At 46.8% G+C, this 121,896-nt stretch overlaps 1 protein-coding gene across 1 annotated transcript; it reads right to left on the bottom strand.

The window, feature by feature from the left end:
- Window positions 1-10,416: 10,416 nt before the first annotated feature.
- Window positions 10,417-61,935, bottom strand: LOC146201605 (uncharacterized). The gene is made up of 4 exons (XM_084598675.1): window positions 61,785-61,935; window positions 40,150-40,220; window positions 16,012-16,189; window positions 10,417-10,556 (listed from the first exon to the last, which is right to left on the bottom strand). Exons 1-4 carry the CDS (start codon window positions 61,852-61,854, stop codon window positions 10,417-10,419), a joined length of 459 nt encoding a protein of 152 aa, XP_084454801.1. The 5' UTR covers window positions 61,855-61,935.
- Window positions 61,936-121,896: the final 59,961 nt, after the last annotated feature.

Genomic DNA, 121,896 nt, shown 5'->3' with positions numbered 1-121,896 from the left:
CACACACACACACACACACACACACACACACACACACACACACACACACACACACACACACACACACACACACACACACACACACACACACACACACACACACACACACACACACACACACACACACACACACACACACACACACACACACACACACACACACACACACACACACACACACACACACACACACACACACACACACACACACACACACACACACACACACACACACACACACACACACACACACACACACACACACACACACACACACACACACACACACACACACACACACACACACACACACACACACACACACACACACACACACACACACACACACACACACACACACACACACACACACACACACACACACACACACACACACACACACACACACACACACACACACACACACACACACACACACACACACACACACACACACACACACACACACACACACACACACACACACACACACACACACACACACACACACACACACACACACACACACACACACACACACACACACACACACACACACACACACACACACACACACACACACACACACACACACACACACACACACACACACACACACACACACACACACACACACACACACACACACACACACACACACACACACACACACACACACACACACACACACACACACACACACACACACACACACACACACACACACACACACACACACACACACACACACACACACACACACACACACACACACACACACACACACACACACACACACACACACACACACACACACACACACACACACACACACACACACACACACACACACACACACACACACACACACACACACACACACACACACACACACACACACACACACACACACACACACACACACACACACACACACACACACACACACACACACACACACACACACACACACACACACACACACACACACACACACACACACACACACACACACACACACACACACACACACACACACACACACACACACACACACACACACACACACACACACACACACACACACACACACACACACACACACACACACACACACACACACACACACACACACACACACACACACACACACACACACACACACACACACACACACACACACACACACACACACACACACACACACACACACACACACACACACACACACACACACACACACACACACACACACACACACACACACACACACACACACACACACACACACACACACACACACACACACACGCGCACGGCAGCTCGACAGCAATCGTACAGCAGACTCAGGTTGCATTTTTTTACGTATGGGCACTGCCGGCATGCTCGAAATGCAATAGCAATGCTTTCCTCACCTGGCTTGCAAGAAGGCATGTTGCCAGTGACGTTTCCGAACTGGCACAGAGGCGGATCCTGCTCGTATCCAGTGTTCAGCGGCGTGCAGCCTTTCTTGCACCTGAACCTCATTGGTTGACCGTGAGGCACCACTCCTCTCATTATTTCAGATTCAATCCCTTCCGGAAGCAGGTCGGGGATTGTATAAGGCTCTGTGACAGACGAAATTACAGGCAAATTTTACCATCTGCATGACGACGCATGCCTCTATAGTAATAACGTTTAAAAGATACGGACTTCAGCCTGGTGGGGTAAAACGTCTATTACTTCACAAAAGAAGGTTCTTAACGATGCTCGCATGCTGTCGGCGGCTATTATTCCCGGCGGCATAACCAAGCCAATTGTGCGGTCCCCTCATTCTGAACAAGGAGCGCACCTCTCGGCGGAAATCGTACTGCTTTAACCACTGGTCAGCGTCCGCGTTGTTCGTCTGCATCCTCCCAGCCAGAGAGGGCCACACCTCGACTTAACTATATGAAATGTAGTATGCCAGCGTAGCGACTTGTAAACAAATATACGCGGATCTCTCTCATTTTCTTCTTTTTTTATTCGGGAAGGAACGAAAGGAAAGCGCTAATTGAGAAGTGCATTTGGATTTCGCTTTTGTGTACTCTTCAAAATTCTGAAGCGACACAAGGCTAGCTTTATTATACAGGGTATAGTCCACTTTTAAGGTGAACCCGTGAAGACGAATATTCTGCTCTATCGAGGCACTCTACTCGCCTCGCATGACTACGCGATCATAACCCGCGTGGTGTTCAGTGCATACGATGGCCAGATGGTTCAGCTGACGGCAGCGTCCACCGGCCGAAAGACAAGAAGCAATAGCGAGAGGCGCGCTCCTCCAGGGCTGTGGAGAGGTTATGTATAGAGATATGCAAGGCGAAAGACGGGAGCAGGCGTCGTCGTCTCTGCGGCAGGGTCGAAGGCAGGGGCGGAGCCGATGTACTCTCTCTCACCATCCTCTGGAACAGTGCGCTCGTTACATCGCGTTACGATGGAACAATGGATTCTGCGCATCACCACAGTGTCAATAGCAAGTAAATATATAGCGACAACGACATCTGGGTATACCATCTGCATAGATAAACTACGCCAAACTAGTGGTTTCGTCAATTATGCTAAGTCTAGCCCCGTTAAAACTGCATTTTACCCCCCCCCCCCCCCCTAGACGTCATTCGACCGAAAGTTTTGGAGCTGCTCCAGAAAGGTCCGGCTTTATACGCATTCGGGCTAGCGGCAGTTTAAGGACGATGTCTGTCTGAGTTTGCCGAGAAAGCGGGCCCTACATGCTCGTCCCCCTTTTTTTTTTTCGGGAAGGGCGGGGGGGGGGGGGGGGAAATGAACGGTATTTGAAAGAATTTCGTTGTAGTCCATCGTTTAAAAAAATCTGCAGTAAGACTGAATTCCAATGACAAAACTGCGTGTGATATGAATTGCCTGCAGTAAATATGTTTTCTCTCTACACACGTGTATCTATAACGTTGTGCTGTGAAATTAATATGCTTCCTAAAGGCGTGCATATTTCTTGCCTTCTGTCCTATTGCTCCCGGTTGTTGGTGCTCACGAATTGTTTTTTTGAACACACATAAAACACGATAGATGCCGCTTTGAATACGGCTGTCTAAAAAAAAAAAAAAAAAAAAAAGGGCTAACTGTTTCCCGGCAAAAGCGTGCAAGCACGCGCGCCTTTCCTTATTTGGCTCGCAAGAGGGCAAGTCGCCAGTGGCCCTTCCGAACTGGCACAGAGGTTGGCGCGGCTCGTATCCGGTGTTCTGCGGCGAGTAGCCTTTCATGCACCTGTATCCCATTGGTTGACCGTGAGGCACCACTCCTGTTATATCGGATTCAACCCCCTCCAGGAGGCGGCCAGGGATTTCACAAGGCTCTATGAGAGAGAGGATGAAAGCACAACTTTGTAACTTGCACGTGACGATGCATACCTGCAGTATGACATCGGTCAGGTGGGGTAAAATATCCGTTATTTCCCAATACTGGGCCCTGAACACTGGTTGCACATGCTGTACGCGGCTCATTGAAGACGACGTAACCGAGCCATTTGGTTTAGCTTAGTTTAGCTTAGTTTGGGGGGTCTAACGTCCTAAAGCGACTCAGGCTATGAGAACTGCCGTAGTGGAAGGTTCCGGAAAATGCGACCACCTCGGGTTCTTTAACATGCACTGAGATTGCACAGCACACGGGCGCCTTGCTTTTCGCCTCCATCGAAAAACGGCCGCCGTAGCCTGGATTCGATCTCCTTGGGAACAGCAGTCGTGCACCCGAACCACGGCGCCACCACGGCGGGGCCAATTACAATAGATAATAGTTTGCACATCGTGGAGCCATCTACTGTACCCACGAGAAAGCATAATTTAAATTAACGATCAGCGCTTGTTTAGAGCTATTCTAAAGAATACTACCTTTCGAAAGTGGAAGCAAGGCGTACGCCTTAAGTCGCAAGTACGTCGCGAATCTAATAAATAGGATGTCTAAGCTAACTTTAGCCAAGCGTAAAAAAAAAAAAAAAATAACATTTGAGGTAGGGCAGAGGAACCCCTTGTACAGGGCTGCTAGCCTTTTGCTTCACCGCAGGCAAATTTTTACTTTGCAATTAGCTAATTAGAATTGAAGGAAAGTTTTCTATTTTACTAACTATTGCCTTTAGACAATAAAAGTGATTCGCAAAGTTGGAGAGCACCTCCTGAAGCCTCCATTTAATTTCTTTCCGGTGAAGAAAGAATCGCGTGTAGATTTTTTCCAAGCTCTAATGAAAGCCCGCGAAATACAAAAAATATCACGTGACTCATTCGCTCGCCACGATTATGGTGCTATCAATCATGCTTTGAGTGAACGAAATTAGCTGCGGCCGTGACTCGACAGCCCAGTTCCAGCGGTAGGCTGATACGTTGGCGATGGTTTCGGAAAGCGTGGTGAGCTCGTTGCAACTTGCACTGTCACGTGCGCCGACTGCCTGAAGCGGACGAATCAACCATCGCAGACATATCGGTGTGCCACTGCCGCAGGGCCGTGGAGCAACGACAACAGCTGATTTTGTTCGCTAAAGACCTGGTTGAGAGTAGCCCAATCGTGCCCGAATGTGCCAGTCACCTGATATTTTTGTATATCGCGGGCTTTTCTAAAAGGTTGTAAAAAAGATACACGTGAGGCTTTCTTCATCCCAAAGCGTCCCAAACCGGTTGAGTTTCTGAGAGAAGCCGTAGTGAACGGCTTGACCACCTGGTGTTTCTCAACCCGCACTGACAACACACAGTACACGGACACCGCGCTTTTGGCCTCCATGAAAAAACAGCTGCTGTGACCAGAATTAAAATTGTGTCTTTGGGTACAGCATTTTTAACGTCTATTAGTGTCGCATATTAAACGGGCGCTGTACTTTTCGCACCTGTCGAAGAGCGACACCCGTGGCAGGGCTTGAACCTGCATGTTTCGGTTCAGCAGTAGAAGTCAAGGCGGGGCATCAGTCAGTGCTGCACATCCATGATAAAATTTTTATAATAGCGTCTCTTGAGATACTTGCCCAGACCTCACAATGGACAAAGACGCACGAAAAGCGAATGGCAGAACACGCAAGGAGCACTTGGCAGAGGCCACTGCCACTACCAAATAAGCCTAGACTACAACAAACACAGTCGACTATGTGGACGAGCCAAGCTCACTGCTGGACTCTTTTCCGAGGCAATCTTCACAACATAACGGCACTCTTCCCAACATTTGACAAGTGGGCTTGAAGCAGTCATCGCTACTACGGATCTCAGAAGAAGGAACCTAATCTTCACCTATATGGGAAGCTCAACATAACACCAGGTGCTGGTGTCGCCAACACCGTGGTGACAAACTCAAACTCAAAACTGCCAAGCTCACGCAACACGCAGATCATTACGCATCGACCTTGTCAAGGACAGTTGGCTTTCCAAGTGTGGTCGCTTCTGAGGAATCCTCGGCGCCAAATCCGTCTGAAACCTTTTCCATTGTCTTATCGAACTCACCGAAACACAGTGCTCCCGCAAGGTCACAAAATTCTTGTGTATGTCACACGTAGCACATGCCTCGCGAAAGCAGCTTGTGGATGCTTGGTCACCAGAGTGTACAGGGAGACGAGTGTGTGCCCTTCTCGGCCGCCCTCCTTATCCTCTACCGACTTGATCTCCTTTGCCGTGATGGCTATACATGCAGAAATATTCCAGCAGCCCTGCCTTGAGAGATAAACGTTTCCGGACACTGTGATAGGGCTGAGTAAGTCAGAAGAGTGCCATCTCGGATGGCTCCAAACCATCAAATACACCAGCCCATATAAACTATGCGCTATTGGAATTCGCTTCTGGTCAATTCCAAAGCCTGTGGCAAAACAGTGGACCTATTTCATATAGTATTAGACTATCAGCTAATACCGTGGAGCAAACATGGGAGGCATTTTGTCTAGCACAATGCAACGAGCACTCGTCGAACAGCTTTCGCCAACAAAGTCTGAATGAGGACCCGACTACCTATTATCCTTCCCTAAATCCCTTGTTCCCGATAAATGTTCTCGATAACAACTGCAAAAGTTGACCGCCTGTTCATTGCTGCGTTGGAGTCTTGACGTTTCTGTTACCCCAGTATGCCAGTATGCAAGACACTAAAAGATTAGAATTAACACTATCTCATTGCATGAATCAAGATTTTCTAAATTTATCTCTTTCTTTAGACGCGAAGATGCCATTTGTGCATGGCGTAAGAAGTTTCTTTCTTTGACAGAATGTTCAGCATTTTAGTCTGCATATAATAAAAAGCTCTCTTTTATGACAAGAAGTAGGACAAGCATTTTGTTTTATAGAAAAACAAATAAAAAATAGTCTATGAATAAGGAAAATAAAAAACAAAACTGCTTGCACAAAGTGCATCGAGCTATTTTGCAATGGAGTGCACGTCACTCCCGGACCGTCTTAGAACCTCAATCCGCTGCTCTGCAGGACGCCCCGAAGCATCCACGACATGCACGGTACTGTTAGAGAGGCAGAGTAACTAGCAATGCCCTCGGTTACTCCAGAAACGATTAATACAGATGGCTGGAATCGTGAAGAAAATACCATTTTGCACCGTCGTTCCAGCCCCGTATTGAAGCTGTTCTAAAGGGGAAAAAAAGTCGATTTATAGTCCAAAATACTATTTAAAATAGTCTTTAGGTGGATTGGAATCTACGTACCCGAAGTTCCTTGTCATGCAAAGTGCGAAATACAAAAAAAAAGGAAAAGGAAAAGTCTCGTGGTAGATCCGAACGTACGTCTTACGAAGTTATCTGACGCCCCAAAGCGATGTCTTAGACAACTTGGCCACGATTTTTTTTTATTTGTTGCCGGTCAACAGAGTACATACAGGAATAAAAATCACTAGCCTACCATTGGCTAAAGCAATGTATTAAAGCCTTCTAGTATTGATAAATCCACCGACCACATCCATCCACAGAGGGTGCTCGGTTTGACTGCGGAGAACATCTCTGAGAAATGTTACACTTTCAATCAAGTTGTACCTGACCGATAGTACATTTCCTTCTGCGTGCCGGAATGCCATCCGCGTTTTCCAAATGCTATGGAGGCCCAGCACCATAATCATGTCGTACGGGACCTCGTCATTTAGTGCGGGGAGAAACCAGATGCCATGAGATTTAATGGTTTCTGTAAGGTTTTTTTGTAATATATCCCAGTGAAAAAACAGGATCCCAGCAGTCTACAAAAACGTGCTCGATGGTCTCTGGTTTTTTACAGATTGTGCAGTAGAGGGTCCAAGGTAAAAATATACATTTATGATTAAGCCACCTTTTTACGGGAACCTTGAAGAAAAACGATTCGACGGTCGACATCTTCCAAACTCTTTTCAGGACATCTTGTCCTAGGCCTCCACAATATATGGATCGGTATAGGGATACGGGTACAAATAGGTTGAGCAAATCCTTATATAATTTTTTGCTGGGTACAGTACTAAGACATTATACTGAAAAATATGTACGCAAAATTTTTAAGACAAACATAACTTCCCGCAAAAATCCAGCGACAGTGCTATTTGTGGCCGGATAACTAGATACAGCAAAGTCCGGTATCACATTACCTAAGCGCATCTGCATCATCGTGCGCAACAAAGGGTCTGTTTGATCTTGCAAAAAAAAAAAAGCAATTGTGACACAACTTTTCTCAGAAACAAGTTCCAAAGACCAAGGCCACCCCTTTCATGGGAAGAAACAAATTAGTGCGGCTAGTTCGCTCCTAATTAGAGCTCCAAATAAAAACTGCAAATAGTCTATGCAGTTTCTGCGCATTCAAGCGGGAGATGCACAAAATTTGCAGAAAATACCAAATTTGTTAATAAAAAACATGTTGCACACACTTGCACGTGCCAACACTGAGAGATTGCGCCCTTTCTACCCATCCGCGTTTTGCTTAGTGTTTTGCGTAGTGACGTTCCACAACTCTGGCAGCTCTGATAAGGCTCTAAGGGTACACTTAATTACTTCGCCGGAACCGTCGTCCACCGCACCTTAGCAAACATTGCCGGTATATTATCTCATTCACCGTGCCAACAACCAATGCTCTTCTCCCAGTAGACCTCTCTTGACCTACGTCACGAATGACGTATCGGAGGAGTGGCGAATGGTCCGGCCGCCACGTGGCTTGGCTTGGAGGGCAAAACATTTCGCTGCTAGGGGCGTAGCGAGTATTAGGTTGCACCTGATGGTAACTCGCTGTGTTTTTTCTCAATGCCGTCACGCTCTCGCGTGGTGAAATGCGATATTAGATCGACAATGAGTATCGGCATGTGTTTCTTCTGTTCTGAAGAGGCAAAAAGGTGTTTTTCATCTTTGCAAAAAGCGAGGCGACTGACTTCATGTGCTGGCAGACCTCGATATTGCACTTGACAGTAAGCCCATATTTTTCTGGCATATTCGTGCGTTCACCTATCTCTCGGAGAACGAACAAGCACTCATTAGTTTCCTTTATTGCGATTCCGAACGAATCGTGCTTGAGTGCTGACCGATCCCACTTTGAAATGTCCGGACGGCATGCGATCGATGGAAGCACTTTTAGAGATCCTTGCTCAGCATTGAATTTGTTCCAATTCAGCAGGCCATGTTGAAGGAGCTTATGTGAGTGTCATTCGTTTCCTCATTTTTGTACTTTATTTCTTTGATTTCATTCTGAGTCGCCTACTTTTCATCTCTCAGCGAACGCTTAGTGGGCACTTCGTCGAGCCAGAGACGCTCTGCACGCGCCCGTATCACGGCAGCTCTGTACTTGCCTTTATCGATAATCTCAAGCTTACTATTTGTTGCTGTTATTTTTTTTTGCACGTAAATTCCAGGCTGAAAACTCTCCAGCCATGAAAGTAGGTGTAGTTGGCGATGTAGTTCTTTTTCCTTCATCCGTTTGTCACGGCACATAATGCTTGCTCTTTCAATCGCATTTATTCTCACCTTCTGTTTAAAATCCTCCCACATACTTACCCAGTTCCCAGGCTTTGCTGAAAGTATTTCTTCCATATATTCTTTTAATATAATACAAAATGCTAGTCCTCAAGTAATTGTGAATTCACCTTCCAAGGTCCAATGAGAATCTGGATTTATTTTCGTCCCCCCCTAGCTGACCAGTACTAAGCTATGTTCAGTAAACGACATATGTTTTACCTCAAAGTTATTGCACAAAGTAATCAGTTCAAGCTACGCATAAATTCTATCCAACCTCGCGTGACTTTCACCATGAAAGTGAGTAAAAGGAGGCATAGGCCGAAAGGACTTCAGTGACATCATCTAAACAATTTTCTTGAATGAGTGGAATTCAACAAATACGCAATTTTGTCACGGACGGGTGTTTTGTCAGAAGCAAAATTAAATGCTCACAGCACACATGTTGCTCAAATCTTCCAAAAACCTATGCGCTCGCTCTTCCCGTCGTGGGAATACGCACATAACAGTCTCAATAGCAAACAACAATATGAATAGTCGACTACAAGTAAGCGGCCCCCCACTTTGACAAACTATTACACTTTGCACCACAATCCCCAAAGAATTCCTGATAAACACAGCACGCCCACCGGACGTGCCAGACGAATGACATACGCATATTTTGTAGCGTGTTGAAAAGGGCTGCACCATGCGGTCACTCTGTTCCTGACTTTCGACTTTCGTCTCCTGTACGGCTATTGTGTCTAGTTTATTTTCGAGGCACGGCCTGCTGAACTGGTATTGGCGTTTCCTATCACGTCCCCTGACAGTAGCAGTTGCAACATGCACTGCTGCTAAAGATGTTGAATCCATCTTTCTAGTGTGAATAACGAAACTGTATGGTGCCTACCTCAGACCAGCAGACGACGGGAGAGGACGACATGCCTATAGTTCAAGGTGGTGAGAATTCACATGCCTTTTCTTCCGAGTCTCTTGCACAACCATCCAGTGTGTCCGGTCTGGAAGTCCAGCTTACACACTCAGTCATCAAAGGGGGTCATCTCGCGTCTAAAGAAGCCCTTCAGAACACGCACCCATCACTACGGCGGCTGCTTAGCCGGCGCTCGTGCATCAGCCATTATATATTGAGCCACAGTCTTAACGTCGCTCGCTGTACTCCAGCAGTCCTCTGCGGTGGCTCGCTGCCCCAACTTGATTCATGTCTTCCGTCCCCAATGTTCTCGTACGGTTGATTTCCTGACTGGTTCCTGGTGTACCCATCTGTCCCCTTCATATTGTCAACATGTCGGGTAACGCTGGTGGCTCGCTCCGTGCTGTTTACGTAGTTTTCATCCTTTGCTGTCTCAACTTCAGGTGGTTACAGGTCTTTTGGTTGACATCCACTGTTAGACTCCTCAATATCTGAGATCACGTGTGGCATAGCTGGTGATTTCCCCTTCACTGCTGCATCAGTTGCAGCCGCTGCAGCCTCCTCTGCGCCCGCTTTGTCCATGATGGCGCCATGTCAGTGCTCACAGGAACAGCTGCACTCCCCCACATTCGTGCGCACTTGCTCTCTTTATGTCCGTAGCGGCGACAGGGACTGCACTGTGGGACCTTGCACTCACGACGGATGTGTCCCTTACCGTGGCAGCGTAGGCAGAGAGGGCCTCTGCCCGGTACAATAACAAGAGAGAGTTCACCGCACACCCTAACTTCATGAGGCAGGTCCTCAAGCTTCACGCCTGGTTTCAGTTTCAACGACCCCTTTGGGTCGTTAAACCTTTGTTGGCTACCCCTTGTATACGTCCCACCGTTCCTTTGACACTTCGCTCACCCTACTGCACAGAACAAAGGCTACCCTCATGCCGTCGTCTGGCACATTGTGCAACAACCAATGCAGCTTCAGGCGAACGTCGATGGCCAGACAACGGCGTTCGTTCACATTCACTACTCAAGCAGAGACAATTCTCTTTACTGCTGCGGCAGTGTGCGAACGTAAACGCCCACACATGGCTCATTCGATACGCTCCCAAAGGCGAGCAGTATCAGCCGAGCCAGCGCTTCCCTGAAATCTTTGACTCGATAAGGGCGAACCCGCACATCGGTGTGCAAAAAAAAAAAAAAAACGGTATTTAAAGCAATATTTCCTGTATACAGGCAGAGTAGAAAGAATCACCCGGTGATTTTCATCTGTTTCAAAAGACCTATTTGACGGCAAGATATAGCCGCGGTAACTGCTACAGAGGTGCCCTGCACCCTGCGTCCTTCTACTCCTTTTTTTTCTTGCGGACTACTTACGTAGCTTTCGCTGCGTTGCACCTGATTTATGAAACAGAGCATAGGCTATTTTCAACGACCGTACTATTGAGCCACGGTAGTGAACGTGACAGTGTGTGGGACTCCAGGAGAGAAGCTTGTGCGATTCGGAGAAACACCAGCCGATTGAGCACTTGTTAAAAGTATGTCGGCTTTCCAACATGCACTTATTGCGGCGTTTTAAAAATGTAGCTCCGAAACGCAGTAGCATATTTTGTCACAATGAAAGCACACACGTCAACTGTGAACGAAAGTCTGCCTGCATGGATACACGTCGAGAGAGAAGTGCTGGAAATTTGTTTATTTTCATTTCATGTGTTTCTTTGGGCCACGCTCCCGTTGGTGCCGTCAGCCAGGGATGACTCACATGAATACGTATCGTGGCGTTTTAAAAATGCATCGCATTTGAAATGTCGTTCCATTATTTTACAATCTGTTTCAATGTGTACTCGGTTATTCCTGACAAAGCCGCGGGATCATACTGCACTCTGAAATCATGAATATGCTTTTAAAAATTTTGTTTAGATGTATTCCAAAGGGCGACATCGCATTGAGGACGCAGGCGTAGCCACTGGTGAGGCTGAACGCAGAGCCGTCGGCGGCTCCACCTGCGGCGGGCACACGGAGCCACGGAGGCCACCTGGGGATTTTTTAAGGGGCACTGAACACATGTCTATTACTATTTTTTTTTTCGTTGAAAGTATTAGTCCAGATGGTATTTACTGCTTGTGTTGCAGCTTGTCCGGCAGTAAAAGGCGCATTTATTACTGCCAAATTTCAATTCTAAGTTGAAAGGGCTTTCCCCGCCGCTCTGATTAAAACTATGCATACTTTACGACCAAATAGGCGAAATATAGCGTAAGCCATAACGTAAACACTTATTCCGACATCGCTGCCTGTCGTGACCGGTGCGGTGTAGCAACTGGCGAAGTGAAAGCTACCCTTCGCATCTGAAATGAAGGCCCTTGTCGCATCTTTTATCAGCCTTCGCCTTGTTTGTACCTGCAAGCCGATATGCTTGCGATGGTTTCTTCGCCCGCGTCAGCCAGCCGGCGCACGTAACCGTGCAAGTGGCAGCGAGCGCGCCAAGCTCGCTGCGACCATCGTCAACATGTCAGCCTGCCGCTGCAACGGGACCGTCAAGTGACGGCAGCAACTGATTTCATTCGCTCAAATCACGACTGAGAGCCCCACAATCGTGGTGCGCAAATGCGCTAGTCACATGATATTATTGGTATTTCGTGGGCTTTCTTTTGAGCCTGGAAAAAAGGTACACGTGAGACTTTATTTCAATTAATGGAATGGGAGTTTCTGAAGGTGCTGTCCACCTTTCCAAATCACATTTATTGTCTAAAATCACTATTTAGTAAATTAGAAAAAATAGCATATAGTTTGCTAAGTGCAAAATAAATGTCTGTGCTGCGCAATACGGCTGGCAGGTGTATCTCACTGGCTTTCCTGGCCTACCTCCAATATTTTATTTTGTAACCCTTGGTTCAAAAATCAAATTTTGGAAGTAGGCCAGGGCAACCAGATCTATATATATATAGATCTGATTTACCTGGCCTACTTCCCCACACGTTTTCTTGGAAAGTCTTAATCACCCAATGCGAGCGCACGACCTACTTCACAAGCAAAATGTTACTACGAATTGGAAGCTCCGAGAATTTGTATGAAGATATGTAGAAAACGTACGTTACGGTATTCCACATTTGAGTGGCAATTACTTTAAGAAACGCAGCCCATTGGTTTTCCATGCCCAATTTAAGTACGCGCTGAGAGTGCGGGAGAAACTTCGATAGCAGATTTTTTTATCACGCGTCGAAACCTTAAACCGTTCTCATCAATATATGCAAAGCAAGATTTTAAAAATTTTCATAGTTGCCTTACAATTAAAACACGTCCCAGAATGCTTGATTTGCAATTCTCGATAATATGATTTGACTGCGAAACGTAGCCCACAGACAGGATGCACTGTACTAGGAGAAATTGTTTTGTTACCTAATTGTTTCTGAAGCAAACAAATCTCAAATTAGTGATTGCAACTTTGGTTAGCTGCTCCTGTCGTCGTTCTTAGGTTCTGTAAAATGCAGTAACATCATTCGTTTGGATAGTGCTACGCAATAACTGTTAACGAGCGAAAACGATAACGACGAAAGCGAAGACAGACAAACGCAAGCACAAAGCGCTTGCGTTTTATCGTCTTTCCCTCTGCCGTCATCTTTTCGCACTCGTTAGCAACGAAGAAGGTGAAGTATATTTTCAGAACTGATGCACAAAGGCAAAATATACAGTACAGGCCGAGCTGTTCGTGGTGCTCGTTCGTGACCAATTCCTCAACCAGGGCAAGCTTTACTTCAACCCCTTCCGCATACCGATGGTTTGTTTTGTTTATCAGCCCTATAGCTAAAACATCAGCCCCACTTCGAGCGCTGTTGGCATCTATCCCCGAAGCATGGACTCAATACATCATCATCATCAACAACAGCCTGACTATACCCACTGCAGGGCGAAGGCCTCTCCCATATTTCTGCACTTAACCCGGTTCTGTGCTAGTTGCATCTACTTGACCCCTGCGAACTTCTTAATCTCATCCGCCCACCTAACTTTCTGCCGTCCCCTGCTACGCTTTACTTCCCTTGGAATCCAGTTTGCTACCCTCAGCAACCATCGGTTATCGTCTCTTCGCACTACATGTCCTACCCATGTCCATTTCTTCTTCTTAATTTCCACTAGAATGTCGGTAACTTGACTTAATTCTCTGACCCACTGTGCACGCTTCCTATCTCTTAATGTTACCCCTACCATTTTTCGTTCCATAGCCCTCTGGATTGTCCTCAACTTAAGTAGAACTCTCTTGGTTAGACTCCACGTTTCAGCCCCATAGGTGAGTACAGGCAAGATGCAACTGTTGTATACTTTCCTGTTGGGCGATACCGGTAAGCTGCTAGTCATAATCTGCGAGTGCTTGCCAAATGCGCTCCATCCCAATTTTATTCTTCTTGTTATTCCCTTTTCATGGTCCGGATCTGCGGCTACTACCTGTCCTAAATAGACATTATCGCCTACTACTTCCAGTACTTCGCTACCTAATGTAAACTGCTGTTTCTTCCCGAGGCTGTTGAACATTACCTTAGTCTTCTGCATATTGATTTTCAAGCCTACCTTTCTACTTTTCCTGTCTAGGTCATCAATCATTATTTGCAGTTCATCCCCCGAGTTGCATAGCAAGGCAATGTCATCAGCAAATCGCAGATTACTGAGGTATTCTCCATATACCCTTATCCATAACTACTTCCATTCCAAGTCTCTGAATACTTCCTCTAAGCAAGCTGTGAATAGTACTGGGGAGATTGTGTCTCCTTGCCTAACAACTTTCTTTATCGGAATTTCGTTACTTTCTTTATGCAGAACTATGGTTGCTATGCAGCCACTATGTATATCGTCCAGCACTTTCACGTACGGCTCGTCTACCCCCTGATTTCGCAATGCCTGCATCACCGCCGAGGTTTCAACTGAGTCAAATATTTTCTCGTAATCAATGAATGCTATGTATAAGGGCTGGTTATGTTCACAGCATTTTTCTATCACCTGATTGATGGTATGGATATGATCGATAGTAGAGTATCGTTTCCGAAACCCTGCTTGGTCCTTTGCTTGATTGCAGTCTAAGGTTGTCCTGATTCTATTAGCGATTGCCTTAGTAAATACCTTATACGTAACAGACAGTAAGCTGATTGGTCTGTAATTTTTAAGGTCCTTTGAGTCCCCTTTCTTATGAATGAGGATAATGTTTGCATTCTTCTATGGTTCCGGTACCGTCGATGCCACCAGGCACTGCGTATACAGGGTGGCCAGTTTTTCTAGCACGATATCCCCCCCGTCCTTCAGCAAATCTGTAGTTATCTGATTCTCTCAAGCTGATTTCCCCCTTTTCATAGTTTCTAGTGCTTTCTTGACCTCGTCCTTTTTCGTCACTGATGGAACGTCTGACTGTTTTTCCCTACCGCCAATCTCAGTACGGTCCTGACTACTTTGGCTACTGTAGCGATCTGTATAGAACTCCTCGGCTACTTTGACTATCTTGTCCATATTCGTGATGACGTTGCCCGCCTTGTCCCTTATCGCATACATCTGGTTTTTGCCTATGCCCAATTTCTTCTTTACCGCTTTAAAGCTTCCCCCGTTCTTTACAGCATGCTCAATTTATATCGGCCACCTTGCGCTTATTGATTAGCTTTGATATCTCGGCCAATTCGATCTGCTCTGCTGAATTGGAAGCTGTCATACTCTGGCGTTTCTTAATCAAATCTTTCGTCTCCTTAGACAGCTTACCGGTATCCTCTCTAACTATCCTACCGCCTACTTCTACCGCGCACTCAGTAATGATATCTCTGAAATTATTATTCCTTGCTTCTAGGGTAATGTCGCCATCCTCGGTTAGAGCTGAATACCTATTCTGTAACGAGATCCTTAACTCTTCTGCCCTCCCCCTCACCGCTAATTTGTTGATGGGTTTCTTTCTTACTAATCTGTTGCGTTCCTTCTTCAGATTTAGGCCAATTCGGGACCTCACCATCCTGTGGTCACTGCATCGCACTTTCCCGATTACCTCTACATCTTGCATAATGGCGGGGGTTGAACACATTATGAAGTCGATTTCATTTTTAGTCTCCCCGTTAGGACTTTTCCATGTCCATTTCCGGTTCTTCCGTTTGCTGAAGAAGGTATTTATGATTCGTAAGTTATTGCGTTCTGCAAACTCAGCTAGTAACTCCCCCCTGCTATTCCTCAATACATCCACTTACTTTCTGTGCACCAGGGCTCTGGTGGATCCCACAGGCCGTCTCTGCAGTTCAGGTGCATTCCTGTTCGGTCTCTGCGTGGATGCAACCCCTGCTTTGCAAACTGATAACCGTCTTTGCATTTCACAAAGAGGTTGCTGTCAGACTCAGACACTTGGGTGCCAGGCTGCACCGCTGACAACTGAAAAAGAAAAGAACGTATAAAGAAGATGCTATACAAGCAGGTAGAAAGTGTAATTTGCGTGGTTTATCAGTCGACAGGTTTCATATGAGGGACGATGCACAGGAGGGTTCCGGAGTAGTTTAGACTACCCGGAGATCTCTAACGTCTACTGGAGTCGCACGCTATATGGGTGTTTTCGCAATTTGCGTCGATCGATCTTGCACACTTCTGATCGGTATCAGAACGCCAAAGTCAGTGACCTACCGCATCGGATGGAAGCACCTATGAACAGCTAACCTACAACCCACATACAAAAATTGTTCCATCGGCCGCAAAAAACGGCTATTTATATTTGTTAACACAGCGGCGGTATTTCCCACGTATACAGCTACGACCTCGTACTAGCTCCGTTTGTAATATAATGAAGAAATGTTAAAGCTAACAACTGTTACGCTTTGTAAAAATCTGCAATTTTGAGGCACAGCCAATTTCATTTTCGGTATTCATTATTTAATACCCGCGATGGTCTCGCGCTGGCCTTTGCTACTTCTTTTTATTCCCTTAAAAGCCTGGTAATTGCAGTCTACTGGTCCTGACCACAGTGGGACGTAAGGCAGTAGTAGGTCTGTGTGCTTTTCCGATGCTCTTCACTACCCTGTCATTGCAATCAACGGAAGTCAAGGGCATCTAAAATATTTATATTTCAAATACTTTAATACAAGCCCAGGAATCGGAATTATGAAATAATGAATTAGGCTCTTGTAAGCAGTAGCCCTGTTTACATTTACTCGACTGCGGGGGTAGATTTGAGGGGTTGAGTTGAGTGGACTCGACCCTACTGGGTTTGCATGAACCCGACCCGACAAGTGTAGATTACGGCGGTGCCTCATCAAGAGACGAAGAACTAGCAGATGGCACCGGAATCCGGTGTTCACCCCAGAGCATCCCCGGCATTCTCCATCCCGTTCTGCTCTCTCACGATTCCCCGACTCTATTCAACAGTGTTTACATGCTTCCAGCAGGGAGGTCGAGTGAGTCAACCCACTCCTTGCGGCTGAGTTCACTCAACTCTCCGATCCGACCCATACGCGTTTACATAAACCTTGCAACCGATTTTGGACGCGATAACTCAGCTCAACCCACCCCTGTCGGTTCCACGTAAACGCCTCTAGTGTTTGTTCTCATTCCACCCTTTAGAGAGCTTGCATGAAGCGATGCATACTGGGTAATCCGCCATGATGATGTTGTCGGCAGCAGACGAGTCAGTACGGCACTGTCACACAGCCTCGTCTACATAGTCGCGTGCGTAGTGCGCCCAGACGATGCTGGCACGATCGAACAGGCCGACTGCGGGTTCTTCACGATTCCAAAAATACGTGTGCATGAGGGCGAGATAGCAAAGGATCCCTCTGGCGACGCCGTCGCGAATGGCTCGCACGGGCCAACACACGCGCGATCGACCCCAATCCGGGCAAGTATCAAACAACTTACCAGAACTAGAACAGAATGCCGGCGACGTGGACGGGCGGCCAGGTCCATACGCATAGTGGAGTCAGTCGTTCCCGCTTGAAGAGGCGTAGTTTAACAGGTCCGCGTCTCATTGCTGTGCATTTCTCTAAGGCGCGCCCGATTTTTCGGGCACAGCGTCGACGCGTACGTTATTTGGGGATCTGCCGACAATTGCACGCACGTAAGGACAGCGCACGAAAATTCGCGTGTTTTCTCGGTGGAGCGTCGAAAACGGCAAGCCCTTACAAAAATGAGTTTTGAAACTCTATTGTTGGACTATTGACCGCCTTTTGAATTTATTGAATTTCGATAGACATTCAACCCCAGCTGAATGCAATCTTTACAGGGCCAACAGAATTTTCATTGTGTTCTACCCAATAGACTTTTTGTGCAATTTTTTCTATGTGCTTTTTGTTGTCAGTTTGCAACGTTCACGAACAATTAGCGTGTACTGTTCATGCTGACCCATGTTTTTAAGTAGTTTTAGGCACAAATGATAAGAGCATGATGTAACAATTTCGTTATGAATTTTTGGTCTCACTTGTAATCAACTATTGGCCACATTCTGCAAAGGGAAATATAAGAGCAGCATGCAGTTGCGCGCTCGTTCATGTTATATAAAAGTACATATTAACGGTGCACACTTAGCTCAAGCTTCGCAACACAGTGAAAATATGCCCTAAAAACTTCATGATGGCAAAGCCTCCACTAATAATGCAAATACATCGTTGAATGTCAATCAGAATCCGTAATGGATCAGCTTCTGTATGTCGCAGAAGGTAACTTTAGTGGTAGGACATATTTTATATTTATCATAAAACAAGTTCAGTGAGTCATCATGCTAACAAACAGGATCCTAGATTGAACCTACCATGTAGGGCAGGACAGAGCTTTTTTAAACCAGTTCCAAAGTTCACTATATATATGCTTCAGGGTCTGACATTCTGCCCAAGCATATGTATTTTTGCCCGTAGCTTTTTGCCGCAAAATGAGGTGCAGTCTGTATTGGAATCCTCCACCGCTGTATGTCTTTGGAGAATTTTACTGTTATTTTTTTCTTTTCCTTCCTTTCTTAGTGGACACCATGCTAAAATGAAGTCACTTTAAACATTGAGGGGTTCTAATAATCACGGATTGATCCCACGCATACTATAGAGTTAACACGCATAGCAAAAACATTCGCGTATGAAAAAAAAAAGAAAAAAAAAAACAAGATTGCATGCGTCTTCTAACGGCGACTCTTCTTTTCAAAGAAGCATTCGGCCGCCGCCTTGCCCCTGTCCGCATCCCACTTCCCCCGTGCCCCGCGAACGGCGCCAGCATGTCCGGAGAGGTCGAGGGTCGCTTCCTGTCGGCTGGGGGGAAAAAAGGGGGAGGGAGGAGGGGTTGCTCCCGCTTGGTCTCCGCTCTCTGCCTTCACCGTGGTTTGTTTTCACGGAGATGACCTTGGCTTCAGCAGTCGCGCAGCGGGGGTGGCGGCTTTTCACCGAAGCTGTTCTTCTGCGCCCCGTTTTCTTTGCACGCAGACGCGGGTACGCTGAGTGCGGCGATGTGCCAGTTCAGTTGGCGTTTTCCCGCCACCGTGGTCGCATCTTGCACTGTGAACGAAGCACCGTATGTAGGTTTTTCGCTGGTGATTATCACGAAGATCGTTTTGTTCAAAGTGGAGCGCGAACGTACGAATTTAAGTCTTCGGAGGACTACGCTCTTGGGCGGCAGCTTCTGCGCAAGGAGGACGTGTTTAAGAAGTTCAACAGTCCCAGGCGTTTTGGATTCTAGGCGAAAAGCCGGCGCGGGCGGAGGGAGCGTCTGCACTTTGGTGAGTGTTTTACTTTTTCCTATTCGTGTTTGTGCCAGTCTTGTACTGTGTGTGCTACAAGGTGAAGCCCGCATGTAAATATTTCTAGCAGACAAACCAGCCTCGTCGCAAAAAAAGGAGGGGGAGAGAGAGAGAGAGAGAGAACGAGGCTTGTCTCTACGCGGACGCTGGAGCCGATGGAACGCCAGCTGGAATGGCGACATTTTCTTTCTTTTTTTTAACCGGTGACCGTTTTTGACGGATTGTTCGGCACAGTGCTGTACTCTTTCGATACGCTACTCGCGCTGAGACGGACACATTATCGAGATCATAATATGCCTCTGTCACACATTGTGGATTATTGAATCTGTGCAGCTCCGCCATTTTTGCAGTGTTTGTTTTTGTTTCCACTCATTTTAGTGCCTATAGTTGGTAATTTTGCTTCAAGTTTTCTGGGTAGTAATGCTTGTGACCTGCGCTTTGCTATTTATATTCACAATGGGATCTTTGACGGCAGCATATATTGTTTATTAGGGAGAAATGAACGATGTGGTAGTGCTGCCGAGCTGTGGAGGCGGCGGTCGATGCCGTCTAAGCAGTGAAAGACAGTGACAACTCATTTTAGACAAGAAATTTCTTGAGCTATGACGTGGAGCAGCGCACAAATGCCTTTGCTTTATTTTTAGGTTAGTATATACCGCAACTTAATTATGATTTATATTGTTTATTTCAGCATCACATGCGAGGAGTTCCCGGACGTATCAGCGTTTTACGCAAAGAACAGCCTGGCGTCATACCTTGCACATGAATTGAAATAAAGCAAATAAACAACCCAGCTCATGTTATGGGTTCACCAAAGATGCATATTTTTTCTTTCTCATTAACGCGCATTTTTTATTCTGTGTTCCCTTTCCGCTGCGGATTAACAGAAAATGCTGCGTGATCAACGGTTAGCCAGGAGCAGGCACGAGGTGGTTTACATTAATGCAAAAGTAGCACAGCACACATCCTTGCTGCGGTCAGTCAACACATTCTATGTTCTGCTCGACCAATCAACAATTTAGTCAGTTTAGTGTAGGTTAATGAGTGAGTAAGTATAATGGGGCTTAAAAGATCAAGATCTGTTTTGTCCTTTTATGCCTCACTATGCTTATCATTAACCAGCACTGATCAGACAGGATTGTTGATTGGTCGGGCAGAACATAGAATGTGGTGACTTATCGCAGCTAGGAGATGTACTGTACTACTTTTGCATTAATGAAAATCACCCCGTGTCTGCTCCTGGCAAACCGATGGTCGTGTACTATTTTCTGTTGTTCAGGAGTGGAAAGGTAGCAGAAAATCAAAAAGCGTCACTTGCAGAGTTTCTGAAGCATTTGAGCCTGAAATCAACAGAATTTCAGTTGCGCGAATTCCAAAAGCGCTCTTAAGAAACACATGGGCCACTATTTCATAAGCGCTCAACAAGAGGTCAACACTGCATCATCCAAAATGTTGTTGATTATCGACAGACTTTCAACAGCGTGTATTGACACAACGCTTTCGAATTTCTATAGAAACCCTACATGCATTTTTGTAAGGGAGGCCCTTGCTTAATTCAGCTTGGCTGCGCTGCCCGCTGTCTGCTGCCAGCGACAACATCATGGCGGATTACCCAGCATGCATCGCTTCATTCAAGCTCCCTATACGCTAGTGGTACTGGCGGACTATACATTCAGCGGTGTAGAGAGCATGGGTTGGTTTATCTCAATTCCAGCTATTCCCGGCTGCCTAAAAGAAGTAATACATCGGTATCGACTACCTGCTTCGTAATTGTAAAAGGTGCTGAAGGTACACGAAAGAGAACAGGTGGACAAAGAAAACACACGGAAACGGCGGGACCAGCGCCGCTTACAAATGAGCGTTATTCCCACATGCCTGCCCATTTATAATACAATCGAGTCATATCACAAATGCGAAACGAAACTGTCAACCAACTATTAGAGCACATAGATTTGGAGTGCCTGCTGATAGGTTACAACTAGTCGACAAAATCTTGGGGGGACACTTTAGCTCCGACTTTAAGGGTATGGCGCGACAGCAGAAACGGTTCCCGTCTGCTTTGCGGATCCTAGCTCGCGTGTATGCCCTTTGCTACTAGCTATTAGGTAATCATTTAATTTGAATCTCTATTATCCTACACGTACTCATCAGCGTACACTGCATGCTGGGCGTACACATCAAGGGCAGTAAAAGATGTCTGATTAAAATATAAAGTTATTAAAAAGTTTATTGTGCGTGTGTGCAACATCTTTTTATTTGTCTCTCGAAAGTTGAGAGTTATTCGCGCACAAGATCACTGTTCAGAAAGTCGAGTGTGTGAATCCGTCTTTCTTCATTTATTGTTGTCCATAACAAACCAATTTTTAAAGTGTTATTTAGTGCCAGCGCCTTTCCAGATTGCTTCTTTACTTGTGTATAGAAGAAGGCTGATTGTCTTATCTCTATCTCCGCTGCGGTAACGGACCTGGTTCTTGGGCTGTACCAGGCCTCACATCGAGCTTGGCGAGCAATTACCGTGCTGAGTAGAGTGATAATGTAGCAGCCCCGATCGGGGCCGGGCTCGGACCTTGGGTTTCTGGTTCAGGCCTCAAAGTGCCGCCAGGCTATGCTTGCGGAAGTGCAATCCTTGTTTTTATGCCCTGTTCGCAGGAATCTCAGTCGACGCGCGTGCACTCGTAGAGGTCTAAATCTTTCGCGGTGAGTAGACCGTTCATCTCCCCCTCCCCTTTCTTCTTGTTTAGCTGCGGCTGTTGAGGGGTGCATGAGAACCTCAGTGCATAACAGCGAATACCGTGAGCCGGAGTTTTCTACAAATACTGTATTCTATGAGCACGCGCAGCTTTGCAGGAAACTTCAGCAGGCGGTCGTCAAAAGGCTAACTTTGCGCACCTACGCAATGCTTGTTTGCACGTTCCGCATGAAGTGGTTAACATTTTCTGCGGCTGCCTAGCGCAAATGTTTAGAGCGCAGCTCTTTCGCACCCATTCCTGCGTTTCGCGGCGTCGCCGTTGTCCCTCGTAACCAGCTTCGCAGCCAAAAATGGATGTCACCATAGGATAGGGCGTCACGGAAAGGTGTGCATGGCTTTGTCGGCGCTGTAAAAGAGGAACTAGTAACTAACTAGTAACGTAATTGTCAGCGTCGTCGTTGCCCCTCGTAACCTACTCCGCAGCCAAAAAAAAATGGTTACCATAGGATAGAGCGGAAAGGTGTGCATAGCATTTTCGGCGCTGTAAAAGAGGAACTACTTTTTGTCGATATTTATTGCCTCAGGGCATCAGTAGGGTATGAGATGAAGGATGAATAAATGATTAAATGAATGCAAAAGGTTGGCTGATTTTATGAAGTCCAGAAGTGAGTGATGATGAGGTCCCTGCGTCCAAGTGACGTATGAGGCAGGATTGGTTGCTGATAGGCCAGCTACGCTCAAGTGCCGGATTCGTGTTGGCTTGAGTGCTGGGCAGTCCCACAGCAAGTGGTGGATGTCGGCCTCGATATCTTCGTTGTTACAGATCGGGCATCCTGGGCGAGGATATAAGTGTTGGAAGTATGACCACGTCCTAGTGACAGCTGGTGTAAGGGCAACACCGACCCGGATCCTCCAAAGCGCAACCTCCTCTGCACGAATGAGACCGCGGGGAAGGGATATCGCACACGGAGGGATAAGTGCACGTGTGCGGCGCCGGAGGTGCTCCTTTCTTGACAAAAGGAGGGTAGCGTCGTCGACTTCGAGAAGCCGTGGGATTGATGCGTCTTGGTTCACGAGGCGGGTTGCAAAATCAGCTTGACTTTGTGAAGGCAGCAGATCCCGCAGGACCCACTCAATGCGTATTGATTGTGGGATGCGCGCCGCAAGCTGGTGGATGCCCTGGAAAATTTTAGAGCAGCGGCTGACACGTCGGAGCAGACGTACTGCTTGAAGTGCGTCAGAGCGGATGACAACGTGGGCTGTAGGGAGCATGGTTATGGAAGCCACGGAGCAGAGTGCCTCCTGAACTGCCACAAGCTCAGCGCAGAAAGATGTAAGTGGTTCCGAAAGCTGAAACGTAGTTGTCTGATTCAGGCTAGGTCTCCGTGGACAGTAGATTGCCGTTTTGGCTTCACAGCCTTGCAGGCTTCAATCCACGTACACTACTATAGAATGTTGAGGCAGGTGAGTATCTTGCTCTTCAAATTTCTGGCGTAGCAACGATGCCGAGTTGGCAGACGTCGGTCTGCGGATGTCAGTTGGCTTGTCTCCTAACCGTATAAATTTCCAGGGAGGGAGAACTGGCGCAGATGGCTGAAGAATAATGTGTGACGTTGCATACGCCCTCAGTGCTTGCGTGGAATGTGACAAAGTGGCCTTGAGTCTGCGAGCATTACGGCGCTGCTGCACCAGTTCATCGATGGTGTTGAGCTGCGCATTCTCCTGTAACGCTAAGACCGGTGTGATTCGTGGAAGGCATGTTATGGCCCTCATAGCTTCTCGATTTCCGGCTTCAAGGCGATCCAATTGTGCCCTTGTAAATGCTGGAACTGGGCCTGATAAACAATACGTGGCTGCAGAACCGCCCTCACTAACTGGCGTGCAACAGACGAGCCAGCGCCACCCGTGTTAGGTGCAATTCTTCTTATTAAACTCATAGTTTGAAGTGCTTGCTTTTTTGCCTGAGAAAGCCAAGCAGTCGCTGATCCTGATTGGTGAATTGTTAAGCCCAGAATTTTCAGGCTCGAACTTTCTTGTATTGGGGTGCCTAATAGAGAGAGACGAATTGGATTTGAGGTAAGTTTACGGCGTCCCCAGCGGTTGGCGACTGACGTGTATGAAGTTTTACACACGGAAAGTTGAAGGCCAATGGAGGATGCGTAATCAGAGGTTGCGTCTAATGCTGACTGAAGGGCGGCATCTTGAGTGAGAAGATCATGGTGAGTGCTCCATACCACTAAATCATCTGCGTATTGCAAAACTTGATTTCAGGGATATCATGTAAGCGCCACGCCAATGGGATGAAAGTATGAAAGTAAGTAATATTGAACAACGTCGGAGACAATACTGATTCCTGGGGCACGCCACGTAGTGAAACCAATGAACCAACAGTGTCACCGCTGAGGCGTATTGCAAATTTTCTTCCGTCCAAGAATGATGCGACAAAAGTGCGTACTCTCGGAAGGAGATGAAGCATGTCAATGGCATTCAGGATTGCAGCATGACTGATGTGTTAATATGCCTTTTCAACGTCCATTGCTAATATGGTACGTACATTGCGGCTGCGGGTAAATGATAGAACTGCTGATGCCAAGACAGCCAACCCGTCCTCTGTACCTATGTATGGACGAAATCCAATTTGAGCAGGGTGATAAAAACCGTGCTGTTCAAGCCACCAAGAAAGTCGTGTGGCTAGCATTTTCTCTGCAAGCCTGCAAAGCGTTCATGTTAAGGAGATTGGTCGTAAGTTGGCGAGGTCTGTTGGAGGCTTCCCAGATTTGGGAATAGGGATCACAACAGCGGTTTTCCAGCTCTCGGGTACGACACCATCAAGCCACACTTTGTTTATGGTGTATAGTAGTTGAGAAAGTGCAGCAGTACTGGGGTTCTTGTAAACCTCATACTGAATTTTGTCCAGGCCGGGTGCTGTTTTCCGTTTCGCATCGTCAATTGCAGCCAGCAGCTCGCGCATCGAAGAGGGGCTCGCAATTCCATCTGCGTCGGCAGCAGATGGTAGTTTCCATTCGTCTGCAGAGATGCCTGCCAAATTAAGATTTACAGCTGAAGGAGGCAGTATATCGTATTTTGGGAAAAATGTTCGAGCAGCTTCTTTGGCGAAATCGCCCGGCGACAGATTAGCCGCAAAGCATGCTGTTGCTGTTGCGTCAGTAGAACGACGACCGTGTTCCATTGCACGAAACGTTCGCCAGAGTGAGGCATTCAATGATTTATCAGAAAATTGTTCACACCATGTATGCCACTGGCGTCGCGAGAGATCGCGTTTATATCTCCGAGCCTTCGCAGTAAGATAATTCAGTCGTGTACGTGCCTGCCCCGAAGTAGGGTCTCGCGCAGCCGCCAGCTCAGCTTGACGGCGGGCTGCAAGCAAGGTAAGCAGGCCGAGATCTGGTGCTGGTCGACCTACATCAATTCAGGTAGTAGTCGTAGCGCTGTTTAGTGCTCTCTGTATACGGTCAACAAGGAGTGACGGCGAATCTGAAGACATACTGTCGAGACATGAGCGAAAGCTGTCCCAGTTTGTCACAGAACATTTGCGGCGTAAAGGGCGGAGACGGGAGGGATGGAGACCGATAAGGATAGTGTGGTGATCACTTTTCCAGCAGTCCGGCTCCATGTGCCACGAGGGAGTTCCAGCGCCCAACCACCACGTCGTCTGGAGCATAGGCAGCACTACGTATGTGACGCACAGGCCGTGTTGCTGTCCCAGGGTGATTAAGCAGACCAAACAGGGCATCAGTGAAGGCGTCCCGCACACGCCTACAACGAGGGCTTACAGTCGGATACCCCCAATCCGGGTGAGGGGCGTTAAAGTCGCCTCCGACTAAAATTAGACACCTGGGGTATTGCCGACGAACACTTAATAACCAGCCAAGATTAATACGAGAAGAGGCGCCTCCAGCTGGTCGAACGTAATATGAAACAAGAACAACGGTTCCTTTCAGAAATTTTGCAGCAACTGCTACTACCTCTTGGTATGATGTGCACCAGTTTTCGGGAGAAAGGTGTACATGAGAAATACGCGTTTCAACATATACCGCCGCCTTTCCCGGGGGAGAAGCAGTCTGCACGCGACGGTCGGTCATTGAAGGAGACACGTAGCCGCTGAAGCCCGGAATAGATGCCAAGGCGTTCGTTTCCTGAAGTAACAGCCCACACCCGAAACTTGTTAAATCGCAGTCGGGTCTTGAGCTCGGCCACCTTCGTGGAAATGCCTCTACAGTTCCACTGTAGTACACCAGGACGACCGGATTTCGCCATTTTTGTGTGCTAGTCCAAGCGCCGCAGTATCACAGATGTCAGGTTGGACAACTGGTTGACCATATAGCGGAGCAGCGATGTTGCAGAGTTATCATTGGGCATTGTGGTACACTGGGAAGAGGCAGCAAGTGGCCCTGTTGCGCGGGATGAAGGCGGCAGTGTTGGGCAATTACTAGATTTGGCGGTTACTTCTGCAGCTCGCCGACGTCGAGCAAGCATTTCGCGGTGTTGTCGGAGCTTAGAGACCTCTGCTAAGAGGCGATTGATTTGCTCATCCACTACAGCCATATCGTCGTTTGGTAGATCAGTACGCTGCTGTATTGGCGGTTGTCGACGCCGTTTCTTGAGCACCGTATCGTTAGACTTTGTCTTACCTGGAGGTGCATTCGAAGCGGGCTCAGGAAGCTCTGGCCACTCGTCATCATCCCACTGGAGAGCTGTAAAGCGATTGGATGTCTGCACCGGTGTCATGTCCTCTATTGGCCAACGCTTAGTCTTCCGAAGACGAGCTTTCTGCGTTGCTTTTTACTTTGTCGGACAACTTGGAGATGTTATCTCGTGGTCGTCCGATTTGCAGAGGCCGCGGAAGAGGAACTATTTGGTATAGAATACATGTGTGAAAATAAAAAGGTGTCTGTGATTGTGTATATATGTCTTGCTCTAATTCTCTCCCTCACTCTATCGAAAACCTTAAACAGCGGATGATCTGTGCTCATATTTCACATTGAGAAGTAACGTAATCGTCGGCAAATTTTTTTATATTTTAATTTCGAAATCTGCGCTGAACAAATGTGCACCAAGAAAAACAATTCCTCTCTTGATAGTGCGAATCGATTGGCAATGTAAATTTTAAGACGCCGCATGAAATTGCAAATTTCCTAGTGATCGTTAAGATGACCTAATTGGAAAAGGAAATTAGAATACAGAAAGCATTTCCAGCAGATCAATCGGTCGATTCGACGGTAATGCATTAGTATGTCTCGTTAACACTTCATATGTCCCTGAAAAAGCTTTTCTCCCCCATAGGCACACATACAGGTGTTAGTTGATGGTTAGGTTTCCCACCGAGGGCGCACGCAAGTTGCGACTAGCCTTTCTTTGCTAGGTATCGCGCAGAGTGCGGCGCAGATAGTGAGTCCTGTTAATAAAGCACACCAGATATTTGAAGCAAGCCCGCCAAACTCTGTCTATACCAGGAATTTCACAGAAGCCCACCACTAATTTTTGAAGACGATTTCGTTTTGGATAAAAGCCTTGCCTTTGTGGTATATTAATGCCTAGCTGTTATGGTAGACATCAAGAAAAAAATAAACTACGTGGCTGATTAACAACATTCTAATAGCTACGTTTTAACTATTACAGACAAGCCAAGCACCTCAATGAAATTAGACACTTGCAACCGCTAACTAGTAACTGTTAGACCAGTTTTTGAAAATTCGAGAACGCAATTACTCTTACTCCTTTTTTCGGGACATAAAACCCTGTTTCCTTTCTTCATAGCTAAATAAACGCAGTGCAAATGAAGGGTTATGTCCTATAAATTCAATGTATTTTTCGCTCATTTATTTAGTTTCTTGGTCACGCACGTAACATACCCTTGGCAGATCTTTCGCGCTCGTGTAAGAGCCGCCTGCCGTTTTTTGTAAGCTGCGGCAACATTCGATATCACAACGGTGATTTTCGACGCAAAAGAGCCAAGAGCAGGATGCCTTCACCACCGGTAACATTTAGTAGTGTGCTCAGCACGTGTGAACAGACATATATGATCACTACCGGCATTTGGGATTCTCGATTTTGAAGCATACTTTTTGTATTTCTCTTAAATTAAGCAGAGTCGTCATTACCAAATAACTGAAAGAGGTTAAAATACTCACTTAACTGGAAACAACCTTCTGGGATGTACACGCAAGTGCCCGTTAATTTCTTGCAGTTGTTTTACGCTTTGAGGACATGGAGAGCTACACTCTGGTAGACAATGCTAAAGTCTGGTTCCATAAGAGGGGGGGACAGAGATTCAAGCGCAGGAAGAAGGAAAATAAAAAAAAAAGGAATAGCAGCTGGTGGTATTCTTTCGGATCGTTTAATACAGCAAAAGAAATAATTTTTAAAGCAGGCTTTTTTTATTATTATATACCACACACCAGAAAAAGTGATCCCCGCGCTCTGCCAGTGTGTTCGATTGCATGTGGCGTAAGGTACAGTGGTACGTCGCACTAGTAATGCATAGAATATTTTTTCATGAGACCTCTATCTCACTGTAGAGCTCATAACATCAAGGACAAAGGTAGGGCTTTTGAACAGTCTTGACTGGCTGGTACGACGGAAATTTTGTAAGAGTAATTGGGCGTCAATTAAATTTTTGCTACTTTATTGCACTTTATTGAAGCAGCGCGAGCTCTATGTGTTTTAAATACAATTTATATAAGAAGCACGAGATTGAAATTCACTATAAACGTAGAATCAAACAGATGAGAAAAATATAAACAATTATTTTTTTCCTCCGCAAGCGAGGAAAGTAAAAACTAACCGACAAATTCTAAAAACGACAAGGTTGGTCGGTTTGACAGTGGACGAGTATGGCCATAACCTCCTTGGAATAGCCCCTCAGTAATATCGCGCGAGCATATCAACAATTCACTCAGTCAGCTCTTAGAATACAGTACATTTTGATCCGGCGAACTCGGAGAGATGGCATATTTGTAGCATGCATCAGTTCCAGGTTTTGTGTATTTTCTCCATCTCGAGTATCAGAAAATTCAGATTTTCAGAAAAACTCACTGCGTTTTTTCTGTTTTAGGAATGGCAGCGAAGAAATGTTCTTACTGCCAATGAGAGTAATACATAATGGTTACCTGCTTCGTATTTATACATTTCCTAAAGATTCGAGCTCGGGGGGGTCTCAGACCCCTCTTAAAGGTGATGTGTAGTCTCAGGACCGCGACACTCCCCCTGAATTAAAGCCTGCTTGTAGATACATTTTCGATTGGGAGTAGAACTTAGCTCGCCCTTTCAACAATCTACAGATTGCATGAACCGGAAAAGAAAACGAAGGGGACTATAATGATGTCCACTAGCTGCTAGTGCAGCTGGATTGGAAAAGCGACATACCGCGCGTACTGTTTCCACCCAATGCAGAGGAAGGCACTTGACAGGGGCCGTTCACAAACACCCATAGCCGTTGTACTTGCTACTTTTTCTGACCTCTCCATGCATGTTTCTACATACAGCGCTGTAGTTAGCCTACTGAATTCTGGGACGGTAATGATTACCGCCCCACCTCTTGGGGCATTGTGGCATCAGAATCGTGGCGTACTGGTGCGCAGACTAACCCATCTCATTCAGCAACCACACTTTTGGCCACTTCCACATTTAGCTGTGTTTTAATATTTATGTACGGATTAAAAATACCTATAACGCCTTAAGGAAATTATTATTAAGGAATAACAGCGCGAAAATGAAGGACAAGGGAGAAGGAAGAAGACAACACCTGCGCTGTTATTCCTTAAAAATGTACCAACTATCTCAACTCTCCGTTTTATTGAAGGAAATTATTGTAAAGGGATTGAATGAAAAATATGAATGCACAGATGACTAAACAAATCGGCGCAAAAAAAAAATGCTACACCAGTGTCTTCTGTGATGATTTTATACTTCAGTCACAATGCTCTTAAGCCACATCGCAAGAGTTGGAAAAATTAAAAAATTACACTTTGGTACATGGGATAAATAACATACAGCAGAGGAAAAGCAAAGGTCACATTGATTCAAAAATTACATGGGTTCAACGCTGTTGAACCAAATATTGAGCGAAAGCATTAGCTGCGGGTGACCGAGCATTCTTCTTTTTCTCTTTTTCTTCTCCCAGTCAAAACATGGATGGAAGAAAAGGGCCTTTTTGTACCTTGGGGCATAAACTGTCTACTATGTAGGAAACCTGAAACAGTTGAGCACGTGTTCCTGGATTGTTTGGATGCGGTGTTTTACTGGGATGTGTTACAAAGGACACTTACAAAAGACCTGCCATCGCCCCGTGAAATTCGGTACTTGACAACTGTTAATGATGATTTTCAGTATGACCTCATCATGCTATTGGGCCTTCACAGTATTTGGAGAGAGAGAGAGAGAAAACTTTTAATGAGCATAATAATCAGTAAGAAATCGCAGGAGCTGAGTGGTCGTGCCCCTAGTCCAGGGCCCCGCTGGCAGCAGCTGACTTGAGTATTTGGAGGAGTAGGATGGCTTATAGACACTGTGATGTCGATGCACGATCTGTATGTGATTATTTTGTTGAACAAGTGTATAAACTAAAAGAAATTTTGATGCAGCAAGACGCTGCGGAGGAGGTCTTGAGTCTGATGGGCGAACTTGTAATGAAAGTCCATTAGACACGGTTGTCAACCAAGGGGCATGGCAACCACGATCTTTTACTGATGTATTTGTACCAATTCATGCAATAAAGAAAAAAAAAGCGAATGCCAGGGTCCTAGCAGGCTGATTCTGGCATAACCGTCCCATGTGAAACGAGAGACCCAAGTTGGCAGCTCCTGCCAGCCCGTGTGTCACGTGGAGTGTGACGTCACAAAGTCACGTGGGTAAGACGTAACTGCGGCTGGGTCACGTGAAGGCTTGAAAGTACGAGTAGTATTGCTTTCGCAATAAAAGGAAGAATTTCGGGTCTGAGGTGCAAGATGACTGTTTCATCGAGACAAATCCTTTGGAAAAACTGTTTCACTTTCGTTTTGTTTAAGGAAGGAATCTCTGAATTTGTTTATTCTGCGAGCGTGCTAACGTACTTTTCCAGAATGGTATGTGTGCATAGGCAGAGTAAAAATCACAGGTTCTTCTTCTTCTTCTTCTTTAAATCTTCCGCACCTCTCCAAGCTAGGTGCTCCTCGATTCGGCGGGCGACGTGCAGTTCACACGCAAACACACTGAGACGAAGGCCGACGAACTTGTAGTAACAAAATGAACATTAACTTTATATAACAAGAACACGAAGCACAGGGTACAGAAAACTTAGTTAAACGAGACAGAGAGGCGACACACTTTACAAAAGAGACTGAGCTAAAAACTAACAGCAAAACGAGCGCATCACTCTTTTTAACGACTTCTCAGTCGGGGCCTGCCTGCTACGCTATCTCCATCAACGACTAGCCTCAGTACAAGAGCCAGAACCGTCGGTGCCTGCGCGGCGCGCTCTTAAATAGCCAGCGCCCAACATTCTAGATGCGGAGGAGGAACGGAAAACAGCTTAGCGCTGCCAAAGCTATGCCTTCCCCCCCTGGCCTTCTGGAGAGGCCCCGAACTTTCTCGAGCAAACATGGTTAACACGCGCAGCCCTCCCGCGCGAAGCGAGGAGGGGGGGCCGGGACCGTGCGGGGGAATGCACGCTCGACTCTGTGCATGGCGACGAGGGCGAGGAGGCGCAGCACGGTGGCCGAGATGACGCAATCGGTCGCGTCGATTTCTCGTAGCTCGGGGAACCTTCCATCGCCGTTTTCTGCGGCGCGCGCGCCGCAACATTAAAGAAAGGGTCACCGCGGCCTTACACGCCCCACCATAAGAGGATTGCTGGGCTTTTTTGCCCAGCCAAACCGAATACATACTAAAGGCCGCGGATTTCCTTCCGCTATAACACAATCGAGACGCACACTTTCTGTTCATAGTCCCTTCGCGGCCTGCATGATGTTCAAAGCCAGTCGCAGTTCCTGGCGCGCAAAGTTCAAAAGCACTTCTCTCGCGCACAGTCACTGCACAGCATGCTAAACGTTCACGATAGGTACAAGATCCTTGAGGTCCACACACATTATATGCGGTCAAGTCCGGCAAGTGTTCTTCGCGCGCTTCGCTTGTCACTCCGTGCTCGCGAGCGCACACACTTTCATGCACAGGCGAGCAGGACCGCTCACGCCCGCCGGCGCTACGCTGCTCAGGCACAAGTGGAGAATTTATTCCATCTCGACACTCGTTAGAACTAGGGAGGGGCGCGGCATCATGCGGCTCGTGTAGGTCTGCAAAAATACAGCATGCTATACACTCGCCTTCGAATGTTAGACTTGTCGCTTTACTGAGCGTCTCGGGTTCCCGAGTGCTAGCGGCGGCCAATTCTGCGACTGTTGCGGTGCTGACTTTGATGTTCGCGACAGCTGCTGGTACTTCTGCCCTACAAGCAGCATCTGTTGCGGTCGACGCATGATAGCTGATGTCGCCGATTGCATGGCTCGCGACCGCTGTCGCTGAATCAACTGTGGCGCCCTGTTCTTGATAAGCGCTCACGCCCGGTGCCGTTGTTTCACCCGCATTTGCTGCATTTAACGTGTCACGATCAGTTCGTAAACATGCGGCGGCTTCACGCTCTTCAATTACCTCGTCTACAGCGGGTATGAGTTCGGTCTCCTGCTGCCGCGCGTCTTCCCATGCACCTGACTGGATGCTGACGCCTTCGGTAATCTGAGCGCACGTGGGCACTTCTATCGCTACGGCTTCCGCAGTTGTTTTGGGGTTGTTTACTTCCTTAGCCGGCGACGCGCCGTTCATGCCTACGGAATTTCTCTCCTCGGCGAAGGTCGTCTCCGCCGGCTCACTCGCTGCTGCGTTGGACCCCGCGGCTTCGTCACCTGACACGCTCCTTTCGTGTACTATACGGGGCCGCTCTTCCGAAACGCTCTTTTTAGTTTCTTCTGCTTGAATACCTGTTTCGATTTGGCGTCCGAGAGGCATTTGTCTTATTTCTAATAACTGGACCTCTGCTGGTACCTTTCGAGCTTCAGCTATCGCTTTTTGAGTTTCCAGTTCGTACTTTCTCAATTCTGCCTCCATCTTAGCGATTTCCAACTTAGCTGCTATCTTTCTCATTTCCACCTCTATCTCCATTTTTCTAATTTCTAATTCAGTCTCTGCCTTCACCTCTGTCTCTCGACGCTTCGCTAGGTCCTTACCGTTCGTCTTTGTTACGCAATTCTTCCGTCTCAGTGAGGCTACGAGGACTCTTACGGACACTCTGGTCCATCCGGAAAACACTGACTTTCTGGTGTTCATGTTTACTAACCTAACTAACTACACGTCGACACCGCGTACTCCCGCTCCTAATGCCTGAGCCACGCACACCAACGGACGCAAGAAATCCCGCTCACCTGAGCAACGGTTCCGCCCTTCTCGCCGCGTCGCTCCTCGCTGTGGGGCACTTCCGATCGTCGCTGCCTCTGACCGTCACCGCTGGGGGTCCCTGGGTCCTTGCACGCGTCGATGAAGTTCCTACCCCGAACGACCGGGAGATCTTGGCACCTCAGCAACGGTTGCTCCCTCCTTGCCGCGCCGCTCCTCGCTGGTGGGCACTCCTACTCGCCGCTGCCTCTGACCGTCTCCTCTTGGGGTCCCTAGGTCCTTGCACGCGACGAAGCTCTTCCACCTTGAACGGCCGGCAGACTTCAGTGAGCGCCGATAACGTTGCGACGGCTCGAATAACGGGCTGGGCTTGCGGAGTGCTGCAGTTGCCGAATCATCCTGTCGGCTGCGCCAGTAAAAATCACAGGTTCTCCTTCTTCTTCTTCTTCTTCTTTAAATCATCCGCACCTCTCCAAGCTAGGTGCTCCTCGATTCGGCGGGCGACGTGCAGTTCACACGCAAACACACTGAGACGAAGGCCGACGAACTTGTAGTAACAAAACGAACATTAACTTTATATAACAAGAACACGAAGCACAGGGTACAGAAAACTTAGTTAAACGAGACAGAGAGGCGACACACTTTACAAAAGAGACTGAGCTAAAAACTAACAGCAAAACGAGCGCATCACTCTTTTTAACGACTTCTCAGTCGGGGCCTGCCTGCTACGCTATCTCCATCAACGACTAGCCTCAGTACAAGAGCCAGAACCGTCGGTTCCTGCGCGGCGCGCTCTTAAATAGCCAGCGCCCAACATTTTAGATGCGGAGGAGGAACGGAAAAAAGCTTAGCGCTGCCAAAGCTATGCCTTCCCCCCCCCTGGCCTTCTGGAGAGGCCTCGAACTTTCTCGAACAAACATGGTTAACACGCGCAGCCCTCCCGCGCGAAGCGAGGAGGGGGGGCCGGGACCGTGCGGAGGAATGCACGCTCGACTCTGTGCATGGCGACGAGGGCGAGGAGGCGCAGCACGGTGGCCGAGATGACGCAATCGGTCGCGTCGATTTCTCGTAGCTCGGGGAACCTTCCATCGCCGTTTTCTGGGGCGCGCGCGCCGCAACATTAAAGAAAGGGTCACCGCGGCCTTACAGGCAGGTAAGTTATGTTATATATCTATTCTTAGTTATTCCAATCCTTGAGTTGAATACGTTATAAAATGTCATATGTCATATGCCATAGCTCATGTAATATACCAAATGCGATAGGCGCAAGTTTTTTATTCTTTAAAGCAGCGACCAGTCCAGATACTTGGAAATTTCACGAGATATTTTCAAAAAGTCATTGCCACCTGAGACAAAGCGTGCAGCATGTGCTTGTACATGTTCAAGCTTTGCTATGTCAGACTAGGTTCACGGGCCCCAAGCGCTGCAAGCGTACTAAAGAATAAGACGTACAGAGTCGTACACTCTTCGCTTGAACACGGCTCGTTTCCTTCCAAGCGCTATGGCGTCCGACCGTGCCACGCATTGTAGCTAAGTCAGAGGCCACCTACAGGTCGCTCTGTGCTTTGCTTCGACATGCCACCGCGTCGGGCGCGATGGAGCTTTGAAGGCAGCCGCCGTGTACCTACTATGGAGTGGACGACCCTCAACAATAGACAAATATATTGTCGACACGCTCTACAGGCTGTTGATTTCATATAGCAACATTTGTGATTTTGGGACCTGACCTCTTGGCCAAACATCTGTTGTAGCCCACCGCATCGACACCGGCGATGCTGCTCCTATTCACAAGCGACCGTACCGTGCCTCGCTTTCCGAGCGCCAGGTGATTCAACGTGAAGTCGACAAGATGCTGGCCGACGACATCACTGAGCCTTCAAACAGTCCCTGGGCGTCACCTGTTGTGCTAGTACAGAAGAAAGATCGGAGCTGGAGATTCTGCGTTGACTATCGCCACCTCAACAAATTGACCAGAAAAGACGTGTGCCCTCTTCCGCCCATCGACGATGCACGTGATTGCTTACATGGAGCCAGCTACTTTTCCTCCGTCGACCTTCGCTCTGGCTACTGGCAAATCTACGTCGATGAACGAGACCGCGAAAAAACTGCATTTGTCGCTCCTGACGGCCTCTACCAATTTAAAGTCATGGCTTTTGGCCTATGTAACCCCCTGCAACTTTCAAACGGATGATGGGCTCGTTGCTGCGTGGCTTCAAGTGGACGACTTGCTTGTGTTATTTTGTTTTCGCGTACACTTTTTACAGCCACCTCTCTCGCCTTTCTACCATTCTCGAGCTATTCCGCTGCGCCGGCCTTCAACTCAACTCCAAGAAATTCAGTTTCGGCCATCGGCATATCAATATTCTTGGCCACTTAGTGAATGCTGCTGATGTTCAGCCTGACCCCGATAAGATTCGCTCCGTTTGTACTTTTCCCAAGCCACGTTCACCTAGTGATATTCGAAGTTTTCTCGGCTTGTGTTCGTATTTCCGTCGTTTCATCCAGAACTTCGCAGCCCTTGCTCGCCCTCTCACCGCCCTACTGAAAAAAGATACACCTTTTTCTTGGGGCCCTGACCAAGCTGCAGCTTTTTCTCAACTTATCGCTGCTCTCAACAATCCACCCGTCTTGGCCCATTTCAACCCTTCGGCCCCAACCGAACTCCGCACTGACGCAAGTGGTCATGGAATTGGAGCTATCCTTGCTCAGAGACACCATGGCCGCACCAGAGTGACGGCGTATGATAGCCGCCTACTATCTGAGGCAGAACAAAATTACTCTATCACAAAGAGGGAGTGGCTAGCTTTTGTTTGGGCTATTGCGAAATTCCGGCCTTATTTCTTTGGGCGACCCTTTACTGTTATCACGGACCACCATGCCTTGTGCTAGCTTTCTTCACTCAAAGACCCTACTGGACGTTTGGGACGCTGGGCGTTAAGGTTGCAAGAATACGCCTTTTCTGTGGTTTATAAGTTTGGTCTTCTTCATCAAGATGCAGACTGCTTGTCCCGCCATCCTGTAGATCCTCCCAGCTCTACGGCCTGTGACATTGACGCATACGTCCTGTCTTTAACGGCCTTTCCCCACATAGGCGATGAACAGCGCTTGGTTTCCGCGCTCCGGTCTATCATCGACCGTCTGACTACCGGCCAGTCTCATCCTGCCCTCGCTATGTTCGTACTCCAAGGGGACGCATTATACCGCCGCAATATGCGACATGATGGCGCTGAGCTCTTGCTCTCGTTCCGAAACATCTGCGCTCCACCATTCTGGAACAATTTCATGATGCCCCCCCCACTGGACATTTTTACGTGTCCCGCACGTATGACAACGTGCGCCGACGTTTTTACTGGCCGGGTCTCTATCGCTCAGTTCAGCATTATGTGGCCGCATGTGAGCTGTGCCAGCGTCGGAAAAAACATCCGTATTGCCATCTTGACACCTGCAGCCCATCTCCATCCCGACTGAGCCGTTTTTCCGTGTTGGTGTTGATTTGCTTGGACCCTTCCCGGTCATTGCCTCGGGCAACAAATGGATCGCCGTAGCGACCGACTATGCTACGCGGTACGTCATTACACGCGCGATCCCTACTAGCTGCGCTACAGACGTCCCTGATTACCACCTTCATGACGTGATAGTACAACACGGTGCCCCTTGTGAAGTACTCATGGATCGTGGTCGCTGCTTCCTCTCCAGAGTGGTTGACAAGTTACTTCGTGTGTGCACCATCCTCCACAAATTTACCACCGCCTATCATCCTCAGATCAACGGCCTCACAGAACGCCTCAACCGTAGGCTCACAGATATTCATTTTCACAGATATGTTATCAAAGTATGTCTCCGGCGACCACCGGAATTGGGACAATAATCTACCCTTTTTAACATTCGCCTATAACTCTTCTCGTCATGATACCGCTGGCTACTCTCCCTTTTATCAGTTTTTTGGCCGACACCCAATACTCCCCTTTGATACATCGGTACCCGCTACTGACGCCGTCACTAGTACTACGCTCTTGATGCCATCTCACGCGGTAATGATTATAATAATAAAAATGATGATGATAATAATAATAATAATGATGATGATGATGATGATGATGGTGATGATGATAACAATATTAATAATAATAATAATAATGATTTATTGCCAACAAATTTACAAAATAATAACCAGCCCGTTTAAGCATACATGCATGTGAACGGAGCTAGGCAGTACAGCGTCACTGAATACGTGCCGAGCCATGCACACAAAAAAAAAGAAAAAAAAATATTCAAAAACAGCATTGATACGAAAAATACATGGAATGAAAAGAAATGACAAAGCATTTACAACACAGATCAATGAAAGTTAAGCGTAAAAAAAAAATTGTTATACAGTATTCCTTACTGTTAATGTACCGAGAATGAAACAGCACAGGCTAACCGTAAAACGCTCAATCGCATTGCACAATTGACCGAATGGACTTTTTAGTTTTTCGAAGAGAGGTGGGTGACGTATCAATTCAAATTTATTGAAGATAGAAGGTACATAAAAATTCCGGGTTTTTTTTCCCGTAATTTGTATAGACACGCGGAACTATGAATTTTTCTCTATGGTTCACCTAAGGTAACATTTAGTAGTGGGCTCAGCACGTGTGAACAGACATATATAATCACTACCTTGTGCGAAAAACTTCTACCAAGCTACACTGAACCCGAAGTCTTCAGCACAACGAGCTTCCGACATTGTGCACGTGACGCGACTCAAGCCGTATTATTCACGCCCTGCTTCGTTTACCTAGAACGCACCGGGACTGTGCTTCTGCAGATGGGGTAATGTTATGGTGGTGTACCACGCTGGCATTCAGCAAGTGAAGAACGAAGTGTCTGGGTGTGTGGACGAGGACGACGCTCCGTATTTAGTTGTGCGGATAAGCGGTGCCCATCGATTCCAGAGTGGTGTTGCCTACTGGTGCGTGATTTCCAATAGTAACAATATCACTCTAGGTTAACAGGTGACTGCTTAAAATTTCGTCCGAGAAAATATAGCACTCGACCAATATTAATGTTATGTGATATACGTGAGTATTCCATGATAAGATGACAGAGAAAATAATTTCCATATATGTGTAAACTGTTCCAGTGGATAGGTAGGCTCCATGATGGCATCAGCTTTGGGAGTTTTTCAGGCGCAGCCCTCATGACGTTGCACTTGTAAAAATTAAGTGTAATCTTCGCGGAGCGATTCCACAATTAAACAGAGTTCAGATCATTCTGTAAACGTTGGCTATCCGCCTAACTAGTAATCTCGCGGTATATATACGAGATTCGCCAGCGTTAAATTTTACACGGCTGGTGCATGGTCAGCAAGGTCACATATACAGATCAGGAAAGGCAGGGGGCTCAAGACGGACCCCGGCGATACACCACAAAACAGGAGCACGCTTGAGGAGTATACTTAATATCCATACCCACGCACTGCTTTTTTTTTTAAGGTTAGCATGCTTTATTTAATGTTAAGAGATTAGCCGGTGTATTAAGTATGAATGTTGTATGTAACTGAAGTGCATGCGAAACATATTAAAACGCCTTCCGAAAGTATAAATATATACAGTCAATCTGGGCACCTGTGTTAATCGTGGCTCCTGTATTCTAAATATACTCAATCAATTATGTATCACAAGAGAACCCAGCTCTAAAGACATGATATGTTGAAAAAAAGAAGTTATTGCTCGGTGATTTATTAGGCTAGTTCAAATGACATACTCATGTATTTTACATAATAAACTTACTAATAAAATAGGCATGCAGTTATTTCTCCTCGTTTATTCATAACCTCCGCAGATCGGAATTACGTTTGACTTAATGCAGTCAGGGTGTAAGAGTACATGTAAAAGGGGCGCCTTAAATAGCAGTATATAAAAAAGGAGCAAGGCTGAAGCACAGTTTTTTAAGAACGAAATTGGATATCTCATCTGGACCAGGGGCGGAGTGAACATTATTCTGTTGTAAACATGCGGTGCCCCCCCCCTCCCCCCCCCCCCCCCCCCATTCAGAAAAAAATACATAATTCACCTTTGGGAAGACAGAAGTGCTTTCTGAAGAAGTTACAGCGCTTATACACTCTGAGAAAGAAGACTTACAATATGCATTAACGCGTACAGCTTTAATTGGCATGGAAACTTATCCTGTCGATACCATCCGGAATATTTGGCTGAGTTTTTTTTCTTACTTTCTTGATATATTTCCGCATTGTAATCGTGTGGAGTTTAAATCTGTGACATAAACTCTAAAGATACGTGTTATGTGATTTGCACATCTTTTTTGTTGGGGCCGTGCCGAGCTGTTCTATTCCTGAACGCAACTCAGGGTTAATAAACAGCCTTGTCTTTTTATTTATCAGGTTGCAAAGTTGTAGGAAAGAAAGAAAGCATATTCTCGGTTAAGCAAAACAGTTGCATGAAAATGTTGGCAGGAAACGAAAACGGCTGATTCTGATATATTACTGTTTTTTTATTCCCAGTCGCCGTTAAGATGACGATAAGAAACCATGACAGTGACGGAAAAAAAAGCACTTACCCGTGTGCGAATTCTTGCCGAGGTCTTGCGGTAGACTTCAGAACCAGGGCCAGGGCTTACGGTACATTTGACTGGAATATAATAGAAAATATTAGCTTGCGAACTTTCTCTACAAATGGCACGGTTAATGAAGGAAGCTCGGCCGCGCAACAAAAAGTAATGCATTCCCACAAGTATGCAGCCTTAAGTGTCTCGACCGAATTTTTTTCTGTCATGGGTGGCGGTGGGGACTCTCGGCCAAAACAATGCCTCCCAGTGTCAGCCCATATCTACTCAAATATCGTCGACGGCAGCTGCGCTATGCCCGCGAATTCACGCGGAGTTCGGATCAGTTCGACGCGCAGATGGCGGCCGCTTCCACAGAAAGAGTACGTCCTAACAATGACTTGAAGTCAGTCTAAACCGCGAGTGTAAAGGCTCCCGTTCCGCGAAATGTCCGGCATTGACAGTGGGAGCGAAAACTTACGAGTATATCTCTGGGAAGTGAAGTGGCCGTGCACTGACCGGTCTGCGGACAGTGAACGGAGCTGCCGACTCGAGTAGCCCCCTAAAGAAGGGAATCGAACCCATCGGGACCCTTTGATTTCGGGGCATATACTTGTTAGCCCAAGGCCAAGCCGGCAGGTTTGTAAGTGAGCCTTTATGTCTATGTCGGGTGGTATTTCACATAATGCAGCATCTTTCGACCCTATGCTGATGCGTATGTGTGGGAAAATAGAGGCATAAGTTAAAGGAGCTGTGATTGAGTGAATAGCAAAGTGTATATGAACGTGAAAGAGTTACCACAAGGACCGAAGGGAGCCATTAATACTGTCGCTTCATAGCCTTACAGGCGGATCTTAAGTGCCCCTGAATGTTTAGGTAGCCTCTCTCGAAGGAGGACCCTTAATACTGCATGCCTGGAGGTGGAAAAGGTCAGGTCTGGGCATGCTTTCCAGGTTTGTTGCCCAGTTCATGTTCGCGCGGCCACATCGATCCTATGCATCTCAGCAGTGAAGCAGTGTGCGGCTAGCAGAATACCTATATTTTCAACACTGAGTGATGGAGACAATATCCACCTAGATCACTCGAGATGCCGATTTAACAAAACAGCGCTGACACTGACGGTTGGCTAACCTTCCTTCCGTCTTAGGAGACAGGTTTTCAAAAAATTTCGACAACTTCTGCTGTCGTTTCAGATCTTCAAGATATTTTAAAAAATCTGGAATGGATGCGCTTTGCCCTTCAACTGTTCCCGTGTCCACCTCTTTTTGTTTATTTATTTTAGCGATAAAAACAAATAAGCAGCATCTTTACCTTGCATAATAGTGCAAGAAATCAATAGATTACGCTTAAGAGCTGGTCGTCCAGGTATGGCGAAATAAAAATTAGGGTGCCATATAGGAGAGAAAAGAAAAATTAATTCAAACCTATATATCTCTTTTTATCGGCGAAACCTCGCGGCAACACGAAGATCTAGAGAACAGCTTTCATGTGTCAGAAAGCGATGTGCAGGCCGACATTCTAAGCCTCTTGATTGTTAGGTAAGTCTGAAAGCGGTAAGTGAATGAAATGAGAACGAAGGAAATGAATTGCTGCTAAGCATTCATCGTTTCTATTATGAGGTACGAACGCCAAGTCTAAAACGTTAGAGGAGAGTCATGTAAAAATTTTTTTCCTCAATTCAAATATGCCAATACGGGCAAAGCATTTTACAGTGCAGAACGTGATCTCATGCTCCTAGATAATGCAAACGAAGATAATTTTCCGGCTTTTTCCGACTTCTGCGATAAGTGTCATAATCATAATGCCTGTTGTTGCTATTTGTCCCTTGCGTGTGTCTGCTGGCGAACAGTGACCAGAAGGGTAAGAGACAGAAAGCACTGCGACATATAAGGAATACTTTTTAGAGCGTCATAACGGCTAAAAGAAAAACAAGTAAATGGCGCTTGTTCAACACTTCTCACTTTCATATATTTCTTCATATTCAGGGATTTTTTTTTTTTTTAGATATATCTGATTTTTATTTAAAGCGACGCTGAGGACAACGGAGTCGAAATTTTATTTTATCGAAATCCTATAGACAAACTTTCGCGGCTTTGATTCCAGCAGCAAAGCACATATTTATTGCTGGGAGAGTTGGATTCGAAGTTACAGACGTGCTTCCGCCACTGTGATCCAAACTCGTGACTTTATGATGACGTAATCACCGGAAATTATGCAAACGCGTACTTCGTGACAGCTATAGGAGCGAACGGTGCGGTCCAGCAACGCGCTAAATTCTGAAACTTAAGGTGAAAACGGAGCCGTCGTCTCGTCTGCACCAGCCTTCCTTGCTATTGTCTTATCCCTACGTCGATAAGAATGTTCACGGAAGAACTCCAGCCTGCATTTAAGCGACTTCAGCCCTAAAGATAGCGCGATGCTGTTGAGGGCTTTTGCGGCTGACTGCATGCATGGATACAAGAAAACAAAAAATTCTGAGCTCACTGCAGAATCTGCACTGGAGGAGGAGGAAGAATCAACATTTATTATGCAGGCACCAGACGGGGTGGTTGCCTAGTTGCGGGACCCATATGTTCTCAGCAGCTCCTGGCCCCTGTCCGTCACTTCGAGATGAATCGATAGGGCGGGGCTGCATAACAAGATCTCCCATCGCTCAAGGGGTTGGGGATTGGGGGTATTGGCGCGAAGGGGAGGAGGGGTGGTTTTCCAGTTTTGTGCGTTCTTCCAAAACGTGCGGCAGGGTGCCCTTTTCTTTTTTGCAAAAAGGACAGAGCATATAGTGTTCCGCAGGGTACATGCAGTTCATCAGTACGAGATGCGCAAGCGGTACCGCCTGCGCCTTAGCGTTGCTGTTTTGTCCGTGAGATGTGTCAGCGGGATTCCGCGAGTGATAGATACTGGACCTTTCCTTTCCTGTAAACCATTTGACTGCCTCTAATTAACTACGTAATCAACCCACACATGGTTACTTTGTCACTTCCATATCTTGTCTTGATACTCTATCTGATGGTACCATTATTTTCTCGATACACCAACTAGCTCCTCCTCCACGAGTGATAGATAATGGGCCTTTCCTTTCCTGTAAATCCCTTCACTGCCTCTAATTAGGTTTCGATGGAGGCGAAAAGAAGAGGCGTCCGCGTGCTGTGAAATGTCAGCTTACGTTAATGACCCCCAGGTGGTCGGAATTACATGGAGCCCTTCACCTACGGCACCCCTTTGCCTCTTTTCGCTTTCACTCCCATATCCTTCTTTCCGTTACGGCGCAGTTAAGGTGTCCACACTACAATTGTGCACGACATTGCGCATTTCCTTTCCTGTGAACCATTTATTACTGTTATTTGATCTAATTAAATACCTAGTTTAATCACATAAACCATTTTGTCCCTTGCACACCTTTCCTTGAGGCGCTATCCTATGGTACCATTCCTTTTCAAATATACTAGCTAGTTCCTCTTTTACAGCTCCGACAAAGCCATGTACACGCGAAATCGACCCACATAGCCATACAGCGCTTACGCCTTAATAATCGAATGCCGAAGTGTCACCAGTGTCGGCAGCAGGCACGATTACCGGTACGGCCGCTGACATCATCGAGGCACTGTCACGTATTGCATAGAGACTGATACGTATATATATATATATATATATATATATATATATATATATATATATATATATATATATATATATATATATATATATATATATATATATATATATATACCGGGTGTCCCAGCTAACTTGAACCAAGGGGTACAAAATAATATATTTGAGGTAGCTCAGTGAAAACAATTGCATTCAACTGCCAGCCTCCTTGCGCACTACAGGCAATTTTTTGCTTTGCAATTACTTAATTAGCTAATTATGTTAATTTATCTAATTTATTAAATATCGACTTTAGACCAAACATGTAAATTGGAAAGTTGTAGAGCACCTTCAGAAACCCCCATTTCATTAATTGTGATAAAGAAAGTCTCACGTGTATCTTTTTTTCCGGGCTCAGAAGAAAGCCCGCGAAATACAAATAATACCACGTGACTAGTGCATTTGTGCGCTGCGACAATGGCAGAAAGAGGGGAAGAAGTAGGGGTGGAAATGGGGAGATGCTGTCCCCAACAGTGAGTTCTATACAAGAAAAAAAGAAAGCGAATCCTGAGAGTGGCTGCCTTTTCTATCGTTCCTGCCCACCGCTATCGGTGCAGCGCCTGGCTCACGACGGATATCACTGACAGGAGTGCCGCTAGACATCCATGCCCTCAGGCCTTGTTATACCGTCGCTAGCTTCATGTCTCAATCTCTACATCATTCCAATAGGTGGCTGCAAATCGGAATCAAAGCGTCTCAGCGACAGCGAGCTCGAAAAAAAAAAAAAAGTAAGAAGCCCAAAAGACAGCGCACGTGAATGTCACAGCAGCTTCCGTTCCGCACTGCTACGAGCGACGCGGTGTATAGTCTAGCGTGATTTGAAGGTTATCGCGCGAGCGTTGACCGAGAGCAAGAGCTGCGCCACATACCAGAATTCTCTGCCAGAATGCGAACCCTTTTCCTTGTTCCGAAACCGGCTGCTAGGCGCCTGGCACGCTAGGCTGGTCGTCGCTCGCGCGATATCCTTCAAATGGCGCTAAACTGCCGTCGTCTGAGCGTCGCGCTCGGCAGGCTTTGTATCGGCGTAGACAAGACTAAGATCCCTGCCACACGGCCCACTCAGATCTACTTTGAACTTCCTGGGCCTAAAGGAGCGCAAGGGAGTCATAAAGAGACATAACATCGAGCACATGTGCTAAAAACAAGATCGCGTGGCTAAAAACAACGGGCATGTTCTAAGCACAGCTATTTTGTATGCTCTGCTGAACACCATGTGCGGAGTTTGCGACTCGGCGTCCCCGCCGCCGCTCTCTTCCGTCGTTCCGTCCACAGTGGCTATCGGCGTACTTATTTTTGGTGCATTTTGGCCGTATAACGAGTGATAATCATATCGTGCTAGTGTTCTGCCCGCCGTCTACCCGTGCAAGCTTCGAGCGTGGGCGTGTGTGCAGCGGATCAAAACAAGTGACGCAGGCGCAGTCAGACGCAACCTATCGAGCTGGAATACTAATTTTATGCCATAAAATCTAATATATCTACGAGCAAAACTAGAATATTCGAATAGAAAGAATATTTAGAGACTCAGGAATAAAACGCATTAGAAATGGAGCTCCTCCCTTCACTCCTCAAGGAAGATGATCGATTTCTTTTTTGCTAGGAGCTTCCTTGAAATTCCTTTCCTAAGCGACTGCCGTGTGACACAGCTTGCTCGAGATAAAGACAACCTTGGGGGAAGGGAGTTAGTTCATCCGTGTGACAGGGGCGTAAGATGGTTACGCTGCTGAGGGTAGAAGTCGGCTGGGGCGTAGCAAGACCTAGGTGCGGTGGCCGACGAAAGTGATCGTAGTAGCGATGAAAATGGTGATGCAGTGAAGGAAAACAGTGCTGTAAAGTGGCTTTTAAAGATTTCGTTCTTAAACTGACTTACGCATAGTCCTGTAATTCTGTTATAGCTCTATCAACTAAGATAACTCAACAAGAGTTGTTGTCGGGCTAGTTGGCTTGAATCAAGTGAAGCGATCAAGTCTACGCGCAAAAAAGAGTAACACAAAAAACAGAGGTAACGCTCGTCTTGTCGTTGCCTCTGTTTTTTGTGTTGTCCTTTTTTCACGTAGCCTTGATGGGTTTACTTAAGATATAACTATTGCATGAGGAAGTGTTGTATGCACAAGCTTGTTTGATCTGGATCCAAATGACGAGGGTGTTGGCGGTATCTGTTGCAGCAGTCACTTTGGCGGGAGTCACATTCTGCTGAAATTCTCAATCGCGATAAAAATGCAAGCTACACAAAAGCAACGCTGTCAAAAATAGTGTGTGCGCTCGGGTGAAGCTTTCGCAAATGGCTTTGTGTGATATATGGCTGCTCTAGCTCTACCGCGTGCCTTTCTTCTGTCTTGATATAATACGGAGGTCGTGGGTTCGGTTCCCACCATCGGCACGTTGTTTTTCTTCTACTTTGTGTTTAATTATCTTTCCCCTAAACAGATTACATTACTAATTTCTGTGATTTTTCAAGTAAACATAAAAAAAATACATAAAGTACCATCCCCAACGCTTTCCTTGGCCTCGCCGACTGTGGGCTTCTTTCCTTCATATATATATTGACTGTGAAAAGTAGGTAAAATGTAGGCTCTTGAAGCTGGGGTATAGGCACTCGTGTGTGACCTCAGGAAGTAGTTGAACGTATTGTACAGTACGTACCAGTGCGCACAAAAGTAAACGGAGCACGCTATTTCCTTCTAAATTTTTCGCGGAACGATTATAGTCCACGTATTTCTTGTTTTCAATGTCGATTTCTCGTTCAACGCTTCTGAAATATTTTCCAGAGACACAGTGGAAAATATCACGAGGTAAGCGCCTAGCTCACTTCACGTTATGGAGAGTGAGTCTGATTTATCCCCCTTTAATTATTCAACTTCAGCGCTTCTCGCCACTTATTCAGCGGCGCGAGTCGGGGATGCTATAGGCCTGCGCAGTGTACAAGGCCACCCTCTCTTAGTGTAAACAAGCGAGCGCTTATCAGCTGCTTTCAGATCTTCAGCATGGCGGAAGTAGAATGGTGGCGAAGGCTGGGCCCAAAAGCGGTTCAGCGGTACCGCAGCATAGCCACAGGTCGAGGGGCCAACCACTCAGATTAAGAAAGTGTATTACTACAAATTAAAAAGTGTCAATCAACATAAAAAGAATAGACATTTTGATAACCTCGCTTGTGAATGAGGTAAGACATTTTATAAATACATTATTCTTTTTTTTTTTTTTTTTTTCAAATCTTGCAACACTCTTATCGCCCCAGCCCCTTGATGTTGCATCGGTCAGAAGGCGCTGCCAGAGGTAACCAAGGCAACGGAGATAACGAAGCTGACGAAGCACGAAACGGTTTCTTATCGTTGTCTGCTGCTCGTCTGCTGTGGTGCGGGCCTTGGTGCGCCCGGGAAAGCGTAATTTAATTCGCAAGTGTGAAACTGTCCCTTTTGCGAAGATTTCGACGTCCTTGCTGGTCGCTGCTCTGTCGCCGTTTGGTGAGATTTAATATTTCCCTGCAGCCGTGTTTTTTTTTTTTTTTTTTCATCCCCTTCGTCGTGCGGGCAGTGCGAAGACTTTTTGCAGCAGTGTATTGCGCTTAGCGTTTTATCGCAAGATGAGCCCGCACAAAGTGAGGAAGCGATGCTCTGTGGCACGTTGCAACAGCGTGGACTCAACCGTCGATGTCTTACCGCTTCCCGGCTGACTTTCACCGGAGATCTGGAGGTTGCACTAAGACTCAATGTATTCCCTAAGGCTCCTGTGTTAAGCATGTTTGTTGATTCTAACGCTGTCTGGGCTGGTGCAACCTTGAATTTGCCTTGAAAACTGTTGTATAATTTCTGCCGAAGAATTTAAATGTGAAGAGTGATCCCAGTGCTCTATGCTCCACGTATGTTTTGATGCACCTACTAATTCATGACATTTTTATTTCAATTCCAGCTGTCATAGCTTTTTTTCTGTACATGCATGTTTCTTATCTGGTGATGTTTTGTGGCAGGCACTTCAAGCCTTTCCCATACCTTGACTGTGATCATTGAGATGATTAGCCCGCTTAAACGGCGCTACTGTTTGTGCTGTCATCGACATGCATTTTTATTGTTGTGATTTGTTGCTGTATTTTATTGGTTGATGCAATAAACCATGAATAATGAAAACCATAATTGTTCACTTCGTACACTCTGTTGCGAACTGGGCACGACTGCCCCGTTGCACCAGTGTTTCTGGACCGCACCTTACTGCGCTTAGGGACAAAGTAAATGGCCAAAGTACTTGCACGACTTGCAGCTGTATTTGTATTAAGAATTTGCATGCGTGGTCTCTATTTGGAAGTGTTGCTGCCTTTCTATGTCGCCACCTTTGCCAACCACTTTCATTGTGCTGGAGCAACTGCTTATAAACAAGGGCGTAAACAACAGAAACCCGAGTTCTTTTAGATGGCGAATGTTGACGCACGCTGAAAGGCAACAACCTTCAAAAGATGCAGGCTCTTCAATGCAACGTGGCGGTTAAAAAAAAAATCTTGTTTATAATTCGCGCCAAAGTGAACGTATGCCTGACGTCATTTGACGTCAGGGCACCCAAATTTTGATTGGTCGCTGGCTGGATCTAGCAACGTTGGTCGCTGGAGCCCATGAGCCGCCATGTTTTGTACATATGGGCGTCTATGGAGCCTTCGCTACCATAGTACATATACCTTGTCTTTAGTGCGTCCGGCCTAGCCACGCATCGATGCCAAGTGATCATTATCATCAGCAGCAGCAGCCAACGTTATGGTGGCTAGATGGGGAGGTGAGAGCATCGGCCGCCGTGGAGTGTAGCAAGCAATCATGCTTGCAGCGGTGGCGCTGTAGTCGGCACTTAGATCGCGCTCGCCCGGCGCCCGCACTCTGCCGCGCTTCGTGAACGAGGTAGTTTTGCCGGTTGTGTGTTGTTTTTGCGTCGAGGAGCCTGTGTTTGACTCTGTGATTCTTGCACATCATACGGACATAAATAGTTAATCAATAAGCGTGCAAAGTTAATTTAAACTGGAGGATAACAAGCTGAGCACTTTACGTAAATGTAGACGCCCAAGCCGGCACCTGAAAACACCGACGAGTAGGAAGCGTTTGTAAACAACTTTTATTCTGAGCTATATTTTTGCCCGTGAAAGATCAGGACAGGTTCATACATAAATAAGGTGCTTGTATTCTCTCGACTGTGAGCCCAGGTTCCATTAAAAAAAATTACACAGGACAGCACACAAGATTTTATTTTTGCAGCGGACAGTAAGAGTGCAAACCCAGCCGATAATTGAGCGAACAAGTAATGTTATGTAGCCTAAGAGCAGAACAAAAAAAATGTTTTGCCACGACATAGGCCGGCATAACCCGCGTCCAGTATCGCCTCCCCAAAAATACCCCCCCCCCCCCCCCCAGAAAAAAATTAGCACGGCGTGTGTGTGACAACAGCGTGTACCTGTCTAGTTTTGTTCTCTGCTTAAGTTTTATTAATACAGCTCATGGCTAATACCTGGATAACCAGAGCACAGGAATAAATTGACAGAGGACATTTTTTTTTTATCTGACCATCATCCTCTGTTTATTCCGTGTCAAAAACGCCCTTAAGAATGCTACAATGATTGTCGAAGACAAATTGCGTGCCTTGTCCTCGCTTTCAATCCGAGAAAACACAGTAGTCAGGGAACGTGGCAGTACAGCACAGGGATTTTATTTCAGGACCAGATACATGTGGTCAACCACTGTCAGTAAGAGTAAAATGGTGAGACTATAGCGTATTGGATAAAAACTCAGGAAATACAGTCACATGGAAGTGCAGTCAATGGGTTGAGAACTAATTTGTTCACTGAGAAAATTCCACAACGCATTCCTCATGTAACACGCCTGAGCTTGGGGTGACGCATTTTTTGCCTCTTCCCCATCCTTGACTTGTTCTCTGCTTGAAATATAAAATGAAGCCTTGTGAGAGCATAGAATTTTATGACTGTGTTCGTTACCTCGTTGTTGTGTTTGCCATAGCCAACCATGTTCAGCCTGTTCCTAGCCAAGCACGAGATTAAGTCCGTCAAGCTGTCTGCTTTTAACCTGTTGAAACTAAAACAATGCGTAAATGAGTCGTCCAGTTTTGCAATCAGTTCCTGAAGATCTGAAGACGGGTACAGCAGCCCACCTTTATCCATCTCCTGTGTCAAGCAAGCTTCCTCTGGAAGTTCTGAAGTGGCTGGCAGAAGTAATGCCTTCGAGCAGTCATCACACTTCGTTTTCTTCAACATCTTTCGAGCAACGTAGCCTGTGACATAGTAGGCGATCCGAGAGTCGCTCTTTAAAATTGTGGCATCATGGTCACTATTAAGTGACCAATATCATGCGGCTTATTAAAGCCGCATGATTCAAGTACCACATTGACTTCGTTTAGGCACCCAACATCCATAAGCTGGTCCAGTTTTCCTAGAATTTGTTTTTGCATTTTGCTGCTGCTAGAGAGCAAGCTGCATATCAGTGAAGGCGAAACATTGCCATTTGCTGGAGGTTTTGCTAGGCTACAAAATGACAATGAATTTACAGACAACAAGAATTGAGATGGAGTAGGGTGATCGTTACTCCCAGACATCTGCCTCAAGATACCAAATCTCTAATGGATCCTGACTCAGACGTGCGGTCAATAGATACTTGTAGCCGAGTTTTGTTCTGACATAATCGAGAATCGACAATGTGCTGGCGAGCGTCACACGAAGGCCTTCTGCAGTGCCAGGTGTGAGGAAGCCTAGCTTCCCAATCTGTGCCTCCCAAGCATCCAGGTAAGCAACAAAATCCTTCACCTCAGTATGACTTGTTGACCCGATGCGCATGGCGCCACTACACCTTGATGTCATAGCTGCAACAAATTTCGACATCCGTCGTACGAAGGAAGAATTCTGTTGCAAAACAAGAGCCATGGCCGCATATCTTTTCGATGTCATCACAGTAGACGTACAATCCCCTGAGCACCTCATCACTAAAAAGTGAAAAGGCGAAGTTCACTTTCATTTTTTCAAACCCATTCGGTTCAATTACCGCCCTAGTCACATGAGGCATCGTTTTAAGCCTCACAGCATCCCGGTTGTCACACGTCTAAGCTTCCTTTATGACATCCATTCGGACATATCCTTCCGGTATATGAAGGCCTGTGGATAAAACAAGTTACGCACACATTTAACCATGTGAGGGAAGTCTGATAAAAAGTGCAAACTTCTATGGTCATTTGCAGGGTGCTGAACCTTGCACACCGTTTTGTCAGCTGTTGCTTTTATACCAAATGACCGCCACATGCTGCGATTCCAGGATGCAGCATCCGTGGTTACAAAATCCACGAACAGGCCAAACTTTTATGCTGCCAACGTGGCGTCAATGACGATTTTTGGAAAGGACATCTGCCTTCACATTACTGTGGGACCCAAAGACGCCAAGAATCTGTTGAAAGTTGCCGGAAAATGGCTGGAAGAGTACTACCAGACCATGGTCGCAGGTCTCCGTGCTCTGGTCCGGGGTGGTATAGGCTCCCAGATCCACGAAGCCTTCAATAAGCCCACTGCTTGTTACTTTCAGGCACTCCAACAACTTTATCTCATCAATGGAGATGCCTCCATGCCTCTGAAATTCGCTCATGTCTTTGGTCTTTTCTTCGATTGCTGCAAAAACATTCTCATTCAGACCGAAAGAGCTCTTATATCCCTTCATGTACCTGAGCAAACAGCTCTTGCTGGGAAGCACCATTATATTGTGCCTGCGAATGTGTTCGTACAGCTTGGGACTTTTTATCCTCATTAGGACGCACTCTAACCCCCACTCCTGACTGTATTTCATTCCTTGCGTTCCTTTTCTTTTGGAAGCGTGAAAGCATGCTTGCACTTGCTGCCGCTGTTTTTCAGGTAGTCCAGTGAGGCTCTGTTCAAGCTTCTCTTCGGAAATAGTGGCATTGTCTTTCTTCATCTTTGGAATTGTGGTTTGAAGTTTACCAACCTTTGCCTTTTCGCGACGGAGCTGCAGGTTGCGTCTGACGAGTTTTTCGACGCGCTCGCTGCAGAAACTACTGTCTTCTTCCTCTTATAACAGGCTTGGTTCACCAACAGCCTCCTAAAGTATCTGCACTGCACACATGGCCTCTCATCTTGCGATACCCCAGGACAATTTTTGCTGTGCAGCCTGTTTCCGTGCAGCCTATAATTAGCTTGGTCGTGGCTACGACGCTGTTCACTTGGCGCCAAGCTCTGCTCAAGCCCAGGAAACACACACATTTGGTCAACAGAGCGAAGAAGATTTTCGACAGCTTCGGTATCAAGCACATCGACTTTCTTCAGAGTTGCGCCTTGCACGAACACGATGCAGTGATAGTGCGTATCCTGTGCCGAGCACAACACAAGCTTCCTAAAGCAAACACTGTCACCCTCAAGCACACAAACACTAAATGCACGTGTTCTTGGTGCTTCCGCAACGAAGTTTCTGGACCAGCATGGACGTGGAAGCTTTTATCTTTCAAGTGGCCTAACTTTTCCACGGTGCACGCATCACGAAGCACTGTTGGGTCGTCTACGCCCACGTTTTCGTCTGTACTGTCAGCCCCGAAAACAGCAGATGCACAGGACGTACCGTCGTTTCCTTTCATTCGTTTGCCGAGCACTTCTCCTCTTGACGTCCTCCACTTCCTCTTTTGAGGCAACTTCTTCGACAAATACGTGGGTGTGTTCGGAAAAAGTGTCGGTACTGCGTCCTCAGTGAGGCATGGTCGGCCGCGGGGAATCTTTACGACCTCACCATTTACAACGTGGGTGTAGTCACGCTCGATGAATCTTTGCTCAAAGTGCAACTCACATAGCACCGATGTCTTGTCCAGGTGTTTGTCTGCTCGTGAAATCGCCCGCTGCCACACTTTGAGCCTTTGGTCATCACTTGGCGCAGCAAAGGTAGATACCTACGTGCCATTCTTCCTGGCGGAGACGTACCCTGAAGTGCAGCCGGGGGCGAAACTGTGCGTTTGACGCTTAGGACGTTTTTCCATTGCCACGCTTGCGCTTATGGCACGTTAAGGCTACACTGCACAAACGAAATCATAATCGATAGCACACAAACGCCCAGACCAGCCTCAAAGAACGGCGCGCACAGCCAGTCAACCACAGAAAAGTGATTCGGCCGGTGCAGAACGGCGGGGAGGAGAGATTTAAGTTGCAGCGCGCGCGCCACTTGTCGCTAGCGTGAATGACTGCGACATGCGCGGGCCGGCGCGATGCTCTCACCTCCCCATCTAGCCAACGTTACTAGAACTTCAAAACTCCCCGCCTCCGCTGTACATCGCGGGAGGCGCCCGGCGCCTTTCCCGGGTTGGTGGCGCGGCGGTCGATATCGGCTCCTGACTGACGCCTTGGAGCGGCAGTGAAAGCTGGGGTATAGCATTTTCGAAGTGATAATTTGTTTGAAGCAATAATGCGATTGGCTTTTTGTCTGTTTTTTTTTTTTTTCAATAGCTGCAACTTTCATAGTCACAAAACGGTTACGAACTAATGCAAAACCTTGCAAGCAGCTATTTTTAAGGTGCAGCAGCCCGCGCGCGGGATGTTTGTCTGGTTTTTGCTAACAGGGAAGACTAAACATTTGTGGTATATTTTGTGCGATTTGTACGAAAAATCAAACGCCCACGCCTACATTTCAGAAACTAGTTATGTGCGCATGCTTTAATTAAGACAAGTTGTCTAGATGTCAAAAAGCTTCGAGATCAGGCTTTGTAATATTTTCCCAGCCACATTTGGCAATTGGAAACGCGAAGTATCAGAATAGCGGCACGAACAACTGCCGGTCGTGCAATCAATAAGGACTATTCCCTGTTTTTAGTTATTGTTGATTAAGCAATCTGAAATAAAGTGAGCGTGCATGCGTATTGATCAATGGGCAATTTTAATGCGTAGTTTTACTTGTTTATTACCCACCGTGTACGGAAAGTATGTATAGAATGTGTCTGCAGTTGCTGTGTAGCTTATGTTGATGTGATTGCATTCGACTAATTTAATTCTCCGTTATTACCCTGTAATTAGTAAATTGGGACTATATTGAACGCTACATTGTTTAAGTACTACATTGTTATGACTTTGTAAAGTGTATACTTTCGCTGGACTATGCGTAGGACTTATTTAGTTATCCGTGATTAAAATGTATACCTTCATGCTGCAGCATCAAATCCTGTATCGTTATATAGCATGACTAAACTAACTCCACTTCTGTATTGATTATCCTAATTAGTGAATTGTGAATAAATGCAAACGTTACGCTACGCAATCAAATCATATATCTTTGGACTGCTTGTATTGAGTTCGATTGCACCACTGATTGTACTAAGGGACTGATTGCGATAAGGGACAAGGCGGGCAACGTCTCACGAATTTGGACAAGATAGTCAAAGTAGCCGAGGAGTTCTATACAGATCTCTACAGTAGCCAAAGTAGTCAGGACCGTAATGAAATTGGCGGTAGGGAAAAACAAAGCATTAGAAACTATGAAAAGGGGGAAATCAGCTGGAGAGGATCAGATAACTAAAGATTTGTTGAAGGACGGAGGGGATATCATGCTAGAAAAACTGGCCACCCTGTATACGTAGTGTCTGGTGTCATCGACGGTACCGGAACCATGGAAGAATGCAAACATTATCCTCATTCATAAGAAAGGGGACTCTAAGGACCTTAAAAATTATAGACTAATCAGCTTACTGTCTGTTACGTATAAGGTATTTTAGTATATACCTTATACGTAACACGCGTAATATACGTAATCGCTAATAGAATCAGAACAACCTTAGACTGCAATCAAGCAAAGGATCAAGCAGGTTTTCGGAAACGGTACTCTACTATCGATCATATCCATACCATGAATCAAGTGATAGAAAAATGATCGGAATATAGCCAGCCATTATACATAGCATTCATTGATTACGAAAAAGCATTTGTCTCAGTTGAAACCTCGGCGGTGATGCAGGCATTGCGAAATCAGGGGGTAGATTGCACTAAACATGCCCTCAGGCAAGTTGGTGTTGTGTTTTGCTGTGAACAGAAAGCGCGGCAACTTGGAGAGGAATGGAAGCGTAGACAAACGCAGGCGACTGCGCTGCGTACGTCTTCTTTTTTGTTTGTTTTTTCTCTTCAGGTTGTCGCGCTAAACTCTTCACACCGCACACTGCTTTATTATTTTCAGAATTGTAGGAATATAACGGTACCCGATTAGCGTGGGCGGGTCTTTGAGCGCGCGCTTTAGTCTTCCATTGACTTACTGTGCATAGTACCACGAAAAGGGGCCTTCAAGCACGAAAAGGACTCACGGAAGTACGCACACTTCAAAAATGAACTTACGGGCAGGTTTAATAAAGTGGTTTGTATTAGAGCACTACATGGGCTCGGGCCGAGCCTGAAAATGGCTGTTTTGCCAGGCCCGGGCGTGGCTAGGGCCTGAAGTTGTGGACCTAGGCCAGGCTAGAGCTAGCTGGGTAGTCTTTTTTCGGAAATGAAGGAATCTCGGCATTAAAATCGTTCAAGTGGTTTATTCATAAACCACTAAATGTACATTTTCTAACGCCGATTGAGGTTAATCTCATTTGTAGACCGGTTTTAATCAGCGGCATTGGTTTGCCCAAGTTACTTTGGGCGCTCACGCCTGTTCAATGACCCAAACGAATAAGTTAAAAAGAAAAAGCGCAAAACCCTGCAGCGCGCTCTTCTATGTTACAGGTCTTATGGACCACTGCAATGCATGACACAAGCCTCGTTTACAACTTCCACTTATTCCGTGGGCCCAGGATGTCGCCCCACCTGGGGGCCACACAGGACCCACCTACCCTAATTCACAACATTGGTTCAAATCAACTTGTTTCTCACTCTCTCTTTCTCTCTCTCTCTCTCTCTCTCTCTCTATATATATATATATATATATATATATATATATATATATATATATATATATATATATATATATATATATATATATATTTAACATACTTGGCCGCTTAAAAAATTATAGAGCGAAGGGCAGGCTTCATCTAAAGAAACATTTTATTGGACTCGACGTTTCGACCAGAAGCTGGCCTTCATCAGGAGTGTGAATGCAAGCCATGGGGGTAGGTTCTATAGACAAGCGTCAGCCCGTGACGTCAGTGGAGATGCGGCGGCGCTGGCGACAGCAGTGACTTTCGTGGTGTAGGCAAAAGCATAGGATGTCTGCATTGGATGCGCGGCGCTTGCTGCGTTTTCGAGCATTATTCCCGATATTCCTGCAATGTGTGGTGCGGTTGGTTGCACCAGAAAGCACAAAAAAGAAAGTGGTACCTGTTTTCACTTGTTTCTCGCGGTCGGATGAAGATGAGAGCGAATGACAGAGGCATTGCCTTGGCAGCTAACGTGCGTTGCACTTCTGCTCTGCAACTTGACCAGTTCGTTTGAAACTCTTAATTGCCGTGATTGTTTTTCGGCCACACGACGAATAGTGCAATAACAAACGCCTGCAGCTCGTTCACGTTTCGGTGTATATACTACCAGGCTATAAGAAGTTTAGGCTTGATATTCCGTGCGCGTATGACGGTTAGCAGGAAGAACCGTGGTTACAGGAAACCGTCATCTCGCCGCTGCCACACGGGGATTAGGCCCACCGTTCGGTGGTTTGACAGCGATCACGTGGTTTCCAAATAGACAACCAAATTGCCATTAATTTATTACAATAAACGACTTAATAACACTACACGGTAACGTTTTTATCCACAAGGTCTATGCACGTTGGGCAGCTACACGTGAATGGCTATAGGGCCCTTCGTCCATGGCTTGCAGGCCAGCGTTGAGGTCGGCAGCAATCGCCGCATAAATGCGTGCGTTTCTCGTACAGGCCCGCAAAGCATGGAGCCTCTCCTCCCACAGCCGTATTAAAATCATCGTTGCTTCATGCGACCACAGAAGTCTCGTAGCTGCCGCCGGAGATGCCAGAGATGCAGGAGGCACAACGCACGTACCACTCAGAGACGCCGCCATCTTTACTCTGGTTCACGGTTTGAGCGATGAAACCGAGGTTGCCAAGCTCGGTTCGCGCCAACCGTAGTTAGCGGGCTAACCGCGTTCGGTTCCGCCGTGTGAACAACCGTAACCGCGGTTACCGATAACTACGGTTATCGTAACCGCGGTTAAGCATGCCCGTGTGACAAGGGTATTATAGTTCGACTGCAGCGCTACTCGCCGCGCAATGCAGCGGCGGCGCCGCGTGGCGCTCCGGTTATAGTAACGGTTCTAGTAACTGGTTCTTGTAACGTTTGCACCAGCAGCAGCCGGACTATACCCACCGCGGGGCCAAGGCCTCTCCCATACTCCTCCAATTAACCCGGTCCTCTACAGCTACACCCACTTTACCCATGCGAACTTCTTAACCTTATGCGCCCACCTAACTTTTTGCCGCCCTCTGCTACACTTTCCTTCCCTTGGAATCCAATTCGTTACCCTAAGCGACCATCGGTTATTCACTCTACGCACTGCATGCCCTGCCCATGCCCATTTCTTCTTGATTTCCACTAGGATGTCATTAACTCGAGCTATTTTTCTGACCCACACTGCGCGCTTCCTATCTCTTAACGTTAAAGCGACCATTTTTCGTTTCGTTGCCCTCTGAGTTGTCCTCAACTTAAGTAGAACCCTTTTTGTTAGCCTCCACGTTTCAGCCGTATAGGTGAGTACAGGTAAGATGCAACTGTTGTATACAGTTTTCTCTTGAGCGATGCCGGTAAGCTACTAGTCATAATCTGTGAATACTTGCCAAATGTGCTCCATCACAACCTTGTTCTCCTAATTATTTCCCTTTCATGGTCTGGATCTGCGCTTTACGCTTATTGATTAGTTTTGATATCTCGTTCAGTTCTATCCTGTCGGTTTGATTGCAAGCTGTCAAACTTTGTTGTTTGTTAATTAAATATTTCGTCTCCCTAGGTAGTTGACTGGTATCCTCTCTAAATATATCCTAGCGCCTACTTCTACCGCTGACTCAGTAATTATATCTCTGAAATTATTGTTCATTGCTTCTGGGGTAATGTCGCCATCCTCGGTTAGAGCTGAATATCTATTCTGTAGCGAGATCCTGAATTTGCCTGCCCTCCCCCTCACAGCAAATTTATAATTGATGGATTTCTTTCGTAATAATCTGTTCCGTTCTCTCTTCAGATCTAGACTAATTCGATACCTTACCATCCTGTGGTCACTGCATCGCACGTTTCCAATTTACTTTACACCCTGCCTAATGCTGGTGTTAGACCACTGTATGAAGTCCACTTCATTTTTAGTCTCCCCTTCAGGGCTTTTTCATGTATACTTACGGTTCCTCCGTTTGCTGAAGAAGGTATTCATGCTTCTTAAGTTACTGCACTCTGCAAACTCAACTAGCAACTTCTTCTTGCTATTCCTGGAGCAAATTCCATAGTCACACCACTGCCTGGTCTCCAGCCTGCGTTTTCCCTACCTTAGGATAGAAGTCACCCATTAGTAAAGTATACTGCATCTTTACTTTCCAATTTACTTCCCATTGCCAATTTTACACCTTCGTAGAAGCTTTCAACTGCGTGATCATCATGACTACATGTACAACCTACATGTAGTACAACAAGCCTGTACAACCTTGAATTTATACAGCGTATGAAGCTTAATTGCGGTGCTTGCCACTCTCTCATTAATGCTATAGAATTCCTCTATATTGCCAGCTATATCCTTGTTGACAAGGAACCCTACCCCCAAATCTCGTCTTTCCGGTAAACCTCGATAACACAATGCATGTCCACCCTTCAATAGAGTATATATCTCATTTGGCCTCCTAACTTCACTAAGCCCTATGACATCCCATTTCATACCTTCTAATTCCTGTAGCAGTATATGCTAAGCTACCCTCACTAGCTGGGGTTTTAGCGTTGAACGTTGTTTGGTCAGTTTCCAATGGCGGCCTATCGCGGAGTAATAAGCTCTGCAAATCACCAATTTCAGGTCGCTGATTTTCTATGTGCGTGCGCCAGTTTGCTTCCGCATGCGGCTGTAACAAAAGCGACGACCTTCGAAGAGAGCGGCCATTTGCTTGCGTGTTCCTCATAAGAGTCACCATTCCACCTTTGCAAAGGCTTTAAGGATTTGAGCTGCGACTGCTGCTCTGGCTCATAGCAACATGAAGTGAAAACGACAAGACTTATTAAAGAGATGCTCATATGCCCTCCATCGAGAGTCGTTGGCACGCGCTTTACTATTTCAAGCAAAATCATGGAAAGGTACGTTGTATTTATCGCGTGTAAAGTCAACAACGCATCGCGAATGAAGGAGTTGCGCCGACGATTGATCTCCACTGCTAATGAGTATTTTTGCGTGTTTGTCTGTTAATGCCACATTTGGTCCTTAAGTATGGGAAATCGGGATTTGTTCGTCATCGCTGGACTCGCATATGCAACAGTTGATAACATTGGACGTTATCGTGAGCTGGTGCGGAGGTTGCTAGAGACCAATAGACGCGTTTTATTATCTTATTGTTAGTAGTATATATGAACTCTCAACCACTAATGATAACCCAAGATAACATTGCTGTGCTGTTGGATAGGAAAAAAAAAATTCATGCAGCGAACTCAAAAGAAAAGTTTCACTAATAGCTAAAGACAACTGTGTGACATTCTGAATATCGTCTTTCGGCATTCAGAAACACAGGAATATAAATAAGAGCTTACAATTTCGTACGAGGTATCTGCATTTACATAGTACGCCTTGCTATTTAAAGCCAGCCATTGGTATTTTCGAGCTCAATCCAAATTAACCATCGCAAATTAACCATCCTCCAGAGGAAGTCGTATTAATGTCTGTCATTTTAAGTGCGTATTAAAAACAGTTGCTTGTATTACTCTGAAGGGCGAGTCTTGGAACAAAGTTCGTACGAATTTAGCAAACATGCCAAAATTCCCAATATTCCGGAAACTGCGCATTCGTTGTATGGCATTATATTTCAGCAAATACCCGATTAAACTACATCTTTGAAATTTGCCCCTAAGTTTATGTCCGAAAGTTTTCCTCGTGAACATGAAATGCTTCCAGCTCCCGTTGTCGGTGAGCTTAAGATGATGTCGATCCAAAACCTATAGCCAACATCTGGACACCAATTGTCCGTTATCCAGGAGACAAACCGTAACCACCCGGAAACCGAACAAGAATTAATGAGACGAGTTCTGCGCTCTCTAACCCTCCTACAGAATCTTTGCCTATCAGAGACTTCTGAGGGGTGCAGGACGGTCTGGATCTGAACTAGCTGGGTCATATGTCAACGGTGAAACTACATCCGAACGGGAAAACTCTATAAGATAATACGACATGAGGTTGGAACAATGAAACAACAGCCGCACGGAAAAGTACCACGAGAGAACACGACAAGAGGCTGTGATAGGCCGAGCACCCCAAAAAACCTGACGTCTTCATCCGATGGCGTCTTCTTCCTGATACAGGGCGAAAGCAATCTTGCCCGGTACTGTGCAGTAACAACCAGAAATGATAAAGGTTGGGACAGATGTTAAGAAGAGAGGTAGGAAACAGGGCCACTCTGCGCGTAACAGCGGATTCCGCGCCGTCGCCAAGGGTAGTGCCGTGGTACCACACGCTCCCGCCAGTGCAAGACAGCTCTATGCCGGCGGTCGAGGCGGCAGCAGTTTCAAGCGCGTTCGGGACCCGTATTTGGAATCATATCTACTACGGTGATGCGGCGTCAGCTCATGGCGTTTCCACCTTTGGCAGGCGGATGTGTACATACACGCTCGGGGAACCCACTTACGCGCTGATTTTTCTATAGTCTTTTCGGGCTTGCGTCGCGTCGTGGCCACGTACGCTTCTGCATCGCTGTGCATTTAAATGAAGTGACAGCTGCTAATCCCGAGCGTTGAGCTTCATGAAAGGAGAGGTAGGAGGCGTCTTCCATAAAGCGATCGCTTTACTGGTTATGCGCCCCAATAGAACACTATCTGCCCCAGTCGACAATGTGCTATGCCTGTAACAATTTCATTATTACATCTACTTTCGATTACAGGGGCAGGCAATATTTTTGTTTTTGCTGTTTTTTCTGACAGAAGGAAAGACAACTATGTCAGAGCCATTGTTTTTTTTTTTTTTTTTTTTTTTTTTTTTTTTGCTCACTGCGAACGCAGGGGCGAAGGAGAGGACGGAATGACAGGCAGCGGAATTTTCAATGCCAACCATTCAAGTTTATTATCCACTCGAAGGCTTCAATACACTCAACAACTTGAAATATTAATTCTGACTCTCCTGAAAACTACAAATGACAGTTGGAAGCACTTCAACACACAGTCCACAAAGCCGAAGGCGTACTCGGCTCGCTTTAGCAACTCCTAGCGGCTCATATGTCACCCTCCACTGTGCACTATCTTGGCTGGCGGCGTTACGATTTTGATTCACATGAAGCGCCATGTTTTTCCCCTCCTCAGGGCATCGCTACAAGCGATGCTTTGTAAGCATATGCATCTGTACAGCTCCCGCGGGAGCTTTCTCAAATCCTTACATATCAAGTGAGGATCCCATCGCTTTAGCCCATTTGGCTGACGCACGGGGCTCTTTCGTGTCGCATTGAAAGATCTGTCGAGACAGAGACCCATTTAAGCATTAGGGTGTGGTGTCATATTTTCACAGAAAGGATGATACTGCAGTGCGTCATTCGCTATGGTGCTGTATACAGAGAGCTTGCGCCTGTATATAGCGCAGTTCAATCCCAGTTGTCTCTTATTACCTCGAAGCGAGAGGCCAAAGAAAGAGCGACAACCCTCAATGTTTTTTACACTGTTCCTAAGAAGCTGCGGAGCCTACACGTAGGCCACAGCCCTTTCTTCATGATAGCTGTCCGATAACAACCAGGTCGAAAACAGAAACCGTAATTGTTATCGCCGACATGAAACAATAACCACGGCGGCGTAAACAATCATTAGCAGCTGTCACAAAGAACCAATTAGAAAAAACGAACAAAGAAAAACGAATTTCCACTTACCAATATCCTGGCAAAGCGCCAATCTAGAGCAGAACACAACCGCCAGGACGAGAAACCATGGAGGCATCATGCTTTTGGGGAATTCGGGCGCCGTGAAGAGCGCCTAAAGGGTCATTCGCGAATGCGAGCCGTGTTTGAGACAGCTTCTTGGGCTTTGCGTCAAGGGACGGTCTGCGATACTGGGCATGGAAACTTAACTCCTCCCCTCGGCGTCGAGATAGCGAATACCCAAGGAGATGGCAACGCCTTGCCGGCTCTCATTTCAGACAGTTGGTTCCGCTTTTGAGGCGAGCAACTTTTACCTAGGAGTACACGGCCGCCACTGTTAAGACGCGGAAAGTTTTAAAGGAGCGCTCTGTCGGGCTTGAAAAAAATAGGCGCCTTTGAAGAAACAAGGGCAGAACTGATGAGAACTCGCAGAATAATGTTAACGTTCATCAAAGACGATATCAAGCTAAGCGCGTTCGTGTTATTACCCGTGTGGCAAAAATGAAGAATTGCTCCAAGGGAAAATGTGCATTCCAAGCACCACGGAGCCTTCATGTGAGATATCGTCAATGAGGGCGAAAAAATTATTACCCATGGCATCAACGGCAATCGTTGGGTAACAAATGTTCAGAGACCTCGCGCTCTGCTTAAACGCAAATTTGGGATTAGATGTGCTAGCTTCGTTCAGAACTCCAGACTTGATAAACATTTGTTTTCATGTCCGCGAATACGTGGCGGCAAGGGTAGTTGGAATGGTACGACCTTTTCCTCGTAATCTCCTCCTCCTCCCGTCATGGTGAGCCACCCTACCCACAACTTCTGAACAATGAAATTTTTTTTATTTTTCAGCAGGATGTTGTCTATGTACGGTTCTACGCCTATCATGAGATTTGACCATAAAAATCAATATATCCGGCTATCTTTCCTTGGAACTCTTAGTTTTCTTCTATTTATTGCCCAAAACGCGCAATAGTGGTTTCTTGTGGCAGCCTTAGCTACTTGTGGCGACAGCAGCAGAAACTTTAAAATATTTTGCAACGCATCGGATGCTTAGAGCATTCCCATCAACGTGTGCATAACAGTATTCTACAGCTGCCTCCCAATTAAAAAGGGATGTCCAAGGAAGTTGGATTTGGGTGACTGAGGAGCTCTATTGAGTTTGAATGCTAAATACGAATTCACGAATATTCCGAGGCCACTCAGGTAAAAACGCGTTATATGGTATTGTTACTGATCGCCGACTGAGACATATGGCACTTTCGCACGAGGTAGGAGTAGGTCATGGTCTGGTAACCAGTACCAAACAAAGTAATTGAAGGGATGCAATCAAAATGGACGGTTTAAGCGTATATGAGCATTACCAAGTGATGAGAAAGGGGAAATATTGTGGCTCCAATCCACACTGTGAAGGTGGCTGGACAGTGAGGCTGTAAAACTACACCAAATCACCCGCTGAGACGTCGCACGGCTTTGTTCTTTTCGTCGAGCATAATATTATATTTACGCTGCTGCTCTGGCGTCTTCACAATCCTTGGTCGACCCATGGTAGCCTGGAATGAACTGAATGAATTGCTAGATCGGTCTCCCTGTTATGAAGATGAATCACACATAAGTCCTTGTCGAGCCTCCGCAAATATGTTTGGCAGGACCCACTCAGCCAGGCGGGAACGGGACAGCGCGCCGCCGGCATTCAGTTCAGCAGCCACGAAATCATATCTGCGCGTGCTTACAGCTGTGCTGATGCTGTTGTCGTCCGCGGCCAGACCACGATGGCATGCTACTCATGAAAGCACGATGATGCCACAACGAGATCTATGCTGCTGGGCACTTTTCAACTCGGAGTAGCTTACGCAACCGTAATATTTACCGGGAAACACACTCGGGGAGAAGGAACGAGCTTCGCATTATTTACAGGCGCCGTTATCATACATTATGCGGTTTGCCCTTTACTCGAGGGCTTCGAATGACGTCATCCCCTTTGAGAATCATCGGACGGAGCGTATCGAACGGTGCTCCCATTTTTCACAGGCGCCTTGTCCATCATGTGGTTTTGATTCTTGTTTTGTGGAGCTGTATTTTGTATGCCTGCATGATTTCTAAGGACGCATGCTGTTTCCATTCAATGTCTAGCCTGGCGTTTTTTGCTAACGACAACGACGCGAAAATTTCCTTGGATGGTACAGGTATACAGCTACGCTTTAATACAGATGTCTTGACAATATAAAAAAAATACTGAAATCATTGTAAATAATAAAAAACAGCAAAAAGCGCGAGAAAATATAGGACAATTATGAGTGAAGATAATAGTATAGTTTTCTGGTCGAAATATTAAAATCTTGAAAATAGTCATAAATCGGATTGAACGCATAGTCCCGGCGCTAGCACCAGAGGAGCGAGAAATCGGAAAGTAATCCCTAAATTTGTGAGAGGCATCTTCATAGGAATTTTTGTGAAATGCGAATCACTGGCAAGAGGGTACGTAATGCTCTAGGATTTAACATTCCCACACGATTTTCAAGCTTTATAGGAGCGAATACACATCATCATAAATAGAAATTTAGGCAAGCAACTACACCGCAACACATACGACCTCTCATACTCCCGAGGCCTACATCAACATAGAATTATCCCATGGGCAAATTGAATGTTCGTAATCCGTCGAGTTGTACACGGAATAACATAATTGGGAGCTTTGAAAACGGAGCATTGTGAAAAGCTGAGGCTGATAGCAGTTTCGATCTCTTTTCCCATAATTGGCATGCACTCTGGGAATATGGTATCTTTCTAGTTCTCTATATGTTATTTCTTTGTTGACCGGTGTTCTGCATTCCTTATGTAATAGGGCGTTTATTGACGCTCAGATGGAGAGCTGTGAGGACAGGACCTTGCAACGGCGAGCCCAGCGTACTTCTTCTTTGTCTTCGTCGCACAACGCACAGGTGCATGTCGATGGCTGAAGTGCTGACTATCACAGTACATTTTCCTCCCGGGTAAAAAAAAGGAGCCATCCTGGCGACTTATGGCGCGGAAAGCACAGCGGGGTCATAGAATGGCTTCAATCGGTTCACGTGAACTGTTTCACGACCACGGCGACGCAAGTCCGCAGAGGGCGTGACGGGCTCAACTACGTAGTTGACTGCAGATGTTTGCTGGAGGACCCTATATGGCCCGTGGTAGCGAGCAAGGAACTTCTTTGAAAGGCCAGGGGTTGTGGAGGGCACCCAGAGCCACACCAGAGTAGCAGGCCAGATTTGAATTATTCGGGCCAACCTCTCTGCCTTTTCCTTTCAATAAATCCATCTATCTATCTATGTCCGGGAGATATGACGAAGCTTCGCCGGTATCACGGAGGTATTTTTGTTGCCACTGATTTTCTGTTGTGAGAGAGCGGGCGAGCTGACGGCATTCTTCTGCGTACGTGACGGCATCGGATAGCGGGGAAGATTCGGAAACGTCAGGGCGGTAGGGAAAAAGTGTGTCCATAGTACAGGGTGGCTCGCGCCCGTAAAGGAGAAAGAATGGAGAGAATCCAGTAGTGGCCTGTGTCGCGGTGTTATATGCGTAAGTAACAAACGGTAGAACTTGGTCCCAATTGGAATGGTCGGTGTTCACGTACATAGCCAGCATGTCACCGAGAGTGTGGTTAAAACGTTCGGTCAGTCCATTCGTCTGAGGGTGGTACGAGGTAGCGGTGCGGTGTATGATGCGGCATTCTTTCAGGAGAGCCTCAAGAGCGTCTGATAGAAAACGCGTCCGCGGTCACTGAGCAGTTCGCGAGGGGCACCATGGCGAAGAACCAGGTTTTTCAGAATAAAGGCAGCCACGTCGCGTGCGGAAGCAGAGGGCAATGATGATGTCTCAGTGTAGCGGGTTAGATGATCCACTGCCACGATAATCCAGCGGTTGCCAGCTGAAGTTGTAGGAAGGGGACCGTATAGATCTATGCCGACACGATCAAACGGACGGGCAGGACAGGGCAACGGCTGCAACGAAGCAGGGGACTTGAGAGGAGTTTTTCGGCGTTGGCAAGACTGGCAGGAGCGGACAAAATGGCGGACAAAGCGGTACATTCCACGCCAGAAGAAGCGTAGACGCAAGCGCGTGTAGGTTTTCAACACTCCGCCGTGGGCGCACTGGGGATCAGTATGGAAAGCAGCACAAATTTCGGCGCGGAGATGACGGGGGATGACTAAAAGCCACTTCCTTCCGTCGTGAAGATAATTGCGGCGATAGAGCAGCCCGTCACGAATTATTATAATATTGTAGGTAAACACAACATAAGCATATAGCTGATAAACATTTACCAGGGATATTTTTCTTTATTTATTTTTTCAGTGCCAGGCGCAGGCTTGTTATATTTACTCTACTTTTACGTATTCTGTAGAGAAGTTTGTTAATTCTTGCTTGTCGCCAGAGCCAGCAATTTCATATACCATATCGATGAATACTCTCATAAACACTGCTACAGCTTATAGCCCTATTGCATATTTGGAGCATCCCGGAATTTGCAAACATATTCAGCAACGGTCTTCAGCCTCTTACATATAGCCGTGTGTACAATGGAGGCCGCTGGGCGGCTGCTCATCGCGAGTCTCGTGCGCCGACTTGAAGCGGAAGTGGTCTCGTGACGTTCGATGCGAAGAGGCTGAAGATGTGTGCGACCGTCTCTCGGTGCTCTTGACCTGCTCTCCGGTGCCTTCTGGGTCAACCCCCATTAAAACCTTGTTACGAACCTAAACATCTACGCGACACTGGTGGAGGTGCGGCCAGAAACTCTGTCTCTGGACTCTCGCAGCCCCTCATTGAGACCCAACAAGCTCCTGCTCGTGTCTACTCCTGTCCATCGGTGCAGCCGTCGCCTCCGAGGTCTGGCGCCGGAATTTTCTCCCCTACCTGAAGCGGCGCCAACCGACCGACCATTCGAGATTTCTGCAATAGTCCAGGCAAGTGAACACCATTTGCTGTTTCAGCAGCGCCACGTGCCCCCAGTTTCCATGGCATTGCTGGTGAAGGTGTGGACAATTGGATCGACCAGTTTGAGCGAATTCAATTCAATTCAGTTTTATTTCCGTCAAAGCGGTAGGGGCTCGAACAAAAGTGAAAAACACTTCACTTGACGAGGTTCAAGCCCCTGTGTACGAGGTATATAGCAGTCGTACAATACAGCATACAGCGGTCGCAAATGTTTACATAAGCAGTGCATAATCTGCAGGAACCTTTTATAGAAAAAAATAAATGTGCAGTGACATTGCATGAACTGAAGCAAACATAATAAAATAAGAAATCTACATTTACATGTTAAAAATTGCTCAATCAGTGTAATGAACAGAATACTGTTACGACCGTGCATCATCCGCATTTGCGTGCTCTATTGTTCGCCTGTAGGCATGGATAAGTGCTGTGGATATGTGCTGTTGGTACAATGGCTCTAAGTGAGCCTGTTTCCATGAATCCTTTTTTGTAAGCCTGTTTTGCTATGTTGAGACCCTGCAAATGCTGAATTGGCCCTGTCAAGGGAACGTCTAGAAAAATACCAAGAAATGTCCCCCTGCGGGAAATAGCTGGAAGTGCTTTCGTTCAATTGTTCACCCTTCTCGTCGAGAAGCGCTATTGTCCAGTGAGGAATGCCTACTGTCCAAAGGAGACGACAGAGTGACACGTCCGCTGACGTACAGGACAAGAAAGGAGCAAGGTGATTACGGCCATTAGAGGATTTCCCGGGAATGCAGGAAAGATTTGCAATTGCTGGAAAGGGACAATGCTGGGAGCAGTATGTGGCGCGCACGTGCACTTGGGTTTCTGAGAAGGAAATCCACTTACCGGAACCAGCCTACCGGATCTTTGCTGAAGAATAGAAATGTACCTCCTCGCCGTTCCCAAGCTCTTCCCGCCAACAAGTGACCACGCCCAACGAAACAATGCCGGACCAGTCAGTGCATCAGACCATCAGTGCAGTGATGTGTTCGATTGGATGCCAATATCTGAGGGGCGTGCCCTGGAACTGGTTGGTCAGCATCTTCAGAGAGGGGCTGGACATAGGGGGTTTTAAGGACATTGCAGAGCACGAAATGACGCTCTGAGCCCTGGGTAAACGGCTCATCCAGTCGCTTCTCGCTATGAACTCTTAACGCTTGCCATTTTGCTGATGTACCCTTCTTTTTCGTGTAAATAATCATGTAAATAAGTTTTCTCAAAGTGCCATTAAACCTGCTTGTAAATATTTTACCTACTTCGAAGATTCAATCCTTCATGAACCCGGAGTCTCTGCACGCTACCAAGTGAAGGCCGGGTCGACTTAGCCCCAGCGTCCCGACAACTGGTGACCAGCGTTGGGATCTGAATCTACAAGCCACAACATCTGGGGATTGGAGGTGGATCAGAATCTACAAGCCACAACATCTGGTGATCGGAAGTGGCATCTGAAGCTACAAGCCACAACATCTGGTGATCGGAGGTGGCATCTCAAGCAACAAGCAGGCGCAACAATCGGCCAACAAGAGCGCAGCTCGGAACATCGATCGCATGTTGGGTGAGTGCTTGGCTTTTCTACTGATGTGGACCAGGTTCTAGAACAGGTTAGATTTTAGAACTGGTAAAGAGTGTTGAAACGCCTTTAGGTTTGGCAGTTTGCACAGTTGTTTTGGAAGTAGCCGACACTCGGAGCGATCATGGACCTACAAAAGCTGCAGAAACCGGAACTGTTGCTATTGTGTGAGGAATTGGGAATTGATACAAGTGGTTTGGCACGAAAACCCTTGATTTTAAAGGCAATCACTGATTTGGGAGCCGATGATGAGGAGCTCAGTGAAGCATGGAACCTCATCGGACAAAAAAAGAAAGAGAGGGAAAAAGAGGAAAAGAGGCGTGAGCGTGAAATTGAGAGAGAAGCAAAAAGGCTGGAGCAAGAAATTGAGCTCCGGAAATTAGAAGTAGAGTTGAGCAAGAGGTCGGACAATTGTCCCCAGCTAGCGGTACCTCTTCTCAACAAGGAGGCAGATTTCAAGATGTCAAAGTACATGCAGCCATATGTGATATCAGGGGATATCGGTCTGTATCTGGCTAACTTTGAGCGAACCTGCGAAAAACTGTCCTTCCAGCGAGACACGTGGTCTCAGAGATTATTGACGGTTCTGCCCTGCGAGGCAGCGGAGGTTGCCGCGCGGCTAAGCAAGGAGGACGCGAACAACTACGAGAAGGCAAAGCTTGCCTTCCGAGAAAGTATAGGCTTAGCGCCGAGGCGTTCAGACAACGTTTTCGGAATGCTACTAAGTCCAGGGGCGAGAGTTACCCTGAATTCCTATACAATTTAAGAGTCAATTTGGGCGAGTGGCTAAAGAGCACAGATTCCTACAGTGATAGGGACGCTGTAGTCGAGCGAATTCTTTTGGAGCAGTTTTATAACTGCCTCCCAGAAAAAGAAAGAAATTGGTTACAGGACCGAGGCGACATTAAGTCGGCAACTGAAGCTGCCGAACTCATTGAGGAGTATGCTTCGCGCCGACAATTCAGCAACCCAGCAGTGGATAGGCCCCGCAATCCCAAGTTCAGTGTGAATAACCGTCAGGAAAGGCACTTTGCTAGAGTTGTAAACGAAGAAAGGAAAGTTTCTTCAGGCAAACTCCCTAGAAAGGACGGCAGTGAGAAAACTGGGGAAGTGACCAACGCGCAGAACACAAAGAGCAAGCTTGGGGCTAGGAAGCCGCTCACATGCTTTAGGTGTAATGAGCAGGGTCACATTGCCGTCAACTGCCGGAAAGAAAAGATTGCTTTCTCGTATGTCAGTGACTGCGATGAAAATATGGAGCTTTTGGAACCCTACCTGCATGACCTAGTAGTCAACGGGAAGCCTTGCAAAGTACTGCGCGATTCGGCCGCAACGATGGATGTTGTCCATCCGGCGTATGTGTCGCCTTCCGACTATACAGGACAGCGTGCATGGATCCGCCAGGTAGTGGAGGAACAGAGTGTGTGCTTGCCAATAGCGAACGTGGTCATCGAGGGCCCTTTCGGCGAGTTAACAACCGAGGCTGCCGTTTCAGGAAAGCCTCCTAAGTGCTATCCGTATTTGTTTTCCAACAAATCGGACATGCTACTGCGAAAGAGGGGCATCCTTTTCGGAGACAGAGTTGTGCAAGCCTTAACACGTTCAAAGGCGCGAGAACTAGCTACACTGCTCATTCCAGAAAAAGCCACAGCGGAGAAAACGGCAGTTAAAACAGTGGTCGATGCGGAAGATAGCAGGTCAGAAAACTTTGAGCGCGAGGCATCTCAAATAAGTCAACTTGAAAGTGAGCTTGATGAGACGCGGAATGAGGACGTTCTTGAGAATAACCTCTTGCCGTCAGTGTCTAGTAATCTCACGAGACTTTTAAGTGGAACCCGAGAGGACTTGGCTTTGGAGCAAGCCAATGATCCCAAGATACAGGAGCTTCTCAAAAAGACGGAGCAGATAGGATAACTAAAGAAATCCCAGCTGTCCGATCTGGGCGAGATAATAACAGAGTTTGAGGCCTGCTTCGTGGACAGGCCAGGCAGAACTGATTTGACTGAGCACGATATTGAGCTGACTTCAGACGTGCCAGTGCTATCAAGGTGCTACCGATTCTCTCCAAGGCAAAGAGAAATTCTGGATAGGGAAGTAACTCGCATGCTGGAATTGGGAGTAATAAAACCTTCGGAAAGCGATTATGCTTCGCCTATGATCTTAGTAGAAGCTCCAGGTAAAGACCCTAGGCCTGTGGTAGACTACCGAAAGCTAAATTCTCTCACCAGGGATCAAGTGTATCCTATTCCGAATATCGAGGAGAGAGTAGAACAGGTCAGTCGAGCGGCCTATGTGACTACGCTGGACCTTACTCGAGGATACTGGCAAGTACCGCTCACAGAACGCGCCAGCAGATACGCGGCTTTCGTCACTCCGACGGGCGGCTACCAGCCAACAATGATGAGTTTCGGGCTCAAAAATGCTCCATTTTGTTTTTCGCTACTCATGGATAGGGTTTTAAAGGGGTGTGAAACATTCGCGGTGCCTTATTTAGATAACATTGCGGTTTTTTCCGACTCATGGGCGGACCATATGGTACATCTAAGAGCTGTACTGAGCCTTTTGCGTCAAGCTGGACTAACCGTAAAGGCCGAGAAATGTTGCCTGGCAAGGGCGACCGTGGACTACTTGGGTCACAATGTAGGTCAAGGTTTCAGGAAACCCAGCGAGATTAAGATTTCTGCGGTAGCAGACTACCCGCGGCCGAGCACGAAGACGGAAATTCGAGCATTCCTGGGTTTGACGGGATACTACAATCACTACATCCCAACTATTCAGCTTTGGCTAGCCCTCTGACCGACGCTCTCCGCAAGACAGAACCGACAAATGTAGTCTGGGACGAACAAAAGGAAGCCTCCTTCGTAAACCTGAAGGCTGTGCTGATTAGCCCTCCGGTATTGCGAGCTCCAGACTATGACCGAGAATTCACGGTCCAGTGTGATGCCAGTGATCGAGGGCTAGGTGCTGTTCTCTGCCAGAGAGATGACGACGGTAATGAGCACCCCGTGCTCTACCTGAGCAGAAAACTGAGTTCTAGAGAGAGGGCTTATTGCGCGTCAGAGAAAGAGTGCGCTTGCATTGTATGGGCCATTCAAAAATTTCAGTGCTATCTTGGAGGGGCCAAATTGACCGTAGAGACGGACCATTGTCCCCTGGCTTGGCTGCAAACTGCGACATCGAAGAACAGTCGCCTTCTTAGGTGGAGCTTGATTTTACAGCAGTACAATTTTGAAATAAGATACAAAAAGGGGAAATTAAATGGGAATGCGGACGCGCTTAGCCGCAGTTTCTAAGCGGTCCGAGGTGTTCCTCACCATGTATCCAAATTGATAATCAGGTTTTCTTTTTTTCGTGCGCTTGTATATGTGTGACTATGTAAAGCAGCACGTTTGGTTTTCTAGGCATACGTGGGTCCAGAACGTCTTGAGTGTGGGCTTTTCTCGAACAACGATGGCAGTTTTCTTTTAACCTGGTCTCTTCAGACGGGAGCCAAGTGCTTGCTTGGACATGTGGTTGAGTTTCAGACAGCTCAAGCAATTTGGCCTACGACTTCAAGCATTCATGTGCAGGCCATTAAGTCGTCTCTTCATGCAGCAGCTGTGACTGCTGCCCTCCGAGACTCTTCTGGCGGGGGATGAGGCTGTTACGACCGTGCATCATCCGCATTTGCGTGCTCTATTGTTCGCCTGTGGGCATGGATAAGTGCTGTGGATATGTGCTGTTGGTACAATGGCTCTAAGTGAGCTTGTTTCCATGAATCCTTTTTTGTAAGCCTGTTTTGCTATGTTGAGACCCTGCAAATGCCAAATTGGCCCTGTCAAGGGAACGTCTAGAAAAATACCAAGAAATATCCCCTGCGGGAAATAGCTGGAAGTGCTTTCGTTCAATTGTTCACCCTTCTCGTCGAGAAGCGCTGTTGTCCAGTGAGGAATGCCTACTGTCCAAAGGAGACGACAGAGTGACACGTCCGCTGACGTACAGGACAAGAAAGGAGCAAGGTGATTACGGCCATTAGAGGATTTCCCGGGAATGCAGGAAAGATTTGCAATTGCTGGAAAGGGACAATGCTGGGAGCAGTATGTGGCGCGCACGTGCACTTGGGTTTCTGAGAAGAAAATCCACTTACCGGAACCAGCCTACCGGATCTTTGCTGAAGAATAGAAATGTGCCTCCTCGCCGTTCCCAAGCTCTTCCCGCCAACAAGTGACCACGCCCAACGAAACAATCCCGGACCAGTCAGTGCATCAGACCATCAGCGCAGTGATGTGTTCGATTGGATGCCAATATCTGAGGGGCGTGCCCTGGAACTGGTTGGTCAGCATCTTCAGAGAGGGGCTGGACATAGGGGGTTTTAAGGACATTGCAGAGCACGAAATGACGCTCTGAGCCCTGGGTAAACGGCTCATCCAGTCGCTTCTCGCTATGAACTCTTAACGCTTGCCATTTTGCTGATGTACCCTTCTTTTTCGTGTAAATAATCATGTAAATAAGTTTTCTCAAAGTGCCATTAAACCTGCTTGTAAATATTTTACCTACTTCGAAGATTCAATCCTTCATGAACCCGGAGTCTCTGCACGCTACCAAGTGAAGGCCGGGTCGACTTAGCCCCAGCGTCACGACAATACATATATACAGTATGGACAAAAAAAGTAAAAAGAAATCGTCATCATTATACAATTGTTAACGAAGGTACCATCTCTCGTATGATGGTACCTTCTCAATGGCTCAATTCGATCTGTGGAGCCCTGTCAAGAATCTGCGCAACGTCTATTTCGAGCTTGAAGACTGCACTAAATCGTGGTATAAGAATAGGAAGGCCAGTCTTCAAAGCTGGGATTCCTTCTGCCAGCAGCTGCGGGATACTTTTGCCAGCCACGACCGCCGTGATCGCGCACGCTGCCACCTAGAATCTGTTGTGCAACAACCTAACGAGATCATGACCATGTTCGCTGAGGATGTGAGCTATCTTTGTCGGCGGGCTGATCCCGACATGATGGAATCAGCGAAGTTGCGCCCCCGGTTGCAGGGCATAAAAGAACCCCTTTTCACTCGTTTGGTTCTCAGCCCACATCAAACCGTCGAGGACTTCATCAATGAATACCCTCATTGCGGGATACTTCTTCATTGCAACGATGCCAGCGCACTAAGTCTGCCTGCGCTCAGCCCTTCAGCTGTGTGACCCCTTTGTACGGCGCCACAGAACACGCTGCCTGAGCCGATCCGTGAGGTAGTTCGCGAGGAGCTCCTCAAGTTCCACGTCGGCTCGCCTAATCCGACTACCGTGGCTGTCACTGAAGCCGTGGGCGAAGAGATCCAGCAAACATTTTAAGCACCTGAGTCGTTGCCGGAGCCACGTTCCATCAGCTACGCAGCAGCCCTCCGTCGGCCCGTGATGCTTTCCGCGCAGCATCTTCGTTTGAATCACATGTAGCTGTCATCCGCTCTCTCATCCGCCTTCCTACCAGCCGCCATCCCAGTAGGGCTCCGTCATACAGCCACCGGTTCGGAAGGCAGATATCTCGCGCACTCCTCGCCAGTGGCTTTCGTGTCACCACTGCGGAGAACTCGGCCACTTCTACCGCAATTTCCCTGCCGTGAACTCGGTATTCAGGGTTTTTTCTCGTGATTCCCCATGTCCCCTGTTCGGCGAACACCACCCGAAATCGAAGAATAGCTGCCTAGCAACCCGCGCAACCTCTCCGACCGGCAGTCCACAGTCGCCTTCTCCCGTGCGCTACCAGACACCCAGCCGCCGTGATGTTATTGATGCGCTGAGGCGAAGGTTACCAAGCCCACGCCGGGCAACTGAAGACGGCGACGTCAGGGGGGGGGGAGGGGGGGCAGGTTGCTGAAGAACAAAATCGATGTCCCGAAGACCCCCGCTCCCTTCCCCCCATAATAATTCAGCCCGATGGTGTGACGATGCCGTCGCAGCATGAAACCGGATCTCCGAATTCACCTTATGCCGATCACGTTGTTAGCGACGACCTTCTCGTCGACGGCGCTCAGTGACCGGTTTAGACTACACCGGAGGGGATTTCTCAGTTAGTAAGAATTTCGAGGATCGGCTCTCCAAGGCCACAACTGAATGGCCACAACTGTAGCTGGGGCCGCAAATTCGTAATGCTGGCGCTCTCCAAGCTCAAAACTAAATGGCTGGGGATACAAATTCGTACTGCTGGCGGTCACCTTATGACACCGATAGGAAGGTGCACTGCCAGAGTAACCATCGACAATTCAACCTTTGTTGGTCAAACACATAATCACTAGATTTTCCGAGAAATATCAATGGCTGTCAAGCGCGCACGGATAAAGAATCTCACTTGATCAGCCAGACTGCAGGGCAGTGTTTTACTGTTTTACTGTATGCATCTGAGATGAGCTCTCCTGAAAGAGGTAGGTGCACTGGGAACATGTCCAAGCAACCTGCAATCTGTCAAGGCATGTCATCATTTTGATAAATTTGCACCTTTGTCGCCAGCTGCAACACTGCTGCATACTCGGCATGGACGCTTTACGCGAGCATGATGCCATTATTAACGTTCCTAGCCGTGCGGGTACGTTTTCGATGCCTGCAACTGATCTAACGGCAGACAAAGTGACAGAGCCCGTTACGTGGCGAACGCAGAGCGCCTTTATTTTCGCAGACACAAAGCTATATGCAGGTAGCTTGCCTGATGGCGTCACACAAACGAACCAATCACTTTGGACACGTGTCCATACACCACGTCATGTCATCCTCCTCTGTTCTTTAAAGCTGCAGACTTTGCACCAGCCTTCGTTGTAGTGCTGACCTCCGCAACACCGGTGGAGGAGAGACACTTGTAGCTTGCTCAGCAGGCGGTGATGTCATAGGCACTGGAACTGCGTCGTTGTGCCCCGAAGACTCCAGGATGCGTTGTTCACCATGCGGTGAGGCGCGACGATTTGTGCTGCTTGGACTGGATGGAGCAGAGTTGTGCGTTTCAGTCTTTAATGCCCTGAGCGACAAAGACGCCCGACGGTTAATTTGGTCGCAATGACGTCGGATTCAGCCCTCTGGAGTGTCAACCGTTACCAGCCGAGAGCCCTCGATGCCTTTGATGATACCTAGACACCAGCTCCTCCCCTGGGCAAAGTTGCGGACCCACACTCGATCCCCTTACTGGAACCTGGATAGCTGTGTAGAACTCCCAGATGTTGACGGCAGACATGCGTCTATCTTAGTAACCAAGCAGCATTTCAGAGGGTGACTTTCCGCACGTCAAAGGGATGCGTCTGTAGCCGAGTAACACCCGCGCTAGTTTTGTCTCGAGGTCGCTGAGAGCCGACACCTCGGAAAGGCTGAATTTTATGGTTTGAACAGGGTGCCCCGCAAGGCCATTGGATTGTGGATGATACGGAGCACTGCGTAGGTGCGCAATGCTCTTGTCAGTGATGAATTTGAAAAACTGCTGGCTTGCAAATTGAGGCCCGTTATCTGACACGAGTGTGTGCGGCAAGCCAAAACGAGTAAATAATTCGCGAAGCCGCGCAATTGTGACTTCAGTGGCGGACGACCGGACAGGGAGTGCCTTGATCCACTTGGTGTGCAAGTCGACGACTATCAGCAACATACGTCCGTCAGTTGGCCCGGCGTAATCGATGTGAAGCCGTGACCACTTGGTTCCCGTTTCTAGCCAACTGATTAGAGCCTCGCGATATGGCATTGGTTGCGCATGTGTGCAGGGGATGCAGGAACACGCCAGATTTTCAATCTCAGCATCCGAACCAGGCCACCAGAATAGCGTCCGAGCCAACTTTTTCATGGCAAATGCGCCTTGTTGGGACTGATGCAGCATCGTCAGCATGGGGGACCGAGCGTTGCGAGGCACGAGAATCCGATGACCCCAGTAGAGCAGGTCGTCCGCTTTCGACAACTCGTCGCCTGCAAAAATAAGGCTGAAGATGACTGTGACACAGCAAAAGTCGTTGCGGCCATCCATTGACTACAGTTTCGTACAATACAGAGATCTTCATCTGCGTTCGTTAGTGCCCGTAAGATTCTAGCCGGTACGTAAGAGCTGTCAAGGCTCTCAATTGAGAGCGAGTGTTCTGGTAATGCTCCCTCGTGACAGACATCTGGGGTCGGCACGGGCAAACGGCTGAGTGGATCGGCGTTGAAATTTTGCTTCCCGGGCCTATATTGAATGTTGTAGCGTTACTGTCTTAGGAATAGCGCCCATCTTTGAATACGTGCTGACGCCATTAGAGGCACCGATCGATCTTCTTGTAGAAGTCCCATTAACAGTTGATGGTCCGTTACTATAGCACAAACTCCCGGCTCAGCAGATAGTCTCTAACTTCGTTACTACGAAAGCAAATGCCAGAGCCTCTCTCTCGAGCTGTGAATAGTTCCGCTCGGCGGGCGTTAGCGTGCGCCAACGGAAAGCGACGGGCTTGTCTAGATTCTCCACTCGGATAAAGATTACAGCTCTTACATCCGATGGTGACGCATCGCATTCCGACCGCACTGGTTTGTTGGGGTCGAAAAATGTCAGCAGTGGTGACCTCAGAAGAATAGACTTAACTATGTGGTCAGTGGTTTCCTGTAGGGTTTCCCACTGCCATTTCTGCTCTTTCAAGAAGCCGATACAACGGAGCCAACATTGTGGACGTGTTTGAGAGGAACCGATGGTAGGACAGCAGACCCAGAAACGTAACTCACTCGCATTTGTCGGCCGCGGTGAATCGCGTATCACAGCTAGGTTCTTGTCCAGTGGATGCAAGCCATCCTTGTCGATGCGATGGCCCAAGTAGACGAATAAGTTTTTGCGGAAATGGCATTTGTCTGCCATCAGCTTAACACAATTTTCTTGTAGTCTGCGCAGAATGTCACGGAGGGTCGAGTCGTCACCTTATTGCTGTTCGGCCACCAAAACATCGTCTAAGTACACTTGCACGGCAGGAAGGCCTGCCAGGATGGTCTCCATTTGCCGTTGAACAATTGCGGGAGCCGAACCAACTGCAAAAAAAGCCGATTGTAGCAAAACAACCCGTTTTGCGTGTTAAGTACGGCCAGTGTTTTCGCTTCCTCTTCCAAAAGAAGTTGATTGTAGGCGTCTTTGAGATCCAGTGTGGTGAGCAAGGATCCCCCATGAAGTGACGCAAAAATGTCCTCTATGTTTGGCAGTGGGTATTGCTCGGTTGTGCAGGCTGCATTTTCGGTAGTCTTGAAATCTCCACAGATGCGGATGGCTCCTTCTTTCTTCAAAACTGGCACGCTTGGTCCTGCTCATTCAGAATGTGTAATTGGTGATAGAATTCCTTCTTTTACTAAGCGGTGTAATTCTGCTTCCATTTATCACGAAGGGCGTAGGGTATCGTGCACCTTGTTGAAAAAGACCCGAAAAAGCACCCAGGAGTCTGTTCGAGATTCCTGTAGGGGATTCTATCATAGCAAGGAAGTTAGACGGCAGAAGAGAGAACGCTTGGATTAAGTCCCTCCCGCAAAGGCTAGGGCTTGAGCAGCCTATAAATATCAGGATAGCAGGCACTGTCTTCCCCGCGAAGTGCGCTTGTACATGCAGTTCCCCAAGAATGGGCAGCTTTCTCAGGTAGCAGCTGAGTTGTTTGCACTTTAACAAACGCGGGCAGCTCAGACGATGCTTATACTCAAGAAGGGTTTTCTGGCGGGCTAGTTGGTGCTTGTCGTTCATGATTAAACTGCGCGAAAAAAAAACACGGACAGAGACAGAAAACACGTACACACACAGAGCGCTGATGTGTGTGTACGTGTTTTCTGTCTCTGTCCATGTTTTTTTTTTTTCGCGCAGTTTAATCATGAATGGATGCTTATACCTCTCTCGGGATGATGCAAAACGGCGATCCCGTATAAATTATCATGTTGAGGGAGATGCCACCCCAATGAATCATTTTCCGCAATGCCGACGACAGACAAGGCTTTTATTCAAGTGTGAAGACGGTTGAAATATCGCTTATCTCATTTTCAGACAGCACGCTGTCCTGTTCAACGACGCAAGCGTCTCCGTCATGTCGACTGCGTCCGGGCCGAACGCGTGATTGTGAGCGACACTTTACTACAAAATATGCAGTCTTGCCACAACGAAAGCATTGCTCTCTCTTGTGCGAAAACTCGTTTTCGTCGCGGTTGCGGTTGAGCGAGCGCACTCATATTGAGCTCGTATCTCACCTTTGCCCCGGCTCTTATTTTGCCGCGACTGACCACCGAGACCGCACACAGCTGTCTCATTATCGGACGCTGCTATGGCGGCCATTTCTTTCGCGGCGGTTTCTGCTGCTGTGGCAATAGTTACGGTTTCGGCCGGTGTAAGGGTGGCCTTTGGGAGCAGAGTCTGTTGGATGGCGTGATCTCTGATCCCACAAACAAAACGGTCGAGTAGCATGCGATCAAGGCTGGTGCCAAAATTACACTCATCCTCAAGCTTGCAGAGCTGAACAACAATCTCGAACCGATTCGCTGTGGGCCTGGTTTCTTGAAAAGAACTTGCAACTTTCGGCAATTTCGTTGCACTTTAGCGTGTAATAGTCATTAAGAAGTGCAACTGCTTCCTTGCAGCTTAACTTATTTACTTTTCGTGGAGCGCAGCATCGGGTCAGAACGCCAATTGTCTTTGTTGATAGTGCAGACACCAAGAGTGCTCCTTTTTTATCTTCTGCCTTGACATCGTTTGCTTCAAACGGTGCTTCCAAGCGGGTAAAAACAATGTCCCCCATATCTTGGGTTTTGTTGAAACTTTAGAAGCCAATGTTCGCAGCCAGGGTCATGACGGTAGACCTGCCATCGCCTGAGGAACGCCCAATACAGCGGAGCCGTATCCCTCGTCGCCACTGTTGCAGCGGCAGACAGAGTAAAGAGCCGGTTAGGTGGCGAACGCAGAACGGCTTTATTTTATCGGATACGGAACTATATCTAGGCAGCTTGCCTGATGATGTCACACAAACGACCAATCACCCTGGACAGGTATCCATACACTACGTCATGTGAGCAACAACGACCGCAGACTCCGAACGACGCCACGCACCTTCATGCAATCTTGATGTGGATGTGACTATGCTCGCGCTTGTTTGTCTTAGTCACGATCAGGTGCGACGACCAGTACTGTTCTGCCAGTGTTACCGAATAGAACACAGAGCTTCTGCTACATCATGGCGTCTGTGGTGCACGCGGTATAATCCATCTAACCAATGGCCTAGCGGATGTACTAATTACAAACTTCGGGAACCAACCTCAACGCATCGCTAACGGCACCATGATAGCCTACTTTGAAGGTGTCATAGAAGAAGCTCAAGCGGCAAGCCTATGGTCGGCCCGTGCTCGGCCCTTGCCAATATGGCCGACTAAAACTCATCGGGCCGACCTAAGCCATCTACCTCAGCCCGATGTCGGGCATTGACAATGGCCTAAGAACAGGCGATAATCGGCAATCGACCTCAGGCCGACGAGTATGGCCGACTTGGACATACTACTGCCGCGCTAGAGTCATGCATGGCCCATGGCTTACCCACACATGGCCCAACCACTTCGGCGGTACACACTTCCCGGTGGTTTATTCATGTATAATTAGTGGTCTACTCATCCATGGTCTATGGTTTAGCCATTAAAACGTCTGCAGTTCGATTGAGCATGGAAGTTAGTGCTGAGACAGTATTTTGAGATGCACATCTTCTCCTCCAAGCGGGCTCTTACTTTGTGGCATCAGCAATGGTGTTCTCCGGGTAAGTGAAAAGCAGCCCATACGTATGTAGCTTAAAAAAGCCTGCGCAGCAACATGTGTAGGTTTAAACAGCACTTATAATTGTTCTTTCTTAAATATTCGAAACAGGCTCGAAGTCCTCCTAATAAAAAAGTGGCACTTACAGCTTACTAAGTTTGAGGCTTCACAGCAATTTATTCTGGCTTTCAGCTTCTAGGCTGAGTTGAAGATGTCACATTTTCCTGCTCATTGTGCTCGCCGTCCCATTACTTCACTGTTACGAGCCATCGCTTGATTGCTGCCGCGGTCTTCCTGGAGAGGACGTCACACAGGTACACGCTGTCTCTCCTCAGGCATCGTAGAAAACATACGAAAGAAAATATCAGTCTTCATTCCGTATTCATATGAATTTTCTAGCCTGTTAAAGTGATAAAAGGCTCTCACTTAAGCAATTATAAGGACCTTCAGTGGGATCAGTGGTGATGTAGTCATCAGATGATATCTGAAGTCAATTTAAACATGAGGTGCACCATTTTTACACATATGCTGCTTGTCCAAGCAAATTTGATCGAAGGGATAAAAAAGACATTTCCGAGACAGGCGAAGGAAACCAGATACATATTGCTAAAAGCTACCTTGAGCACCACAGAAAAGGTTTTGTTTGGAATCCTTAATTGACATTTACCTAAATTACTGATTAATGACTTGCACAATAAATGGTGTTTCTACTTTGAAGAGTACCGGCACAAACCACGCTTCAGTACTTGCGCTAAAGAACCCTCACGTCTGCATTTTGTTCCCTAGATACAATAGGAAACCCCAAAAATAAAAAATCAGATTCCCAGACAATACAACTGCGGGCTTGGCTTGGCTCGACAGCCCTGTGTAACGTTAGACCCATAAGTTGCCTATGGTGTCTTCGTCCGCGCCAACGCAACCGTTCAACAAGACTGTATTTGTATTTTACAGCTGGAAAATACTGTTCCACTTATTTATATCCTCACCGCTTTGTAGTCATTATCCGCATTGAAAGGTTCGGCGCGCTCACTGTAACTCGCGCCCTCATGTGCGCCAAAGGGCCGACGCGAGGCAACCATCGCCAGCATATCACACTTACGCATGCATGGGGCCAGCCATTATAGCGGCAGGTTGATTCGTCCGCTCGAGATCAGTCCGCTCGAAATCATGTTGAGAGCAGCACAATTGAGGTGCGCGAATGTGCTGGTAACGGTTTCGGTATCTACATAACCCGGAATTTATCTGCAAATGGAAAGCAAGGTACACATGAGGTTTCTAACCGCAAATATTGAAACAGGGGTTTCCGAACGTGCTCACCGACTCTGTAAGTCCTATTTATTGTCTAAAGTGAATATTTAGTACTTGGAGCAAATAGCCTCACTCCCCTACGTACAAAATAAAAATTCACTGCGTTTTCCTAAGTGGCTGCCAGCAATGCGCCACCGGTTTCCATCGCCTGTTTCTAATGGTTTATTTCTAACCCTTGACTCAAGCTATCGGGCACAGCAGGTGGAATGTAGGTTGAATAAAACCTGCATGAGATCAAATATATGGGTAGATTTGTAGCTTTACAAATTTCATTTACAAATACTATGAGAATCACGTCACTGCGACCTTTCTTTAAAATTGACACGTAACAGCGCAATATTTGTAGCTAAAATAAAGTACTCAACGTATTAATTCAGCTTAGCAAGTGCAGCTGTAACAGAAAGTGAGGGCTGGCGAAACCACAAGTGTTCCTAGCTTTCAAATTTTCTTCGATGGCAGAACCGTTCGAAATATGTAATTTTAAAAATAAGCCCTTAATAGGGGCTTTCCCACAACGTATATATGGGTGCTTAGATAAGAAACAATGAAGGTCCCACGACCATCTTTCGTTTCCAATGAAATTTTTATATGTGGTGGGCAAATATCTAGACACAAAGAAATTAACCGTAGTTTTGCAAGATACGGCATAGTTTCCTCGAAAAAAAAAATATTGTACGGTATATCTTTAGAGGTAGAAAACGCTGTTTTTGCAATTTCAAAATGTTGCAAGTTTTGATACCATGATTTTGTCACCTACTATTTTTTACTCACTAAATATATGCAGGTTTTACATTTACAATCACTATTAGAAACCCGTTTTGTTTTTGCAGTTGAGGTATTAAAAATAGCATTTTTTGTTTCACTAGCGATGCGCTGCAAAAGTATTCATTTTTAACCTTATATACTGGCATATGATGCATTAGGTTGATTGCACTAAATATGTCTTCACTTGCTAACGCATGTTCTTAATTCCAGGCAATATTTGGAGCTCCAGACCACTAGGTGTGTTCTCCACAACGCATCAAAATTACTCAAATTCGAAAGCAGCAGTAAAGGGCAAATTTGTTGCAATTAAAAAAAAAGATCATCTTCGATTTTCATTCATATCCCTCTCAAGAATCTTCAGCACCTCAAATATATCACGGACTAAAAAGTGTTGCGTTATACTGTTTAAAAATATAACATTAAATATTAAACCGAGTACTTGTCCTCATAATGGCCAAATTCAGCCTGCATTCTTGCAAGATCCAATAATATCTTGGCACTGAAACTATTTCTCTACATTATGTAGGTTCAATTTTTTATTTGTGGAAAAATTTGAAGCTCTAGATTTGTGTTTTTTTCTGCATATTATTTGAAATTGGGCAAAAGTAAAAAAATTGTAAAATAAGGAAAACTAATTAGAATTGAAGAAACTGCCGCCACATCGATTTCTATCGAAATCTCTGGAAACAATCCAATGTACTTTGTTAATATGAGTCAGTAAATATTGTGACGGACCATCATTCCTTATGTTGGCTTGTAAACCTTCGTGACCCCTGTGGACGCCTTGCGCGGTGGGCTTTGCGCCTTCAAGAATTCAATTTTACTGTGTCTTTTAAGAGTGGTCGTAAGCACGGTGATGCTGACTGCTTATCACGGTTGCCACTTGAAACTACTGATTGCGACAATGAGGTCTTGGATGAATATATAGCTGCTATCTCTACAAGTTTCCCTGATGTTGGTGAATTCAAGATTGCGCAGCGGCACGACAACGAGTTGGCGCCGCTTTTTGAGGCAGCAAAATCCCGGAACCCTACGACCTCATTCTGCATTCGTGACGGTGTACTATACAGGAAGAATTACTCGTCAGTAGGTGCGCGGCTTCTTCTGGTAGTTCCTACAAGTCTTAGGTGTCAGGTTCTTCAGGTAATGCACGACGATGCCACAGCTGGACACTTGGGTTTCGCAAGGACATTGCACAGTACTAAGGAACGTTTTTATTGGCCGAAGATGCGTCAAACTACTCAACGTTATGTGGCCAGCTGCCCCCAGTGCCAGCGTTTCAAGCACCCAACCTGCTCACCGCCGGGTCATCTTCAGCCTATAACGCCACCACGAACCCCATTCGAACAGGCGGGAATTGATCTTCTAGGACCGTTTCCCGTTCCTCCAACGGAAACCGCTGGGTCATAGTGTGCGTAGACTACCTTACGCGGTACTGTGAAACTGCTGCTATATCGTCAGCCACTGCTTCTGATGTCTCGGCGTTCCTCCTACGGTCCCTCATTCTTCGACATGGGCCTCCTCGTGTGTTAATAAGCGATCGTGGCCGACAGTTTACGGCAGAAGTTGTAGAAGAACTTCTTCGCCTCTGCTCATCCCATTTTCGCCATTCAACTCCTTACCACCCACAAACAAACGGTCTTACCGAACGCACCAATCGGACGCTTAGCAATATGCTCGCAATGTATGTCGACTCCCGCCACAAAAACTGGGATGAAGTCCTTCCGTTTATAGCATACCCATTTAACACTGCTAAGCACGAAACGACAGGCTACAGTCCGTTTTTTCTTCTCTATGCACGACCTCCACGAAGCACTTTGGACACGTTTCTGCCTTTCTCACTCCCTGCTGAAACTTCACTAGCGCATACTCTCTCTTTGGCTGAAGAAGCTCGTCGACTCGCTAGACTTCGCACTCTAGCCTCCCAGGAACGCTACAAGCAACGCTACGACAAGCGTCATCAAGATGTTAATTATGTCCCTGGTGACTTGGTGTGGCTTTGGACGCCGTTGCGTAAGCGCGGCTTGTGCCAGAAACTGTTGCACCACTATACTGGCCCTTTCGTTGTATTGGAACGCCTCAGCGCAGTAAACTTTGTAGTCTCTCGCGTGACCACCCAAGGGCGTCGTTCTCGGAAGACTCAAGTAGTCCACGTGGCCCGCATGAAACCCTTCTATCAACGTGACGAACCTTGACTCGCCCGGCGGGCATCGTCTGCGAAGGGGGCAGTGTCACGCACTTCCCGCGGTCCTTATTGAAGGAAGATGAGGTTTGGCGGGATAAGCAGAAGAGGGGGAAGATGGTTTTGCCCCGCTCTTGTGTGCTATTCTCTAGCGCAGCCTAAGATCTGTCTAAATAAACGTCGTAACAATATATTGAATTCTGCAAAATGTAATATTAGAAATATAAAACTGCCTGTTTTTATTCTATAAATGTGCTTATATGGCTCCATCTTATGGAGTAGGCATCAAAACTTCAATTTAGTATTTGCTGAATTTAGTTACATTTTACCCTAAGTAAAATATAAAGCCTTGTCAGCGCTTATAAATCCTTTTTCTGCTTGTCGGCAAAGAGTTGATATAGCTTAAAATGGTATTAATGTAAAATGTAAAATGGTAAAATGGTATTAATTCGCTATTTCTGTCAATTTTATGGCAGAACGCAAGTGAAGGCTGAACTTTTTCTCTGTCCTGCATTTTTTTGTTGCTAGGTGCAGTAGTATTCAATCTAGTTTATTAATATATTATTCCGTTTCTCAGCTTTGACCATAACTAACAATACTATATTTTTGAAGATGATATTTCAATGTGTAATTTTTATAATTACAATCATAAGCAAATCGCTTTCCAGCATAATAATTTTGCTGGCGTTACAGTGAACACACATAGCAGCTTAGAGCTCCAGATTCTGCCTTAAATTAACAATATAACCTGCGTATTAAACACAGAATGTTTTAGGGCAAACAACGTAACGCATCACGCCAGTATGTAAGGTTGAAAATTAACATTCTTGTATAGCGCGTTGCTCCTGAAGCAAAGTTTGCGATTTTTTACTAAATAAACTGCATCAATGAAACAAGCTTTTAATACTGTCACGCGTCTTCGTAGAACGTCGACGGAAGATGAAGAATAGCGGTCGGGTAGATCGGTGAAGAAGAAAGAAGAGCAAGGGCAGAGGAACGTTTGTACGCTTCGCCGCAGTCCTGTTTGTACCGATCCCTGTAAATAAACCCCCCGTGCGTACAAAGCACGTAACATATTGGTGGAGGTGCTGGGTAGCGACCACGGAGCGTTTCATCTACCGAAGAAGCCGTAGACTTGCTGGCCTACCACCAATGCCATCAGACATGGCTGAAGACGGCAGTACCGAGCAGCCAGGACCATCCACGGCGAACAACTGGCCCCATTATCGAGAGCCGCGTACTTTTTCCGGGAAACCTGAGGAGGACGTTGATGAGTGGCTGAAGCGCTACGAAAGAGTGAGTAAATACAATCACTGGACCGCAGCTACTAAGCTGGCTAATGTGGTGTTCTTCCTTGCCGCCACTGCCTTTGACTGGTTCGATAATCACGAGGATTCATTCAGTACATGGGCTATCTTTACAAGCGAAATCAAGAAAATTTTTGGGGATGAACCTGCAAAGAAGAAGCGCGCTGAACAAACTTTGTTTCACCGGGCGCAAGTACCCAGAGAAACTTGTGCTGCATATATGGAAGCCATCTTAAAGCTATGCAAACTCGTCAACCCCACTATGCTTGAAGAAGACAAAGTCGGTCACCTCCTGAAAGGAATAGCGGAAGACTTTTATAATTTTCTTATTAGCAAAGAGAACCTAAGCACTACCGCTGATATTATAAAGCATTGTAGAACATTTGAGGCTCTCAAGCTGCGACGAATTACACCTAAATTCTGAAGACTGGCCAATGTCACCTCTGTAGCCAGTGTTGAAGCCTGTCCTTCAGTTTCCATGACTGATATGATACGAGAGATTGTGCGCGAGGAATCGTCAAGATCTAGGGACGCCATCTGTAGTGAAGAATATGTGCGGCAGAGTTGTGCACAGCAGGCAAATGTTGCCGCCCTGTTCACTCTGTGGGTTCAACCTAACGGCGCTTCGCATATGGACGATCAGCGCAGCTGTACTCAACGTTATGACCACCAGCCGATGGAAAAGAGGCCCGCCTACTCTGAAAATGTGGTTCGTCAGCAGCGAGAGCCTCGCTACAACCAACGTCGCGACTTTGTTAGTGAGGACTCTTATGCTGATCGCTGGCGCCCTCAACCTGTGTGATACAGGTGTGGTATTGCGGGGCATATCGCTAGATACTGCCGCTGTCGTTTTCCAACTGTCCAAGATTACCGACCCCACGCGAACATTCACGGACGGCTGCACACCGAACAACAGCGATCCCCGAATATGCCTACTGGGGACTCACACCATTCGACATATTTGCGGAATTCATTTCCTGCATCTGATTGTAGTGTGACGCCGCCACCCCAGCGCCCGCGCAGGTCACCTTCCCCTCGACCCCTTCGCCTCAGGGAAACTAGGGGGCGCGGCCGATGGAGGTGAGGCCGCCGGCGAGTCGATGACGTCCATACCTCTGCCCGTTTTTATGTTAAAGAACAAATTGGAAATGTTTGTTGATGGTGTGAAAACAATGGCTCTTGTGGACACTGGTGCTACAGTATCTGTTATGAGTTTGAGTTTTAAGAACCGTTTAGGTAGAAAAGTAATGTTCAGTGGTGACCGTGCAGTGTTATTCCGTGGTGTCGGTGGTGAACCTTTAGTTCCTCTTGGTGTGTGTGCTTCGGATGTTGTTATTGGCGGCCTCAAGTTTAGAGCAGAATTTGCAGTACTGCCTCGGTCTACGCATGATGTGATTCTTGGAATTGATTTTCTGCAAGAGTGTGGTGCAACTTTAGACTGTGGTACGGGAGAGATTGCTTTGAATCCTTCACTACTTTCGGTTCTTGTGGATGACTCGACATCTGAATTTGGAGCATTTGCTGTGGAAGAAGACACAATTGTGCCAGCGTTATCTGCAGCATTCGTGCGGGTTTTCTCTATTCGGAACCAGTGCGAATCTTTTGAGGCTATAATAGAACCTACGAGATTCACCTGCTCTAAGAAGAGTATCCTCGTGCCTCGTTGCGTCATTCCCGTGACTAGAGGCCGCACTGAGCTATGGACAGTGAACCACTCCGAAGAGCCAACTGTGTTGCCTCGGGGCCTAAACCTCGCCCGTTTCGAGGAAGGCATATCCGGTTCCATCGCGGCGTTAAACAGCTCTGTCACTAAGCAGCAGGTGCGACCAGGCATGGAGACCCAAGTTACGGCTATGATTAGTAAGTCTCTTTCTGCAACTGAGCGTCGTATTCTAGTGGAACTACTACTGAAACACGTGGCAGTGTTCGACTTTGCCAAGGATTACTCAATGTCAATGTCACTGCCTACCAGTCGTATTCATCACGCGATCAACACTGGGTCCGCCCCTCCAATACGTCAGAAGCCCTATCCAGTCTCAGCAACTGAACGTAAGGTAATAGATGAGCAAGTTCAAGACATGCTAAAGCGCGGCATTATTCGAGAGTCCTGTAGTCCTTGGGCAGCTCCAGTTATCCTTGTTAAAAAGAAAGATGGCACATGGAGGTTTTGTGTTGACTACCGCCGTTTAAATTCAGTCACGAAGAAAGATGTCTACGCGCTTCCACGTATAGATGACGCAATTGACTGTCTGCACTCAGCTTCATACTTTTCTTCTATTGACTTGAGATCCGGTTACTGGCAAATCCCCATGCACATTGCAGATAAAAAAAAAAAACGGCATTCGTAACACCAGACGGACTTTACGAATTTAACGTTATGCCTTTTGGATTATGTAATGCACCTGCCACATTCGAGCGGTTCATGGATACAATTCTACGTGGACTAAAGTGGCAAATTTGTTAATGTTATTTGGACGAAGTAGTACTTTTTGGCAAAACACTTAGTGAGCACAACAGCCGTCTGGATATCGTACTTAATTGCATGGAACGAGCTGGTCTTGTACTGAATGCAAATAAATGTCATTTTGGCGATCGTGAAACAATTGTGCTCGGTCACTTAGTTGACAAAGAAGGTGTTCGACCAGATCCCAAGAAAATTGAAGCCGTCAAAATTTTTACCGTGCCCAAATCAGTAAAAGAGCTGCAGAGCTTTTTGGGGCTATGCTTGTACTTTCGACGCTTTATACCAAGGTTTGCAGATATCGCTTACCCACTTACGAGTTTACTGCATAAAGATACACCATTCAATTGAACCAGCGAATGTGACTCAGCTTTCCGTCATCTGAAGTTTCTTTTGACCTTGGGTCCAATCCTCCGCCACTTCTGCCCATCAGCTCCAATTGAAGTACACACTGACGCAAGTGGTATCGGTATCGGCGCTGTACTTATACAACGCCATGGACGCGATCAGCACGTGATAGCGTATGCCAGCCGCTCGTTGAGTAAATGTGAAAGAAATTACACGGTTACGGAGCAAGAATGTCTAGCCGTTGTTTTCGCTGTACAGCGCTTTCGTTCCTATCTGTACGGGAATGCTTTCACGATTGTGACCGACCAGCATTCCCTTTGCTGGCTCGTGAGTCTTCGTGACAACTGTGGGCGGCTCGCTCGATGGGCTTTACGCCTACAAGAGTTTAATTTTACTGTGGTGCATAAAAGCGGCCATAAACACTCAGATGCTGACTGTCTTCCGCGTTTGCCGCTTCAAACGACTGATAATGACTCAGACAATTTCGATCAATATTTGGCTCCAATTTCACAAACCTTCCCCGATCTCCGAGTTTTCCGAACCGAGCAACGCAAAGACAAAACATTAACTTCACTGTTTGATTCCGCCAACGATCCTATGAAGAACACATTTAGCATTCGCGAAGGAGTGCTTTACAAGAAAAATTTCGCCTCTGGGGGAGCACGTATGCTTCTTGTCGTTCCGGAAAGCCTACGTATCACAGTTCTAGAAATGACGCATGATGACGCCACGTCTGGTCACCTGGAAGTGGCCCGAACACTACACCGCATACAGCAGCGATTTTACTGGCCGAAGATGCGTTCAACGATCAAGCGATATGTAGCCAGTTGTGTGCAATGCCAGCGCTTTAAGCTGTCGACTTCAAGCCCACATGGAAAACTGCAGCCAGTCACACCTCCAACAGCCCCGTTTGAGCAAGTTGGCATTGACCTTCTTGGACCTTTTCCACGGTCCTCTAAAGGAAACCGGTGGATTCTTGTGTGCGTTGATTATTTAACCCGCTACTGTGAGACAGCCGCGATACCATCCGCTACTGCGTCTGAAGTATCAAATTTCTTACTTCGACTCGTCATTCTTCGGCACGGCCCTCCTGCAGTCATCATTAGTGACCGTGGACGCCAATTCACAGCGGACATTGTCGAACTTTTTCGCCTCAGCGCCTGCAGTTTTCGCCACTCCACGCCATATCATCCCCAAACGAACGGTGTGGTAGAACGAACTAACAGGACGCTTACCACCATGTTGGCTATGTACGTCGCTGCAGACCATAAGGACTGGGATGGCGTTCTACCATTCATTACGCATGCATATAACACAGCGCAACATGAGACAACAGGCTACAGTCCCTTCTACCTTCTCTATGCTCGCACGCCTCGCTGTGCCCTCGACACCATACTGCCATTTTTCATTCATGACGAACATTCTCTTGCTACCACACTCTGCAGAGCTGAAGAAGCCCGCCAGCTGGCCAGAGTTTGAATTTTATCTTCACAAGAACGTTCTAAGAACCGCTACGACGCCCGACACCAACAAGTTTCCTATGCTCCTGGTGACTATGTGTGGTTGTGGACACCTCTCCGTAAGCGTGGTCTTTGTCAAAAACTGTTGTCACACTACACCGGACCGTTTGTTGTGTTAGAACGCATCAATGGCCTGAATTACGTCATAGCACGCATAACGGCGAATGGTCAACGGTCACGGCAGTCGCAGGTGGTGCATGTAGCCCGCCTCAAGCGATTTCATTCCAGAGGATCTCTGTAACTCGCCCGACGGGCTTCGTCTGCGAGGAGGGAAATGTCACGCGCCTTCGTAGAACGTCGACGGGAGATGAAGAAGAGCGGTCGGGTAGATTGGTGAAGAAAGAAGAGCAAGGGCAGAGGAACGTTTGTACGCTTCGCCGCAGTCCTGTTTATACCGATCCCTGTAAATAAACCCCCCGTGCGTACAAAGCACGTAACAATACTTCTTATACAAATAAAAGTTACGCAGATGTGGTGAGTAAAAAACAATAGATGACAAAATTTTAGTGCGCAAGCAGCCGGCCTCAAAACGTGCAACTTTCTGAAATGACAAAAAACGGCGTTTTCCAGCTTTAGTGATAGGCGTTTTTTTTTTTTTTTTTTTTCGCGAAACCTACACCGCTTCTTGCAAACCTAAGGATCATTCCTTTGTGCCGAGACATTAGCCCACGACATATTAAAATTTAATTGAAAAATAAAAATGGTTATGTCACCACGATTACTGCTCCTGTCCGAAGACATCCATACTTGTTTTCATTTCGTCTCTTCAAACAGGCTGGTTTAGGCTATGCGGTCATTAAAAATATCATCACATATATTAAAGATTTTCACGCTATACGTTATACCTAATGGCACCTATATTGTCACAACTGTCATCTGTTATTTGTAGCTTGTGGGGATTCACAATCCCCTTCCTCCATTATAACGCCCGCGCGTAATTAACACGCGTGATTGCGCGCGCTGGCAGAGATGTTGGCAGAGGAGAGGGCAGGCTGCCCACCCCCCGCCGCCTCCCGGGCCTGCGGCGACGCTGCCGCGGGCTTCCCTCTTTCCTGCCGGCGTAACCGGGAGACCTCCTCTCCCGTTCCGTGTCGAGGAGCGCGACTGCAGCAACTCGTCGGGGTTCTTCGGCGAATGGGCGCGCACGCGCGCGGTTCATGATTTCCGCCGAAGAGACCACCGCCGTCACCGAGAATCGCCCATTTACCGTAGGCACTTACCGCAACGGGATGCGAGCGAGAAGCCGTGTCAGGTGAGAAGACTCTTCCTCTCACCTCCCTGACGCGCTTCCCCATTAGGTGGTTTTTATTTCACCCCCGTACGCGGCGTTCGCTCGCTACACGGTGGTTGTTCTTGATTGCTATTCCTTTGCCGTGTACTCGAGCACAATAAACTCTGTTCGAGTATGTAACTTGGTGTTTGTCCCCTCTGGCTCGAACCCGCCGCAGTAGCGATTTCTCGCACCGCGGGTTGGGGGTCTCAGCTCTGTCTGCTAGGGCTGGCACGTCGGGGCTAGAAGGTGACTGTAGCGTCTAGCCCCCCCCCCCCCCCCCCCGTGGCGCATTTTTGCGAGAATGAACCCCCATATTATGGCGCCCAACGTGGGGCCAGAGGTGTGACAAATCGAGTGTCTGTGTGTGTACGACGCCGACACATAGACTAGCCATGGCAGTGAGCAGGACTGACCTTTCAGTCTCTTCTAATACTGCAGTGGTGATTGCGCAACGGCAAGCAAGCAAAACCACCTACTCTGTTCTTATTGCGAGAGATCGGGAGCTGACGCTAGCCACTGTGATCTTGTAATTTTCTGCGAGAGCAGGATGTCACACGACTCCACCGCTCTGTAGCAGGGTGACGCGCGGATGCTGGTGTGATGAGCATTCTCTCGTAGTGTTTTGATTTCCCATGCTCTACGGGAGAACGGGAAACGTTGTAGCGTATGCACTTTTGCGCGCGCACGTTGATGGCATGAGAAGTGTTATTACTATCCTTTCTGCCGCGCCCGTTAGCCAGTTCGTCCCGATAGCTCGCAGCCTCAGAGAAGAGGCGGCCTACCCGGCTTCTCTGAGTTTAAGTGGTGACCGTTTTAATTCATCGGTGCAGTGGGGAGCCTAGTCAGCCTTAAGAGAGCTTTAGGAAAGCGGTAGGGTCCTGTTTTTTATTTTATTTTGTCGACCAGTGTTCGACGGGCTCTGGGAGCCGAGCGGCGCGGCCGCGGCGCACAAAGGGCACGCTGGTATTGCTGCCTGCGCGGGCGCTACACAGCTTGTATTGCTGTGAGCGCGTTGGATCCCTGCCGTCTGTAATCCTATAGCACCTTGCACAATCCTTTCCCCACGCGAAGGATACACATGAGTCCTTCGAGGTTGGTCACGCCACGCTGAGACGAGCTATATCGCACATGTGCATCGCTGAGCATGCGAACGGCCCTAAGACTTTTCTTCAAGTTGTGTCATTTCGCTGCCTAGTGATGTGCATGGTGGCGACGTTGTCGAACCGGTAAACTTGCTCTATAAGTTCGCAACAACGCCACGGTTGCTGCGTTGGGCACACGCCGACGCGCGACAGAGCTGCAAGCAAAGATGGCGGAGCTAGACTTTACACAAAGCGCACCGCAATTCGAGCCCCGCTGCGTGGCCCGAGGAGGACGCACTCCCCCACCAGCAGGCAGCTGCAGCTAGAGGCAAGACTTGGGATTTCGAGCATCGCGCCTCGTTACGACTTGCGCCCACGACAGATGTAACTCTGACCAATGCGCTGGGAGTAATTTCTTGTGCTGAATATAGATGGGACGCTCTGCCGATATTCAGCGCATTTTACTTCCAGAGCAAGCACGCGCTTTCTCTTGGAAAAGATTGAGCGGGGATAGATTTGAAAAAGAAAAAAAAATGTAACTAGGGAAAAGACAGCATTGCAGCCAGTAAGGAGGGGAGCCGGCGGAGGCCACGACGACCGTTGCAGCATCGAGGAGCAAGCCGTCCAAGGAGTGGCCGTGTTCCCGCACCCAGAGCATGCTGTCACCGTCAACCAGGCCAAGACAAACGGTTTCCGGTCGGCTACGGAGCGAGCCAGCCGGAGTTCGTGGAACGGGCCCATGCGTCTAGCACGACAGAAGCTGCAGCAAAGGGACCGCCTCGGCGCCGTTCGGTGCTCGCGGCCGTGGCTTCACCAGCGGGAGCAGCATGGCGCCCCGCTGCCCTCGCCATCGGCGGCGTCAACGACGGAGGGAAAAGAGGCCGGCCGGGAGCGAGCAGACGACCCGCTGAGGGGGGCCTGCAGCACGCTACGCAACGCGAAGACGCAGTTCCTAACCGTTCCCCGGCAAGCTGCTGACCAAGTATGAATGCAGAGGCCCGCCTGCCGCCATCGATATTTCCGTGCTTGGTTGACTGACGGTGAAGAAGCGGGACCTGCGGTTGCTGCGGCCGCCGCATGGGTGCCCCGAGCTCCAAGGTCGTCTCCTCTGGTCGTCTGCCTTGCCTCCCCCTCCGGCACCCGCGGCTGTGAGCTGTCTGCAACTTTTTTGTATATTGGCACTTTTCTTTGGGTTTAAACGGTTTTCTCTGGGTTTAAAAGTTAAACGGCGTTTAGCCGGCCCCCTCGGTATATCCCTCGGTGAACGTGACTACTTTTAGCCGTACGGCGGTTTTAAGGAGGGGGGGATGTGGGGATTCACAATCCCCTTCCTCCATTATAACGCCCGCGCGTAATTAACACGCCTGATTACGCGCGCTGGCAGAGATGTTGGCAGAGGAGAGGGCATGCTGGCCACCCCCCGCCGCCTCCCGGGCCTACGGCGACGCTGCCGCGGGCTTCCCTCTTTCCTGCCGGCGTAACCGGGAAACCTCCTCTCCCATTCCGTGTCGAGGAGCGCGACTGCAGCAACTCGCTCGGGGTTCTTCGGCGAATGGGCGCACACGCGCGCGGTTCATGATTTCCGCCGAGGAGACCACCGCCGTCACCGACCGTAGGCACTTACCGCAACGGGATGTGAGCGAGAAGCCGTGTCAGGTGAGAAGCCTTTTCCTCTCACCTCCCTGGCGCGCTTCCCCATTAGGTGGTTTTTAGTTCACCCCCGTACGCGGCGTTCGCTCGCTACACGGTGGTTGTTCTTAATTGCTATTCCTTTGCCGTGTATTCGAGCACAATAAACTATGTTCGAGTACGCAACTCGGTGTTTGTCCCCTCGGGCCCGAACCCGCCGCAGTAGCGACTTCTCGCACCGCGGGTTGGGGGTCACAGCTCTGTCTGTTGGGGCTGCACGTCGGGGCTAGAAGGCGACTGTAGCGTCTAGCCCCCCCCCCCCCCCCCCCCGTGGCGCATTCTTGCGAGAATGAACCCCCATAAGCTAAAACATCACATAAGGGATTCGATTGCAAATTGTTCGCGAGTTTAATAGACGTACGAGATGAGGCACGTATACTCTGTAGAATACAATTTAAGAGTAGTTATAAACTATAGGCAATTATTGCTATGATATGGATCATATGTATTACTCAGGGTAACAGTAAAAAAGCGGACTTTTAACATAATAATATATTCGACAAACTATTGCGTGTTCACAAAGGAACACAATTAATGAGCTCATCCACGCATCTAATGTCTATGGGCATTGGATGAGTGGATGACTTCGATTTATTCCAAGTCGTGCGTCATTCTAAATAATCGAACGAGGAAAAATTTAGTGTCTACACAATTTTCAGCGAGTATACCACAAAATATACTAAGGTGCTTCATATATGTCACATCACCTAGCAAGTGAAGTGGGATAACAGAAGTAATCAGACATTCACCCTGATCAGCATTTCGCTTTCGCGCCATCTTTGTAAGCTTTTAGGCAGGCTTTTCCACTGATTATCCTCTTTTTTATTCCCCTTCCAACCACAGGACACAAATCTTCTGGGGGTACCGAACTGTTGGTTTTCGCACCAGTGATACAACTCAATTAATCGATCAATTTCTACGTAGAAAACAATCTCGATGCGCGCCTAAAAAAATGAAAGCATGTAAGTGTAGGCGAAACCATTCACACATTATAAAACAATATGATTTGAGCAATGAAATCAAGTGATCCCACCCGGAGCTACAAGAAAGTGGTGGAGAGAGAAATTGAAGCAATGAAAGACGGTTGCTTACTGAACAAAGCCAATAGCAAGAGGTCCTGCGTCTATAAGAATAGGCAACAAAATTAAAGGTCCACGGAAACGGCCCCCAAGAAACCACTGATAAACGTGTTCAGTGTGTAGAACACATCCTTTTGAGCATTAACGCAAAGTATAACTCCTTGGAACAAAGCCAGCGATTTATTATTAATTTTTAAAACAGCGTTTTTTGAAATTCGCGGGCAGAGGAAATGTCGCTTGGCGGTGTCGCATGGAACTATTTCCTAATCCCGTGACGTCACGGGTCGGTTGACTGGCAAGGCTTGCTGGAAGCTGCCATTCGCTGCGGTCACTGCAACCATGACGTCACGAACACACTTCCTGTAGCTGCGAAAGTCGTCTGCTCGTGCGCTGCTCGAACTCTGTGCGGGCTGTTACAGCTCGCCGCCCTTATCGGTTAGGTGGCCATTGCCCATTAAGTGCAACAACCGAAGCGACGCAGGGATCGGCAGAACGAAGCTGCATTTAAAAATATCTTATTTATATAACGTGGTTTCAGGAGTATCGGAGTGTCGTCCGACGAGGCGTCAACAGCACGGTCAAGCACCGCACGATGGCAGCACCTCCTTGACCGCCGTATAAATATCGCCGCTGTGGCCCCTCCTCCCGCATACCGTTCGCGAACCACACGACGGATCGTTAGCACCGATGTCCGAAATAAAGCGTGCTAAAATTTGTTGGCGTCTGGAATACTGAGCCGAATATCAAGTATGAAGCCCTCGTGAGGATCGCTGACCAGCAGCAAATTGATGGTAAGAGCGATAGCCGTGATACAAGCTCGTTTCTGCTCAAGCCAGCTGCCGCTGGTGCATTTCGGCTGATCCGATCTGCTCGTACTAGCTCTGCGATTAATGCGTCGGCAGAGTTAATCCTATAATTATTTTACTATGGCAGGATAGGAATCACTATAAGGCAGTTTCATAAGTAGACGATTTACGACAGCGTTAATCATGTTCCAAAGCGTCGACCGCCGCGGCTTCGAAGCGAAACAATAGGCCTAGCGACGACTAGGGACGGTCACGCACGGCGCCGGCGTTCGCCGCGCTCGCACGTTCCACCCCCGCGGTAATTGTGTAACGTACCTCAGCCTGCTCGCGACATCCCGTGCTGCAAGCGTTGCAAACTCGTGTAGTTTCATAGCTAAGGCCGCGTATTTTTTGGCGTTCTGCTCAGCAACAAGCCGTTCAAACGATACTGTAGGCACGACAAGGCTTCAGTACGCAGTCGCTGCGCTGTCGGCCGTAATCGAAGACGTCGGGCGGCACCATAATCTATACATCGATCTTTAAACGTGATACAGTGGGCAAATGAATAACTTTGTGAAGCAGACCCGCTCGTACGTTTCGCGCACTCGGGCGCCGACGAGTAGCTTCCGTCAACAGACGCCGTCATAACCTCGGTTAACGACGCAAACCGAGGTCGTCAAGCTCGGTTTGCGGTAACCGCGGTTAGTGGTGCAACCATGGTTTGGTCCGCCGTGTAACATAGGATAACCACGGGTTCGCGGTTACACTAACCGTCGCTGCGCGAACTGGCGAACTCCTCAGGCGTGTGCGAGCGAGGACAGGTTGGCGCGAGTACGCCAGCGAGCGAGCGCGCGGCAACCGGAAGTTCGTCGAAGTGACGTATGTCTGGGCGGAGCTTTGAACTTGCTCGTATTCTTTGTTTTTTTATGGCTCCCTTCGGCGTACGAGTTGAGGGGGAAAATTGGAAGGGTCATTTTTAATCGCCGATATCTCTGGTGTTGCAGAAGCTAGATCGAAAATTTTTGCGGGAGAATGATGGGTGGTTCAATAACTATCAGTGTTATGGCGTTGTTTACCCTTCATGGTGACCCCTTTCTGGGGACCTTTAAGGCAAGTTTAAAGGTGCATGCAGCAGTTAAAGTGATGCAGCGTCCCTTTTTTTTCACTGCAGTTGTTGGTATAAATATTACAGCAATTGCACAGACCGCACGGACAGTTTTCAAAACATCCTCTGTACATCTGAAAACAAAAAACTGCCTTTAACTCTTAACAAAATCCAAAAACTGAGCGAACATGGCTTCCTGCGCGCAGAAGAGACGCTGTCCAAAATATATGTACAAAGCCGGGCGCGTAGTATCTGGTTATTAATTGATTGCGGCGCGCTGCGAAGTCAGAAAACTTTGCGCAAATGGCTGCCTACAGTGTTCTGTCGCGCGTTGGTGGCACACACACCTGTTACTACGCACGGCTTCTCTAGTTTTCGGCGCAAATGCTGTTCATATCGCTGCCAGCAAATAAGTCCACGCACTTGCTTGCATGTAACCCGGACAAAAATTCGCTTAGTTCTTGAAGTCATGCTTCGCGCAGTTGTTTCTAGGAGAATACAGAAAGAGAACATTTGTGACTGGCAGGAGATTATATAAAACCAATTATGAAGCAATGGCATGCTGCAAAGATATATACACACGATCCAAGATGACGGCGTTCACTGAGTCCGACAATGCCGATGGTTTCCCGCCGTTGCTGTAATGCGTACTCCGGCGACATTTCACAGCTATGCTATTCAGAGATATGTAGCAAGCACCAACCGGAGCACATGTAACATATATAGGCGCAAGAGAAAATTATGCACAGCGCAATGAAAAAGAAAATTAATCATGGAAGAAATTAAAGAAAAGTATAAGAAGCTGTCACAAGTCTTGTAGCGTCTCCAACAAGCTCTGAAATGAACGCTTCGGGAGGCGGCCCCACAGCCGCGTAGCTGGGGGTGCTTTCTGTTGTGTCTTGAGCGTAGATGCGTAGGCGAGGGGGAACAATGAACCGCTCAACCAGTGCGCGATTCCCGCCGCGGTGTTGTGTTCGCAAGGGCTGCGCGTGGGAACGGACCAACGACCCTCTCGACGTTCCATTCCTCTTTTACCGAGCCCTCTCCTGTCTGCACCGGCCAGCCGGGACTTCGTACCGCGCCGATGAGCGGCCGCCAGCGCGCACCGCTCCAGTTGAGTTCTAATAATGTGTGCGTGTGTGTGTGTGTGTGTGTGTGTGTGTGTGTGTGTGTGTGTGTGTGTGTGTGTGTGTGTGTGTGTGTGTGTGTGTGTGTGTGTGTGTGTGTGTGTGTGTGTGTGTGTGTGTGTGTGTGTGTGTGTGTGTGTGTGTGTGTGTGTGTGTGTGTGTTCGCAAACGCATTGTTTCTTCAAGTCAACCACGGACATAATATTTTCTAAAAATATGAAAGCCTCTCCATCTACCATCCACAACCTTGCGTAAATCCATACAGTTGGTGCATCGACAAATGCGCGCGTCATCTTTACCCTCCCGTTCCCCACCTATGATCGAGCAAAGGATGGTCATTTGACCTTTTATATGTACTTCAAAATATTATATATTGTTGCGTGATGACTGATTAATAATGTCGAAGAGACGGAGTCCCGAGCTTCTCTGCTGTTCTGGCCAACTTCGGTTATAAATTACACAAATTATGTTCAAGTTAGCTAGCTGACAATTGTCTAAATTTATACATGTTTTTATATGTATTCAGTTAATTTTCGCTTTTCGGGTAGGAGTAGATGTTTTTATAAAAAATCACAACTTTGGCCCAGGAAACAAAATTTTCTTAATTTTCAGGCCATTCTTACAGAAAAGGTTCATGGTAGAGCAGCAATAATTCCACACTATATTCTCAGCATAGTTATCCGCAAACAGCTAAAGCGTATATTTATATGACATTTGAATACAGAGATACGATCGCGTTAATTTACAGAAAACCGCGAACATTGAAATTTTTTTAGGAAAAAAAACAGTTTTACATTGTTTAAACTTTTTCCACCTATTCTACACTACCTCAGCTTTCAAAATCATCAAAAACACCTTGCATATTTTTGTTGCGCTAGTAATTATGACCACTTCGATAAGGCCTTTGTCCAATTATAGCGCACAGAGCAGATCTGAAGATTCTGAGGAATTTGTGAATCGTTAAAGATTTTTAAATTTTGGCATATTATTGTAACAGGGAGAAATATATTTACAAAAGAAGATTAAAGATATATACATTGAGAAACAGCCAAGGAGCCAGGAAATGACGGCCCCCCGTTCGACGCACTTCTTTTTCTTAATCTTCCGCAAACGAGCGCGCCACTTCGTCCTCATCATTCTCCAGCTGTAACAATATTTCTTTTGTCATTTTTTGTCTCGACTTCGCAAATTGACGGTGACAGAAACAGCAATGAAGGTTTCAGAATCAGTTTTTGTACGCGTCGAGTTCCTGATGCGCTGTGGCATGAGGTAACACACATACGTTTTTCGCAATCACTTTCACCTTAACGCGGATTAAACTAAAAGACGATAACGTTCATTGAGCAAGCAGCGTATTCCACATAATTTTAGTAGAACGAAAATATTGTAAAGGACATGGAAAACTGTCTCATTAAAACACGGCGTTTCTGAGCTGCATTCGATTTTTTCGAATGACTCGACAATGCACATTATTTTCATTCCTGTACAGTTTCCTCCATGCAGTCCCAGCTAGCGTGCGTGCATGAAGTGTGAACAGCAGATCGAACGCGCCGCAAAAGACCTACTTCAGGCCGTCTGAATGCCGTCATCTGAGAGAGGCAACGGCATCCGGTTACCAATAGTTTTTTTTTTCTTTTTTTTTTCTTTTTTAGCATTGGATACCTTGCTTTTCCACTGCAGCACCACATCCATGTTTTCCACCGATCGCATCTGGCGCAGCAGTTTCTCATGCGGCAGAGGCTGTCGCCCGCGCTGGTGAAGCGGGCTCCCCGACAGTGGTCGCATCACATTTGCTTCACCCCCTGTTATTGGTGTCTGGTTGCGCTGCGAAAAACAGGCGGATATAAATAGTGAAGCTCCAGTGCAGATGCGTTGAACTGCTACAAGAGAGTTACTATAAGCCCTTTATACCTAGTGGCACGGGCCGAGGCATATTATTTTTTATTAGTTTTGGGTAGCCTCACCATTATATATGTATCGAAGTCTGTCGGTCTGAAGACGCAAAAACGAGCTCTCACTGCTCCGCCTCCTAAACCAAAGTCTGGGGTGAGCACATCCCCGCGCTCATGGCCGCTCCGGAAATCTCAACATCTGAACATTAACATCCTCATTTCTGTCGACATCTTTTCCCTACTGTTGTACATATTTCTAGAACCTGAAATCCAATCCTGCTTGCATTTTATTCGCTTAGTGGCCAAGAAGTCAGACCTACAGAAATTGCTAACTCCTGTTTTAAGGGTCTTATTAGACTGGTCGTAACTACTAGTGCATCAATATTGTACAATATGTTTTATTGATATTGAAAGTTGATTTAGAGAAGAATACGTGAACAAAGTCTGAAAAAATATAAAAAACTGATTCTTTTTATTGTCCTCAGAAATTTTCATAGTAATGGTGAAGGTGATTTCGAAAAACGTCTGTGGGCTGCCCTATGCCACAGGGCATCGGAACTCTACGCATACAAAACTGACACCGAATCATTCATTGCTGTGTGTCACAAAAGTGGCCGCATTTATATTTGATAATATTGCAATTAACCATATGTAGTATTCTAGAAGAGTTTATTGAGATATTTCAGTGTATTCTGTGTGCCTCTGCCTTGTCGGTAATGTCAAGAGCACGCGTACGTTCGCGTTCTCGTCGCGTGGTAGTTCCCGTGCAGTTAGACAAACCCCCTCGCAGTGCGCGAGCGGGGGCGTCCTCCCAGCTTGTTTTGCAAAGTGACCCCTAGCAGGGCCGATGTTGTTGGCGTACGTGCATCCTCTTTTGGTTGTTTTGGTTGTGACTTACGTTTTTTCATCCGCAACATGGCGGCCATGCAGTGTGGAAGTTGCGGGGCCTACGCGTCCCTTCCTGCGTGTGCACTTGTGCGTGTTTGTTTCTACGGACCCTGACTTGGGGAGGGAACTATTGCGTGGGCGTGTCTTACGCATTGTCAACCGAAGGCTAGAAAAGAAGCCGACTCGGACCCAACGGCAGTGCGCCTCTCGCCTCCAAGCACACCGAGCTGCGTATATCTGATCCCAACAAACGGATGCGACGCGAGGGGGAAAACGAAGATGGAGAGGGAGAAAGGGCCGTCGGCTGGCTGTTACGAGCTGCGGCCGACACCCCCATAACACGCTAGCGACCCGTGGGCCTCGGCGCCCGTGTTGTGGTGGTAGTGTGCGATGCGCGTTGTTGCGTGGTTGTGTGTGAGCGCTCTTGTGCTATACTTGTGCCGCGATTCTTCTTCAAAGACCGCATGAAGCTTTGCGGTCTTCTCCAAAGATCGCAAAGAGAGCGGTATGTAACAAACCTGCGTCTGAGCCCTTCGTGGCTCAGACGCAGGTTTGTTACATACCGCTTACATGCAAATCGGCCCCGAAATGCGATCTATTTTATGAAGTAACCCAAGCCTTGTATTTCGGCAAGATCTCCACTAAGGTACGACTGTATTACTTACGCCCTCCGGTGAAGAAAAGACCTGCATTTAAAAAAAAAAATCGAACCGTCTGCAGCTGTGCTTTCTGACCGCCTCTACTGCGTGCAGACACGTTCCGCCGTACATGCAGTGAGAATTAATGATTTATGCATTTCGCAAGGCGACAATGAAATGAAAGTGCGAAGATTAAAAGCACTTGACTGCTTTCGGGATGACGTGTTTTGTTCTGCTGACAGTAATGTGCGGCTTCTGCAAGCTTTCAAGTGAGTTATGTTGTTGGAACTCTAAATGAAACAGCTGTGATTGAAGTTTGGCTATGTGTAAAGCACAAAGTTCGTTACTCGTCCGCTTTCATGAATGACATGCACGCCCTTTTTTATTTGATCTTGGAAACCAATTCCAAAATTTGAGATCGCCCGCACTACCATCAGAGGAAGTGACCTTTACAGTATGAAACATTGTTTTTGTATGCAAATTTTTCGATAAATGACAGCCATGTGGCACTTTTCAGAACAACCTTGTTTGCGTTATGCCCCGTCGCCATCTGCTGCCTCTGACTGCACTCGCGAGTTTTGTTTCGTTCAAACAGGGGTTCCTTCCATATCGTCATTATTTTTTGAAGAATGTAAAGGCCTATTTAGAAGTATTTCCACAACTGGTCCTTGAAATTCGGCTGTTAAACGCATCTGTGTTGAGAAAGCCTTCGGTGTTCTTAGCGACGATGAGTTTGTCCCTGAAAAGAGCGCCTTTTTCAAAAGCTTACAACGTATTTGTAAGCGAGTGTAAATTAAAAAAAAAATGGCAGTAGCACGCATACTGTGTCTATTCGATGTAATGTTTGTTCAATTGTACCCTAAGGGAGAAAAATAGGTTAGTGTTTAAACATCGGCTTAAGAGTAGACGCGTTAGCGCCTGTAACGTTGCCTTTTGATTCTGTAAATTTTCCGTAAGTGTTTACGTTTCAGTTATTCATATTTTCAACATTCTATTGTTGTATCATCAGTATATACATCCCAAACACACGCTATCAAGTTATACTCGCTACAAAACGTCCACTCAGTGTCTCTCTATTGTACCTGGAACCGACGAACTTTTGTGGCCTATGCTTGAGTGCGTGCGTGCCTGCCATGCAGAGGGCCGATGCAAGTCCTAATGGCCCCAATTAGTTTATTGAACCGCTTATATTTTCGGAAGTAACCCCATTAGAGGAACCGCCCTGCCAATTTCGGCGTCCTTCGTATCCCCCCCCCCCCCATCCTCTCCCAATTCGTTAGTTTCATTTAAATGTGGGGCGTTTCGTTTGAAATTTCGGCGCGAAGACACGCGGCCCTCAAGCCATGGCTCCGTCGACCAATCGGGATTTTTCTCAAACACCGCAGCTACGGCAGCGGCGACTTTATGGCGAAACGAGCTATTTGACGCTATCGTGTAGAATATCGGCGCAAGGCTCCAAACAAATACAAGGGCAGAAAGCAACTGTGAGTTCCGTCAACACAAGTACCCGAAAAAGACGCCACAAAGAAAATAATAAGAAATGTAATACAAAGAGCTCAAAGGAGCACATTGAAAACCACTAGTGTACATACGGCTTTGCATTTGCAGTATGGTTTCTGCAGTTCAGGCGTTTTGACATGGACGTCAAGAGTTACGAGCGCTAGATTGGATTTACGATTCCTGCACTTTGCTCGTGCACCCATAAACATGAATGCAGCAGAAATTCTTTAAAATTGGAAGAGTAAGCCGAACTGAGACGTGCCGGATACGAAACACTCCCTATTTTCAGTTCCCGCCCTCTCACAAGGATTTCAGTTCTTTGGCAGGCAGCACCACATGCATAGGAGCGCTCGCACCGTAAAACCCAGAATACGCAGTCGCATCCGCTTTTACGACCACTCTCGTGTCAACTGGAGCCCTTCAGGACATGCGTTGCTAAAACTTCCAACTGCGGCAAGCACACACTTGCACAGCAGTACATTACAATGTGCCTGTCAAGTCTTTGCAGCATAGTTTTTCCTCTGGCCAGCCCAAGAAATCGTTCGCTCTTCAAATGGTGCTGCTCCTATACTATCCTCAAACGAGTCCAAGCTTTGTTTTTCCATTAGGCCTTGAGCGGAATCGTGGGCTAGATATGTGGGGTTGAGATGAACGTGAAAGCGTACGCGTATGACCTCGCAAGTAGGCACAAATGATTTCAAAGCAAACTGAGCTTGAATTGCGTGTAGAAACGCACGAACCATGTGTGCAGACGAGTTCTTAAGCAGCCAAGTCGGCAGAAACACCGACGTTGTCTAAGAGGTGCTGGCTTTATACAGATGCTGTTGGAATATAAGACCTGTCTCTGGATGCGCATTTGTTCGCGTTTGTTGATGCGACTTTTTTTTTTTTTTTTTTGCTTCTAAGAACCGCGTTGCTCTAAGTTCGTAAACTGCTGGGATGCATGCTTTATTTTTTTTTTTTTCAGGAACATCAAACTGGCGATTATAGATTATGAGGCGTGGCCCTCCTGTTACATCAAAAACTGGATGACTGAACTAAACGGTGAACATCAATAGTGGTCCATTCGCTATGTACTAGTCATACTTTCACAACGCCTCTGCTTTGCCTACGCTCTGAACGGGCAAACTTTGCGGAGGATGTTGCTTATATTTTGTAAGCAGCGGATATAATTTACTGTGTTTCTTACCTGCCATTATGGAGGCTAAAAGGAAGGCGCCCGTGTGCGAAGTCAGTGCACGTTTAAAAATCCCGGGTGGTCGAAATTTCCGAAGCCCTCCACCACGGCGTCTCTCATAGACCGAGTCGCTTTGTTACGTTAAACCCTACAACCCTACTCAACCCCTCTCTGTCATCCCGCCACTATTCAGCCTCCCCCACACTGATACTACGTGATTACATCACCATTATTTAGCTTTTTGTCTTTTGACATATAGTGATTGAAAAGTGGCGGATAGATTTGCGTCTTCGAAACTGTTCGGTTTATCCTGAGATAATATAGTGAGATAAGAGCGACCTATTTCCAGTACCCTGATCAGCTGATAATTATTTCGGGACCTTCACACGCATTAATCTTTTGCCATGCACTGCTCGACACTCTGCATCGAGGGGTAAGCTGCTATGTGGAATTCACACTATGTTCGATGAATGTATAGATTTAAAGGCGATGTTAAATTTGTTGGCTCGAAAAATGCAAAATAATTTTGAAATTCGTAACAATACAACTTAGAATATTATTAATGCCGGTTTGCAGGCGAAACGCCTTCAAACACCATATCATAAGCTCTACACGAATAAATATTTCCGGTTCGCTCTCTGCAAGCCACCAATGCTGGAGAAAGGTTCGAAAGAAAGGTTTGCGACGTTCAAGCAGTCTGACTCCTCGTAACTGGAAATGTTCACTCCAGTTACGCTTTGAATGTCCGTAAAAACGGAAATAGCGCTTTACGCACGTTTTGAGGTCGATGTTCGAGGGAAAAATGTCGGGAACGAAATTTGATTTCATTTTTTAATGCGAAAGCATTACTTCGCTATGTTCACAGATTTCTGTCCGCAAAATCGTGTCCGCAAGATTCTGCAGCGCTCTTTTTTTTTATTTAATGTGGAGATATTCCACTGGCTACAGTTCGGTATGACATATGCCATGCGAAATGACACCCCGCTCATGTGAGAAAAAAAAAACAGCCATGATAGCACATGTATAATATATATATCTCGCCAGCGCCGATGTCGCACTGAAAGGTCGATGGTGACCCTTAGGAATGGCATTGCATGAGATCAGCGGTCGCTTTTCTATGGAGGCGAAATGCAAGGCGCCCGTGTGCGGTGCGATGTCAGTGCACGTTAAAGAACCCCAGGTGATCAAAAATTCCGGAGTCCACCACGGCGTCTCTCATAGCCCGAGTCGCTTTGGGACGTTAAGCCCCGCAAACCAAACCACACATACATGATAAAGGCAATGTAGAAAAGAAAAATGCTTAGTCATCTGCAGGGCATAACGCAAGAGTGCGATGCACTCTCCATTACTCCGCTATTTGGAAAACTGCGCCGCAATTCCTTCGGCCAGCTTGCGCTCGACTAAATTGCTTATTTGGTCTAAGCATGCACTGAGTGAAATGCAGTACATGGCTTGGGCTGCTTCTCTGGTCAGTTTCAAAACAAACCGAGGCCGATCGCGATGGGCCACACTCTTTCGTGAAGGAAAGGGCCACAAATAGGCTTGACACGCATCTTACAGGACTGATCGATCTGCTAGTAGATTTGTTGAAGATGTCTGCAAAGAAGCATCATTTTCCGACTTCTAGGCTTGGAAACGAATGCGCAGTACGTAATTTTTAAGGATCGAATTGTGTTTATCGGGTTTAACGTCCCAAGCTGTGAGAGGCGCTGTAAAGGTCTCCAGAAGTTTCGACCACCTTGAATTTTTTAACGTGTACTGACATCGCACAGCACACGGGCGCCTTGCATTTCACCGTCATCGTAAAGCGGCCGGCAGGGCCCATAATTATAACACGACAAAACGTCTAGTACCTTCGCCCTTCCCCGGAACGAAGCGAACACATGTACCGCATTCCTCTTTCCTGATGTCGCCTTTTCAAAAATTGCAAAGGGGATGGTCACATCACTGAGACATACGCAAAGGCCTAAAGACAGGATTTCCAAAATGAAGTACGGACCAGTGCCTTTGAATGTCGGTATAAATCATAAAAACATCGTAAGGCCTACTTTTCGAAATAGCAGTGCTATATGGAATGCTTACCAAATACACCTTAATAATCAGAATGAGGCCGTCAAAAAGTTTAGTCACTTCAAAACACGGCTCTTTTGGTCGTTGATTAACAGCATTCGAACAACGCCCGCATAACCTCTCTGCTCCACAGACAAGCATTCAATACACTGGATGTCCCTTATCGATACGTTGCTGTCTTTAGCGCATAGAGTTTCTTACTCTTACCTAGAGGGAAAGCTGTGCTGCTGTCTATGGGAGTTTACATGGAGTTTCCAGACGGCCAGTTCAGCCACCATGGGCGCTCAAAGCATCATGGGCCGGAGAGCTAACGAGTGCAGCACTACAACTTTTGGCCAAAACTAATGCAAAGATAAACTTTGTTCTGCCATAAACAATGTCCTAAGATTGAATATTCTGACTATAAATTGCAAAAAGAGAGAAACAGCATGTCAGTGTGACATTTATCCAATATAAGCGATGGCTCTTTCTCCTATTGGCTTAGTTTTGAGCAGCACAGTTCAGTTCAGTCGTTCAGTCGTGTCCGGCTCTTCGTGACCCTATGGACCATGTCACGCCACGCTTTCCGGTCTCTCACTATCTTCCTAACATCACATAACTTCATCTGCAGTGCCTCGAGGATGCCATCTAATTATCGCGTTCGCTGCCTACCCCTTCTCCGGCGACCCTCAACCTTTCCCATCATCAAATCTTTCTCCAGCGACTCCTCTCTTCTCATCAGATGAAGTGAATCTATTTATTGCCCCGCCGGGGTGGTGCAGTGGTAAGATGCCCGACTACTGCGCCGGCGTACCCGGGTTCGAACCCGACCTCGGCTGCTGCGTTTCGATGGAGGCGAAACGAAGAGGCGTCCGTGTGCTGTGCGATGTCAGCGCACGTTAAAGATCCCCAGGTGGTCGAAATCACTCCTTAGCCCTCCATTACGGCTTCTCTTTCTCTCTTTCCACTTTCACTCCCACCTTCCTCCCTTCCCTTACAGCGTGGTTAAGGTGTCCACAGAAAACAAATGAGACAGTTACCGCGCCTTTCCTTTCCTATAAATCAATCAATCAGCAAGGGGCACTTTTTTGTAGTTCCCTTCGCCGCCGCTGCAGCGAACTGGGTTGACGGCCGGCCAAGTTCGAAGCGTATCCACTATCTAACCGCTGTTTACGTTCGCTGCTGGGGCCCCATCCTCGAAATTCGCCTTCACCTGGCGGCGCCGTATTGTCTTTGTGATTGGCTCTGAAAAGAGTCATGTGCTTCAAACTTGTGGCGTAAAATCGTCAGTCGAGGCAAGCAGTTTTTGCGGTTACGTCAAATGACGTAGCCGTGAAAATTGATTTTAACCGGAGCTATCCTTGTTGCCTGGGTGACAAATACGAATGATTTTGGAGTAGAAACAAAGTTACTGATGGTGGTTTGGAGAACACTTGCGATCGAATAACCAATGTCATGAAAATAATTGCATACTGAGAAAGAGCGGATGCTCAAATTTGATTGGCTGGAGTTATGTCGCGTGAAACACGTGATACGCAAGCATATTTAGACGACTTCAAATCGACGCGCCATGGCGTAATTTATGTGCCGCCATTACTGAAAAGGCCATGGAGGAAGGAAAGAACTGAGGAGAGGCCCTGACGTCATTTTTTTGAAGCCGGCGCGTACGCGTCGCGACCGGACGCTGCAACGTCTCTCCTCCTCCTTTACCCTCCTCATTCTCTTTCTCCGCGACGCTCACGTACCTAGGGCAACACCGCCTAGACTACAAGGCCTCTTCATATCCTCCTCCTCCTCGCGCCTACGTCATCACACTACGACGGAGCTCTTTCGTCGTCTCCCGTCTCGGCGCATATACTGGAGGCGGGTGCGAGGGGTGCGAGGGGTTAGTCTAGGTGGTCTTGTTCATGCTCCAACTGCAGTGCGAGATTTCGCCTTTGTGCAACGTGTGTCGCAAAAGTTATGCTGATATTTTTTTTAGAAATAAGCACTGGTTGAGTGGCGGTGACAGGTCTGCGCTGATGCTGCAGTGTTTTCATCAAGTGTGCACGTTTTGAGAATGCCTGGACATTGCTGTGTACCGCGGTGCCGCGGAAACTATGATGGTAGGGATACAGTGAGAGTCTTCACGTTCCCATCGGGCCCAGTGAGAAGGGCTCAGTGGATAAAAGCCATCCACCGTGCCGATTTCCCACCAGGAAAGCGATCGGCGGTAAGGCAAATATTCCTCTTTACTATGTGTTATCGACAACTCCTTTGCATCATTAACGCTACATAGATACTCCGAGATTATGTGTACGTGATACATACCTTAAAAATAACGAGGGACTTTAGCAAGTAGTGGAATGCAAAAGCCCGAGAAATCTCATCTTGTCTAGCGTTCCTGACATCTGCAATCCCACACTTGAACGCGCGCCAAGGAACGCCACGCGACAGGATCGCGGTGGCGTACCAGCCAAACGCACACTTGTCGGAGAAAGTTCGACGCATACTGCGCCTTTCGTCCCTGCATCTGAATTCCACACTTGAACGCACACCGAGGAACGCCAAGTGACAGCTGCCGCAAAAGCGGGACACACTTAGTCCACGACAGTATGAGCCATTAAAGGCTTCCACCTTAAAAAAGAAAGTTTCCATAGCTATGGTGCGAACGTTATTCTACACTACGTGAATGTGACTTAGAGACACAGTATTACTGATATTTAGTGCGCGCGGACTTTAAACTAAATTGCGATCATTAGAACTTTAAAAGATAGGGCTGCTGGGTTTTTTTACCTTCAGGTATTGCATTCTTCTAACGTCTGATTTCACATCCTAGGCCTGCGAGCGTCCCTTTAAGCCTGCGGACATGGTCGACAAAACAAGTTACGTGGAAGTGAAGACAGGAAAATTGATTGAAGCTAAGCTGAAACTGGTACGACTTCAACCTGACGCAGTACCAAGCATACTCCCAAACTGCCCAGCGTATCTTTCTGGTTCAGCTACAAGTACCTCTCGAGAGTATTTTTTAATAAATACTTTCATACTCGATACATTTTACGTATTTATTGAGCTGAAATCAATTCTAGAGCCAAAAATAAAGTCCACTGCTGATCGTAGAGTTACATGTTTTGAGTGCTATGAAATCATTGCGAAACTTTCTTCCCATTTGTTTCCAAAACGAGTACAGAGACTTAAGACTTTCCCAACGTTTATAGAGCTGACTTTCTGAAGCTATGTTTATATCCGTAGCGTTATACTAACACTGGCACAATAGAAGCAGTGCTTCTGGCTTTTCATAAACTCATTTAGATTATGTGCTGTTTCCTGAAACTTTAATCTTCTTTCGAAAATTCGCTGCACGAATATACAGACGTTTACTTGCGATATTGCAGCCGACTGAAAAGTTACGTATTACCTTCCTCCCTTCCTTAACGGCGCGGTTCAGGTGTCCACAGATCCAAACAGAAACCGTAGTTTCTTAGCTTGTTTTTTGAAGTAGAAAGATAACTTTATAAACACTTGTTTGGATTTTTACACGCAATGAAACTGCAAAATATGAGCGCGTATGAAATAAAGGACGCTTGAGACCGTCTGTATAATGTGGGCAGAAGCATGCGGCCGCGTGACGGCACCAACTGCTTTCTTATTTCAAACTCTTTCTTCCCGTGGTAAGAAATCATTGGTCTGCGCGTTAATAATAGCCCGGTGCACCGCCATGCAGAAACGTTTAGGGGTAGCTCGGCTGGAAACGCTGATTGGTGGACACGCCGCGGCCTGGCGTGACGTTTTTTGCGTCGGGCTCGATGCTTAACCGGACGTGACGTAGTCAAAAACTGGGTTTGCTTGTTTTTTTTTTTTTTCGTCCCTAGATGCTCTAGGCACTCTAGGGAATCGCTAGGTGCCCCCCGCTCTGGCGACGCGCGCAATTCCGGCATTCGGTTCGTGGATCTCGCTGCTGCATGGCACCGGCGCGTTCGGTCACCGAGGTGCTCGACGATGGCGGGCCTGCGCGTTTACGTGAATGCGCTTTCAGCACGCCGATCCGTGCTGTACGTTGGGCGGAATGACGTTGATAATGGCGACGACCTGCGGGAGATCGCAAACACCGTCAAGGTAAGTATAAATTGCGCAAAATTGTCTCGCATTTTGCTTATTTATAAGTGCTGTGTCGCTTGTCTCTCCCCACGTGCTTCCAGGACCTCGTACAGCAGCAGCTCGTGGCATGGACGCTCCTCGTGTTCAAAAAAAAAAAATCGGCCACGGCTGTGGAGACCTCCACGAAAACATCCGCCGTCGGCAACTAACCGTTGCCTGACTGCTATGCTGAGGCGCACGTCTGCCGTGCGCATTCTCAACCCTGATTGAGGTACAAGAACGCACATTTCTTTGTCGAAGGTTTTGTAATATGTTGCGCATTCATCAAATCGCTATGTTCATAATGCAACTTTTTTCTACTCTTTTACAGCACCGTTTCCTGTATGCTGCGAAGAGGCCGAGGATTTTCTTTGTACGCAGCAGCCCATCATGTCAGGGATCGCGGCATCGATCAGCTCTCCAAGATCATCGCCGCAACCCTCGTAAATGTCTACAGTAGAAGCATCGCTACAGCATCCAGGGCAGCATATAACCAGGCACTGTGTACGACGTAGTGCACCACTGTTGACGGTGCACGGCAAAGGGCCAGGGACGAGTACAGGGCGTTGTGTTCGCCACGCCGTCACGTCGCTGCGCATCCAAACGGCCCTTTTCAGGGCCGCCCCAATGTTTCCTGGCAGACTGCAGACCTGCACATCCCGTACTCCTCTTCCCTCTCTACGTTGCACGTGGCTTCGTATCAATCGCCGCGGCCACCAAAATAACTTGCGCGCTAGGCCTCTTTACCAGGCTATACGTAAATACACGCATGCATAATCGTGTCAAACTTGATTTAATAAAGTGCTACAGTGCTTATTACCTGCTTCCCTCACTCATTCTTCCGAGAATTCGTGCAGCAGCTGCAGAACACGTGGCAAGCGTCACTCTGCTGCCGCGACGAACGCTAACTAAGCCCATACAACAGGGTTAACAGCTAGAGTATTCTCAGTGTGGTGCGGCTTTGTTCAGCGATGTTAACGGAAGTATCGACATTTCATATAAAAACTGCATAATCGTCTTGAATATTGCTTCATAAAGTACTGTACTGCTTAATTCTCACTTACCTCGTGCATTCCACAGCTGCTGCAACTAGCACGTGGCCAGCGTCGTTCTCTCCAGTGCTGCAGTGACGACAAACTATAGGCCTCGCGATAGGCTACAATATACACCGCGGCTTTGTGCCGCTGTGTATTTTTTTTTATAAATGCATCACATTTCGAAGGTTATAGTCGCCATCCAAGGATCAAGGCAGAAGTGTACGCACCTGGATTCGATGCCATGTACAACGCCGTGTGTTTTTTTGTTTGTTTGTTGTTGTTTTTTTTTACGAAAGCATCCTACGCGCTAGGCGTCCTAGACAAGGTTCAAGTGCAGTGTGCCTTTGTATAGTAACCATGTATGGGGTGAGCGGTTGCAATGTTTTCAGTTCACTTTTGTTGGCTGTTTCTTAAATAAAAATTGTCATTGGTATCTGTGTTGTCACTGTGTCTAAAGAGCTGCTCTAGCCGAACCACGTACGTAGCGATGGATTGCACCGCGGCAGTATGGCTTTGTTCCAAGTTTAACAAAACAGTTGAGGCCAAATCAAAATCGGAAATGACCATTTCCAACTTGGATACTGGCCCCCAGTCAACAATTTGGAGTCCAATTCAATGGCAACAGTTCAGCTCTGTGCCAACATTTCGTACAATTAAGGGAGTCGAAATCATGGAAATGGCATGCATTTGTGAACATCAAACATGCTTCACATCCAATTAACATGTCATGCAATGCTAATATAAAAGCTCAATATTCTATCAGGGAACTCTATGAAATCTGCTAGAGCATGGAGCACACGTTCGTAGAGATATTTCTTTTAATTACCAGCACTCGCAAAGGTATTGGAAATAATTGAATCAAGTCCCATTCAAGGAATCAGATGAACAGTAACAAAAACAAATCATCCTTTATATATTTTGTTTAGTACCTCAATGACGAGTATTAGGCACACTTTTGCTGAATTTGTACATAAATGACATAATTCATATGGACAAAAGTGTTCAGCTCATCATGTATGCTGATAATAGTGTGTTTATTACTGGCTTTGATCTCAATGGGACTGTTTTACAATGAAATTATATACTTGAAAAATCGTTTGCCTGGTCCAATTTCATGAAGAAATAAACACAGAAAAACTATTTTGTTTTGAGTCTGAAATAAGAAAATGATGTAAGAGATGGCTACCGATCTATAATAAAAATATTGACCTTGTAGAAACTCGCATAAGTCTTAGTGTGAATTTTTTTTTCATTTGAGATAGGAAATTCATATAAACAACAATGCAAATAAAAAAAAAGATTTCTTCAATGAGTGAGCTTTACCTTGATGTGGTACTGTCCTTGCCTTTAATTATGCAAGTCCCCACAGATAAGGTATTGCAGTTTTATGTGGGCAACCACCACAAGAGCAAATATCAATAAAATGATAATTCTCGGTAAATTAAATGTGTGTTTCTTGCATAACCGATATTGACTGCCGGTTTACGACATGACACCTCTGTGCAGAATACAGTATAATTATCTTTAACTATGAATGCCACTTGTTGCATGTTTCCTATTTTTCTTGGCAGGACAGTAAAAGGTTTCTTTACTCGATGGCACTGCTGCAATTTAGAGCCACTCCGTTTTTAACTCAAAACTCCAACCTCTGGTTTCTCCGCCACTTTCACACTTGGTGCAACCTGCAATCAATAAAACACAATCTAATGGCCTCACTGAATAAACTTAAACAGGCATTCCTGAAATTGTGAAAACAGCTATGAATAGACTTTTTAGGGTTGTAAAATCAGAAATGTTGCAAAGTTAAAGAGCACTGCAGAATCTGCATTGGAGCAATGCAAAAGAACGGATGCTGCTGCAACATTACATCACCCTCCATCGATTGACACCACTCATTAACCTCCACCACTTCTCAATTACTCACAACTGCTGCGGACATGATTTTACAGACACGTTCTGCGGATGCGGTGTGCGGACGCGGTCTGCGGACAGAAATCTGTGAAATCTGTGCGTTTGCCAGCGCTGTGTTAAAGGGACACTAAAGACAGCCAAAGATGGTATGAAAATCTAATAAACTACATTTGGTGACACTGTCGCCGCATATCCGGCAGCAAAAAATCGAATAATTGCTGAGATATTGCGATAAGAAGTTGAGGTTTTTTCTTGTTCCCGCCGGTTGAATTCAAACTGTGGCCTCCAACTACGTAGTTGGAGTTGAGTGACGCACACTATGACGTAAGCGGAGACTCCGTGATAGTAGGGTCCCTAGAAATATTGCTAGTCTGTCGTCCGCCGGCCGCGGCGGGGGCTGCCGCTGAATGATCGCCGCGGTGGCGCTGCGGTGAACCGGAGTGCGCCACTGCTGACGGAGCAGACGACGCGCGCGCCCGTGCGCTTCGAAATACATTCGCTGCATGCTCATTGTCAGGTGCCTTGTACATGCGATGCCACTCCTTAGTCTTTGATTTCAGGTTAGTCGTAATATTGAATTCGCAGCCGAGTTGTTGGCATAACCACGGATGCGACTTTTTTTTTTCGTGAGCGAAGTTTTGCGCGCATGCCCCTGAGCCGATGTAGAAACGAAGCTGCTTTTTATACCCTATTATCCTGCTGAAGCTACCGACGTGCCGTATTGTAATGAAGACTTCTGAGGATTTTGTGCAAACAATTGCGCTTGCATGGAGAACTTACTAGACGCACATTCTAGGCTCCAAAGACCATGTGTGCGAGCAACAGAGCGCTGTCGCCGGCGTTTTCGTTCACGCTATAGTTTCATCTTAACTTCTTCGGACGTTTAGCTAAGTTATAACACGTATGTAGAACTAGAAACTTTCGGATGCGTGCACAATTAAAGCACGCAAGATGGGAACCCGAGCCCTTCAAATCGCACCGCGCTTCAGGCAAACTGCTGATAGGCATTCTTAGGAAGCCTAGTAGCCGCTCATCAGAATATGCCATCACTTTTGTTGACTTCCGTTTTGCAACCTCTAAAACATATTTTAACAGCCAGCTGTTAGTTGAGAGGAAGGGCACTAACACTTCTTTCAAACTCTGTCCTTGAAGGTGGTCATTTTTTTTTTTTTCATTTCACCGAGAGCTTTTACCAGCTTTGCCACCTTGTCCTTCGTACGACAAACTGCTCGAGACATAGAAGTCTGTTTCTTAATTTTTTCTTCTTCTTGACAGGGTGTTCTGAGTCACCTTCCGCAAGTATTTGCAGGCTATATGCGTGTTGCATCAGAAATAATGGTACAGTTCGTCGCAAATTAAGCAACGCCCATTGTAGGTGGAAAAGGTCTTGGTAATAGGCTTCAATCCGCTGCCAGGACACAAGCTGAGTTTCGCAATGTCCTGAATAAGATTAATTACCTCTTCTGTCGACTTTACAGCTAACTCCTTGACTTTGTTTCCTCGAATGCACACAGCAGCATTCATGGCAGCTTCACCACTGCGATGGAACAGAACTCGCCGATGGCAATTGCCTCCGGAGATTCGTCCTCGCTTGAGTGGCACTATGCGAATGTTCATTGTTCAACATCAGAAAGATCGACATTTGTCCCCAGTGGCGGTGGCATGCAGCTTTCTGCATTCCGAGCAGGCTCACGTCACACGATCCACCACCGCTGTATTCTTCAACTGGCTCCACTGATGCTTCAGGATCAGTGCACTTTTTTACTTTCTCTACCTGTCTTAAAACTTCGCTCAATAAAGCAGGGTTTGAGGTGTCGCTCACAAACGTCGACACTATAGCTTATTCGTGTTACAACAAGGGCAACCCCGATCCGGATCATCCGATATTTATATATACCGATATTTATATCAACGTCCAGGATTTCCTGTCTGCAACTCACAAAATAATGAGGAAGATATTCACCACTTGTGGGTTTGCCCGCCACTGAAGCCGACAATATCGGCACCTGACGGCAGTGGGCCTTTCACCGAGCAACCCATCTTCGTACATTGCTTGCACGCAAGGGCCTTATCATTGTTCTCTCTTGAACTTTATTAGAACACAGCCAGTCTATTTTCTTTCATTTATTACGCCTTTTATTTTCGTTTTGCATATTCCTTTATGCCCTAGCTGAGACAATAAACAATGTTATTGCCTTTGCCGCCGCGCTTGATGTTGCGCTCCCACTCTTGCCTTTTCCCTGCGTCTTTCGGTGTCCTGAAGAGAGAACATTTCACCTTGCACGAGCGCTACCCGGTCTTACACCCGGGCAAGAAACACGTGTTATCACGCTTACCCCGTTTTCTGGACATGACGCGATCACATATCCATAAAAAAGGCACACTTGCACACATGCTAGCTAATTTGCGCGCATTCCGGCTCGCGAGCGAAAAAAGTGCACGTGGTGCATGAGCCTTGTCACGGCACCAACGGATCAGCGCGGCGCAGATTCGCAGTACGGCACAACCGCCACAGCACCACGTACACAACGCGACCACGCTCCGAATGCGTACAGCGCCCCCTGCGCTTTCATCCCGGAAGCGGCCAACCGGTTCCATAGGGAACCCCGCTCGGACGGCAGACTAGCAAATACTTCTAGGGACTCTAGTGATAGCTAGCGAGCCGGCGCGGCCCGCGGCGTCGCATCCCTCAAGGGCCAACTTGGCAACAGCGTACTCGCAACGACGGCCTCAGCCGAAATAAATAAAACGATGAAGAGAGTAATTTACCGAGCGATGGGCCCATAAAGGAAGAAAAAAAAAACATAGAGGGCTTGTAATGCACAATACTTTACATGTTTCTCAAGCTTTTGCGCTCCTTCTTTCACTGTGTATAAACAAACCGAGCCCTCGGTCATCGCAACGCTTCCTGACATGTTTACATACAAATAAGATTTAGTTACCAGCAAAATAGTGTCCTCGCTGCTGCGCTTGTCAGTTTTGAAGCTTCGTCGCACTTTTTTCCTTCAAGGTTTGTGCTACAGCTCCGTGTTCAGCGAAAATTACGTCCACGGTAGCAGAACATGACCGAAGTGCCGGCGCCACTACATTTGCCAGCGCTGTGAAAATTCCGCATGTTAAAATGGATCCAGTGCACAATACAGTGAGCGTAGGCATCCAGAACATTAATTGCAAGACGTGAGAGCAGGCAGCATGCGCCGATGATCAAGAAGTTGTAATTTTTAGACCGGCAGTAGAATCACTTTATTGTAAATGGGGCCATGACATAAAAACTAGAAATATTTCCAAGGTTTTTGTGGCGCGGCGTAGCCGATCGGTTAGCGCCGAACGTTACGGAGCAAGCAGTAGCAACTTCGAGTCTCACTGCTTCTGGAGGTTTATTTTTTTTTTTTTTTACAAATCGTTTTTTTTAACCTTTTGTAATGTATTTCTGGTGCTTCGTTATTTTTAGTTTTTACTTTTTACCCGAGGCCCTTTTTTTCGCCGGGCGACGAGCGCAATATATCGACGCTCTCCTTGGTATGAGCGGCAAGTATGCCCCTTTTGTTTACGACGCCTGCAAATAGCACGTTGAAGGTCTTGTTGACGCAGTATATGTTGGTCAGATGTGCCATGATTTAGTGAGCAATTAAATGATAATGCGATTTTCCTTCGGTACTTAGCATATGTATGCTTTTCGTGGCGTACGTAGCTGCAGTCAAGCGGTCAGGTCGCAGTCGAAGCGGCAACGGCGGCGATATGTTGGCGCAGAAGTGTGAACGAAGGAGTGTGTCGGCGGTAGCGGATTTCGCTCGCTCGTGCCTCCGGATGCTCAAATGGGAACCATCAAGGCGCATCTGCTGCTCCAAGCTCGTAATTCAGGCGCTGCAGGTTCAAACAAACTATCCGAGTGCGCACGAAATGCCTGAGCCGAAACATAACCAAAACTGAAGAGGGCGCATGTGGCGCCTCCAAGTATATTTTTGTATTTGCCTTGCAACGTTTACGTTGTCTTTTCGCCGTCGTTTACGTATGATAAAAGCGTGTTATCATGTTTGAGAAAAAACGTACTACGGCATTCAAACATTCAACGTAATTCGCATTTGTCAGCCTCCGGGATCCCTAGCGCGTCACGTGATTTGTAGTTGCGAGCCTCGGCCGTTTGGCTGTGGTGGCGATACCTGTATTTCTGTTATTTTTCTTTACTACCTTATAACAGCTCTGTTTTCAGTAAGAGTGGTCTTTTTGTAATCAGGAACTGGCATTCTATCGATGCAAACCCACTTCCTTTCTCTCTTTAGTGTCCCTTTAATGTACTTTATGTTATCACTTATACTACTTGAGAATTCATTTAGTGTTCTATCAGTGTGTTGTGTTACCTTGCTAACAAGTTTCCTTATATCTTCTTTGCATGTGTTATTGTATGTAGTTGTATCCCCCCTACAATAATGCCTCATGGGCGCTGTAGGTACTTACAATAAATAAATAAATAAATAAATAAAGTAATACTTTCGCATTAATAGATCTTCTAGACATAGGGTTTCTAATTCTTGCACTTTTTTTTAAATAATGTGTAAATTTTTTTTATCCTACTCTGCAGCTAACGTCTGCTGCTCCTTTGTAAATGGGTCCAGGACCTAAGTGCATGAGTTGCTCTCTGAAACATTTAATTTAGCTCTCGAGACTATCTAATATGCTCGAATTGAAATCATTGACTCCAGATTGGAGTTTGAAATTAGTTGCAAAATTTTTAACTGCAAAGCCTATTGAAATCTAATATGTTTGGGTGTATTTTTACTGGGGAGCGAAATGCACCAGCTTCCTTTAACATCTTAGCCAGCGCACACACAATGCATCATTGAAATGTAGTTTGAATTCCAGTTTCACCATGCATAACAATTGTCCAATCAGTTTGGATGTTCGTTAGGAATATCAATTCTAATCCGTACGATGACCATAACTTAGCAGCCCATAATAAAAATAAATTGCTTCTTTACAGAGAGTTAAAACTATGCAGTTGGGACTAAGTACTTATTCCAGCTGGGAGGTCATCTGGAAACTGGAAGACATTTGATTATGGAAATTCAATTAGGACTGAAAATTCTAATTGGAAAGAATGAAAAGATGCCTAAATGGAATGAGGGCTTCTAGAGAAAGTGTAAATTCTGGAAACTCAATTGGATAATACAAGACTCTTTAGCAGGATCTAGAACACATCTTTTACAAATGAACACTTGAAACTTAGAGCACTGGCTGATGCTCACCGCCGCAGCTCTCAGAATAACTGACAGCATGGTCAAAAACTACAGTAGGTGGTAGTGCAGTACACACCAGTGTTGTCACTGCGAAGTGAAGAGCCACAAAGCAGAGGACTGCCATCCTTACTACTGCCAATATAAAAGTCCTTCTCAGAGCCACCCCATTGTTTCCTGGCAGATCATGGGCCTTCAACTTCATCGTCATGTTTTCTCATTTTAGACTTTTGTAGGATGTATTGGGCCTTCGGTGGTCTGTCATGCAACACTGCATGACTAATCCACTGAGTGCAGAGCCATTAACCAACAGAGATATCTTTTCACTTCATGTGCGGCACACAAACATCATGCATAAAAGAGGCCACATGTCACTATTCCATCTTTCTTTACACTTTCTTTCTTTAGCACACACTAAAACCATTCCTGTAAAAAGCTAGAGCTTCTTTTACGCAAAGTGACATGGCAATTATTGTAGCTTCAAACATTTTCAAAACGAAAAAATAAATGCATGAGGCGGCTCACAACCATTGTTTTTTTGCAAAATTGTGTTGCTTCATAGGCAGTAACTTGAACAACACTGACAACATTTCTACATTACTTTGAAACAACCCAGGCAAAAATCCTAACTGGTGTAAATGATTTAAGGAACAAACTTCCAGTTCATACCAGTTGGATAACAATGTATGCCCAACTGGAATTCAACTGGGATCAACGTTCATGCGTATAAGGTACCCGTTGCGTGCGAGCCTTGCTACCTGTTGATGGTTTACAACTCAGAAAGAACACAAAAACGAGGGCACAAGTGCAGATAAGGCGCATGTTTGCAGTCTCCATGACCGGTTGTATTCGTTCCTCTGTATCCCATGAAAGCACTCCATTTCTAACCCCCAATGGCGTAGGTCTGCGACATCCGGTGCAATAATGCGGGGCAACCGCCCCCCCCCCCCCCCTTCCCCTTCTTCATGAACACACCTGAGCGCAATACCATCAACTACTTTGTCGTCAAGGCTTTCTTCGATTGGGGAAGTTCGTTTTTCGTATCGCACAACATGGTGCAAGCCGAGGCATTTTTTTTTCCTTCATTTCTTAAGACCAACGTAACAAGCATACCCCACAACTGATAATAAGCTATATTACGAGGGGCATATATGTCATATTTTTTCTTTTCTTAAGAAAGGTACATTTGTGAAGAACTAAGCAGAGGTTTTTGACAGATGAGTTTCTAGATTGGGACCACTGAAATAAAAGGGCATATAAAAACCACAGGAATTGCAAACTTTGAGCATGTAGAAATACTTGGTAACATGCACAGTAACTAAAAAGTGGCAAACTGGCAGATGCGACCAGGATTATAACACGGTGCCATTGTGAACAATTTCGTTTACATCAGGCATAGCGCAGTGCCAGCAAAAGCCTTGAGAACTGGCCAATGTGCTGTATTGTAGTTCATATTTTTTATGCTTCCACAAACTCTTCATAAGGACTGTTGAAAGCTTTGAACATGCACAAGACAACTGCAATTACATAGGCCACAGTGACAAAGAATAAAGTAAATATGAACCAGCTAGAATGTTAGACTGAGCATTCACATGCAAATATGGGCGTAGAAATGCCATTTGAGAAGTAAGCATGCTAATAGTGAAAGGACAACTCAAACACACAGAAGAGAACTGAAGTTACAAAAACATACAAGCAGTCATAATTGAGGCCTTCAACAATTACGCTGTAAAAGACAAATTTTGCAGAGGGACAAGTGCATAATTAATCCTGCCGCACAAATGAAATAAGCATACCCCTCGATCAATTATAGAAATCGCTTGTGTACAAAAAGTGGGAAACACTGAAGTCATCTTACTTTGAGCAACTAATTTCAGATATTATAAATCTTGTTTTGAAATCTGGTATTGATCTAAAGAGCATAAAGCAAAAAAAAAAACCGACATGCCAACATTTTCATTTTCCGGTCTTTAAGGCTTCAAAGCTGCTACTCGGTTTGTCAAAATCAATGTTTTTTGCCAGCTCACCTACGAGAGATGATAATGCAAGATCTGAAAGCGTGCACTGACCCATCACAGGTCCTCTTCCTCACAGGACACAACCTCCTCCTCTCACAGGATACAACAGACACTCATATATTAGGAATAGTTGCAGGCTGGGGAGGGGCTCTAGAAAATCTCAATCTGGGGAACTCCAATGCTGCCCAACTGTTGGCCTCTTCGAGTCCAATGCTTGCCACTTTAATTTGAGGTATCTCCTCAGCCAGGGCATTTCGATGAAATGTGTTCTATCAGACAGCTTGTCGTAGAAGGATGTAAGCTTCGGAATACATACTTTAAGGCTTGAGAGGTCCCTCAGTAGAATAAAGAAATCTCTTCACTTCAAGAGAACCAGATATGTTCTACGGCTTCTAAAATCGCTTTTGATTTAGTGCAGAGCTCGGCATTCAAATCTACCAGTGCAGTCAAGCATTGCCCCTTTTATTTTCTTCCTCCAATGAAAACCCTGAACCTCAGACACATTCCCCTACCATTCTCTTTTCGAACTTCTGGGGCCTGTCTACTGATATTCTGAGCTCATTTGATTTTATGAATTTCTGCTCAATAGCCTTGCACACTGTGGCCACACATCATCTTTGAGAAAGAGCTTTAAATCATCCATCTTTGTCACCACGTTGTCAAGGTATAGGTGCTTTGTCTGCAAATGAAATTGTGCAGCATTTACTACTTCAGGTACTGCATGCTATAGGTGCAAGCAACATAGAAAAGCAGTGGCACAGACTACTGTAGCCTCCTTGCAAATAAAAAAGGTACCAATGAGCAGTGATGCCTTGCTAACAGAATACCTTGCTCAAAGTGGTCTTCAGCAGCGGAGTGATAGTGGGGGTCGTCAGGTTTGATTTCATGATGGACTGACTTGTATCTGTCATTTTAACAATAACCTTCTCTTACAGCAACAAAAGAGAGAAAGAATTCTCTTGAGGAAAAGAACTTAAGGCCCACAGTATTGCAGCATGTGAATTGCCTTGCATATGTTTCTCTAATTGCACTCTTTGCATCACCACCCTCTCCCCCCCCCCCATTCCCAGCCACACTTTCCTGAGTACTGCACCCAGTGCAGTCCTCACACCCCTATAGGGACAGCAAGGTTTCTAACCCCTCCTTTATGCTAAAAAAATGCCTTTTTATATCCTGAAAAGCAATCCCACAATGTCTGGACAGCCCGAAATTCAGCAAATACACGTTTTACTCATCTTTGCACCTTAGTAATGTATAAGAAAGTTTTTTTTTTTTTTGCTGTTGACATATTAGTTGCATAAAAGGTGGCATATGCCCAGAAAATTTTGTTAAACATTGGCTATAGTGCATGCTACCTTTCTCTTTCATAAGTCTTTTG

This window comes from Amblyomma maculatum, chromosome 1 (assembly GCF_055883805.1).
Source record: "Amblyomma maculatum isolate TAMU_Amacu chromosome 1, ASM5588380v1, whole genome shotgun sequence".
Taxonomy (NCBI): Eukaryota; Metazoa; Arthropoda; class Arachnida; order Ixodida; family Ixodidae; genus Amblyomma; species Amblyomma maculatum.
This window is presented reverse-complemented; position numbering and strand designations above follow the sequence as displayed.

Bases quoted from the DNA above. Each gene is read 5' to 3' on its own strand.
- LOC146201605 (XM_084598675.1), bottom strand. From the start codon at position 61,854: ATGATGCCTCCATGGTTTCTCGTCCTGGCGGTTGTGTTCTGCTCTAGA. The intron at 40,221-61,784 runs GTAAGTGGAAAT...ATTATATTCCAG, and splicing joins GGCGCTTTGCCAGGATATTG to TCAAATGTACCGTAAGCCCT. The intron at 10,557-16,011 runs GTAAGTGGATGT...TGTACCGGGCAG, and splicing joins AGAGCCCTGGTGCACAGAAA to AGGCCCTCTCTGCCTACGCT.